Source organism: Calypte anna, chromosome 10 (genome assembly GCF_003957555.1).
Source record: "Calypte anna isolate BGI_N300 chromosome 10, bCalAnn1_v1.p, whole genome shotgun sequence".
NCBI lineage: Eukaryota > Metazoa > Chordata > Aves > Apodiformes > Trochilidae > Calypte > Calypte anna.
Genome location: NC_044256.1, coordinates 1486353 through 1627821, shown reverse-complemented (window position 1 = coordinate 1627821; position 141469 = coordinate 1486353). Strand labels below are relative to the sequence as shown.

General features: G+C 42.1%; 5 protein-coding genes across 13 annotated transcripts; 3 read left to right on the top strand and 2 right to left on the bottom strand.

Moving 5' to 3' along the window:
* Positions 1–23033: 23033 nt before the first annotated feature.
* On the top strand, positions 23034–32049 carry WDR61 (WD repeat domain 61). Of its 4 annotated transcripts, none has more exons than XM_030457016.1 (11): positions 23034–23249; positions 23570–23613; positions 23710–23737; positions 24063–24168; positions 25749–25921; positions 26928–27076; positions 27388–27481; positions 28246–28339; positions 28953–29045; positions 29807–29885; positions 31860–32049. In XM_030457016.1, the coding sequence occupies exons 2-11, from the start codon at positions 23602–23604 to the stop codon at positions 31947–31949; spliced, it is 918 nt and encodes a 305-aa protein (XP_030312876.1). In that variant the 5' UTR covers positions 23034–23249; positions 23570–23601; the 3' UTR covers positions 31950–32049. The 4 variants fall into 4 exon arrangements, with proteins under 4 accessions (XP_030312876.1, XP_030312875.1, XP_030312877.1 ...); XM_030457015.1 differs by lacking the exon at positions 23034–23249 and adding an exon at positions 23264–23338; XM_030457017.1 differs by lacking the exon at positions 23034–23249 and adding an exon at positions 23272–23292.
* Positions 32050–32681: 632 nt separating this feature from the next.
* Positions 32682–38792, bottom strand: DNAJA4 (DnaJ heat shock protein family (Hsp40) member A4). 3 transcript variants are annotated; one of them, XM_030456986.1, is made up of 7 exons: positions 38400–38792; positions 36629–36809; positions 35609–35713; positions 34594–34821; positions 34281–34511; positions 33733–33833; positions 32682–33646 (listed from the first exon to the last, which is right to left on the bottom strand). In XM_030456986.1, exons 1-7 carry the CDS (start codon positions 38529–38531, stop codon positions 33428–33430), a joined length of 1197 nt encoding a protein of 398 aa, XP_030312846.1. In that variant the 5' UTR covers positions 38532–38792; the 3' UTR covers positions 32682–33427. The 3 variants fall into 3 exon arrangements, with proteins under 3 accessions (XP_030312846.1, XP_030312847.1, XP_030312848.1); XM_030456987.1 differs by lacking the exon at positions 36629–36809 and having other exon boundaries at positions 38400–38711; XM_030456988.1 differs by lacking the exons at positions 35609–35713; positions 36629–36809 and having other exon boundaries at positions 38400–38480.
* ACSBG1 (acyl-CoA synthetase bubblegum family member 1) lies at positions 38530–82650 on the top strand. The gene is made up of 15 exons (XM_030457270.1): positions 38530–38778; positions 39032–39096; positions 56264–56346; positions 64701–64918; positions 65541–65629; positions 66435–66555; positions 68641–68721; positions 71397–71546; positions 74302–74478; positions 74983–75164; positions 76193–76426; positions 77005–77222; positions 79885–80024; positions 81017–81263; positions 81906–82650. Exons 1-15 carry the CDS (start codon positions 38530–38532, stop codon positions 81980–81982), a joined length of 2331 nt encoding a protein of 776 aa, XP_030313130.1. The 3' UTR covers positions 81983–82650.
* Positions 82651–82994: 344 nt separating this feature from the next.
* Positions 82995–95613, bottom strand: IDH3A (isocitrate dehydrogenase (NAD(+)) 3 catalytic subunit alpha). Its single transcript, XM_030456998.1, has 11 exons — positions 95477–95613; positions 93377–93439; positions 91567–91650; positions 90364–90478; positions 89608–89795; positions 89028–89161; positions 88259–88361; positions 88114–88178; positions 86083–86167; positions 85444–85596; positions 82995–84614 (listed from the first exon to the last, which is right to left on the bottom strand). The coding sequence occupies exons 1-11, from the start codon at positions 95501–95503 to the stop codon at positions 84531–84533; spliced, it is 1101 nt and encodes a 366-aa protein (XP_030312858.1). The 5' UTR covers positions 95504–95613; the 3' UTR covers positions 82995–84530.
* Positions 95614–96377: 764 nt separating this feature from the next.
* Positions 96378–139358, top strand: CIB2 (calcium and integrin binding family member 2). Of its 4 annotated transcripts, XM_030457023.1 has the most exons (8): positions 96378–96418; positions 97327–97381; positions 101074–101223; positions 112994–113028; positions 121075–121186; positions 132203–132350; positions 132443–132638; positions 139076–139358. In XM_030457023.1, the coding sequence occupies exons 5-8, from the start codon at positions 121097–121099 to the stop codon at positions 139095–139097; spliced, it is 456 nt and encodes a 151-aa protein (XP_030312883.1). In that variant the 5' UTR covers positions 96378–96418; positions 97327–97381; positions 101074–101223; positions 112994–113028; positions 121075–121096; the 3' UTR covers positions 139098–139358. The 4 variants fall into 4 exon arrangements, with proteins under 4 accessions (XP_030312883.1, XP_030312884.1, XP_030312885.1 ...); XM_030457024.1 differs by lacking the exon at positions 101074–101223; XM_030457025.1 differs by lacking the exon at positions 97327–97381 and having other exon boundaries at positions 96401–96418.
* The last annotated feature ends 2111 nt before the right edge of the window (positions 139359–141469 follow it).

Sequence of the window (141469 nt, the reverse complement as noted above, 5' to 3'; positions counted from 1 at the left end):
ATATGACTCAAATTTCTACTGTTGTAAAGTGAAGGGAGCTCCACTGAGATCTGAAAGAGATACTGATTTATATGAGCTGAGAATGCTGCCTGTGGATTTTAACTCGACTCCCAGATCCTTATCCTAGCCCAGCAGCAAGAGATGTTTATCAGGTCATGCTGAAATAACCCAGACTTAAGACTTTCCTTGCAGTCTCCTCCTGTATGTAATTTCCCCATTAATGTTAAGCAAACCAGTTTGATCTTCCAAACAACCCCCTCAGCACTTTTTCCCCTTGGCACTTATTTTCTTTACCTGAATCCCCTAGGGCTGATCTTTTCCTGCAGATGGCCCTGATTAATCTTCCCAACAGTGCCCTTAAGACAAAAGAAAGTAATATATGTACAGATGGGACTGGGGCACTCCATCATCCATCCAAATAAGTGACCACTAATGTGACTAAAACTATCCCCTTGAGGTTATTGACTGACCACTGTCAAGTCATGCCAGGCTCAGTGTAAACAATAAATTTTATTTCCTAAGGTGGCACCCTAGGAAAAAAAAAAAAAAAGATTGGTTTGAGGGAGAATATAATAAATTATTTCTGACATGAATAAATTATACAACTAGGAGGCAAATTGCCATCGTAAATTTACCTGCCACATTAATTTACCCTGGGACTCCAGCATGACAATAGGTGAAATGCAATATGAGTGTTGACAGAGTAAACAGCATTTCTGCAGGGTTGCCTTGGGTCTTCTACTGCATCCTCATGAAGCTGAAAGAACACCCAACTATTCCCAAGCTAAAATGCTAGAGGGATTTCCAGTCCTAAGTTGTCTTTTTGTTTTTTGAGAACTAAGTAACATGAATGTAAATTAATTCTTGCATTATTAGGGGTGGACAGTACAGTGCTGGCCAGTTTTATGCTCATTAAGAAAAATACATTATCATCTTGAGACTTTCCCTATAATATTCCTTTTCAAGGGGAACTAACTGCTCTGTGTTCACCTCTATAGTCAAGCTTTAAGCTGGCCACCTGCTTTCTATCTTCTTTCCTGAAGAAGGTTACAATAAAATTGTGATTTTTTTTCTTTTTTCTTAACCAAAGAAAACAAAGGGAGTTTGACTGTCTTTTCACTTGGGCATTAATTCTGCAGACCACTCAGCAATTTGATCCTGATCCAGCAATGTGTAGTAGCAATGCTAGTAACATAATAACTGTGAACTGTGTTTTAGAGGTGCTCGTGGGTATGTTTTCCTGGGCTGGTACCAGAATAAACCCACAAATATCAGTGGAGAGGAAAATCAAGATCACTCAGTCTCAGACTAATATTCTGTCTGTAAAATAAATTAGTTTAGATCACTGCTGTGGAAAACCACTTACCAACTGCTAAGGAGTTGTGCAGAAGGCTCATACTGAATAACCAACATCCAATAAAGATTTTTAGGAGCTGGACCTTTTAACCTCCATGCACAAAATTTGAGGTCTGACTGAGAGTGTTAGGAACATAACTGACATTACCTTCTGACCAAACTGTCCAGAAGTCATCAGCTGCCTTGAACATTTCCTGCCTCCCAAAAGTCAGATTTGGCATGTGGCTTGGCTGCTGAAAGGGAGTTACCAGTCCCTGAGCCCCTTTGGTTCAGATAAAGCAGCAGCTCTGAAGGAACATTAACAATCTGCCAAGTTTAAAATGCAGGCTTGTATGAACAGGAAAAAAAATCCAGTCACATGATGGAGCAGAGATTTATGTTTTGTTGGGTAAAAGAACCTATTTCAGAAAGAAAAAGAAAAGAAGAATTTATTGCATTTCAGAATCCATGACAGTTGAGAATGGCCTGGGGGGGAAAGTCACCCTCTGTGAAGAGCCTTACTCATCTTTCAGTGGATGTGCATCAAGGTTGGCTCTCTGAACATCCTGCAGAATCCCCAAAGGTTTCTGACAAACTAACAAAATCCAAGCGTCCTTTTCTCTTTCCCCAGCCTACCCTTTACTGAAAGAACTTAAATGAAATTAATGAAATTGAGCTAAATTGAATTAATGAATGACTGAAATAAATGAAATTAAACTTCAGACTGATTTAACTAATTTTGGGGAAGCTTCTCTTCAGCCCTTGCCTCAGACAAGACAATGAACAGCTCTTTAAGCAGTAAGGTCACCTGCTCTTCCTCACAGGCCCCCTAAAACAAGGGCCAGGATGAGAGAGCAGAGGTGGTCACAACAAATAGCTTAACAATGCTTAAAATTGAGAGTGGTGGCTCTGTGTGTGACACAGCCTGGCTTTGATGTTTCAGACTGTGACACTGCTGAAGTTTGGTTGTTAGAGTGGAAACCACCTATAATAACTAACGCAGAAAAGTGTTTTGGTTTTGTTTTCTGGGTTTTGTTTGGTTGTTTGGTTTGGTTTTTGTTTCATTTGGGTTTTTTGTTTGTTTGGGGGTTTGGGGATTTTTTTTTTTTGGTTGTTGTTTTTTAAATGGGGGGTGAATCATAACATTAGAAAGCAGATGTTTTCATAGTGGCTTTCAGGAACTCTGCAGCTCTCTTTGCTTGAACAAAAGGCATTAACAGAGCTGTAGCTGTCAATATAAAAGTAATCAAACTGTGTCAGCTCTCCTCTGAAGACACCACAGGTCTATTAAAGATTTACTCAGGCAGATGGACCAAGCTGGTGCTTGGATAACCTGAGGTATTGGAGACTTTTAAAGGATCTTTGTCTCCAGGGATAGAGGAGCAGGTTATTTTTTCCAAATGTCCAGAAGAAGAATGAGTGAATTCAAAGGAATATATTCTCATTTAGGTCTGGACTGAGCTCCCAGCAGGGCCATGTCCTGAAGCTATAGAGGCCACACCATTTGCACAATCCTAGGTTTTCCTCTGGTGCCCTGACCTTTGTGTGTAGGCTAAATTCAAAATCTTTGCACAACATCTTGCAGACAAAAAGAAGATGAAGAAAAGTCTTTTTCCCTTTCCTAACAAAGCAGGGGACTTAGCATTCCACGTAAATCAGAACCAGGAAATTGGGATCTCACCCCTTGGTCCAGTTTAAAATTCCAAATGTTTTTGGGAAGTTTTTCATCAGCCTATTTCAAAGTCTAAAGGTTTGGAGTCCTTATCAATACAAGCAACTGCAGCTCTGCCAGCTCCAGTGAAAGCATGACAACTTCTACTATTGACGATGAGGTCTAGAAATATGTAAGCTGGAGGTCTTTTAACTCCTAACAATCCTTCTCCCATCTTTGTTTTGTCCTGCTAAGCTTTGCTCAGAAAATGACCTTGAGTACAACTGCTCCTTCCATTGTTAACCCTCTGACCTTCTAAACTAACATCCTTTGCTCTTTCTAATTCTGAAGGTTTCTGGGGCTTATTAACTAAACAGGCCAAGTGACTGTTCCCAACTGAAACCAGAGTCCCTGACAAGGAGGCCATTGTTTTCCAGGCTTCCTCCCTGGTACTAGATCTGCAGATTTCAGACTGAAAGGAAAAATGCAGACATTCTTTGTCTAAACATTATCTGGAAAGCATCAAGATAACTCAAGGCACTTCCTCATCATTTAAGATTTGGGGAGTCATCTCCAGGGGCCTAAGAGATTATGTCCACAATTTTCAAACTTGGATGCTGAAATCTGAGGCAAACTCTGTGCTGAAATATCTAAATGAGAGAACCTCAGCCTTCAGAATTAATAATAATTTGAACTCCCACTGCTGTCAGTGAAAGGAGAGGGTACTCAGCACCTCTATGAACAGCAATATTTTCACTTCTGTGCCTCACTATAATCTTAGATTTCTTAGCTGAAAGCAAACAGATTTGGAAAGTATGAACAAAATTCTCAGCAGGTGATGCTGTTCTTAGGCTCCTAAATTCCCAGTTTAGTATTCACAGGATTTTCAAAAGTACTTCTGAGCAAGGCACCTACTTTTGAAAATCCTTTTCTTTTTCTTTAGGTAAGCCATAAAAAGTCTGCTGTTATGAACGACCACTATGAATGGCTGTACAGGCTGAGGGGTCTTCATGCTATAACACCCTCTGAAAAAGCAGAGATTCTGACCCAGATTCAGGGCCATACTGCTGGTGGCTTCACTCCCTTTGGAACAGCAGGCTAATTCACATCCATGCAACCCATTAGGACAAATAAGGCACTTTCTACAGAACTGTCTCATTTTCTCTGTCTCCCTTTCCCAATGGAGCTCATTCAAAAACCTAAGAAATACACTCGGCATGTCTCAAAAGGGATTTGAACTCCTCTTAAAAGATAATGGTAGTCAATTTACTGGAGTCCTGAGGAGGCCGAAGTTCCTCCCATCAGCACCACCTAGTGCAGAGCATGCTTCATGTCACTGCACCCAGACGCAGCTCCTTAGCTCTTCCATCTGTATCCCAGATGCATTCAGCCTCGGGCAGTTTCCTGTGAGCATCTCGCATCAATAATGTTAACAGGAAAAACATTGGAGAAGGTCAGGATATTATGTCAAGTCATTTCAAGCTATCAAATCTCAAAGTAAGGTTGGGCAAAACACTACCCCTGCACTTCAGGAGTGGTGCATTTCATTTATGTTTTCATAAAAGCTGGCACACAAACGATGGAAGGTTTATAATATTGGTGCACAATTAAAGGGGAATTGCTAAACTTTAAAGTTGGTGGTGAGGATGTGATCTCTGCTTTTCAGAACAGAGGGGACAGAAAGAGGGGTCACAGTGAAGTGAAGCTGCAGGGTTACTGAAATTTTTACTGTAATGGAATCTCAGTTTAATTTGCAAAGAGCATCAACATCCTTCCATCTCAGAAGTCTGAATTGGAATCCCAAATCACAGATTTCAGAGCAAAAGCTAAACTCTTCCTTTTCACCATTAATTGCTGTGAGGTCACTGACTAAAGAGCATTCTCCTCATCTGAACTCAATTTCTGCCACCAGAATTTCAGATGGTTATGGGTCTCCAACACATACAAGAGATTCTCCCTTTTTTAAGAGGCAAATTTAAAAAAAAAAAACCAGAAAACAGAAAAAAGAATGACACTGTTTGTTCTACTGTTTATTGTGTTTGTGTCTGGGCAGATAGTTTATAAAATGCAAAATGTTATTACGTGCACATTTGAAAAGCAACACTAAGTCTACACCCAAAAGAAAAATTCAATGGTTCCATATAAACAGCCAGACCTAAGCTGTAAAATGGCCTGTGAACACAGACAGCACTCATCTTTTTCAACTTGCATTAAAAAGGCCCTCCCAAGATTAAAGTCTCCAGTATGCCAGATGCTATAGATGTAATTCTGTCTACAGTTTTTTTCACCCAGAAATCCTTGTCAGAGATATTTTCTTGGCACAAACAAACTGATGGACATATCTGGGACGCAGGTTGGGGGATCTCTGTTAAACTGAGGACTACAAACCTAAGCAGAAATGGAGCCCATGTGTCAGAGACACAAATTCAGATTATCCCAGCTGGTAATGAAGGAATTGCAGAATATTGATTAAATTTGATTTTGCTAAATGAGCTATGACAGAAAACCACTGAGCCAAATGCATCTTCCTTTGCAGAACAAGAGGGGTTCTGCCCATAATAGACATTCAATAGACATTCTCTGATGTTTTTTGTTTTGTTTTCTTTCTGAAATTCTGTGATCTACTGCCAGAGTCTTAGCTACTAAAAGGCTTGGACTACCCAACTTAGAGACACAGAGAGCTTAGCCATGGAGGCTCCTTTCCTGAACAAAAAGATGTTCTACTATCAGATGACACCAAGGGCTCCCTATGACCTAAAATAAGAGAGAGAGTGGTAAATACTGGGCCAACTAAACTGCACTCAGGAATTTGTTGTGCCCCAGACATCTCAGCTCTTAAGGACTCCATACACTATGGATGCCAGCAGCCTCTGGCATGGTGCTTAGGCAGCCATCCTTTGGGACGGCCAAGTCCCCTGCTCCCAGGGGCTGTGAGGGGAGCTGCATGGCAGGAAACAGGGAGGCAGGAGCATGGATTAACAGAGGGAACTAAGGATTCTGCACATCACTTCAGCCACAAGGGAAGATGCTCTCCTGGCAAGGTACACAGGGACAGATTGTGACCCCAGCTACAACTGTCTTTGTCCACTGCTTCTCATGGGAGACGTTTGCTGGTCTCAAGTGACACCAGCAATCCTCTGTGCAAAAGAGCAACACCTTGCTGCTTAGAATTTTGACATAACTCAGGTTCAGCAACAAAGTTTGCCTTTCTAAAATGGGCTAAGTATCACAGACCTAATAATGAAGCATTTACGTTAACTCATTCAACAACTGTAGGCAACGAATACAAAGTTCATTATCCCTTTTAAGGTAAACAGCATATAAAAATCCTCCTGACTTTCTGGTGTTAAATCAGACCTTCATTCTGATGATTTATTTCTTGCTTCAGAAAGACGCTGCCTGCAGCTGTGATTAGACAGAACCACACTTTCACAATCCCTAATGCAATTCCCATGTTTTTTAGCTTAATGACTGTGGCAGAGCAGCTTACTGCTGGCTAAAGGTTTCAAATTCTGTTTTATCTGTCAGTTCTCAGGGCCTGGTTGTACCATACTAACATGCATCTGAAATGAGTCCCCCAGCCAGCTCAGCAGGCACACATTTCAGATGGAGTTTCCAACCTTGGCAAAGGGCAGACAAAAATCCAGGTGAAGCACATGGCCAGTCACAGTGTATGGGTCTGCTGAGGGAACCAGCAGCCAGCTCCCAAATGCCATTCCTTCCTCTGGATGCTGGGACACTAATTACATCTGATGAGAGGAGGAGGTGGGCCACAAGCTGAAGATGAAACAGCCTCATGATGGCAATGGAAAGTGAGACAGGAGCAGGAAGGACAAGTGACAGAGTGAAAATGCAAACAGACAGCTGACTACCTGTGTGAGACTCTCACCCAAGCAGCACTGGTGTTACACTCCTGAAGCAAGAATGAAAAGCTCTCAGCCCCTTGCAGGATGTGTAACTTGATTTTTATTTTTTTTTTTGGCCCAGACCTCAGCTCTCCCCAGTAAACACACTAACAATCTGGAAAAAAAAAGATCAGCACCGTGGTCTCCCAGTTCTAAATGTGTACCAAAGGTGGAGTGTGAATAGTTTGTAAAGCCATAGAGCTCATGTAGCACTAATTAAGCATCTGGCAATCCTGACTCTGCTATCTAGAGGACTGTGTACTGCTGCTTGTCACAGCCCAACAGCAGCACATCAACACCCCGTGTTCAGAGCAGGCTAAAAGCTTTCATTTCCTGGCCTGGGGCATTCACAGCAGTAGAAAAGAAGAGGACATTTATTCACGGTATCACTGCTGGTTTTGGAGTAGCTCTGCTCCATTGACTCTTTGTGATCTCCAGCCCCCATGTAAGGCAGCAGCAGCAGAACATGAGCATAGCCCTGGGTTCATGTGTGGAAAGATGAGGGGAGTGTTAGAAACATTTGCTTTTACAAAGCCACCAGGCATGCAAACCAACCCCTTGGAACGGGTTTCATGTTCTTGGCATCCCCCCCAGGCTACTTGTTTCACTTGTGGGACAAAAAGAAGTAACTGATATTTGGAAATTCATCAGGAGAATAAAAAGAAAGATCACTTCCCTTAGCCTGCAACCTAAAAGAATGGGGCTGCAGAAATCTAATGTTTAATTATATCTGAATATTGTATTTACAAATAACTGACATGATTTAGAGGTGCCATGAACTAAGAAAACAAACCCTCCCTGTGATTTTTACCAGGCTTTTACAAATTCCTGTAAATATAAAGAACTGGAGGAAAACTATTCTTATATTTTTTTCAACTTCTTCACTCAGCGAGAGGTAGGGTCCAGTAAATCCAGTAAATTCTGGTATTTGTTTGAAATTCTGTTTGAAGGCAGCTCTGCCCTGGAGAGTTACTTTCATTTTGGAGGCAGGAGGGAAATCCAGGTCCATGCATGGGCACTATGGTCATCCATGGGCACTCAGTTGTTCCACATCCCCTTTTATATCTTTACCAAATAAGTGGTACAGACAAAAGCATTTAAAAAAAAAAAACTAAGAGAAGTGTCAGCAAAGCCACAGACCTGCAAGAGGGTTCCTTGGAGCACCTACTGCAGTTTTAAGCTTACTGCTTTGAACTGATTGGGCTGGCTGCCAGCTGTGTCTCACAAGGGTGCAGATCGACAGCACCAGCATGAAAGCAAAGTTGCACTTCTAAGTGAGATGCCAGAATTAGAACATAAGAAGGAGGAAAAAAAATATTGGGAATTAAAATTTAACAAATCCTTGTGATAACCCCATCCTCCCAGGAAAGCACAGTGACAGAATAAGCCTCTGGGTCAGGCAAGAATAGAAAATAAAGATGGGATGAAGATGAAGTGTGGTATAAAAGCACTTTGGGGGCAATATGGGCTTCCACTGAAGATCAAGATGTGGTCTGATGCTTTAGGAACTCATTATTTCTCCACCATTTGGATCAGTTCTCAGATGATTAACTCCTACCAGAATGGATGTCACTGTCCTGGTATTTAGGAACTTCAACAACCAAAAACCCAAATTAATGTTTTTCACATGTATGCACTTCTGCACACAGCACCTCCTCACCATTTTTTTTTAATACAGAGAATGGGACAATCCTACAGCTGGAACAGTAACACTTCATCTCTGAGACCACTTTCACTGCTAAGCAAGCTTGTAGAGAGAGGCAGTGTTTTATCTGAGACATTAAGAAAACTGAGCAATTTGCCATTACTTTCATTAAATGCACACCACATGCATAGAGAAAGGATATTTCCCCACCAACTTAGAAAGCTGTGCTTAAGTGAATGAACTCTTAATGCAACTAGAAATGGGGGATTATACTCAAAAAGAACAGAAAAAGAAAAACAGCTCATTACTTATTTGTGCCACTTGTAGTGTTTCAGTGTTTTATATCACAGAGTCTACACAGACCATTGCTTTTCACTCTACACCATTTTAAAAATAAACTTTACTAATCATCAAGTTCTTAGTTATTATCTAGTCCAAAGAAGTTAGTGCTAACTTCCTTATAAGGCATAACACACACAGAAACAGATCTTTACCCACTGTACAAATAACAAGAAATGTACTCTTCACCATGGCAATGAATTTCAGCTGCTATGCCAGGAAAGTCCAAGTCTTGGAGTTGAAAGAAGGATTTTTGTTCAGTGAAACTGTTAAACCCAAACACCTTTCAATGATTCCATGATTCTCTGTGGCCACAGGAACTCCTTTTAGCTTATTTAGTGATATTTAATTAAGTCTCCCTTACTGCTCATTTTCAAACAGGTTCATAATTACCAAGAATAACTTCTATGAACTGCAAAGAGGGCAGCCCTGGGCACAAGCAGATCAACAATTAATAAATCAGCCTATTGGCTCAGGACTGCAATTTTAGATCTATCTATATCTGTCCCTGAAAGCTTTCTAAACCAGCTAATGGTGCAGTCATTATTACAGGTCTGAGTTTATTTAATTACATTAATTATTGACAGTTTTCTTATGAAGAAACACGGGGTGCTGGATGTCACAACAGCCACTCAGGCACAGGCATCTATTTATTTGATTTGTAATGCATGTTAACATGATGGTACAGCTGCTCTGGTTACTTTTTACTGCTCCAAAGGACACTGATTTTGAAATCAATCCAAGGGTTTCATCTGGAGATTATTTATTATATAATAATAATAATTCAGTGCAGGTTTTTCCTACCCTGACTCAGAGTGGGTTGTATGCAATCTTTCAAGTACACCCACCAAAACCCAAGAGGCTACCCCAGGAGTAATCTACTGTTGCAGGTGAAAAAGAGAAGCAGGTTCTGGCCTACAAGTGGTGTTTCTTTTCTACTGAGTGACAGATGACAAAAGGCTCAAAGCTATGAAAGGTCTGGAGAGGAAAAGAAGCAAAGACACAAGAACAAAAGAGTCTGTGCAGATGAGTCAGAATGGTTACAGAGAAATCACTCTGGGCAGAGCAATCCAAACCATTAGGACAGAGAAAATAATATTTTTAGCAGCAGAGAGTCAAGTCCCAGGATGAAAGTGTAGCCCTGTGGTTATCCCAGAGATACTTTGGAGAAAGGCTCAACAAGCTTTAGGCACAAGCATATAATGAGATGGAAAAGAGGGAAGTCAAATGTGAGGCCCAAGTCTGAGAAACAGACCTGAGGAATACACCAAGTGCTTATGTTTCCCTCAGTGAGTGGGCCAGACAAAGATAAGGACTTCAGGCAGTGAGAGGAGGGACAAGGTACAAGATAATCAGCTCTTTTTAGGTAAGTTGAACTTCAGATGGCTGTGAGGCCTTCATGAAAAAAAAGGAGATCTAGGAGATACAATAACAGTGATTCCCCTGGAAACTGGAAGAGGAAATGACATTCCCTAAAGACACTGTAAGGCGAGGGAGAAAGAGGAGATTTTCTTCAACAAATAAGCTTTTATAATTACCTGCTGTTATTAATTTTGCACTCATTTTACAAGGTCAGTTCTACCTGCAAGTACAACTGAACAACTGCAGCTACATGCAGGAAGTATTTAATTTGAAATAGTGGGGAGGCAGGAGTATCAAGGGCACAATTGCCTGTACACAGAGATGGGGATCTCCAGAGGAAACCTGCAACCACCTGTTAGAAAGGGGGCTTTGGATTTGCTCTGGATCCTCAAGTTTGTTCCTCCTTCTCTTTTTGAGCTATGTTTAGACACTGATTTTCTGCACTGTTCACTGGCCTGTGGTGCAAACTCTATCTACACTCCACAAGAATCCTTTATCACACACAGAACCCATGCAAAGTGATGCCAGCTCTACATTCCTGGACCCCTGATAGCAATACTTTTAATTATAACAATTTTCCCAGAAAATATGCACCTAAACCACAAGTATTATGCCTGCAGCACTAATTTACCTGGGCATATGTGTTTGCAGTGGAATGCACTGCAATGATAACTTTCTGAACACCTTAGCCCTGAGATCACCACGTGTCTGACCAGAATTCAGTGGCTGGTGTGTGTTTCAGCACCTGGGTCATAGATTTTGGTTTTACTGGATGTGGAAACAAGATACAGGCACTCTGATAAAGGAAATTTTATAGCTGTTATTGCAAAGAGTTAGCCTGATGTAAAAAAAAATAAATAAATCACTGTTGTCTTGACAGGATTGCATTAGGGCAGGGCAGTCTAGCACACCCAGATTTCTCACCTTTTTTTAGGCAGTTACCTAAGAGGAGGAAGGGATGAAGGCTCTGAGAAGAGGAGTAATCATGATCCTCAGCTGCTGTAGAAATCAGCTAATGCGTGGAGAGCAAGCTGCAGCAATACCACGGGGAGCAGAGAGCACACCCTCCCTCTTTCCCTCCAAAACTCCTTTCCTGCACAAAGTTCTGGTTCCCAGGAGCCCAGTACCTTCCCATACTGCCCAGCTTGTCTCCTCTTGCCTCAGCAAAGTGTTCTGGGTGCCTTGCAGTAGGCTAAACCAGAGAGAAAGAAAGCATCAGTAGCCTGGGGCTGTTTCCTTGCTTCTTGCACAGTGTAGCAGTCAGAGAAGGTTGAGGTTAGCCTGACAGGATAGGCAATTCCACACTGATCTACCTCAGGTTTCCCTTTGCTTAGGGACTGCCTCCCAGATCAGTTTCACCAATCAATGCAAAGCCCAATTAGGGCTTCAGCAGCTTGCTGAAAGCTGGGCAACAGAGCTCTTGGACTGGAACTGAGACTGTGCTTTCCAAAAGATTGACTCCTTCAAGGGCAGAGCCTTTCTTTGCTGCCCCAAACTTGAAAATACTTGAAAATACTTGAAAATACCTGAAAATACCTGAAAATACCTGAAAATACTTGAAAAGACTGCAACATTTGGGGAACTGTCACACTGCATTTTGTTACCATGCTCTAATGCAAGGAGACTGGAAAGTGACCCAATTTATAGATAAAAACTCCAGACCAGCAACAACAAAAAGGATTTGTGCAGCTCCCAGTGCAAAGATGGCAAAGCAATGGGGATTGTGTTTGCTCAGCAAGCTGATGCTTTCTTTAAGGAGCTGGACAATGTGAAATCCTCACAGACAAACTCACTCTGTTAGCAACTGAGATTTACCCACTTGCTCTAGGAGGAAATCCAGCTCTCAAATCCAAGATGCTGATCACTGAAGACACTAAAAAACATTTCTGTTTTTATTCAGTCTTCTGTCCTGGTTTGGGCCAGGATAAAGGTGATTTTCTGTCTTGTACTTTTGCTTTCAGCGAAGTCTCTTGTAAGTAGTTGCACTTGCTGAAATTAACAGCAAGTTTCTCAGACAGTGTCTGCTTCTAGGACTGACAACACTCAATGCTTATAGTTACTGCTAGAGACTGGTGTGCAGAGCCAAGGACACTGCTCAGCTCTGATGAGAACATTTTACCATCCAGGAGGATAAAGAGGTCCCACCTGCAGCCCTGCTTTGAGGAGGCACAGACAAGATAGATGCCAGAACTGACCAAACAGAGGATTCCATCCCATACACCTCATACTCAGTATAAATTTGAGGCATCAGGAGGGCCAAGCTGGATTTCCTGATTTCCTGCTTCCCTTCCCTCCCCTCCCCTCCCTCGGCATCCTGGAAGGATTCCATCCCTTCCTCTGCCTGTGCTCCTGCCATCCCAGCCCATATCTGTGTGTTCCTGCCTCCAGCTCCCAACTGCTGCTGACCCCAGGATTCCAGCCTGGACTTTCCCAGGGCTGCCCTGCAGCCTCGGTGCTGACGTGAGAGTTATTGGGGGAAAAGGGGGGAGGAATGTGGTTTCCATTTTCCTGCATATTTGTATAGATTTAGTCATTTTTCCTGTTTATCATTACTGTTCCATTAAAGTTGTGTAGTTTAGTTTCCAACCCATCAGTCTCTCTCCCTTATTCTCTCTCCTTTCTTTATCAAGGAGGGGAGAGAGATTAATAGAGAGCATCTGGTACTTGGTTTAATTGCCAGGCCAGTGTTAAACTGTGACATCTTCCTAAGGTAAAACTCTACTGAAACCCATGACCTACACCCTGCATCTCTTTAAATCAGCACCTTACCAGCAGTTGCTATAACATATTTCTATTACCACATGTAATGAACCCAGGAACTTCCCATTCTGGAAAAAAACCAGCTGTTCTTGCTGTGATTTGCACAGAAGGAGAGGTGAATACACATGCAGCATAACTGCCCGTAGCTGGCATTGCACTGAGGATGAACAGCCAGCCAGGTTTAGTACTCTTGCACTTGGAGAAATCAGGATTTGGATGACCAGATTCTAGCTGCCCAGGATTTGAGGCTCCAAAATCTGTCAGACTGCAGCTCACATTACTAAGGCTCCTTCAGCTTTTGTGCATTACCCTCCCAGCAGAGGCCTTCTCCTGGGCATTGCTCAGTTCCTCAGTTCCAAAACCTGGCACAAGAAGACGTGGATGGAAATAGGAGACAACTGGTCCTTGAGACTTACACTGGAAACCTGTGATTTGTTTTTTCTTCACATTGTAAATTATTCCAATTCTGAACACGTGCTGGAAAAGCTGCTTTTCAAAATCTAAAACTGCTGCAAAGGATCGTGTGCCAATATTTAGACCACCCAGCTCTGAAACTGAATTTCCCAGTCTCTCTTCTGATGTTTAATAGAGCACCTTCTATATTGAAAAGTGACTTTTCCCATAGAGGGCCCCCAAACCCACACACGTTTCATCAGAATGCATGGGGACTCTCCTTGGAGGATCCCCAATTTAGAAACAAAATAGGCAAAACATCAGCCTAAAATATCTCCTTACAATAGACTCTTCAGGATTTGGGCAATAATCTTCACTGAGGAGAGGGGAGAGGGCTTTTGTTACCTTCATTTCCTCTTATTAAGACCCAAAACCACCAAACTGCTGAAGAATCATGCTTCACAGGACTGTGTGAAGTACTAAAACACTTGGTGTCTGCTTACAGAGGCTGCTGGGTCAGGACCTGAGCACAGTTGTGTGTACTTAGAGCCAGACAAACTTCCTGAGCAGTCTGATGAAACCCCTGCTTACAACAGCAGAACCACTGCTGTCCCTTCTCCTGCTCATCACTGACCTAGTGGGCATAAACCATAGCTCTCTGCTCTCCAAGGCTGTGGTCATGTGGGCAAGAACTGGACATGTGTTTGTTTGAATCAGACAAGTGAACATGGCCAACATGAAGGTATTTTTACCAAAATTTCCATGATACAGTTTTAACTGCCAGTTACAGACCTGCAGCAAGCCCCTGTGTTCTGACTGTGACACTGTGTAACACAGTAATGCCCCCTGATGGCACTCAAACTTGGAACATCCCACCCATTTCTGTGGTGATGGTAGCACTTCAAGCAACAAACTGCTAAATCTCTGCCAGTAACCAACATATGAGCTGAGATTAATAAATGAATACTCCTGGCTGCACTGTACACCATTTGATGGTGCACTGCAAAGGCCCTTAAAGATCACCTAAAAGATCACCTTAAAAGATCACCCCCTTCAGAGGCTTGGGATCAGAGGGCAAGTTCCTCATGCAGGATCAGCTCTGGCCTAGGTGTTGCTACAGAAATGCTGTGCAGGATTCCCCTCCATCAGGCAGCACCAGGAGCTGCCCCTAACTGGGTCACAGCTGCCAGTGCAGCTCAGTACAGCTGCAGAAACCACTTGCTCTCTTTCAGATAAATGCAGGGGGCACTGGCTCCTGTGCCTTTTGCACTAACACTTGTCGAACACCATGCAACAAGCACATGCAGGGGCTCTCCTGGCCCTCACTACCACTAAGTCTACTCTTGAGGGCCAAGGCTCTACAGGGAAAAATGCACCCTTGGTATTTTCAGGGCATCCATCTCTGCAGGGAAAGTTTTCCTCAGGCATTCCCACCACTTGTGAGTTCAGTTTGGAAGGGACACTTGCATTTCAGATGGCATTTCCAAGCCCCCCCCACATTCAAGGATCTCTTATCAAGAGCACAGGGTCACTTCATAAATTAACTTAAATATTCCAGTTCTCAAAGGACTGGTTTTCTTACCAGGGAAAACACAAAGAAATGAGGATTTCCTTGGGATCACAGTGCCCAAATTTCAATACAGCGTTTTGTGCTGTTCATGACAATCCTCCAGCCACAAACAGCAATCTGAACTCTACTGAAATTGAGGGTTTTGGGGTTTTCATTTTTTTTTAAATTTTTATCATTCTATGTCTGACTCAGAATGCTTAATTCCTAGATGATGATTATCTATTATTACCTCATGCTGTGCTCCTGCACACGTCAGTAACACATCACTAAACACAAGAGGCCCCAAAACAGTCAAACAATCATAGAAGCCCAGAATTTTTTCCCTTATATGAAAGACCCCTCACTGGTACAATGTCAAATGTGAATCAAGTACTTATGCTGGGAGCTCACACTAGCAAGGGAAAGTGTGTAGCACGTGACAGGAGGTATTTATGGAACTGATTCAGGGGCCACTTGAGCACGTGCACCCAGCAAAACCCATGCAACAAGAGCACAGTGATGTGCAGAAAGTGTTGAATCACCACTCCAGATGGGCTCTCACAGCCAGCAGCTGACACAACGATTCAACATACTTGTATTTTTGGATCCAAGCACCTCACCCAGAGGTGGCTGAAGGCAGCACTTCCTGAGGTGCTCTGCCCACTGACTTCCCCAGGAGGCAGAGCATGCAGGGTGCTGGCATGCAGCCTCCAGCAGGACTGCTCTGCGTGAGGTTAACACTGAGAGAGAGCTCAGCTCACCAGGGTCTGGGAGCCAGGCAGCCAAGCTGGAGAAGAATTCAGCCTTTCTCATCAGGAGACAAGAACACCAAAGACGTTGCCCAGCAAAGTCATCAGAGCAAACAGCATGAATGAGACAGTGTTGATGAAGACAGAAGTGGCATTGAAGGCTGCAATAACAAAGAGGGGCAGTGACATGAAGATAAGTGGCAAAGTAATTGGCTGGTTGAGCCAAGTGTATCCATACAGTCTGCCTGCCAGCAACCCATGCGAATGGACAGAGGGCACTGGTGATCTAAGTGCCTGTTTATGCAAAAATATTCTAGGTGGAGACACAAAAATCCATATGGCCAAGCACTGGCTAAATACAACAAGAGGTTTCTGAGGGTATCTGAGCTAATAAACCTTCTTTGCATCTACTGCCAATGAATGAAGGGTTTTCTTCCTGAGTTTTTTTGCTAAGTATTCCCCAAAGCCAGAGTTGCAACCTCTAGGTTTGATCCTGTAACAGTTGGGTTTGGGTTTTTTTTTGTATCAGTACGACCCTTGAAGTTAAAAAGGTGCCACATTGCCAGGTCAGTTTCTGGCTCCCCACTCCAGAAGAAAAGAAAAAAAAAAAAAGTTTAAAAGCCAATTTTAGCAGCTAAGTGGACTGTCAATTTATAAAGAGAATCCCTAAGAAGCACAAAATTAATGACAGTCTGCAGTGGAACAAAGAACATATCCAGAGACTGACACCATGATGCCTTCATTCCATCATTAGTGAACTGTGAGCAGCTTGGTCAGGCAGAGAATATCCCACAGCAGGTGGAGGAGACTCCTTCCCTCCTCCCTGTCTCCTGGTCCCACATTTGTCTGCACGGATCAGATTTAAAAAGAAAGAATGTCTCCCTTGTCTTTTTTTGCCACCACCCATCATAATAACTTCACATGTCCCAGATGCAAGGGGGAGAACTGGTATTCTGGGCACAAAAAGGGCACGTGGCCCCTGATGCCTTCATGCTCTTGCTTTGGGGGCACAGTGTCTTGCTTTACAGAGAGTGACTGCAGACAGTCAGTCACTTCACTGGGGTTGGGCACAGAAAAGTCTATCAATACAGATGGGTTACAGCATTTTCTTCTCTAGCATCATGTAAGGATAACCAAGTAAAAAGCACACAGTCTGGCTTAAGACAGTGGCCTGGATTATGTGACCATTATTTACCTGCTCACAACTGCACAGCTGATTACTAACTGGCAGCCAAAATGTTTATCTAGAGCTCAAGTGGTTTAATTTTGGTACCTGAGACCACAGGTCAGGTCCTCACTAGCTATCAAGCATGCCTGAAGCCACAACAGCAAGTGATGGCTGTTAATTTGGGTAAAACACATGAGATTCCTTGCACTGGAGAGAAAAGTTTTACTGATAGGTTTGATGTATGGGTTGGAACTTTGTGCTTTCTAAAAGCAAGTCCCAACCACATGCATGATGGTTTTAAGGGCCTTATTTCAATCCTGACAAATGAGCACCAGATGTTTCTTTTATCACACTTGCATTTTATGTAGTCATTCAACATTTCAGACTCATGTTAAGGTTTTAGAAGCCCTCTCTGACCCACTTCTCAATGCATAAAGAGGAGAAGCTGCAAGAGGGAACAAAGTCAAGCATAAAATACAGTAATCCTTATTAAATACAGCAAGTAAATGAAGGAAGAACTTAAGTCTTTCTGCAAGGAGAAAGAGAAGACAGGAGGGCATGGCTAACGTCTGGGTTCAGTTATCATCAAACACAGACCAGTTGTTAGAAAATCTCTCATGTGGAACAATGCTTTTTTGCTTTAAATTGTTATTTCTTTTGAAACAATTGTGCTCTGAAAGGTTCTCTTTGACCTATAAATGTCATAAGCAGGAGACTAAAAGGCCTGTAATTACATCTAACCATCCTGGGTTCTCTGCAGGTGACAGTGGGGATGAGGTTGTATCCATGGTGGAGGGAGTCCAGGTTTTATGATTTATTTGTTTGATTAACTGGTTTATTTTCATCTTTTCTTCCTAGAAGCAGTGGCTCACTCAGTCTACTCTCACTGCATCCCTCATTAGTTCTGAAGGGAAGTGCTCTCCAGGCCAAGCTTTCCTTTGAGCAGAACCCCACAAGGACACCTTGGGCTGGAACTGCACAGTACCAGTCAGAGAAATATTTGTTCTGGCAAGCACCAAGTATTGTTTTCCTTCAGACTCAGGCAGTTTTAATTTTCTTCTCCATTTTTGTCTATCCCAAGAACTTGTTGTCAGGCTACACTGAAAAGCTTGCTTTCTTTCTAATTTAATGTTTAAATGTAAGCTTAAAGCACTGTCAGTGTGCAGGTACCCACTGAGTACACCACGAGCACATACCAAGAGGTTGAGGAAAGGGTTCCACTCCCCCATCCACCACTGACTAAATTCATCACCTTACCTCAGACTTCACCCATCTGTGAAACAGGATAATGGTCCTTCCTTAACTCACAGGACAAGAATGTCATTAATTCTTGGGGTTGGTTTCAGATTCAAGAAGAAGAGCTTTTCCATGACATCATTTTTCTGTTCTGGCCAGCACTTGGGCTAAGGATGTGAGGGTAGCTCCCTATCCCATGAAGTCTGGTGGCTGGGTGTGGTGTCATCACCAGGCAGTGCCTTTACAGTGCACGTTGTGAAACGTAAGCAGCAACATTTCTGCTGTGCTCCACATCCCAGTGTAGCTGCTTGGGACCATCAAAGACAAACCTATGAAACAAAAACAAAAAACAACAACACATGAAGCTGCAAGCAAAATAAGAAAGAGGACTGCAGCTGAAAAAGATTTAATGCAGAAGCAAGTGAGTAGATGGAAACCAACGAAGGCAGGAAGTTTCTCAGATCTGCATGCAAGCATCAGGACTAACTTCAAGAAATGGAACTGCAGACTGATTTTCTGTGGCTCTTGCTTTTGCCTCGACTGCCCTGATGCTAATGAACTCCAGTGCTGAGGGGTGCATTACATCCTCATACACTGTTTTTTCCAGAAAAAGCCAAACGTGCTGCGTGTCCTGGAACGTGATGGACAGGGCAGGGATCTGAAATGAAGGAGCAAACAGTGCATATGCCACTGCACTTCACCCTCACGATCACAGCCTCCCAGAGGCGGATCAGACAACAGCAGCAGAGGATTCTCTGCTCCTCCCCCAGCTTGCTCAGAGTCCCCAGACAGAGGGCACGGAATGATTGATGTTTCCCCGGGAATGCCACCCCGCTGCTACTGGGGAGAGGTGGAGATTATCTTGCTGCTGCTGCCCCACACAGGGCAGACGGTGGAAACCTGCAGGCGGACTCCACTCTCCGGAACTCACCCTGGGTTTCTGCAGCACCCCTGGGTTTCTTTAACCGATCCTACATTGAACCCTAAGATGGAAAATCAAACCCAAAAGTGATGGATCAGCCCCAAAAGTGACCGATGATTGGATCCAGCCCGCTGCAGGTCCAGCTATGTTACACAGGCCCCTTCCCAAACTGACAAGTTCATTCTATCTTGATGATGCAAACACTTTGAAAATACAAAATATGTCTCTCGAATCAGTATTTTTTCTGCTCTTTTTAAAATATACCAAACATTCTCAATTAATTCTTCCCCAAACTTCACTAGCTTCTGGTTTGTGTCATGCTTGGCAGGCACCTAAAGATAAGACTGCTTATCAGGTCGCCTCCTGGTACACGGCCCAGACAAAGATAATAAATTTAGCAAGGTAACAAGGACTGAATAATAATAATAAATAAAAAAGAAGTTATTGGGATGGCAAAATCTGTGTTATCTTCAGCAAGTCTGTGTGCCAGTGATTTATGGAAAGACAGAATCCCTTCTGCTGGATAAAAACTCCAAGAGAAAAAGGAGAAGGTGAGGCTCTTCTTCCCCCCCCTTCTCTCTCGCCACTTCGGCTACAGGACAGCAACAGCGGAGGAAAGGAAAAGGGGAGAACATCAAACCCCCCCCTACTTCAGCCAGAGACCAGGATCCTGGATGGTGATAAAATCTTAATTGCTCCCTCCTTTTCTTTTCTTAAGGACACTTCTCTCCAAAGTAACAAATCGGGTTTACCCTTTATTAACAGTGATATTTTGTTTCCCCTTTCCTAAAATAAATCCTTGTAACTTACTTAAGTTTCAAAACGCCTTAGTGTGCAATTTCCACGCCTTTTCTCTGAGTAGTGGCTGCATTTTCCTCATAATCAAAATATTAAAATAATAACTCGGATCACGACACTTGATAACCACCAGAACTGATGTAGGACCCACTGTGCCACACACCACAGGAGTTCAAACACCAGCATCATTTTCCTGAAACCCACCAGTACATTAATTATTAAAGTGTGGAGCAGGGCTGATGGCTCTGACAGCATTTGAGTGCTGTAGTGTTCATGTACCTGCAGAGCTGGAGCTCCCACTTCATTGCCTGCCCTTACTCTTCTATGGAGGTTCAAGTGTCTTCAAGATCTGCTAACCTGAGCTGTGACTCCAGTCAGTGGCCTGGTTTGGGTTTTTTTTGAGCCTATCCTTTTTGAAACTCATCATTCTGTTCTCAGTTTCTTCCTTGCAGCTGAGCTTTGGGCTGCAATGTGCCTTTTTGCAATGTTTACATGGCACCTCCAAGCCCTGACCTAACTCACCCCTGTCAGCACACTATTAAGGTTATCATGCTTAGAAATACCTCAGGTTTTTTTCTTTGTAATACTGGTTTAAAAACCAGCATTTATCTACATGTGCACTGATAAAATATTGTCCTGATCAGGGTTGAAATAGCATACAGATACAAAGCATTCACTCAGTTACCATTCCACTGGGGCAGTTTATCTGTAATTCCAACATGTGGCACACTTTGCTTCAGATTATCCTCTTGATGCACCAAAGCAGCATCTAATCAGCTTTCATGCAAACAAACACAGATTTGTGTCACAAGCCACGTAGGAAACAGCCCACAAACTCCCTCTGCTCAGGCAGGAGAGCAGAAACAACCTTTTCCCAGGAAAGCCCAGGGTGTTCCTTGTACCAAGTAAATACCAGTGTGTAGAAGAACCCTGCATGATGTGCAGACTCTGGGGGGATTAGAAACACTCTGTCTGTCAAAGATGCTGTTACAGCACTGCAGTACACTGTACAGAGAGCTAAACAGCCAAATCCTGACCATTTGAAGGAAGTATTACATTTTAAGTACCAATTTAAATGGCAGAGTACATAGGAGAATCCTGGTAAGAAACAGAAATAAAATAATTTCTCTTACTTCCATCATTCTAACAAGAAAATTGTAATTTGTGAAATTCAATATATTAAAGCTTTAAAATCCTCCCAAAGGTCAACCTAAATAATCAGAGGAATAAGGATCCTGTAATTACATGTAAGAGTTTTACCCGGATTTTCATTCTTGACTGCAAAACTGTGTTAAGACACATTCAGAATTCCTACTTTGGTTGTTATTTGCTTACTCAGACAAGTTCTAATGATCTCAAAGAGCTCTGTGTACACATAACAACCGATTAAACGCTGTGGAAGGCCCCTGATCCTTTTCCTATAATTTTAAGCCTGGGGGAATCCGATTTATTCTCCTCAACTTTCATTCTGACCTTTTTTTTTTTTTTTCCCCCACTTTTGACTGAACCAAAGGCAAGAACTTGAAAAAACTCAGCTTCCAAAAAAGTCGTACCTTTTTTTTTTCTTTTTTTTTTTTTCCTTTTTTTTCTTCTCCTGAAACAGGTAACCTGGGGGGGGGGGGGAAATTCCTCTGTCCCTCTCTCTCCAAGGAAGCCACCGACGCCTCCTGTGCTGCGGGCAGCCGGTACCGCTCAACTTCCACTCCATCTCGGGGTGCTTGGGAGGTGGCTGAGTGACCCCACAGCGCAGGGGAAGGAGCAGAATCACAGAAAAGCCATCCCGTGCTTTTTAAAAACCCAAGCGGGTTCCGCGCTCCGGTTCCGAGGCCGCGCTGCTCCCTCAGGCGCTTCCCGCGCTCCTGAGGCGGCGGCCGCCGCGCGCTCCCCTCAGCGCCTCCGCGCTCCCCTCAGGACCGCCGCTCCCCTTCTCCTCAGGACCGCCGCTCCCCTTCCCCTCAGGACCGCGGCTCCCCTTCCCCTCAGGACCGCGGCTCCCCTTCCCCTCAGGACCGCGGCTCCCCTTCTCCTCAGGACCGCGGCTCCCCTTCCCCTCAGGACCGCGGCTCCTCTTCCCCTCAGAGCCGCGGCTCCCCTTCCCCTCAGGACCGCCGCTCCCCGTCCTTTTCTCTCGGTCCCGCCACACTCCGGAGCTGCGGTTACAGTTCCCTGGCCCCGGGTTCTCGCTGGCCGTGCCAGGGAAGGCAGAACCCCCCTCAACCTGTTGGGTTTTTTTCTGTTTTTTCTGTTTTTTCTGTTCAATATCTTCATTGATGATTTAGATGAGGGGATTGAGTCCATCATCAGCAAACTCACAGGTGACACCAAGCTGGGGGGAGTGTGGATCAGCTGGAAGGCAGGAGGGCTCTGCAGAGGGACCTGGACAGACTGGAGAGTTGGGATGATCCCAATGGGATGAGGTTCAACAAGGCCAAGTGCCGGGTCCTGGACTTTGGCCACAACAACCCCATGGGGAGCTCCAGGCTGGGCACAGAGTGGCAGAAAGGGACCTGGGAGTCTGGATTGCCAGGAAGCTGAACAGGAGCCAGCAGTGTGCCCAGGTGGCCAAGAAGGCCAATGGCATCCTGGGCTGGCTCAGGAACAGCGTGGCCAGCAGGTCCAGGGAAGGGATTCTGCCCCTGTGCTCAGCTCTGGTGAGGCCACAGCTTGAGTCCTGTGTCCAGTTCTGGGCCTCTCAGTTCAGGAAGGAGATTGAGGTGCTGGAGCAGGTCCAGAGAAGAGCAAGGAGGCTGTGAAGGGATCCAGCAGAATTCCTGTGAGGAAGGGCTGAGGGAGCTGGGGGTGTTCAGTCTGGAGAAGAGGAGGCTCAGGGGAGACCTCACCACTCTCTACAACTCCCTGAAAGGAGGTTGGAGCCAGGGGGGGGGTTGGGCTCTTTTCCCAGGCAACTCTCAGCAAGACAAGAGGGCACAAAGGGTCTCAAGTTGTGCCAGGGGAGGTTTAGGTTGGAGATGAGAAAGAATTTCTTTCTGGAGAGGGTGATCAGGCATTGGAATGGGCTGCCCAGGGAAGGAGTGGATTCTCCGTGTCTGGAGATATTTCCAAAGAGCCTGGATGTGGCACTGAGTGCCATGGGCTGGGAACCACGGGGGGAGTGGATCAAGGGTTGGACTTGATGATCTCTGAGGTCCCTTCCAACCCAGCCCATTCCATGATTCCATGATTCTAACCTCCTCAGCCCTGCGGTGGGAGGAGGGCGCCCGCCCCGCCCAGGCCCTTTGCGCTGCCGGGCCGCGGGGAAGGAGCGTGGGGCAGCCCGGGCGGGACCCGAGGGGCTCTGAGGGGAACCGAACCCTCCGGATCGGGACCCGCTGCCGGGCTGCGGAATTGGATCATCTCTATCGTTCCGAGGGAAGAGAAGGGCTCGGGGAGGGAGGGACGCTCTGCCCGTCCCCTCGGTGGTAGAAGACGTCATCGCGGTGCGACGGCGGCTGTGGTGTGGCGGCGGGCGGGAGGCCGGGGGTGCGGTTCGGCTCGGTACCGCTCGGTACCGCGGGGGAGGGCCAAGGTGGTCGCTGGTTGACGCGAGGCGGGGGTGCTGGGCCCTGGCGGGGCGGGTGCTGCTGAGGGTGACCAAAAGGCGGGTTCCCCCCTCAGCCGGGTTCCCCCCTCAGGCCTCACCACCTGCCGGGTTCTCCCCTGTCAGGGCGGCGTTTCTGAGGCGGAGTCTGCTTAGAGTTTGAGAGAGGGGTTTTTTAAAGGATTTTTTTTTTCTCATTAACGGGTTTTCTCCTTCCAGAGCGCTCCTGTTGAGGTTGCTTCCGTGAAGACATGACCGCGCAGGTAATTAAAGCCACATCGTTAATGAAGCTGAGCACTCAGCTTGTCGGGTGTTTTTAGGCGTCTCGTACGTAATATGAATTATTTTTTTCTTTCTAGTACGGCATTCTCTTCAAGCAAGAGCAAGGTGAGGAAACACCTAGCATGAATAAAGTAATGTTGGGCTTTTTGGATGGTGTGAGATTAGTGGCAGCACATCTCGTTGTCATTACCTGGATTGCTTTAATGTTAAGTATAAACCTCAATAACTCAAAAATAGGAATGTTGTCTTTTCAGCAGTGAGCCTGGTGTATAAAAGGCATGATGTGTGGCAAGGCCCTGAGAGGCCTGAAGAGGAGGGGGTCTGTTGCCAGCATTGCAGTTGGCAGCTGTAGCATTACCAAAGCTGACAGCAGTCTGGCATCAAAGGAAACCACTTAATTCTTAATTCCTGTGCTTGAATTCTCTTTCAGCTCACGACGATGCCATCTGGTCAGTTGCCTGGGGAAAAAATAAAAAAGATGGTTCAGAAACAGTGATCTCTGGTTCTCTGGATGATCTGGTGAAGGTCTGGAAGTGGTGAGTGAAGCTGCTTCGTGTTGAAAACATGGAAACATTCAGTGTGGAGATGGAGCAGTGCTGCATTTCCAGAGGCTGCAGTGGTGTTAGAGGTGACATCAGGGGAGGGGGAGCCTGGCACGTGGAGCCTTTCTCTTCAGCAAGCTCTCTTCCCTTGGGCATGCTTCCTTTGGGAGGGGTTGCATTCTGATGTGCTTTCATTTTCCAAGGACAAGGACCCTTTTGGGAATGCAGGTGGAATTTTATGTGTTTCTTTTGCATGAATTTCCCATGGGAGTTCCTAGAGAGGCTGGTGCTGGTTCTCTTCTCCCAGTTAACCAGCCATAGGATGAGAGGAAATGGGTTTAAGGTGTGCCAGGGGAGGTTTGGGGTGGATATTATAGAATCATAGAATGGGCTGGGTTGGAAGGGAGCTCAGAGATCATCAAGTCCAACCCTTGATCCACTCTCCCCGTGGTTCCCAGCCCATGGCACTCAGTGCCACATCCAGGCTCTTTGGAAATATCTCCAGACACGGAGAATCCACTACTTCCCTGGGCAGCCCATTCCAATGCCTGATCACCCTCTCCAGAAAGAAATTCTTTCTCATCTCCAACCTAAACCTCCCCTGGCACAACTGAGACCCTGCCCTCTTGTCTTGCTGAGAGTTGCCTGGGGAAAAGAGCCCAACCCCCCCCTGGCTCCAACCTCCTTTCAGGGAGTTGGAGAGAGTGATGAGGTCTCCCCTGAGCCTCCTCTTCTCCAGCCTCAACACCCCCAGCTCCCTCAGCCCTTCCTCACAGGAATTCTGCTGGATCCCTTCACAGCCTCCTTGCTCTTCTCTGGACCTGCTCCAGCACCTCAATCTCCTTCCTGAGCTGAGGGGCCCAGAACTGGACACAGGACTCAAGCTGTGGCCTCCCCAGAGCTGAGCACAGGGGCAGAATCCCTTCCCTGGACCTGCTGGCCACGCTGTTCCTGAGCCAGGCCAGGATGCCATTGGCCTTCTTGGCCACCTGGGCACACTGCTGGCTCCTCTTCAGCTTCCTGGCAATCCAGACTCCCAGGTCCCTTTCTGCTCTTTATTGAAAGAGTGGTGAGGATTTGGGGGGGGCTGCCCAGGGAGCTGGTGGAGTCACCACCCCTGGAGGTGCTCAGACAATGGGGAGATGGGGTGCTGCAGGAGATGGCTCAGTGGCTGTGGGAGCTGGATGATCCTGAAGGTCTTTCTCTGATTCCAGGTGTTCTGCCAGAGAACATTCCCCATGGATTTGTAAACCAGGGAGTTGGGACTGGAACTGTGTTAGGAGGGTGCTGTGTGCTTTGAAGGGAATGATGTGGGTTGTGTGGGAGATGAAGCTCCTGCTTTGCAGAAAGAGGGTGGACAATTGCTTTGCCAATTCTTTCCTTGAAGTGCAGAGATCAAGCTAAATAACCAGGGAGTTTGTGCAGAGTGGGGGAAGCTTTGGTTCCCCTTTTCTTCACCAAAAAATGGAGAAACCTGGGTTGCCTTCTTGGTTGCTTTGTTGCGTCTGAGGCTGGGAAGGGCTCGAGCACCCCGAGCCGTTCCCAGCAAAGCTTCTCTCTCCTTTGAACGGAAGGAATGATGAAAAGCTGGACCTGCAGTGGACTTTGGAGGGCCACCAGCTGGGGGTGGTGTCCGTGGATATCAGCCACACAGGCTGCACTGCAGCCTCCAGCTCCCTGGATGCCCACATCCGCCTCTGGGATTTAGAGACTGGGAAGCAGATCAAGTCAATTGATGCTGGCCCTGGTAAGGTCTCAGGGAGAAGCTCTCTCTCCCTCTTTCTCTCTCTCTCTGCCTAAGAAGCCTCCTTTACTTTCCTGGGGATAATGAGGGGGTGTGAGGGTGACTCATTTGGGTTTTGGTGGGGATTTATGAACTCAACGTAGAGCAGTGGCAGTTTTGCAGCTGGGGTTTTTTTCAGACAGATGCATTTAGGTGTCCTTTTTGCTAGATGCATAAAGCAGAAGGGAAATCAAGCTTGGTCTTGCAGGTGTATTGGTAAAAGGGTGTTGTAAAGGAAGCATTCAAATGCCTGTTCCTATTGGTGTGCAAAGCAAGGCTGAGTTTTCCCTGAATTTGAGCCATGGATGTGATGGTTCTTTATGCAGTGCCTCCCATCCTGAGTGAGGCAGCCAGAGCACAGCAGAGCTGGTGTCTGGGTGAGTTGGGATTCAGCACCTGAGATCTTACTGTAAATATTTCACTGGTCCCCTGGCAATCCCTAATTTAAGAAGAATCTTGCAATGTTTTAGGGAAAGGAAAAAAACCCTGGGAATTACATTGTGCCAGAGAAATCCTGCATGCTGCTAGGAGGTGGGGCTTTCAGCTCCACTGCAAGGAGTGCTGCTCTGTGTTCCCTGTCGTGTGTCTGCATTTCTCCTGCATCTTCTGTGCTTTCCTAGATATTAGTGCTGTTTTCTTTTACTGGAGTAGTATCTTTTGGTACCAGGAGAAAAGTGAGGATTTAGACTAATTTGTGCAGGCTGAAGTTCTGACTTCTGTTCTCTAGCAAGCTCGGGGTCTTACAGGAGACTGTAATCTTTCACTGAGCAGAAATAAATGGCTCCAAATGCCTTGCTCCATTGCTTATACAGAAGGAAGTTAACTCCCATCAGCTTGCACACCTTATTCTTAAGACTGTGTTTGGAGTATGCCAGATAGTGAGAGGCTTAAATGTCTAAAGGGATGCACAGAGACTTGGTTAAGAGCCACACACAGGATTCAGCTAACTGATTTTTGATTTTTAATGCAGTTGATGCTTGGTCCCTGGCTTTTTCACCTGATTCCCAGTACCTTGCAACAGGAAGTCATGTGGGAAAAGTAAATATTTTTGGTGTTGAAACTGGAAAGAAAGAATATTCTCTGGACACCAGAGGGAAGTTCATCCTTAGCATTGCATATGTAAGAAGCACAATTGATAATTTCTTCTGTGAAACTGCTATAGCTGTGATGTGTTGTAAGCCAGATATGTTGTTGCCATCTCTCAGTTTATCTTATCCTAAATGACAGTCATGTACTCATAGTCCCAGATACAATATATGGAAAATATCAGCTGGATCTTGCTGGAAGTCAGCTGGAATCCTGGGGAGTTGTGGAGCCCAGCTCTCTGGCACAGACCATATTTGTGACAAGTTGCTAAGAGAATGTCAGGGAGGTAAATACCATGTGTTCAGCCAGTTATTAACTGCAGACTTTTGGTGTTTTTATTACAGAGTCCAGATGGGAAATACTTAGCCAGTGGAGCAATAGATGGCATTATCAATATTTTTGATATTGCAACTGGAAAACTTCTGCATACGCTAGAAGGTAATGGGTTCTGTGTTCCAAACACCCAAGCTCTGGCTTCATTCCTCAACAAAAATGAAGTATATAATGCAAGTCAGGGTAAGATGCAACAGCTGTGGCATAACTGAGTTGATGTCTCTGTCCTTCAGGCAGCATTTTAGTTGCTCAGTGTGCTGTGACTGAAGCCACTTAAAATCCTGGCATCCAACTGTAATTTCAAGCTGGCATCACAGATGCCTCTCTCTGAAGATACAGTCATCAGTGTTTCACTAAATTCCTTAATTGCAAACCCCTGAAGTACAGTGCAGCACAAGGGAATGAAGCTAAGCTCTCTGGGTGTGCTGCCATGCAGATGATTTTTCTTTTTCCTATGATATCAGTTTTATTCTTGCTGTAGAAAATAACCCAACATTTTATGCTGTAGATGATCCACATTGTCCTGACAGATCAATGGACTTTTTAATGCTCATGCAGGTTCTTCAGACTTGCATAGTTAATTAAAAAAACCCCAACCACTTTGTAAAATATGAAATCCTATTAGAAAATATGACATAATTTCTCCTGAAGATCCACAGCTGAACAAATGAGATGCTTTGTGTTGCAGTGGACATGCCTCATTATTTAAAGGTCAGAATTTCTGTCACTTTCCATTTTGTTGTGTGAGGAAGCAGAGAGAGAGAGAGAGAGACACCTCAGAGGTGGCATTCTTTTACCAGAGAAATGCAGAGCTGGTGGGATTTCTGCCTTGGTGAGAGGAATAACTCCCTCCTCACTTTGACTTTCAGGTCATGCCATGCCTATTCGTTCACTGACATTCTCTCCAGACTCTCAGTTACTTGTGACTGCTTCAGATGATGGCTACATCAAAATCTATGATGTGTAAGTTGTTTCCCAGACATCCTACCAGGAAAAACAACTACTTAGAGGGGCTGATATTGAGCCTTCTACTCTCTAGAATTCCCTTCAGCTTTGGGTGACTTTTTAATGTAAGAAATAATTTTTAAGCTGTATCATTTTTCTAAAAAGTGCCTCGGTGGATGACAGCCCTGACTTGAAAACAAATTGCTTTCCTCATACTTCTTCCTGTAGGCAACAGGCTCATTGGTTTTTATATCTGTCCTGTGTGCTTGTGTTTATACACATGTTCTGTAGCCAAGAAGTTCTTATTTCTGACCCATTTTTATTGCACTGTGCCAAAGCCTGAAGAGGAAGAGGCACTGCAGGGGTGATCTTCACTCCTCTTCACCTGCATTACTTTGCCTGTTCATTGTGAGACTGTTTTGTCCACCAGTGCACATCTTCTTAAGGACTTCTTTCTAGGCTAACCACGTGAAAGGGATAAACAGAACCTGCTGCAACACCAGTTCAGCATGAATCCACAAGTCATCTTCTGTCACCTTGCACTGAACCATTCTGACTGCACTAGCTTGAGCCTTGTTGCTTTTTCCCTGGAATTCACAAACCAAATGTTAAAATTCTGTTCTTTCCACAGGCAACATGCAAACTTGGCTGGCACATTAAGTGGGCATGGATCCTGGGTACTGAATGTAGCATTTTGTCCTGATGACACACATTTTGTTTCCAGGTATTGAGGATTTTTAACTTATGCTTACCAGAAAAAAAAAAACCCAAACAGTTCTCAAGGGAGGTGGTTCATAAGAAGTCAGTGTGTACAAATTGCAGTGGGATCTGTCATGGAATAAAATGCATTACAACCAGAGATTTGCAAGAACCAACCTGTGGTGTGATGCCAGCTGCAGTGAGTGCTGTTTTATAGTGTAAATCATCCCCCTGCAGGGCAGCTCCCTACAGCTGAACACCTGAACCTGAGCAGGGCACTTTCATAGAATCATACAGAAATAGTTTGGGTTGCAAAGGACCTGAAAGATCATTTAATGCCACCCCCTCTGCTTGGGCAGGCACACCTGCTAGGCCAGGCTGCTTCATCCCCATCCAACCTGGCCTTGAACACTTGAAAATGAATTAAAGTAGAACTTGATGTAGGAGTATATTGATCTTTAGTGTTACCTCTACAGTGTTAGCTCTTAGAACAGCTCAGGCAGTTGGTGACCTGGTGTAACAGGAGTCTTCTTCTCCAAATAACTTTATTTTAAAGGATTTTCTGGCTGAAAGAGGAGTCCTCATTTTCACAGTGCAAATGCTGGGATAGTAAATGTATTTTAAAGGTAACTGGAGGCTGGGGGAAGATGCACTCCTTGCTTTATTGCTGTATTTGATGAGTGAAAACAGGTTTCTTATGTCTGCCCTCTGAGATCTTTCAAGGTTTGTGCTAAGCTGCAATTAATTTATTGATTTAGACACTGACCAATACTATTTTTCTTCCAGTTCATCTGATAAAAGTGTAAAAGTTTGGGATGCTGGAACCAGAACCTGTGTTCACACCTTCTTGGACCACCAAGACCAGGTTTGCCTGTTGCTGCTTTAGCAGGGTGACAGAGTTCACAGTGTTCACCTGGGTGCTCTTTATGCTCATTTCTGCTTCAGCCTGGTGCTGCAGCTTTGGGGCTGGGCTTGTATCTGGCACTGAATATTGACCTAGCATGTGCTCCAAGCACAGAGGTTGAACTCTTCCAGGTAATCACATTTTTCAGGTCCAACCAAAGCCAAAAGGATTTTTATCAAACTGTATTTTTTACCTTTGTCTCTGCTCTTCATTATTTCTGTGCTTTAGATGCCATGTACATGTGTAAAAGGGGAAAAATACTTGCTTGAAAGCACCCTTGAAGCATGACACTTCTTCCTCAAATGCAGTATTATGGCTTTTTAATATTTTTTTTCTGAGTTGATAGCTACCCCTGAGGGAAGAGGAATTACCTACCAAGTTACTTTATTCCCAAATGCTAGGTGTTAAATAGAATAATTTCATGCCATTTTTAATGGATCAAAGAGGAAGAATTAACAAAGGAAATTCAGATTTTATCAGGCTGTTTCTTGCATAGCAGTTTTTGCTGCTGGCTCTCTTTTCAGTTATTTTTAGCTATGGAGGGTTTAGTATAGAAATACTGAGCAGAACTGGATTTCTGGTTTGTTTTAGCTGTTGTCTGTGATCTGGTTTGTTGAAGGCAGAGGGGTATCAGCTCTTGGGAAAGCTGTTTGTTAGATGCAAAATGGTGTAGAAGATTCCCCAGACCATGCTGGTGTCTGCAGTCATTTTGCAATCCCACAGTCAGTTACTGGGCAGCCTTCATTTTTCTGATGTCATCCTGATAATGCAGAGGGGGAGCTCCTTTCCTTTCCTTTTTCCTTTCCTTTCCTTTTTCCTTTCCTTTCCTTTCCTTTTTCCTTTCCTTTCCTTTCCTTTCCTTTTTCCTTTCCTTTCCTTTCCTTTCCCTTTCCTTTCCTTTCCTTTCCTTTCCTTTCCTTTCCTTTCCTTTCCTTTCCTTTCCTTTCCTTTCCTTTCCTTTCCTTTCCTTCCTTCCCTTTCCTTTCCTTTCCTTTCCTTTCCTTTCCCTTTCCTTTCCTTTCCTTTCCTTTCCTTTCCTTTCCTTTCCTTTCCTTTCCTTTCCTTTCCTTTCCTTTCCTTCCTTTCCTTTCCTTTCCTTTCCTTTCCTTTCCTTTCCTTTCCTTTCCTTTCCTTTCCTTTCCTTTCCTTTCCTTTCCTTTCCTTTCCCTTTTCCTTTCCTTTCTCCTTTTCCTTTCCTTTCTCCTTCCCTTTCCCTTTTCTCCTCCCTTTCCCTTTCCCTTTCTCCTTCCCTTTCTCCTTCCCTTTCCCTTTCTCCTTCCCTTTCCCTTTCTTCCCTTCCCTTTCCCTTTCTCCTCCCTTTCCCTTCCCTTCCCTTTCTCCTTCCATTTTTTTTTCCCTTTCGTTTCCCTTTCTTTTCCCTTTTTTTCCCTTCCCCTTTCCCTTTCCCTTTCCCTTCCCTTTCCCTTTCCCTTTCCCTTCCCTCTGTCTCAAGGTTAAGGCAGAGGACTGAACCAGATCTCTAATTCTGCACTGCTCATTAAATGGCTTTCTTAATTAAAACCAGGATAAACTGAGTCATTTTTCAGTCTGTCATGATGTGTCACAGCATGCATGAAAAATCCTTCTCTCCTGCTTTCCTTGAAAGCACTGTAAAGCACTTTTCAGGAAGGAAGGTAGGATGGAGGGGAAGTGTGAGGTTATGCAAACCAGGACAAGTGTTTTCCAGCCTTTCCCAAGTCCCTCCAGGTTGAGTGTCCCGTTGTGGGGAGGAGTGGAATGCAGGAACTCATCACGCTGCTAGATGGCAGTGTCCTCGGGTTCATCAGCCTCATCTGCTGGTCAAGCAGGAGCCACAATCGGGCCTGGCTCCCATCAGGGGATCTGAAATAACCCTCTGCTGCTTGGTGCAGGCAGGAACCTCACAGCTCTCAAGGCATTTTTCTAATGCTAACCTTGTGTGTGTTCTGATTGCAGGTTTGGGGAGTGAAATACAATGGAAGTGGGTCCAAAATTGTATCAGTTGGAGATGACCAAGAAATTCATATTTATGACTGTCCAGTTTAAACGTTGTGACTCAGGTCTTTTGGTTTAACTCTTGCAGCAGTTGGTAGGACCACTAATGTCCTATGTAATTTTTTAATACAATAAAAGCATTTTAATAATGCTGATCTGCAAAGTCAGGTGTGTTATTATGCAACATTGGTTTTGTTGAGCATGAGAGAAAGCTTTACATTTTTTTAAAATAAAAGCTGTAGGCATCTAAGATACCTTGTGTCTCACTTTTGGGGAAAATGTATTTTTGGATGGATGTAGTCATGGGTGAAGTAACTGCTCACCTAATCTTCCCCTGCCTTTAGACATAAATAGACTGGAGCTGTGAAGTGTTGACCAAGCCCCAGAGCAGCTTATTTTAGCTAAAGGAAAAGTGAGTGAGGCTCTTGTGTGCCTGGCCTGGGGAATGAGAGCCTGTGCTCAGCTGGGTTGTGTCCCACTGAGTGCCAGAGGGTCACTTAAGTTGAACACCTGTTCTGGCAATTGTGTGGCTGACACACAGCTCATGCATCATGGTTTAATTTTACTAAAGGCTGCTAGTTGTTTCCAGCCCTGACTTTTTAATACAAACTCTCCTAGAAAACAGATAAAAGGAAAAAAAAAATGCTTTAGTGTGACCATTCCACTATGGTTATCTCATCGTGAACCATCAGCAGTACAACCACTGCCTGGGGCTGTGTTTTCATCTCAGTTCAGGCTCTAGGGAAGTGAAACCCTTTTTTAGGGAAGGCTGAAATACAGAGCTTGAGCTTCTGAAAAATCAAAGTTTTATTTGCAAGGGTTTACCTGTATGTAAAGTAGAAGTATATGGGGTACACTGTAGCCACCAGAAAGATAAAACCCTGTTACACTTACATGGAACCAAACAGCTGAAGGAATGCCACTGGAACACAACAAAGGAACACAGGGAAGTGACAGAATGGCAGGTTTGGGACACCCAGAAATGGCTTTGAAATACAAAGTGAGACAAGTGCTGATGGTGCAGCTAACACAAAATAGAGCATGGAGAACAATCTAGACTAGGTGACAGGAGTCTGACCTGAGAGAAACTTATTGCAGGGTGCTCTAGAGTGGCTTGGAAAGTACAAGAGAATAATGATAAAATGCCAAGAGTTCTATTTATTAGAAGTTATTTCTGCTATGTTTTATTCTACGAAATTAATTTTCCAGTATGAAAGTATTTACATAAGACACTCCACTTAGCCTCTATCCATATTGCCAAAGTCTTATATAAATAGCATAGGTGAAATAAAATGAGAACCTTGATAGCAAATGAAAACGTATACCAACTCGGGTGGCTCTCAGCTGTGTGACATTTGCTTTATATAGAAAGACTACAAGAACACAATATAAATTAGTTACAAAAAGGTGATACTGACAGCGCAGCAACTCAATTTGCTGAACACAAAACCCACAAGCAGTGGCTATTACAGCCATGCAGTTTTCATTGTGAAAATTTACATTTTAGATGACATCCATTCCACCTTGCTTTAAGATGTCTGACATTGTACTCCTGTTCTTGGACCCTCCTCATCTTCTTCGTAGGCTTCTCCCCCACTGTTACGGTAGGTTTGCTCATTTGGATCAAACTCTTCAAGGTCTACCTGATCCATGTCATCTGTAATCATGACATCTTCTCGTGGGGGAAGCAGAGCCTCCAGGAGACTCAGTTTCTCCCTTGGCAGCCAGTAGTGCTCTGGGAACTGGACCTACAATTTCACATTTCATTTTTAATTTAAGTTACTCCCAACACCAACACAGACATCTTGGCTACAGAAAAGCACTCAAAACTTACCAAAAACTGTATAATTAAGCTGCCTTTGTCCATTGGAGATTTGTAGATAGGCATCCCTTCGTTGTAGATGCATTTCAGGTCACCGTGTTTGATCACTTCACCTACAGAGAGGTGAGAGCTGTAAGGAAGCTGAGGTGACAGCTGAGGGTTCCACACAAGCAGTGCTCCCACAACACCCAGGGGATGCCTCAGCAACTCCCAGAAAGGCTGCAAGCTCACAAGTACTCAACTCCAGCTATACACAAGGTTATTTAAGCTGTTGAAGAGTGTCAGCTTGTTGTAGCACAGCCTTCAGGTTGAGCTAACACACTCAAGGTGAGTTTAACTTCTGAGAAGAATTGACAGTGTTAGCTAAGATTCTGTATGTAGTGTCTCAGGAGTAGAAGAATGCCAAAGACCCAACTAAATGAAATGACTGCAGGTGTTTTTTGAATTGTATGCACCAGCTGTGTAAACAAAAGCAGGCCTCCCCCCTAAAGACCCTCCCTCAGTCCAGGCACAATAAAAAAGGCAAGCACTGTACAGCATCACAACTCTTGAAAACCTACCTGGCCTGGATGTTATGACAAGAACTCTGTTATCCAGAGTTTCAAGGGTTTTTCTGAAACCACACAAAGCCTCTGAGAGTTGAATCCTCATTTTTGTGATTAAGTCATGCCCTCGCCTCTGAAAGACACTGTGGTCCTTCTGATCAAGCACAATTATGACATCACCAGGCTCCAGATCAGGCTCCTGGTCACCTTCTCCATGAAATACAATCTTCTGCCCATCTTTCATACCTGAAGAAAAGAAAGCCATTTATTTTGCTCTGCAGAACTCCAGACTATGATTAGGGACACAGAACAGATCTCCAGTTCTTACCTTTATCAACATGAACTTCTATGATCTTTTTCTCTCTGACAACCTTACAGCCATTGCAGTTGTCACATCTGTCCTTTGGATTTATTCTTTCACCTTGGCCTTTGCATTCTGGACACACAGTTTGGATTTGCTGTACCATACCAGGTCCAATCTGCTGAACTATAACTTGCATTCCTCTTCCTTTACACACAGGGCACTTTTCTACTGCCCCTTTCTTTCCACCATAACCTTTAAACAGAAAAATTACATCTGAGCTCAGTTGCAGAAAAAAGAAAAGAAAGTTACAGTAGTCAGGCTGGAACTTGCTGACTTCAAAAGCACCTTTAGGGCAATTTCAGAGCAGTGCTGATGATGTATTACCAGTGTAACTGGAATTCAGTTTCCATCACAAAACATGCCCCACAAGCTAGAGGTTTATACAAGCAAAAGAATATGAAGCTTTCTTGTTTTCTCCTTATTTTATTAGCCTCTGCCCTAGCTCCCAAAACATCTTGGTTTTCAAGGAACTATCAGCATACTGACTTCAACATCAACATTCCATTAATACTTTGGGAAGAATCTGCTTGCTAAATATTTAGTAGAGTACTGAGATACAAGACCTCATCAAGATCTACCTCAAAGAATACCATTACATGGACTTAATAGCTGTAAAATGAGTTGTGTAATACAGGCTAGACTGCTAGCCACAGCAATTAACAATTTTAATGAAACAGCTTTTTATTGAAGTTCCAGATTAAAATACTTTTAATTCAGGTGCCCTTACCTATAATTCAGTGACTTGAAGTCTGCCATTACAACAGTCACTTTGTACCACTATGTTTGAGAGCCTTCTTTTTGGGTAAGTGTAAGAGCAAGCTAAATACCCTGGCTAACTTTTCTGGGGGGAGGACAGAGGAAAATACAAAAAAAAATACAAATACAGGCTTCATAGCCTGTCCCAACCAAAAAAAAAGGAAAAAAATACAAAAAAGACTGCTTGGATAAAGAAGGGGTTGAAACCACTGCTGGTTTTTACCTTCACACTTTCCACAAATAACATTCTTTTGCAGTGCCAGTTTCCTTGTAATACCATTATACAAGTCTTCAAGAGATACACCTAACTGGTGCACAACATTTTTGCCTTTAAAAAAAACAAAACACAGAAGAGCAAGATTAATCCTGGTTCATCTCTCATTAAGGGCAAATGTTTATTTAAAGCCTTCTACACTTGTTCATACATGCACAGTCTCACTGAAGAGATGCAAGGTTCATTCCAAACTTTGAACACAGCATGTGCAGTTCCAGCAGCTTCCACTAGCTGCACCCACTTAGGTCAAAACAAACTTTAGCCGCAAATAAGCAAAGCATCATTAAAAGCCACTCTACCCCTGCCCCTACCCCGGATTTTATTAGTTTAACTGGAACAGCAAGATGCAAGGACACTACCAGCTTCAGTTCTAGGCAATTTAAAAGTCACTTTTGTGCTGCCCATAAATTTCCATGGCATTTCATTGTGTAATTTAGAAGACTTTGCAGCAAGTTACTCCTTGCTCTTTCAACAGGCAATGGGCATGGAAGAAAACAAAACCTGCTTATAGCAGCACTCTGTACTCAGTTGTACATAATTACTCCCGAATATTTTTATGAGATTTAACATCATTCAGGTTTAAGTTGATGGTGTCCTTTGAAGCAAGTTCCCCAAAGCATACGAGCAAGTGCGGCACAGATCTGAAAAAGGCAACTTAAAACAGGGCTACTTCAGCTGCTCTCATCTACCCTGCTTCCCCCTCCCCTACAGATTACCCACACCCACTTTAACAAAAAATAAACGAACAGAACTTATCAGAAAGATTGCTATGGCTACGCCATGTTATCTACTTTATTAGAATCTTAATGCTATAGTAACTAAAAAAAAAATCATCAGTTTACTTTATCTATTGTTGCAATGAGTAACATCCACACTCTGTGCACTTAGCAGAACAGCAGTACCATAGCACAGGGGTTTTACACTGAAGTGCATGGTTAGAGTTTCTAGAACTTGTTTAGAACTGTGTACCTCTTCTCTCTCTATTCATTCGGCCTCCACCACCAAAGAACATGTCAAAGATGTCCATGGGTGAAGAGAAGCTGCCGCCACTCAGGCCTCCTTCTTTAATAGCCTGCTCCCCACCCTGGTCATAGAGGTCCCTTTTCTTTGGGTCCGACAGAACTTCATATGCCTGGGATATGAGTTTAAACTAAAAAGAGAAAAGAAGCTCTGAACAACTATGACCAAGAGGAAAAGTAACCCTCTCATGTGTAAACTCCATCTTCGGATTGATCCACTACAGCACCCTCTTGTAGCACTTGTTTTTCCAAAAGGAAACTCCCTAGATGACAGTGTGAGGGACTGTAACAGTACACTTCGATCCATTAACATCATCCCTCTTCTCCCTCTCCCCCCGTCCGTCCTCCCGTGTTACAAAGAGGCTTTTCACACCCAACTTGTAAACGTATGCAAACTATATCTTGATGACTGTGGTAGTCGCGGCCACCATACACCTCTAGCGAGTCCATTTAAAAAGGGATATGATACTATTCCCACAGTCTTGGAAGTTCCCAGGCACACAACAGCCACAGCCAGATGCAGGCTGTTGTTCTAGGGCTGCTGATGGATCCTATATGCCTGCTGAGCTGCTCCAGACAGCCAGGACTCAACAGAGACTGGAATGACCAGGCACTGGTGTTGCTTACTCACGCCAGATACAAGGACCTGGATACAAGTGAAAACATAGACTTAATCGAAAAAAATTAAGGGATTTTTAATATAGTTGTCAAGTACCTCTCCTAAGATGGCTATATCGTTTTTTAATCACAATTTACTACTACGGGAACGACTACTTCCATTTTAAATGTAAGTTACTTATGTGCAGGTGAAGTGGTGGAAGTCAAAAAGCAGTCCAAAAAATAAAAAGCAGAAGTACCCTTTGACTATGTAACTATTTAGCTAACTCAAGTCCTTTAGGTAAGTGTACCGGGTGTACAAACACGGAGCATTTATTCCCACGTTGAGGTTTTCCCACACGGGTTGTCAGATGAATAATCCTATCGTTCACGTTTCCCATGGTTCTCCAATTGTGCTCATTTCTACCAACAGCACGTGAGAGAGGTTTGTTTGTCCACCCATATGCAACCCTGCTATTTCCTCTGGATAATTACCTTGTAGATCTGCATTAGCATTTTTTCCTCCTGCTGAGGAGCACCGATCGATCCGGCACCACCCCAGCAGGCACAGCGGTGCTGGCAGCTGGAGCCAGCGCTGGCCTCACCAACATCTGACACAGCACAATAGCCACCAGCACACCCCTAACCCTTTCGCCTTTGTTTCTTTCAACCCCCAGCTCTTTAAGAAGAAACCTCCTTTTAAGAAGGCACCTGGTAGAAACTACTCCCACACCAATAAAAAAATAAAATAAAAGGAACCAAGGCGTCCTCTCAGCCCGCAGCTGGCCCGCCAGGCCTGCCGCCGCCTCAGCGTGCCTTCTGCAGACTCTGAACAGCGGGAGCCTCCATTTACTCGCCCTGACCTGCGGGACGAGCGCGGCATCAGCCCCTCAGGCACCAGAGCACTTAGATATAAAACCAAGGGCGCGCTTCCCGCCCCTGCGCTACTGGGGAGCGTGAGGACCCAGGTGCCCCGCAACGCGGCCTTCCCCCCATTCCCCCGGCCCTGCGCGGCCTGCGGGCCTTGCCTCCCGCCTCCCCTCCGGAGGAGCCCGCCCGGCGCAGGGCAGAAGCCGCCTCACTGCCCCCTCCCTCCCTCCCTCACCCCCCCCGGCCCCGCGTACCCGCTCGCCCTCGCTGGGGTTCTTGTCGGGGTGATACTTCAGCGCCAGCTTGCGGTAGGCGCGCTTGATCTCCTCGGAGGAGGCATTGGGCTTCACCTGCAGGATGTCATAGTACTCCGTCTCCTTCACCATGGTGCCTGCGGGAGGACGCTCCGCGTTACTCCGCGCTGCTCCGCCGGAAAGGCACACGTCTCAACGGCCTTCTCCCCGTTCCCCGAGGCCCCTTCCTTGGCCCCCCCTGTGCCGCGCTCACCGCCGCACACCCTCACCGCCTCGCTTCAGGACCCAAGAGCGGCGGCTCCGCCTCTTCCGCGGGTTTTATCTGGGCCCCGGCCGAATCTTCTGGAATGACGCCGCCCGACGTCACCGCACTAGAACGGTCTAGAAATGGCCGCGCGTGACGTCACTGCCGGTACACGCGGGGGGCAAGGGGGAGGAGCCTCGCGCCGTCCCTCAGCGCCTCAGGGGCGGGAAGGGAAGGGAAGCGAGCGGCGCCTCAGGACCGGGGAAGTCCCGGAGCGTCCGGCCCGGCCCAGTCTGGGATCGGGGATCGGTTCGTCTGTGTCCGTTGCGACGCTTTAGTCACGGAGCTGTAGTTTTGCGGCAGTTTTTTTGTTGTTTTGTTTCGTAAGCCTCTCCGCCGTGTCAGCCTCCAAACGTTCCCGCGCCTGGGGAGCGCGGAGTGGCCGCGGTCTCGGTAACGAGACGGGGTCTCTGAGGGCTTTTGCCTCAGCACATTGAAAAGCACTCGGTGAGGCTCGGTTCTGGTCCTTGCTGCTCGGACTACTCATCCCCGGGCTAGCCCGCCCGGAGTGGGCTGGAAATCTGGGATCTTCACCTTCCTCCTGGCAGCTGAGGTCTCCGATTAATTATTTCCGAAACAGCGTGGCCAGCAGGTCCAGGGAAGGGATTCTGCCCCTGTGCTCAGCCCTGGGGAGGCCACAGCTTGAGTCGTGTGTCCAGTTCTGGGCCCCTCAGCTCAGGAAGGAGATTGAGGTGCTGGAGCAGGTCCAAAGGAGGCAACCAGGCTGGTGAAGGGACTCGAGCACAGACCCTATGAGGAGAGGCTGAGAGAGCTGGGGCTGTTCAGCCTGGAGAAGAGGAGGCTCAGGGGAGACCTCATTGCTCTCTACAACTCCCTGAAAGGAGGTTGGAGCCAGGGGGGGGTTGGGCTCTTTTGCCAAACGACTTTCAACAAGACGAGGGCAGGGTCTCAAGTTGTGCCAGGGGAGGTTTAGGTTGGAGATGAGAAAGAATTTCTTTCTGGAGAGGGTGATCAGCCATTGGAATGGGCTGCCCAGGGAAGTAGTGGATTCTCCGTGTCTGGAGATATTTCCAAAGAGCCTGGATGTGGCAGTCAGTGCCATGGTCTAGCAACCGCAGTGTTGGTTTAAGGGTTGGACTGGATGGTCTCTGAGGTCCCTTCCAACCCAACCAATTCTATGATTCTATGATTGATGGTTCAGGTGAAAGGAGATAAGGGGCAGTGGGGGAGGGCTGACTAAAAGCACTGCTTGCATAAAAGACAACGTTGAGAATCACAAGTGAGAAAGGCGGAATAGCTGCATGAAGTTCAGATTTTTGTTCGAAAACTCCCAAGGTGGTTTCGTTGCGGGAAATGGGTCTTTGTTCCTGGATGTAGTTGTCCGAAAGGAGAACATCAGCTGTAGGTGGGATAACCCAAAGGCTGCAGCTCTCAGTCAACCACAGTGCAGGTAAATATTTTAGCTGATAGAGAAGAATTTTTCACTGCTGCCCACAGTGAAAAATTAGGATAAGTAAATTCAAAAACTGAACAGGCACTGTGGCTTTTGATTAAAGCGTGATATCATTTAAATTTTTATTGACATTACAATGAACCTTTTGTTGTATTTCAGGTAAATACTATTAGAAGAGTGAGTCAACACAGTCTGTTCTTTGTGTACTCCTGCTTATTTTTGGACTCCTATACATACGTACACATGTTCTCCTTAATAAAGGATAGGGGGTGTAATCTACAGGAAAACAACAAAACACCAGTGAAAGGAACAGTTTAGAACCACAGGAAAGAAAGCTGTTTGGTTTTGTTAGTTTCTCTAAGCAAAATGGCAGCTGACCAGGAAAATCCATGTTTTGCAATCATGAAATTAGATTGACAATACAGAAATTATTTTCTAAAATAACTAAAGTTATTCTATAAACTTGAAGGTTGAGAACTGTCCTTTTTGCAAGGGGACAGACCTCAGTTTATTCTTGTAATGGTCTTCACCTTAGGCTTAAAATCCTATAGTCCTGAAGATAACATTCACATTTCAGAAAAAATAAATCTGTTAATAGCTTTGCAGTAGCTGAATGCTTCAGTAGGCAGTGAAACTGTTTATGTGCTTTGAAAGCCTCTGAAAACTTCACTTCAAAAATCATTTTATAGTATGTTGTGACAGAGAAAGGGTATGTGACTTCTGTGCATGGAAACCCTCATGCAATTAGGTGTAGATACTGATCAGACTGGTGTGTGGTTTCTCATTAGTAACAATAGTAATTAGTAATTACAATTAGTAAGAATATTCAGAAACTGCTTGCATGCACCTTTTCTTAAGAGGACTGAGCATCTTTCATTTTATTTCAGGGAGCTACGGGGTTATATTTGCTTTCTATTTAATAGTATGTATTTGTTTTCTCCATCTTTGGTCTCAGTTGATACTGAATACTTGAATGAACTCCTTGTTTATTCAAAGAATTAGTGGGAAAACTAAGAACTGGTATGATGGATTAGAAAAATCAGAGGGAGGTGAGTCCACTGGTGTTCTTCACCTCATCATTTGCACCTCTTGCATCACTCCAGTCTGAGAACTGTGGTCATCCTGGTACCTGAGGGGAGCACAGCACCTCTCTGGTTGTCTGAGGCAAAGCATTTCCTCTTTTTCAGTACCATATTTATGGAACAGAGTTGGAATCCTCAGCAGCTGATTTTACTCATCTGATTTGTCATAATTAGTAATAAAAGTCATACAGCCTTTAGACTTGCAGACAGACTTTTCCCCAGTTCCAGTGGTGGTTCCTTTACTCCACCAGCTTGGTGTTAAGTGTGTGCACGCTCAGTGTTTACTCTTGGGCTGCACACACCTTGCTTCCTTGGTTCCTAACCAGCAGTTGTTCTCCTTTTTCTCATGTAAGCAGCTGATCTCTTCTCCTCTTCTCTCCCTGGTGCTGTATGTAATGCTCTGAACCACTGTGTCACTTTTTGTTTGCACAGCATCAAATTTGCATCTAAGTGGAATCTGGAAAACAAACAGAGAATCTCTGTTCTCTGCAAGTAGGCAGGGCTGGACTGGAAGTGGGGAATAATGATATCCTACTGCTTCATTTAGCCACCAGAGGACTCTTGCTTTCAGTTTTGAAAGAGGTATTCCCACTCTTAAACCAAAACAGGAGTCAATACACTGCCTCCCACCTGACTTTGGGAGCATACAGTGTCTTTACATTACACATTTATAGAATCACGGAGTGGCTGGGACTTGCGCCAGGCTGCAGATCTCTGCCTCAGAGCAGAGGTGGAGGTGGCCAGAGCACCTGAAGGAAAATGAGGAGTCACCACCAACTTCAGCTGCCAGGCTGCTTCCTCTCTTGTTAATGGCACAATGGAACAAATCAAGGAAGGGCTTTTAATCTCTGTTGTATGAAATACTCATACAACCTCCTTGTTTGCATTTCCTTCTTTTTCCTGGCCATTACCATCTCTCAATCATGCCTTCTAAACTGGGAGGCTTTTGTTGGAAGCAGCTCCTCAAAGACATGTGTACAATGTGCTGAATTTCAGCTGCAGTTTCTTGCAGCACCCTTGATTTTTGTAAAGAAGTGCCAACAATAACTTTCATTACAAACACACAACAAAATCAGGAGTCTGGGGGCTTGAAACCTGTGTTTGTGTTCGATCCCACTAACTCTGCCTTAAGAGCTGCAGTGCTGCCTCTGGAATTACAACAGACTTTTCTTGATGTTGGGCTGGATTCTTTCAGCATCCAAACCTGAGCAGGTGTCAGGATTTCTACAAACCTGTTAGGAAAGCACTCTTTAAATAATATTTTTAACCATTGAGTTTTAGTCTTATTTAGAATATACCTTAAAAGATTATTTAACAATTTCAGTGTAATGGGTGTTTAATGGTACCAGAACTTTCCCCCATAATTAATATCTGTAAAGGGTGTTTCACAGAGAAACAAGCTCTAAGGAAAATCTTTTTACCTGTAGCAGAAGTAAAAGTTGGGTATCTGCCAGATACATGATGGCATTTTTTTTGAGCTATTTTAGGGCAGTGTGTAATGAGGGAATAGCATCTTTAGAAGATGTTTCTGAGGGAAGTTTTAGTTAAATTGGGCAACAATCTCTACTAATTAAATGCTAGTAGAACAGAAAGAGTAAGAAAGACCTGTTTTTGTAGTACAGTTTTGAGTGTTTAAAGGCTGGGCATCTCAGAAGAAAATCTGACTGCAGGAATGGTGGGATGAACAAACACCTATTGGTAAATGTGAAAATGCAAGCTCCTTTGGGTCTAAAACAATCTTTTCCTCAGAAAGAGGCAGCAAAATTGTTTCTAGAGGTGTCCTCAGTCCAACTGTTGTTTTGACCTGACAGGATGTTCTGCTTCTCTCCAGTTGCTCAGAAGCAGCTGCTTCTTTCCCCAGGTGTATACTCACAGCTACTTTTTTTTTTTTTTTTCCTTATGATTTTCTTCCTTAATTATTACAAATTAGTAGTTACAGGCAAATCCAAGATGCATTTTTTGGTTGGATTTTTTTGGTTTCAGTTTGGGTTTTTTTGCTCAAACTCCAGATTTTTTGCACAAAATAATGTGTTTTCCTGCTGTGGAACAGTTCCCTGGAAAGCAGAATGCTTCTGTTCCAAAAAGCAGAATTAAATTCTTGTTGCTGTGCCATGGTCAATGAGAGACAACATTTTTACAGTGAGATTGCTGCTGGAAATTCCATGCTCTAGCAATACATGCAGCTCATTGTGTTTGTGGATCACAAAGTGGGATAAACTGCTTTACCTGATCAGTGTGGGTGAAGTTGTTGTGTTGGGCTTGCCCAGAGGTTCTGCTTTGAGTACAGATAAATTCTGCTCAGTTCTGAAAGTCTGGGGTGACTCAGCTGGGGGTGAAAGTTGTCCTTTTTAAAATCTGAATTCCTTCCTTAGAAATTAATCCATATAAAACATGTATGTGAGTTTAAAAAGGTGCTTGCCTGGGGGCTTTTCCTTATGGAATCTGCCTCCAACATCAGCTCCTTCACCCCAACTGGCTTAAATTTGTTGTCCTTTAAGATGTACCTTGAGACTTAACTTGTTTGCTACGAGTTACTGGAGGCCAAGCCACAGATCTGCTTGAAGAGTTTAGATTTTTTGCTTAAATCCTGAAATCTAGTCTTGTGTAAAGGGAACTGTTTTATCCCCGTTTTACATGGAAATGTTTGTTACTGGTTATATGTTGGTTTTCTTTTAAGGAAAAAAACCACAGACACAAAAGAGCCAACCACACAATGTTATTTTGGAACATGAACCAACAACCTGCTTCAGACTTCATTGGCATCAGCAGTAAGGAGCATCTGGAATTAGTGTACTCCTCCACTTCTTTTAAGTAAATAGAGTTTTTATGGTGGAACAGAAACATTCTTGCCACAGGGGCATTGGGAATGAAACCTGAAACGTCCTGTCCTGAACAGGAAGGGGTGCCCTGGGTCTCTGCAGTGTGGCTCTCATGGCTACTGACCCTGGTAACAACATGCCTTTTGTTTGGGCTTCTCTAGGACTGCTCTTTGGCATCTTGTTACACTGCAGGTTTGTGGTGATCAGTGTCTTCAGCTCCAAGGATCAGGCACTGGTTCCTGAAAGGTACCAGTCATAACTGGGGAGCAAAGGATGTGAGCAGGACATGAGCTTTATTTGCCTCTTCGTTTCCTTCAGAGCTTTGCAAGGCTGTCAACACCCAGAAGTTGTAACCTCTACTTGGGAGTTGTAACCTCTACTTGGGAAAAGCAGCCCAGCCCACTGCAGAAATCCAGTCTGAGTCTGAGAGGTGCATCCAGGTAGAGTATAGGCATGAGAGGAAAGGACCACAGACAGCATCATGTGAGCTGCAGCATGTAAAAATCATTTGAATGTGCAGCTCCTTCCTAACTGAACTCTCTCTTGCCAGCCTCATTTGTAAGGCTTCATTACTCAGAACTTGCAGGGCACTCAGAAACGTTGTACCAGAACTACAAGGGCAAGTTCCCTGTAAAAGTCTTTCTTACAGCAGGACATTGATAAACCTGTTTTTAATGTGACAGGGCTGTTTGTAGCTGACAAGTGCAGGAAACATGCATTTTAGCACAATCATGTGAGTTTTCTGTTACAGTCCAAAAGCAGCTTTTTTCCACCAGTGCTCCCAGATAAATTCCTCTTGCTCCACAGCCTGGCTGCCCTGAAGCCACTTTTGTTACTAGAGGAATGATTGAGCATTGGAGAATCCTTGGTTGAGTCAAATTAATTTTCTAACCATCAGTTAGTATAAGGAAGATGTTACAAATAACCCAGACAATCCTCTCTAAACACATCTTCTAGAGATCTATATTTGAGGTTTGCTGTTTATTTGCTGAAAATACAGATTTCAGACATCTGAGAGCTATTTTCCTTCCATGAGACCAGGCCACTCAAGATCCAGCCCAAGCAAGGTAATTAGAGGCTGTTTAATTGTATTCCTTCATACAACATAGCATGTAGAACATTTTAGATGACTAGGAAAAAAAAATCTTAAACCAATATTCCTTGCAACACAGTTTATTCCTGTTTTTTTCTTTATGGTGTTTCAGCAAAGTTAGTTGCAAGCCCACAGGAGATACCTAGTGGCTTTCTGCAAAGAACCATTGGAGCAAAGGGGGAATTTGGACAATTAACCCAAACTGAAGGAACTAAATCAACCAAGAATTAATTCTCACTGCATAAGATGACACATTTTTACCACTGAAATATTCCCTGTCCTCTTGTTCAGGTATTTTCAAATCAAGTTTCTGGTGTGATAATAAATCCCTTAGAATCCCACTGGGAAATTTGCTTTCTTTCTCCTCTCGTTTCTCATCTTCAACTAAGCATTTGGATATGGTGCAGGGTACTCAGGAATAAAGTTCACATCTTTCTATAAAATTGAAGTTTATTCTTCTTACATTTTCCTACTCACTATGTGAGATTTATACCACTAAATGGAATGCTATGAGTCCTGTTCCCTGGCTCTGAAGGCAAATGGCATAGTGTGGCTTCCCTCACTCCCTCCCTCCTTTTTTCCCTCCCTCCTCCAGATGGGGAGTTGTGAATTTTATCTCCAGTAACATCCCCCAGCCCAGGTTATCCCCAAAATGCTGGTTTGCACAAACCACAATCATCCCAGGGATGGTGCTCCCAGTGGGTGGCTTGAACCATTCCCTCCATCTTTTTTTTTTGTTGTTGTTGCTTGGAAGTATTCCAAGTATCTGAAGAAGTCTTAACACCCTGGCAAGTAATTTGTTTAGGCATAAAGCTTGTGTAGAAGGCTCTGCAGTATCTGATAGGCCTGGCTTGGTGAAGTCAGTGCAGTGCTGGGGTGGTTGTGATGCTGGAGGAAGGGCTTGGCTGTTGCAGTGGTATAGGTGACTTGAAGGCATTTCCTAATACAACAAATCTGCATTTTCTGGAAGAAAGTAACTTAATGGAAAGTTTTTTGGTTTTTTTTTTTTTTTTTTTTTTTTCTTTTTCTTTTTTCTTTTTTCTTTTTTGAAGCTGGAGTTAACAAAATTAGAATTGCTTCAATTTCTGTGAACGATTTTGTTGGAAATCTTGGCAAAGGAAAAGATTTGCATCTTAAAGCACTGTAGACTCATTAAAATTCTTCTCAGGGATAATTAAAGAAAACTGAATTAAAAGGAAAGTTTAACAGTAAGCAGCTCACAGGCACTGCGACATTTCAAGCATGTTAAAATCAGAAAGAAACAGCTTTTGTAGCTGTAGTCTCCTCCTCTTGAATTACGTGTTGGGTTTTGTAACAAATAATCAGTCACTGTTGGTCTCCTCAGTGGTCCAAGAAGCTTTGTGCCTGAGCCCAAGCGTCCTCCAGTTTTTTGTGAGCAGCTGGAGGGGGTTTGTCAGCATGGCTAAGAGTGGAGAGACTCTTCTGAAAAAAGTGCAAGATGAAAATGCAATGAATATTTATGAAAGCTCTGAAAATGGGTAACGTAGCTTCAGTATTTACTTTAACAAACCAATTTGCCAACTTTTGACAAGTTTGTCTTCTACTGCTGCAACAAGCAGCAGGAGCCTGCTCTGCCTGGTGGGGTCTCTGCTATCTAATGCAAGAGAAGATCCATCTTTTGGGGCAAGAATGAGAGAAAAGTGTCAGGAGGACTCTAAATTAATTTCTTCTTTGATGCTAATTTCTAATTTGGCATTAAACCTATGAAAGCATCATTCAGTATGGACTATGTGGCTTGTGCCCTGTTTGCATATAGCAGGTTGTGTGGTGGTGATTTTGTGGCACAGAGGCTCTTGAGAAGGGGGCTCAGCAGAAATCCATGTACAGCAGCTCTGACAAGGGGTGTATTTGTTCAGCTCCTGTGGCTCAGCCACTCACAGCTTAGCAAAAATATGGAATTCAAGCTGAAAATACTGCTGAACTACCAGGCTCTTATGCTTCAGTCTGTTAAATGATTTAATGGCATTTTAACCGTGTGGTGAGATTACAGACGTTCTCAAAGAGTTGATGCTGCTGTGCCATTCCTTCAGGTGTTTTGGGTGGTAAAAGCACCACTGGAAACTCTGCAAGTTCAGTGTATTTCAATGCAGATAATCTGCTTGGAAAGGACTTTCAAAAATACCCTAGGTGCAGCTAAGGAAGTAGCTCTCTCATTGTGCATTTGGGGGAATAACCCCTAGATGATAATTAGCCTTTGTGGTTGAGCATCTTCTTCGGGTCAAAGGAAACAGAACCAGATAACCCATATCACAGAGAAAGGAGAAGGGAACTCAATTTTAGAAGAGTTTGGTTTAGGGTTTATATTTGCTTTTTCCATGTAAGATAACCCTACTGACTGCTCTCTTCTTTCTGTCTGACTGGAATAGAAGGGAAAAAAAACAATTTTTTTCCTGTTACTCCATCACTGGAACAGTGTCTTCTGTTAGAGAATGCTCACTATCTCTAGAGCTTTTGGAAATAACTATTTTAAAAATACACCAGTCTCAGAGGATATACTGTAACTTCTCACTATTGTAAGTTTGTCAGTATTTCTGGGTGCTTATCCTGGGTACTTACCCTTGTTTCTTGGTACTTATTTCTGGGTAATTATCCATTGTGAGAGCCTGAACTGTTGTATCAGGTAGATACTTAACCTTTCAGTGAAGTTAAATCTAACTTCCTATTTGTTTAGGGGACCACTTGCATGTGATGTCACTTGCAAGATTTGCTTGATCCTATCAGGTTGGTTGTCATCATTTTTATCACAATGGTTTATTCTGTTCTGGGCTTTGTAATCCTGGGTAAGCATCATTAGCAGCAAATTGTAGGCTTAATATTTTTGGAAAAGAAAAAGTTTCAGACAGTTGAAAGCTTTTGGATTTGTTGTTGATTCTAGAATAGTAATGCAGTGAATACCAGGATCATAATTTTTTTTTGTTTAATCTGTCTGTGGTACACATGTGGAATTGAGGATCATAACTTTCTTTGTTTAATCTGTCCAAAGATCACAAAGCAGTATTTAGCTTGGGACTGGTATATGTGTACATTGACTCATGAAAGTTAGGATTTTGCTAGATTAGTAATAAATTTAGCACACGCTTGCTTCTACTTCTACAATGTTTAAGCATAAAAAAATGTTCCCAGGCCTTATTCATGAAAAAAATAACTCTGAAAGAGGATTTAAAGCCATCATGATTTGCAACCACTGCAGTTAGGAAACTTGAGCTTCCTGTATTTTGTGTCAGTTTAACAGAAAGATGTTTAGCATATGGCTTCTTTCTGAATTTCTGTTGAAAATGTCACAGAGGCTGGAGCTACAAATGTTTTGATGTGTTCAAAGTCCCTTCCATAAATACTTGGCTAGTTTTTTGATGTCAGTGCATGTTTTCCTCTTAAATAGTGTTGTCCACTTGTGGTTTGAAGTTAGGGAGCAAACTTTATATACCTTTTATCTATGCTGGTAGATTCCAGGTAGAAAGAACTAGGTAAAGAAAATAAAATCCTAGCAAAATGGAAAGAGGAAAAAACCCCAACACCTTTTATCAGGCTGAAATTGAATCAGTGTGACCTAAAAAATGAGAAAGAGATGAAATAATGAGTTCTTTGTGACCTGACTTTGCAGTACTCCTTACAAATAGCCAGAGAGAGGCAGCTGCTGGAGGACTTCAGGTTTGTGTCTGGGTTTTTGTTGTGCAGGGAGGAGCAGAGCCAGAAAATCCATCCCAAGGTCAGTGAAGGGTTGTAGTACACTCCAACTGCTGAGTAGTGTCTTTTGGGGAGGAAATAAAAAAATCAGGCATTGTTCCTTCCCATTCACCCACATAGTTCTCAGGTCTCTGTAAGACTGGTCTGCTCACCAAAATAAATGACCTAAGTTTTGAGGCGAGTCATAACAGAAGCAAAAAGTCTTAGTTTTTTGCAAGTAAAGTGGCAGGTTTTACCAGACTCTGTGTGCCAAACGTGTTACGTAGCAAAAAACATGTCAGATGTTAACTTTATCTTTAATGCTTTGTTCTTTATTAAGCATTTGTGTTGCTTTTAAATATACCTTTCTGTGGGAAGAAGTTACATGAGTAATTTGAGCAAGACTGGTTTCTTGTTCCCTGTGACAAGCAAAGTGGTTTTTGAATCAGCTGACCTGTTTTGCAAGAGCAGGAACATATCTGGGCTGATTTGTGGCCCCCTTTTTAAGTCGCATGAGGGCACGAAAGCCAATTAAAACCTAAATCTAACCTGTGCTTTGAGGACAAAGGGAAATTTTAAATAGAACATTCCAATAAAGGAAGGTATTATAATATTGCCCTCATTTGAACAGAGGAGCAACCAGTAAATAAAAAGACCAGTGATGATAGACAGCAATGCCCCTGAAAAGGCCCATGACCCTCTGGTGGCTCTTTACTTTGCTCCTTAAAATAGGAAGCATTTTAAATGTAATAAATATCCAGGGTTTTTAGATCTAATGTTGTGTGTCATTTAACCCGTGTTGGGGTTTTGTCTTATGTCCTAGAAATATCTTCAGAATTTCTTAGGTAACAGTTCACAGCTCCTCAAAGTCAGGAAGTGTAGTGTTTGTTACTTGGTGTGCTGGTCAGAGATTCCTGTTGAGCTGCTGAGCAATCAGAGCTTTGGTGTTGCTTTGTTAAATCAGTGACTTCATTGTCTTTGGCTAGAACTCCAGGGCACATTCTAAATTTATTGCCCTGTGCTCTCTCCTTCAGAGAGAGCTCCCCAGAGCTCTGTTTTAAAATGCTGGGTTCAGCACTTGGAAGGTGCAGGGGAACTGGGAAAGGATTACTGATGTATGGGATCCAGATGAAGATATTTAGTTTCTGAAGTTTCTAGGCAAAGTGCCAGGATCACTAAAATTTTCAGAGCTACCCAGAGATAATTTAAGCCATACTTGTGCTGCCAAAAGAATTGTCAGGTGATTACTTAGTGATTCCATCTTGAATTCAAATGCCCCAGTGAGCTGTTGAGAATACCTAACACCCAATGGAAAGTACTTTGGAATGTGCAGATGTAGACTCAAGACCAAAAGCAGCTCTAATGTGAAGTAAGGCTGGTGGAATGCACTGAGCTGTGTTGTCCTCCAGAACATGGAAAAAAAAAGCTTGGGGAGGGTGGAATAATTTCCCATTGTTAAAATAGAGATAAAGAATTAGGGCACTTGGACACTTGATACAAAGAATACAGCTGAGTGGAAGAACAATTTTTGTTTTCATCTGAGTTATTATGGACTACTGAAATAACCAGCAAAGCTGTGGGAGTTTAGAGATTAAATTTACCACATCATCTGCAGGACAAACAAGCAGTGGGAGATGCAAACAAAATAGATGAAGAGTTTCTGCTTTGGAAAAAAATGCCTGTTTTCCAGTTCAGCCTCATTTGGTGTATTAAATAAGATTGGAATTTACTAGTTAGAAAAGCCAATTCATCAACAGTGCTTGAGAAAAAAAATGTGGATTTGCACACCTTGCTCTTCAAGGTAGACACCTGCATATTGCTAAATATTCTGTTACATCTGCAAGGCAAGCAGAGAAAGGAGTTTAATTATAAGGTGGAGACTGTGTTGTAAGAAATATGTAGTAACATGCTTACTGCTACTTGAAAGGTGCCTGGTGGGTGAGCTTGGGAATGAGATACTCAAAGGAACAGTGACGTAGAGGAAGGAGCTGCACTGCTTTGGGTCATGGCAAAAAAAACCCAACTGTGTCCAGTTCTGGGCCCCTCAGCTCAGGAAGGATATCGAGGTCCTGGAGCAGGTCCAAAGGAGGCAACTGGGCTGGTGAAGGGACTCGAACACAGACCCTGTGAGGAGAGGCTGAGGGAGCTGAGGGTGTTGAGGCTGGAGAAGAGGAGGCTCAGGGGAGACCTCATCACTCTCTCCAACTCCCTGAAAGGAGGTTGGAGCCAGGGGGGGGTTGGGCTCTTTTCCCAGGCAACTCTCAGCAAGACAAGAGGGCAGGGTCTCAAGTTGTGCCAGGGGAGGTTTAGGTTGGAGATGAGAAAGAATTTCTTTCTGGAGAGGGTGATCAGGCATTGGAATGGGCTGCCCAGGGAAGTAGTGGATTCTCCGTGTCTGGAGATCTTTCCAAAGAGCCTGGATGTGGCACTGAGTGCCATGGGCTGGGAACCACGGGGGGAGTGGATCAAGGGTTGGACTTGATGATCTCTGAGGTCCCTTCCAACCCAGCCAATTCTATGATTCTATGAAAACACAGCTGAGACTTCTTGAGAGCCATCAGGTCTGAAAAGAGCTGTGAGAGCAGTGCCAGGGGAAGCTGAGGGGGTTGCTTTTTGGAAAAAATGTGTGACAGACAAACTGTATGCATGCAGCAGACACTGCATCTGAGCATTCCCTCCTTATTAGCTGTGTTCTTTATTGTGGACAGTCTGCAGGATGTCTTATTTCAAAGGAAGAAAATATCCTGCATTAGCTTGTAGTAAAGGTTTGGAAGTTCAGCAGCCAGGAACTGCAGTAACATGGTTTACCACAGCCTTAGCTTTGCACCTGGAACACACTCTTCTGCTAAAATTAGGCACTGCATCCATCTCACCTTCCCTGACAATATCTGAATGTGGTATCTTCAGCTGTGAACTCTTCCCATGCATTAAACCAGAAGAAAATTAATAAAAGTATTTTATCTGGGTGATGAACCCACACACATAGTACACTGTTATCCAGGAACAAGGTGAGAGTTGAGAAGGTGTGTGCTGGGAGAAGCCTCCCCATTACACAGACTGAGAAGTGGAGGAGGAGGTGGTGGCTTCATTGAGAATAAGACTGGATGAATAAATTCCTGGCCTGGACTACCAACTGTTTTAATTGCAGAAAAATGTTTGTGTAAATCTTTTTTGGGAGCAGTTTTGAATGTGGTTTCACTTTTAAGTACTTTGACTTGCTATAGGAAAATGAGGGGTTGTGAGTAAGTAACCTGAAATCTAAAGTAATACCTTGTACTGAATTATGTATTAACAATATACATATACAGTTACTGTTAGCTAAACAGCTTTTGTTTACAGATTTATAGAAAGCAGTTTGTTTTTTTTTTTTAAATCCTAATAACTTCTATAGAGAGACAACTGGTAAATAGTTAACACTTACAATGCTGCAGGAGCTGAATGATACTGGTCAGGAGGAGGAGTACAAAAAAAATATGGTGTCCCTTCTTTTGCTATTATACATCATCAGTTTAAAGGATAACTTCTCCTTAAATCTCATGAGAATATGTCTGCTGTGTTACAGTGTCTGTATTCTGTTGGGGCAGTTCATGATCTTAGAAATTACTCTGCAGAATTAAGGCCAAAATATATTTCACCCCACAATGTAAAGTTAATAATTTTTGAATTGAAGAGAGAAGATTCTGACCTAGTTAAACAGTGTGTTTGGTGGGGCCTGTTAAAGTGAGAATTACTGTAAAACATTTTGGATCTCTGTAGCAATCCAAATGAATCTCTGGTTCATTTTTGTATTAAATCTGGACTTTATAGATGCTTTTAAGTTTTATTCTCATAATTTTCACAATATTTTTAGTATTAGGAGAGAATTTAGAAGACAGCAAATATCTGACTGCATTTGACCTTGGGTATGAGATGCTGTTCCTCCCCAGCTGCCAGGGGAGGAAATAAATGTGGAAGGAAAAGCCCAAAGTTCCTTGAAATGAAACCATTCTGGAAATGAGGAGCAGAGTGAGCAGTGCCGTTACTCAGTGCCATTATGGTAATGGAAGAAACTTCTTTTCTAATGTCTGACATTCAACAGGAGAGCACTGCTATTTCATAATGACAGAAGTAGAGAGAATTAGGTCTTAAATTTCGTTTCTCTAGTCATGATGAGGAACAATACCATCTTCATTGGGTTCCATCAAATGCATTTAGTTAAAAACTGTAATTGCTCTGCCAGCATGGTTTGCTTGGGGTGAATCAGTGGGGACTGCCAGTTACAGCAGTCATTATTCTACCACTGTAACATCAGTCACACCTCCATTACTTCCCCTAAGATGCAAAGATGGAGCTCCCTGGAGTTGTTAGAAGCCAAGGCTGAATGGAAACTTTCCCTTTGCTAATCAAATATAGAGAATGTTCAGATTCTTCCTTTTCAGGTTGGCCTGATGATAGAACTTCTGACTGGCACTGAGGAGTGGTGGGTGCTGCAAGTGAGCTGTGCCAGAGATTTGAGATTTGCCCCAGACCTCTGGATGAGGCAGTCAGACAGAGCATTCTGTTAGGTGGAGGAGAGTGTGAGTACATTGAATTCAGGCAGTAAACCAGGTCTTCTTCCATGGAATAGTGCCTTAAAATTGAAGTCCAAAGTACATCAAGAAATACTGCCATTCAAAAATCACTCCTGCTAACAGAGTTACATAGAAGTAGGTTTTTAATTCTAGCTGGTCAGTGTTGTGTCACATGAACTCAGTTTGTTCTAATTGCTTTGCTAAAGTGACCTCTACTGTCAAATCCTCTGTGTGTGCCTTGTAGAGGGCTTTACACAGTTTTATGTATTAACTTTGGACTTGTAAACTTTTTTATTATTATTATTTAGTGCAAAAAGCAGAGGTAGAACTGGCATTTGTATTTGGGAACATGCTGTCCCTGCACTTACAACAAGAAGTAAGTTACACAGAATCTCAGCCTCACTAACAACTTAAGTAGCTGAAGCTGAGATTTTCAGAGCATTTCAGTTTTGCCAAACCACCACCAAACTCTAATTCCACACTGAGTTTTCTCCTTGCTGCAGGATGCTCAGTAAGCTCTTGACCAAGCAGTCCCACCAAAGTCTACTCAACTTGGTGTTACTTGAACAATTCCAAACAACATTCCAACAATTGGAATGGAACAATTGGAACAATTCCAACATAACCTTTCTTGGATCTTTACTTAATATTAAAAGGAATAACTCCTAACGGAAGCTAAAAGCAACGACATTAAAAACATGTTCTTTCACTCAGGAGGGGATGGTTCTGAATAAACACCTAAATTGCTGATGGAATAGAAAATTTCCTAATTGTACTTTCAGGGCAAAAATACCTCCCCTCTCAAATTGGCTGCTTGGTCCATAGAGACAAGTCCCAGCCACTTTGTACACAGCATTAGGAATGTCAAAGCTCCTGAAAGTATCAGATGCAGAGAGCTCCTAACATGACATTTGTGTGTTGAAGGATTATCATGGGCAAGTCCAGAAGTTTAGACCTGTTGCTTGATTATTTTTATTATTTTATTATTTTTATTAAGAGATCAGAATATACACTGAACCAGTATCCTATAGCAGCTGATGAGAAGAAAGCAAACTAATGAGATTTTACTCTGGGAAAAGTAATTTGTGATTATGAAAAGTTTTGAGTCACCTCAGAGACTTCTGATTTGTTACTGATCAGATCTGTTTTCTTCTGAGGGCTTTCTTGCTCTTCATTTTTAGCAGGAGTAAAATGTGGTTTTCCTGTGACTAGGATTTCATTTGTTTTGTAAAATTAAGATTTAAAAAGCTTTAGTATTCAAAATATAGTTAAAGGAAAAGATTGCACTAGATTTCTAAACATCAAATGTAGTTTTTCTTTAAAATAGGAACAGATTCAGAAACTATTAAGTCATTTGATATGCAAGCAAGCATATTTTCATATTATTTCAGGTGTTTTGGTTTTAATCCCAGGCATGTCTTCCTCATCAGTCATTTTGTCCGTGCAGTCTGACTTCATCACTTCTCAAACACAGCCTTCCCTTCCAAAACACAGCACAATCCTCCTCTGTATTTAAATGACTCAGTTTCTCATCAGCATCTGCCTGCACCAAGCTGGTGACTATTTCCAGAGCCCAACTCTCTGCTTATCAGACAAGCCCTTGTTTGTTTTGTTCCATTGTGCCATTACCAGGAGAGGAAGCAGCCTGGCAGCTGAAGTTGCTGTGACTCATTTTCCTTCAGCCACCTCCACCTCTGCTCTGAGGCAGAGATCTGCAGCAGGGTGGAAGCAAGGGATTGGCACTTCTGATGGGTGCACAGGTACAGAACCTGCTGAATTCCTGCAAAAGGGATCCAGTGTCTTAATTTCATTGTGAATAACAATCATAAATGGTAGGACTGTCCCACAGACAGGTATTCCACACAGTGTGGTTGTTAATAGGGGATAGGAAATACTGCCTGACATTGTCTTTGGTCCTGACACTGCAGCATCAAAAATTTATTTATTTGAAAGCTGGGAGGGGTATTGTTTGCACTCCTTTTTTTTCCCCTCTGCATTTTGAGTTAATTTATTATACCATAGAGGGGAGTGACTTCCTGAGCTTCACTCAGGACTCTTCTCCTGTACCTGTTGAGAGAAAATGAAGGTAATCCCACCTTGCTCTTGGCATCTGAAGGATGCTGATTCCTACCCGTTTTCCTGTTAAATTAAGTCAGATAAATTAAGCATTCTGCATGCTGCTATTTATGTATAACCTGGAGTGCATTGCTTTATGCAGTCAGTAGTTTCTTGGTGCTTAGTTATAGTTTAGATTCTTGCTCACATAATCCTTTGCAGCTCACTACCTCACAGGCTTTCTGGTTTTGAGTTCGTATTATCTGTGCTTTTAATTTAATCTGATTAATTTAAGACAAGAAAGGTTAATTTTGTCCCTGTGATAAGGATAATATGTCTCGTTGTTCAAGTTTTGAGAAAATATTATTTTTATTCTTGTGGATGTTATTATTGTTACTGTAACTTCTCCTGTCCTTAGAAGACCAACCAGCAATAAAAAAACCCAACCCTAACCTCAACAGGTCCCAAAAGGACAATTTGTTAGGAACTGTGACATCAGTACCTTAACAGTATGTTCAAGTTTAAGATGGATAATTCATTCTTTATATTTGTACAGCTCATGGCCTCTCTGTCAAGATTCAAAATTAGCACCTCCATCATCTCCATCACCAAAAGTCTACTGTATGAAGCAAGAATTTCATCCTTAGGCTGAAGGCATTTCCCTGTTTAACCTGATTGTAGTGGAGTTTGCAGCAAAGGGGTTCTTAATGTTTCTTTGAACTTTCTGATTTCTCCTGTTTGTATTTCTAAGTGCTTGAAGTGTTGTTTTGTTTTTTTTTTTCCCTTGGATATATTGAATATTAATGGCAGTAGATCTATTAGTACTCCTGGGTATCTTTTTAACAGGTATATTTTCTTTTTAGGACCCTTGAAGGTGCAGAGCCTGTCTGCAGAGATTCCCCACTGCATTTGGAGGAGACCCAAGGTGAAAGCATAAAGCCAGCAGGTAAGCATGTGAAAGATAATCCCTGGAAATTTTAGCTCTTTTTAGAACTTTTAAAATGTAGCTTTTGTGTCTGATTCAGCAAGGTGTGACTGCAAAGTTTGACTAGCCTAAGGAGAGGCAGCCAAAACCAAAATTAAACTGAAGGGCATCAAGGCAAGTGAAAAAAATTCAGGAACTCTCAGTAAGCCTGCATTAATTCAATAGTTTCTCCCAGTATTTCTCTCCTGTATTTGAGAGAATTTGTGTTTGTATTTGTGTTTCTCTCCTGTAGTTGAGACTATCACTTGATAAAAGTGAAAAAAATAGCCTTGGAAAACCCTACCAATTCTTGTGTTACCTTTGGCATCCCAGCCTACTCTACCAGCTGCCAGTTACTGAGGATTTGGCATCCTGTGGAATAACTGGAGGCTGTAAAGAAATAGCTGTGCTTTGGTCAGTTCTGTGTTGTGTTGTAGCATATGCTTAGTCCTGTAATTTTAAACCAATTGCAGTGGTAAATTAACCTAGATGTGCTACCATGTGGCTTAAAGGGGATTTCCTAGCACAAATTTCTGAGGTTCTTTGAACAGTTTGCAGCCCTGAGGGAGCTCCCTGTTGCCTTGGTGAGGCCACTACTAGTATCTAAATTTCCTCATTTAAATAGGGAATATTTGTTCTTCGAGGCAAGGGGAGCAATGGCTGCAACTGGATCTTGAAGAAGTAAAAGCTCTGTGCAGGAATCTCACAAGCAGACTGGATGTATTTATGAATGTATGCCTTTTAAAAAGGCAATTCTTTGTTACAAAGCAGGTTTCTTTCCTAGAACTGAACTGCTAGCCACTTGCTTTTTGTTTTTCAGTTAGCAGGAAATAGATCTGGATGGATAAATGTGGGAACTAATGTCTGCTTTCCAATTTTTAGGGTATTTTATAGAAAAATTGGAGGGTATTTTATTGAACTGTTTGAGACACAGTGGATCTGCAGATGATTACTGAGGCTGTGATTCTCCAGAGCACTTGCTTCTGTGCTTGTGAAGGCTCTGACCTATTCCTGTAAGGATTTCTCTGGGATGCTGGTTGCTGCTGTCAGCTCTCTGCCCTGCTCCTCTCTCTCCCAGAGGTTGCTGCTGGCTGCAGTTTAGAGAAATACACGGGGCAGTGTGTGGCAGTGCTCAGGGAGGAATGCATATGCATTCAGCCACTCCTGCAGAGGTGCCCACAGCCTCTGGAAGAAAGGTGAGGTGAACAACAGAGGATAAAAGCCATTCCAGCTGTTCCACCATAATTTTCCTGCAAATAAAGTCACACCCCATCCATTTTAATGACCCAGTTCCTTTATTTGTGTTTAGAATTGTTTCTAAGTTGATGAATCAGGAGCTAACAATTTAAGTTAGCCTTCATCTTTTGTTTGAGTTTGGGAATCTGTGGCACTACTTGTTATCCATTTAAATGAGAAGTGGGGTTTGACTTGGGAACATCACCCAGCTATGCAGAAGCTGAGTAGTAAAGTGAGGACTGAATGTGAAAAACTTCTCCCAGGAAAAAAACTGTGGGAGAAGGAAGCTCAGTGTATGGTTTGCTGGGGCTGCTTTGTGTATGAAGAGAAAAGGAGCTCCTGATGTTTTCTAGTTGTGAAGAACTGTCTCCATCATTTTGTAATTGGTATGTCCTGCACTCAGGAGTGAATTTGTCTAATGAGGACTGCGGGTTGTTCTGGATTTTTTTCCCCATTCTTTTCCACTACTGTATAGAAGCTCATTACTGTAGAACAGGGCAGATTTTGGTTTTTCTAATGCATATGTAAATCCAGAGTAACCTTACTACTGGCAGCAAGCACTGCATTGGCTTGTGTATCTCCAAGGATGGTGATTCCACAGCCCAGTCCTTATTAGACTGAGTCACCTGCATTGTGAATTTGTTTTTCTCTATGTAGCAAGAATTTTCCTTGTTGCAGCTCATGTTCATTGCTTCTTGTTCTGCTGCTGTGTGCCTCTGAGAAGAATCTGTCTTCTGTTTTATAGCACTCCCTTTTCAGTCTGTGGCAGGCTTCACTTTGATTCATTCTTTTTCTTCTCTTCTGGAATTGGAAGAAACTCAGAAGATGGAAGAAACTTCTGGTTTAGGGGCTTCTCACTCCTAGAAGGCTTCAAGCCCTTGACCTTGACCAGGGAGTCCCTCTCCTAGGCAATTTTTCAGGACCTGCCTCTTGCACTGGGGCTTCCAAAGGTGCACATTGCTTCAGGTGCCCCTTCATGAGGACTGAGTAGGGAGAAATAATCTTGCTTGCAGCCCAGGATGTAGTCAGCCTTTATCTCCCCCACATCATACCACTGACTTGCATTCAGCTTGCCCACCATGAACCACAGGGGTCTTTCTGCTGAGCCAGCTGGCATCCAGGTTAGCCTACCATGCATGAAAGACTTATGTTCCCCCTTGTTGAGCTCTGAGGTTTATGCTGGCCCATTCTTGTAGTTTGCTGAGGTCCCTCTGAATGGCAGCCCTGCCTTTTGCCCTCTTGGCTGCTTCCCCACATTTGGTGTCATCTTTGCAACTGATGAGGGTGCATTCAGTTGTCTGAAACAATCATTAAACAGTATCATTCTCAGGACTAGCTCTTGAAGAATGTTGTTTCTAGCTGACTGCTAACCAGACTTAGAAATGCTGACCAGTATTCTTGAAGACAAATGATGCTGCCAAATTTTTATCCACCTCCTAATCCATCTGGTCCAAACCTTCCAAGGATGGTGGGGGAGACCATGTTTAAGACTTTGTTAAGGGTACAAAGGTACAGCAAACAACCTGCCACTGCTCTCCCCATCTCAGGGCCAGGCAGCTCATCAGGGAAGGCAGTTGGGTTGGATTCAGCAAGGCCAAAGCCACGTCTGTCTGTTCTGGCTGGTCCCAGTCACCATGTTATAGCCCAGAACAATTTCCAGGAGAGTTTGTTCTGTAGCCTTTCCATGGACTGAGGTGAGTCTGATTGGCCCTGAGTTACCTGAGTACTCTTTCTTGGCCTTTTGGAAGGCAGGTGTGACATTTACTTTTTTCCTGTCATAAGGACCTTACCAGCTTGCCATGTTTTTTTCTAAGTTGAGTGGGGGCAGCCTTCTGACAACTTAGGTCTGGTCTCTCAGTGTTTCCTGTAGAGCATCTCATCTAAGCCCACTGGCACTCGTGTGTGTGTCCAGTTTGCATAAGTGGTCCCTGCTTTGATCTCCTGCTGGTCTTGTTGGTGAGGCTTCTCCCCTGCACAGAAACCTAGGAAGTCTGATCTTGCCAGTAAAGCCCAAGATGAAAAAGACACAGAGTACATCATCCCTTTTCATCTCCTGTGGCAGTAAATTGCCCAGAATCACTTGCTTCTCCTTTTGGCTGCCAGGGTATCTGTAGAAGCCCTTCTTGTGGCTGTTGACATCTCTCACCAGATCCAGTTCCAGTTCCAGCTGAGTTTTGGCTTTCCATTCCTGCATGCCTGGGTAATGTTTCTGGAGTGACGTTTCCTCCTGATCACACCCTCCACCTCCTTCCATTTTGGTGCACCATAATCACTTTTGGAAGCGTCAGGATTGTTAGGAAGCTTGTTTTGTACTTGTCCTGCTACACCACTCCCTCCACCTCAGTTGGTAGAGGCATTCCTTGGAGGATGTCTTAGGTCTCTGATCCACATTGGGAGTACTTATACTGAGGTGAAAAGCAGTATATTTTATTGCAATTCATCAATGTTCCTTTTCCTCCAGTGGAATTGGTACAAGTTTCCATGGCCTGAAATATTTGTGTGTGTTTTGGCTAATTTAAAAACATTTCCACTATGTCTTCAGCCTTTTCTGCTGGGGAGTTTGAAGTTACATGTTGATTGTGGAAAACTGATAATACAGCAGAAAACTTTCTTCCTCCCCCAGCTGTGATGAGGCCAGCTACAGGAAGCTGATTTCTGTAATTTTTTTTAAAGAATCACTCTGTATGTGTTCTGTCTGATAGATTTAGGTTCTCTTGTAATTCAGATGTTCTGTGCTTTGGTTTAATCTGTTCCTTGGCAGAGGGGGAAGTCTGAAACAGCTGCCAGGCTCTCCAACTGCAACCTGGATCTACTCAGCACCAGCTTTTACTGAAAAGAAGATAAGCTTTCAAGGCCCCAGACATCTTGAAAAGTAAAAAAATAATGGGTGAGAGGAGGAATGATGTATTTGTGCTGTCAGCAGAATGTGATGGCATCATAGCTGTGGAATCTGGGATGATTCCTGTCCCTCAGAAATGCCTCCAGCAAAGAGCTGAATCCTGTCTCTCCTCATTAGAACAAGATGATGTTTTGCAGGAACTGGCACGCACTCAAGATTCTGGTTTGTGAGTTAAATCTTGAATTGCTTTCAAGCAGAATTTAAATTACTGTTTTAGTTCCTGCTTCTCAGGGCCCAGCTATGGATTAGCACCAGAGTCACTCCCCAGCTCAGGTCATGCAGCCCATTCAGCTGTTTGTTTACCTCTCTGAAAGGTGACCTTGGTACTTTTGCATGTTATGTGGCTCTCACAGTTGTTCTCCCATAAACATTAGAATTCATTTACATTCAGAAATGCTTTCTGGCAGTCAGCAGGATACTTGTGGGGTCAGGGAGTGAATAGAGAGAAGGCTTCATTCATAGGTTAGCTTTCAGCTGTAGGATTACCCTGTGTGGGGTTTTTTTTGTTGGGTTGTTTGTTTTTTAGCTAGTTCACAGCCTCATTCATACATCCCAGAGGTCCAGCAGCCTCAGCCAGAGTGATTATTCATTAAAAAAAAAAAAGTTCTGGACTTGCTGTTTGTTTAAAATATTTTCTGGTATTTGAGATAGGAGACACAGCTCGTACCATGTCACAACTGTTCAGTCATACATGGTGGAAGGTAATAGCAATTGGCTGATAAAAGTGTAAAAATTGTCATGTGTTTTTATGGTGCATTATTTCAGACTTGGTAGAAAATATTTTCCTAAAGTACAATTTAAAATCAGTATTAAACATGTCAATGGCTCACAAGTTTAGGATTGTACAAGATCAGTTAAAATCCTTAGAAGTGTTTTTCAAGTGGTAAACAAAGTTTTTAACTCTTTTTTTCCCCTCCTGTAAAGTTTCTTGTTGAAAACTTTTATGGGAAAACTGCACACCTAAAATCTAAAATACTTGGCTCAGATGTGTTTAGAGCAATCCCTAGGGCAAGCTGCAGTACCCTCATCCTGTTAGACACTCACAGTGCTTGTGAGACTACTCTGAGACATCTCTTGCTGGAGCAGCAAAGTAAGGAATCATGGAAACATGTCCTCTGGTCAGGGAATGGCATGTGGGGAGAAAGGCACTCAAAAGGCTCCAAGAGTGGGAGTGAAGATTCAGCAGACAAAACAGCTCTCTTTAGGGTAAATCTTTTCTCACAATCTCTGACCTTTGTCCTTCATCTGAAGGGCAGGAGCCAAGCTCACTTACTAGTGAATGAAAATGCATTTTGGGTACTTAGTGTAGGGGTTACTGGAAGGATGAAGAAAGGGATATTCCTTGCATGTATACCCTGCAGAGAGGGAACTTCCAGTGGCATCAAGTACTTGGAGCTGGAATGCCCCTTATTTTTTCTTCATAATGAACACCACAGTGTGTTTAAAGGCTCTTTATTCTGATTTCCACCTTGGTTTCAGGTGGTACTGAGTTCATTCCCAGCCTGGACATTGCAGTTTAACTTCCAGATGCTCCTGAGGCAGGACACTGATTAAGTTCTTCCCAAAGTTTTTCATCAGTTTGTTCAGCATTTACTCAGGCACTCCTTGCCAGGCTCTTCCTGAGAACAGGCCCTCTGCTCAGAATCCCTCTGCAAACTGAGAGCAGACTATGTTGTTCATATACTGATGTTTTTACTAATTCTGTGGGACAGGATAGCTGGATCTTTAGAATTTTTTGGCTTCTGAGCTTGGTTTAGGAATATTGCTTTTCTGCCTGCAAATACATGCAAGAACACACACTGACTGGGTGCTCAAGTTTATATTCCTTTGTAATACATACTTTGTATTATGGAGGGCATTTGCTGAGTCTCTGTGAAGCAGATTCTGTTCTTAACCTTTGTGGTGGATCAGAAGAAACCCCATAAGAAAAAGCAAAAAGAGACCCAGACCCTAAAAGTACAGTTTTGGTTTCTGTGCAATGATTTGATTGATTTCCACTCTTCTCTCTGGAAACTATTCCAGTACCTACTGTATGTTTGCACTGAAAAAGTAGTAATTATGCAACTCCTGTCATGTTGCTAATATTTTCAGTTCCCTTGAAGGTGCTCTTTGTTCAAGGGCATTTTTTATAATACATGGACTAGAATATTGTAGTTTAGCTCTGTATGATACAATTTTTACAATTTTCTTTTCACCAACCTATTACCCAACCACACCTGTAATCCATGCACTTTGGTTTAGAAGCCAGAAGATCATACAGAGTTTTTTGTCTGAGCTTTGGGGTGTTACTGCAGAAAATAAGCATTTGGATGAACAGGCAGATCTTATCTCTTGTGCTTTTCACACCAGGGTTAAGTGCAGAAGCAACTGCTTTGCCTTCAGCACTTGTAAAATTCTTGTGGGGTGCCCCTGTTTACACTTGGATGAAGTCTGATGATTTCTCCTTGTTTCCTGAACTGTCAGGATTTGTGATGCCCTTCCTCCACTGACATAAGCAAAGCTCCACACCTATGTTTTGGAAATCATTATATACAATTTGCACGTGAGAAAATGAAGGCATAGGAAGATTAAGCAGCTTTATTTCTATTTATCACTGTCATTATTACTTTCTGTTTGTCAGGATGATCAAGGGAACAAACACAAGACTGTGAGTCAGGAATGTGAATGGAACATAATGAGAGTCAAGAACATTAATCCTGGATTGACATGCATCACAGCTCTGACTGTTCAATGCACTTTCTGCACCAGGGCTTTTGTCCCCCTGCCTGGGAAGGGGTAGAAAAGTGACATGTTTGGGGTTTTTTCTCCCCAAATGCTCCGCACATGCTAGGATGTAGCATGGGGCAGTGAAATCTTTAGAAAGAGTTTCACAAGACAATGGCAGCAAACTAGATTGGTTTTAGTATTCCCACTTTATCAGCTGACTATGAATGAGCTTTTCTGCACAGTTAAGTAATGAAAGTTTTTTTCTGCAAGAGAAAACTGTTTTGGGGAGGTGTTTTGGTGTTTGTTTGTTTCTCAGGTGTATTTGTGAGCTTGCTGTGCCCCTGGGGATGTCTGCAGGTTGAGGGAGGCTGCAAGGTGGGTTTATAGATTGTCAGAGGTAGTTGCTAAACCCACTGTGAAGCAACCACAGGAATAGGACTTGGGAGGAATGTGGAATATCTTGTACTTCTCATTCCAGCACTGCTTTTTCCAGCCACTAAAGTACCAGGAAATAGTATTGATACTAACTGAGCTTTCTGTACAGTTTTTCTTTCCATAAGTGATAGTAGAAGACAAGCATGTTGATTAAATTGTATCAGAAACTTCTAAAAGTCATAGTTTGTGTTACTTTTGTTCTGACAAACCTAAGCTCTTTGGTCTGAGCTTTTCCATCAACTCTCTGTAGAATACCTGTTTTATTATGTTTAAGCTATGTTTAAGCTAAAAATATTTCCTCATTTATGAAAGTAAATCTAAGGAAAAAACTTAGGAAATCTAAGTAAAATATCATTGTGCTATTTTGTTCAGAAGTAGAGGAACTCTTTTGGTATGGGAGTTGTGTGTGGTCTTCTGTGTTCCTTGGGAGAACTTGCCACAATTTTGCCAACTTCCTAACCCCTGGATTCCCCAAGGAGTTAAGAGAATAATTTATACTCAGCCTGCTTCTTGCTGGGTTTGAAAGAGCCTACTAGAATCTCTGAGACAGTCATTCCCTCTGAATGCTGGGGACTGCCCCAGACCTTGGCACCAGGGGTGAGAGCCAAGTGGATGCCAAGTGGGTGCTCTGTGTCTGTGTCAAGGAAGGGGAGGAAGAGAGAGAGGAAAAAAGTGGATGGTAGAAAGATGGAGTGAGGAAGAAAAGAGCTGCAAAAGGAGGGAGATTTCGTGGAAGTAAGGGAAGACAGGACGGAGAGGGGTGGATATATGTACTAGAACACAGGGCAAGGAAAAAAAACTGTGTGAAAAGGGCAGGATGAAAGAGGATAGGTTGGGGGGAAAGGGGGAAGAAAGAACACTTGTATTCAAGACACAGAACAAAGTGGAAGAAATAGATATTTCTTTCTAAGTGGAATTTTTGATAAAGTTGAAAAGCCCCTCTCTCAGAGGTGGGAAGTGCCAGAGTTGTGCTTAGTCCTGCAATCTTTATTCAGACTTCTTGCTTTTTGGAACACAGTTTTTCTGAATGACACCTGGATAATGATGCTTTCCTCTCCAGAGTCCCTGTGGACTTCCTTTGCTGATGGCAGAGTCAGACTGAGAATAGATGAATCATGTCCACAGCCTCCCATAACAGTTCATCAGATGTTCCAGGAGAGCCTAGAAAAATATGGATCCCTTAATGCACTGGCCAGCAAAAAGAATGGAAACTGGGAGAAGATAACTTTTTCAGAGTATTATTGCCTGTCTAGGAAAGCAGCCAAGAGCTTCTTGAAGGTAAGTGCAGGAAACAAAACCAATCCCTCTTTTTCCCTTTTTGTCTCCTTAAAAAGAAAAAAAAGACAACCAAAAACCCCCCCTCAAAACCAGAAAAACCAAGAGGCTTTTCCCATTAACTGAGGATCAGCAGTCATATTCTTTATTGAAATAATAGTGATGAAAATTGGTTTTGGTTAAACAGCATTTCTCTCAAAGGAACTTGACATGAGTACAAAGCTCAGCACATAGCTTTGAGATCAGAAAGAAGGAAATAAAGAAAGGTGAAAGCAGCACTGTCCAGCATTTGGCAGGATAAAGACAAATCTTAAAATATTCTAAGCTTGGAATAACATTAGTATTCATTATGCTCTTGTTCATATTGAGAAGTTCTGTGGTGTTTGTGCCTTTCTGGACTGCAGAGCTCAACCAGACAGGAGAAGGTAGTGGGTAGTTTAGAGCATGTTAGTGGCTAATAAATACTCATTTTGCTGTGGATACCAATATAGAGATATTTGCTGACAGGTTGGTTGATACCAAAATAATAAATAAATAGATGTTTTCCATGGCCTGTGTTTGTATGTCTCTTTCATGCTTGTGTTTCTCTCCAGTGTTCTAAAATCTTACACTTGTTATTTTTAAGCTTGGTCTTGAACGATTCCACAGCGTAGCAATCCTTGGATTTAATTCTGCAGAATGGTTCATCTCAGCTGTTGGAGCTGTTTTTGCTGGGTTAGTTGATTTTTTTTTTTTTTTAATAAACTTTGATTTTATGAGGAATTTCTGGTTTGCTCTGGAAATGTAGCAAATCAGTACTCAGTGTCATACATTTGAAGTTGTGCTGCAGCTGATCAGCATGTTCAGCAACCTACTGGAGTCTCAAAGTTTTCAATATATCCAAAATAGTCTCATAAAGAGGATCCTTTTTGCTATGGTCTCAACTGTGGCAGCTACACAGAAGCTCTTGTGCAGTATCTTGTCACTGAAATGTGTGGGAAACAGGTGAGATCCCCAGTTTTATATTAATGATATTTGTCTACAGCAAGATATGTTCAAGTGGATGAAGTCACAGATAAATACTAATTAGCCTGACTTCTCTGTCCTCATACCTGTTTAGGCAATTTGGATTTTCTGTTGGAATTTCAGTTTGGATTTCAGTTTGGATTTCAGCTGTTACTGTTCCAGTGAAATTCACCTTGGTTATCTGTTTGCTGTGTTAACAGAAAGAGGACAGAAGTGGGTTTTTTAACCACTTCATTCATTAAATCTCATACAGCCCCAACTGGGTTAAAAAGCTGAATCCCAGCCTATGCCATCTTCTGCTGATTTGAGTTCAGAGATGAATTTTTGCAGTGTGCACATCTCAGAGATACTCATGAGTAGCTGAATATGTGACACATGACAGCTGTGCTGCTGTGACTGACATCTTCATATGCTTTCAGTTCCCATCTGATCTTTATTCTCTTTTTTGATGCTAAATGCATGTATGTGTGTATGTGTATGCATAGATATGTTCTAATATATACATTTGATGCAGAGGAATTGTCACAGGAATATACACAACCAGTTCCCCAGAGGCCTGCCACTATGTTGCTCATGACAGCAAAACCAACATCATGGTTGTGGAAAATCAGAAACAATTGGACAAGATAATGCAGGTACTGGATGGCTTAATGGTCACTGTAAAAGCCATAATTTTCCCATTTCTCAGTTCTGCATTGGTCCCAATTACCATAATCACTCACCTGATTGTGAAACCTTTCATGGGAGTGGTGTTACTTGGAAATCTTCACTGGTGTTTTGAGCTCTGGGTAGGTTGCAGCTCTCTTGCCGGGTCTTGCACTTTGGCCACAACAACCCCATGGGGAGCTCCAGGCTGGGCACAGAGTGGCAGAAAGGGACCTGGGAGTCTGGATTGCCAGGAAGCTGAACAGGAGCCAGCAGTGTGCCCAGGTGGCCAAGAAGGCCAATGGCATCCTGGGCTGGCTCAGGAACAGCGTGGCCAGCAGGTCCAGGGAAGGGATTCTGCCCCTGTGCTCAGCTCTGGGGAGGCCACAGCTTGAGTCCTGTGTCCAGTTCTGGGCCCCTCAGCTCAGGAAGGAGATTGAGGTGCTGGAGCAGGTCCAGAGAAGAGCAAGGAGGCTGTGAAGGGATCCAGCAGAATTGCTGTGAGGAAGGGCTGAGGGAGCTGGGGGTGTTGAGGCTGGAGAAGAGGAGGCTCAGGGGAGACCTCATCACTCTCTCCAACTCCCTGAAAGGAGGTTGGAGCCAGGGGGGGGTTGGGCTCTTTTCCCAGGCAACTCTCAGCAAGACAAGAGGGCAGGGTCTCAAGTTGTGCCAGGGGAGGTTTAGGTTGGAGATGAGAAAGAATTTCTTTCTGGAGAGGGTGATCAGGCATTGGAATGGGCTGCCCAGGGAAGTAGTGGATTCTCCGTGTCTGGAGATATTTCCAAAGAGCCTGGATGTGGCACTGAGTGCCATGGGCTGGGAACTGCAGCAGGAGTGGATCAAGGGTTGGACTTGATGAGCTCTGAGGTCCCTTCCAACCCAGTCGATTCCATGATTCTATGATTCGTCTCTGTAGTGACTCACAGCTAAGCAGTTCTGGCTCTCTCCAGCAGAGAGCCCACTGGCTAGTTTACTGCATGCTCACCTAGAAAAAAACCCCAAATTTTCATCCTACATTGATAATGTCACCAGTTGATTCTGCTAGGAAAAGCACAGACCACTCAAAGGGAATCAGGCAAATTTTTAAAGGCCTGCAGTTTCTGTAATGAGGATGTTAAGTGTTCAGAATTTCCTCTTCCCAAAATGTCATCTTTTCCTGGGTATAAAATTAACCATTGCTATGCTGTCATGAATGTGGAGAGAAAAATATGAGTTGAAGAACTTGAGAGATTTGATTCACATGCATTCCTAGCTAGAAAAAGAAATGACAGCTCTGGCCAGCACTGCTTTATCCACCTGAGGGGCTTTAGAAGTTTTTTTTTTTTTTTGAACTGGAAGAACCCAAGACTGAAAAAATAACATTTAATCTGTTCTAATAATGCATACATATTGGCTACCCTCAAGCCACTGCTTTTGTTTTAAAACAGACTGACCAAATCTGTTCAAAATGTGATCAGTTCAGAGGCATCAAAGAGGCTCTGGGTCCTCTTAGTTCAGGGGGGTGAGTGCTCTCTGCAGGCCATACAAAGCAGAGAAAGAGCTCCTGAGAGCAGCAATCATTGCTCTCTGCCTGTAGGCCTGCAGCTTAATAACTGTAATTATCCTTAAAACGTGCACATGAGTTCCTTCCTTTCTCTAGGAAGGTACAATGTTTTTTAGTGTTACAACAGCAGTTTTTGCTGAGGGATTTTCTCTGTCTTTATTGGTAAGCTTCTAGGCTGACCTAGATGTGCTCCATGGGGCATTGTGAGAAGGGATGCTGGGGAGCCAGACATTTTGCTGTGTTAGTTTGTATGTTGTTTTGGATTTGTTTTTTTTTTTTAATTGTTTTAAATCTTTCTACTGAAAACAGATTTTCTGGGGCAGGCTGTGTAACATCTCCTTTTTTCTCTCCTTTCTTCCCCTTCCTCCTCTTGCTGAGCTTGCTGGTTGTGAGTTCAGGGGATGATATGTGAGGGTGGAGGGAAACTGGAGGTTTCTTGTGACTGGGAAGTTTTGGCAAGTATTGTAGTGGAAAAAAATCCCACACAAGATGTGAATAATAAATAATAAAATCGTTTTTAAAAATCCAACAGATCTGGAATTGCTTGCCACACTTGAAAGCTGTTGTGTTGTACAAGGACTCCATTCCAGAGAGACATCCAAACTTGTATACGGTATGTGAAGGCTGGGACAGAGTTACAGCTCTTATTTATTGGATTAATTTCTACTGTGTTTAATCTGTGCAATGTCTACCATTTAGTTCCTGCAAATACAGTCAAAAAGCATTAGCAGCTTTTCCTCTTTACCTGGAACCTCATGGTTTGTACTTGCCATTTAAAACGAGAGCTGCTTTGCTTAACTGTCTGACTTGTGTCACCCAGCTTTTTATCTGGCCAGGCAATCAAGTCACTCAGAGGCTTCAGAGGAGAGTGTGTACTCTCAAACCATTGAAAATAAAAGTTGTCCACTGGTGCTGGTGAAAACTGCCTTGTGGTCAAGATCCAAGAGCATGAAAATACTTGTGCTTTTACAGATGATAGCTGTGTTTTGTTTGCACCAAATATTCCTGGTGGTGAGCAACAAGTGAAGAGAAATAACTACAGGCTGCACAAAGAGGAGCACATTTTCTTAGTGTGTGTAGAATCTTCAGTATCACATGGTAAAAGCAAAGCAGAAAAAGCTGGGTTCAGAAGTTTCTTAGTGGTAGAAGTTCAGCCTTTAATTTAAGAAATGGAAGGACTTGAAGCAGAACAGATTTTTGTAAACATGTTATTCCAGTGTATTTTGAAAGTATAATTGAAAATAGTTAAGTAGGAAGAATACAAATATCAGCATTTTAAGTGGACTGCAGATTGTGAGATTCTGGGCTGAAGGACTTCAAGTGACGAAAAAGGGATATTAATGAAGAATGAACATTGTAGAAATAGTTTTAAATATTTGCAGTTTTTCTAATCTGGGGGTTGCTAGGTACACAAGAAACAAATCTGCACTTGTTTCAAACATACCTTCAAACATACCTTTAGCATATAACTGTTAATAAGCATTTACTGTTCCTATACCTTTATGTACTGCTGTAGAGTATGCCTTACATCTCAGTGCAGTCCAAACATTAATGCAAAGGTGATCTTTATATTTCTTAGTAAATAGGATGAATAAATAGGTAGCAAATAATTCTGGAACAGCATTCAGTTGCTGAAACCTAAATGCCTGAGCCTGTTATGTTGTACACATTTTCTCAATGAAGGATAGTGGATAGTTTGTATTGTCTTAAGGAAAAATTGGTCAGCAAATCTCCAAGGGCAGAAATGTTCCTTTATTATGTTTGATGGAAAGCAAACCACACCAAGCACGTGGCATTTGATAAAAGGCATTTGTGCTGCAAGTTGACAGCTCACATGTACCCAGCAATTGCTGCAGTCAGGGCAGAGCCCTCACTCACTGCTCAGTGATTGTTTCCAGAAGGCAAACACAAAGTCAGTAATGTGTGTGTGTCCCTCTGTCCCTTCACACTCTGTGCCATGGGAACATTGTCTGTTGCAGGTACTGCTCAGCAAACAAAGCTTCACTGTGCTGAACCTGTTCCAGTATGAGAAGACAGTAAGGTCAGGAACACAGGGCCAGCTGCTAACTCACATAGAAACAACTCCATCCTTGACACTTTGACATTTCCAGGAGCTAAAGAAATTGATGCAGCCACGTTTTCTGGGCAGGGATAGAATGGGACAAATCTTCTGCTTGCTACAGAGCTGCACATTGTGCTGCCTCTCTTCTCAGGGAGGGGTTTGTGGGGAGAAAGTATGAACCTGATAATTGCTAATATAAAAGAATCCTTGTGCCAGCCTTGCCACCCAAGGAAAGGAAGTCTGGGTTCACAGGGAGAATTATTGCAACTCTAGTAGCATAGTGGAAGTGGCAGTGCTCTGCAGGATCCAATGAACCCTCTCAAGCACAGACTTTCCTTTTTTACCTCTTCATATCACCCCATTTACTGCTGTGTGGTTCTAGGGTTATCCCCAAGAAGTCACTGAAGAATGGGTGTGCTGCATCTTGCATTTGAATAACACAGCTCTGTAGCACAGTACTTTGCTACATCTGCTTCTAATGGGAAATAAACACTTCAGTTATTGACTTTCTTAAAAAAAAAAAAAAAAGTTATAATAAAGTTTGCAATTAGCACTAAAATCAAGGGTACATTTAGCAGTACATCAGGTGCATGCAAGAGAAGTATCTGGGAGCAGCTGGTACAGTGTAGAGGATCAGGTTCAGCATTCTTCTGGCCTGTTTTGCACAGAAGTCCAGCATCATAAAAGGTTTAGCTTGTTCTAGATTGAGCCAAATTTGAATGGAAATTGTGAACAGCAACATATGATCTGTTTGCTATAAAATAACAGATAATTTAGGCAAATGTTCACACATCTCAATAATTATACTTTTACAAAGAAGCTTTCATCCAATTATTTTCCACAGAAGAGAAGGAATTAAAGATGAAACATCACGTGTATTCTTGCTTAAAAACAGCACACCCAGATTCCTCTAAGTATGACTCAAAATCAGTTTAACATTGTGAGAGTAACAGAGTGACTTTTCCATAGCACCCATCTTGGAGGAAGAGTTGTAGTATTACCATTCCTTTCTTAGACACTGAGCTGCTTTAGCTAGTTCTGCTTTGCACACCTAAAGTTCTAGACTACTCTCACCATATTTCTTACATAGGCAAGAGCTGGGCAAACTTCCCTTGAAAACATCTTCAGAACAAAGCACCCAAAGTTTCCTGCTCTTTGGCAGCTACATCTTTCCCAGCTGTAAGAAGCCATGTGATAATCCTCTATTTTCTGTCATGTGTTTCTAGATGGAAGAGTTTCTGGAGCTGGGAGATGACATATCTGACACTACTTTGGATGATATTATTAACTGCCAGAAGCCAAATGAATGCTGTGTACTAATATACACATCAGGAACAACTGGGAAGCCAAAAGGAGCCATGCTGAGTCATGACAATGTATGAACTTCAGGCTCTTCATGTAGCATAAAAATAGACAAAGTGCGAGAAAATTTATTCCTGGGTTTGGAATTGACTGGTGGGTACTAGAGCCTTGAAATCCTTTTGCTTTTGCAAGATGGAGTGTGTACAACTCAATATTCAAAATGTGGTCAGCTGTTTCTGGTGAATTATAAGCATGGTAAAGGGTGAAGCTACATGCAGACTGGTACTCTAGGACCTGACAGGGCTGAATAGTTTGTCACTAATATCAGGGGTTTTTTTAATCACTGGTTTTCTTGTGATTAATAGTGCATATATTCATAAATATAAATCACTGATTGCTGTGGGTAATGGCACAGGTCATCTTAAAACAAACCAATTGTGTACCTCAGCCATCCACTCTCAGAACAAGCCTGAGCTAGAGTGCTTTTGCAGGTTTTATCAAAAGTGGGGGTGGATGTGTTAATTTTTTTGCTTTGGCATTGGTACATCCCTCGACCTGGACTTCTACATTTATCACTGGAGAATAATAGAACTTTAGTGCTCAGTCCTGGTACTTAGAATTGCCCTGCATGCACTGTTCCAAATAGAAAATGTTCCAGTGGTAGAGAAAAGTGAAGCTGTTTGCAAAGGACTCGCCTCAGAGCTCTGCTAGCAGAGATCTGAGCTGTACTTGTTTTGGGGTTTTTATGTATCTGATTTTTTTTTTCATGGCTGAGTGGGAGTGGGAAGTGGCAGGGATCCTCTCTGAACACAGACAGCCTGGAGCTGTGGCCTCTGAAAACACTGCAGAAACAACTGCAGACATGCAGACTGTGAGGAGCAGTTCACCAAGACACAGGGGATCAGAAGTCCTCGACCTGGACTTCTACATTTATCACTGGAGGATAATAGAACTTTAGTGCTCAGTCCTGGTACTTAGAATTGCCCTGCATGCACTGCTGCAAATAGAAAATGTTCCAGTGGTAGAGAAAAGTGAAGCTGTTTGCAAAGGACTTGCCTCAGAGCTCTGCTAGCAGAGGTCTGGGATGTACTTGTTTTGGGGTTTTTATGTATCTGATTTTTTTTTTCATGGCTGAGTGGGGGTGGGAAGTGGCAGGGAGCCTCTCTGAACACAGACAGCCTGGAGCTGTGGCCTCTGAAAACACTGCAGAAACAACTGCAGACATGCAGACTGTGAGGAGCAGTTCACCCTGACACAGGGGGTCAGTACAGGAGGAACTGGAAGTCAGACACAGGGGACTTGACAGACAAACCCACTGATCTGTTGTTGCAAATCTTATGCTCTTCCATCTCAAAGGAGCCTGGTGTCATTTCCATGTTAGCTGCCAAACTATTCCTGGCTGCTGATCACAAACAAGGCTATTTTTATGTTGATGAACAGTGGAAAACATGCCTTGCCTCTAACTGTGCTGCTGCCTTCTTTAGTCAAAAGATGTTTGCCACTGTCCATGTGCAAACCCAGGACTGAGTCAGTCATACAGGCACCCACACAGAGCTGCTCTCAGTGTGGAGGGAGCCTTAGGAGGAGAAGAAATCAGTAAAGCCATCTCTTAAAGACATCCCATTCTGCCTACTCTGCAAGTGTCCCGCAGCCACCTGTCCAGGGCTGCCATCTGAACTCAGAATGACCTGGCCTGACAGCATGCTGCTCCTTAAAAGCCTCTCCTGAGAATCTTCCTTTCCTTGAACCAAACATACACTCCTACCTTCTAATTTATTACAAAGAAAAGGAGCTGGCAGGAACATAGAGTGATAGCAGGCATTGCATGGGATTTGTGTCTCTTCCTTGCCATCTTCAGTGATCACATTTCAGTGTCCTGCCCTAAAACCATTTCAGATCACAGAGTCCTCTGAGGAAGAGCTGTTTCTTTTTTGTATGTGTTTTGGTTTGTTGGGTCCTTTTGTGTTTTGTTTTGGTTTTTACTGGGCACATGTGTCTTTCCAGCACCCTTACCATCACATGCATATGTGGGTCTTCCATATGCTATAGTCTGATAATGAAGACAGGCATATATAGTAACCTTGACCTGGATCTTCTGAAATTAAGTGGGAATTAGGAAGAAGGTGTGGGGGAAACAGCATGAAGTTTCACTAAGAAGTCAAGCATCAGATCTTAAAAAAATATTCACATCCCCAGCACTGCTCACATGGTGAACCACCGTGGTGAATATCCCAGAGGGTTCCAGAGGAGCTGAGTAGAGCTGGTATCTTCCCCATTAGTGCTTATTTAGGTGATGATAAGTACAAAACAAAGAACCTGTTGCTGATCCTGAACTGTCCTTTGAGCTCACTGATCATGGAGTATTTATTCTTCTTTTTCAGGTAAACGTATAGGAACAGCACTGGTGAGAAGTTCCAGCTTGGTATCAAGTGTGCACTGTAGGAGTTTCAAAAGAAGGGGCAGATGAGTTTATTCCTTGTCCACCCAGCTCATGGCTTCCCTGCTCAGTGTGTTTTTAGGGCATGGGAAGCTGGTGGTGGTGTTCATAGCCCAGTCAGGCTGCAGCAAGACTGCATTTACTTTTGGTATCTCCAAGTCTGTATTGCTGCTAAATTCATCTTGCAAGAAATGAAGACACTCTTCACTGAGTGTCTTCCAGGGAAATGACAGTCTGGTATGTGTCAAAGAGAGTAATGTTTTCCAAGTTCAGTGAGCACATGTTCTTCCTGTTTACATTAGCATAGCAAAAGGATCCTTAGTTTCTGTTAAAAGGAAAAAAAACAACCCAAACCCACCGTACCTAATCTGTTTTATTATTTATTTAAACAGATAACGTGGACATCAGCACATTGCAGCAGAGCAGGAGATATGCAACCTGCAGAGGTCCAGCAGGAGTCTATAGTCAGTTATCTCCCACTCAGCCACATAGCTGCACAGATATATGACCTGTGGACTGGAATCAAATGGGGAGAGCAAGTTTACTTTGCTGAGCCAGATGCTCTGAAGGTATCTGTCTTGTGTGGCACCTAATTGAGCTTGCACTTCTTCCTTTTAGGAAACATTCTAAGTAGATAATATGACTTTTGAAGAGGTGCAGAAGATGAAGAATGAGTGTGTTATTGTAAGAATTATGGAAAAATGGAAGCCATTAGACTTGCAAGCCAGTGCTCAAGACTCCAAATAAAATGTTTAATCCAAATCCATAAGCTTCTATTAAGGCAGAAGAATATTCATCTAAAGTGAAAGAAATGTAAGCAATTTGGGCAGGAAAGGGAGGCAGCAGGAGCTAAGCCAGCTCTGTGTTTTCCTTCTGGCACATGTGTCTCCCCCAGGGAGTCAGAGCTGTCACATATTAGTGCCTATTATGTCTGACTGGAGTAGGTTCAGCAGTCCTTTACATCCTATGTGTTTAGTGATGTTCTCTATGCAGCATTGCAAGGTACAGCCTGCCCCACCAAACCTCCTCATCACCTTTTGCAATGTTCTGAAATGACTTAATGATTTGAACAGGGCAGCTTGATCAACACACTAAAAGAAGTGCAGCCAACATCTCATATGGGAGTTCCTCGAGTGTGGGAGAAAATCATGGAGAAATTGAAGGATGCTTCTGCTCAGTCAGGATTCATGAAGAAGAAAATGCTGTCGTGGGCTATGTCACTTAGCTTACAGAGAAACCTGAACTGCTCAAGCAGGTATGGATTATAATGAATGAGATTTCTGTCAGGCTGAATAAGCTGTGTGGTGTTGGTGAGTCTCTTAACTGTAAATGGTTAAAATTTGGCCTTGCAGCACAGCAAATATAGTGCAGGAGGAAGGGTGCAGTTATCACTTACAGTAAACTGATCTTAACCACAGGTGGCTCTTGAAATTGCCCCTCCATCTTCCTTGAGGACATACTCTAACACATCCCCTGCTCTGTTTTTCTGTTAATTGGACTGATTAGTTTTCCAGATGGGAGAGTTCCCTGATGCAGTGCTCCATGAGACTCTGCAAGGGCATGAACTTGGAGGAGGTGCATGGGAGGGGGAAGATTTTGAGGGACAGTCCAGACAGACTGGCTCATGACAGTTTGGGCCGTGCAGCATGTGGCAAAGAGCATTTCATCTCTAGACAGAAATTCCAAGGGCACCCTCAGTGAATTCTCTGAGCTCCAAGTACATTATCTCTGTTCTGAACTGCTTTACTTGTTTATTTATTTATATCATAAGATTGCCTAGGTAAAGAATGTTGTATAAATTCAAAAGTTAACTGAACTGACAGTTCTTTCCTGTTCCAATGTTCTTTAAAGCGTGGCACAATTAAGTATGAAATTGCTTATAGGAAATGGGATGGCAAAAAGCTGTGCAATGACAGTGCTTTGCTTGTCTGGTCATTCAGCTTCCCAGATGGGCCCTGAAAATTGCAGATTTTAGTGGTGTAGGTACTGACAGAAATATTTAACTGATAAACAATCAGGAATAGAATAGCTTTTATACAAGAAGTTTTTGCAGTTTCTGGATGTATTTGCAGCACTCAGACACCTGGGGTTGATGTTCACTCCCAATGAAAGATAATGAATGAAAAAAGGAGAAATACATAACCTGTTCTTGGTGATGTCACTTCTGTCAGCACCCAACATCAAGTGGCCAACGAATCTCGAAACAAAACTTGTGTCTGGTTTTGGAAACTTCATAGATGGCTGTGACTGACTGGCTCCTTCTCTTGTGTGTTTTGTACTCAGCAGTGATCTGAAGCAGCTCTGCACAAGGTTAGCAGACTACTTGGTGCTTGCAAAAATCCGCCAGGCCCTGGGTTTTTCTTGCTGCCAGAAGCACTTCTCTGGTGCTGCTCCTCTCAACACAGAAACACTGAATTTCTTCTTGGGTCTGAACATAACCCTCTATGAGGCCTATGGGATGAGTGAGACCACAGGTCCACACTGCCTATCTGGGCCTTATATTTACAGGCAGCACAGGTAATTTTCCTCTTCTTTCTTTCTTTTTAAATACAGTGTTTCATGATATGTGTGAGAAGAGTATTTACTAACTTCAGCAAAGGTCTTGCTGCTTGTTTTATTTTCTCTCAATGCATTGTCACTCTGTTGTGACTACAGGAGGCAAAACAACTTCCAGGTCAGGAGATGAACACGTTGCCTCCATAACATGCCACACCAAGAGAACTGGAAGTGGTCTGCAGCATTCTATGCAGGATGGGGTTACTGAATCTGACATACATCCTAGCCCTGGCCCAGGGTAGGGTAACTTTGAAATGCAAGACCTCAAATACAGAATTGTGTTGATGCCTGAAGATACAGAGAGGGGACTGAAAAAAACCCCAGGAAGCACAGGGCAATACAGGCAGCCCAAACCTGCCTAGTCTATCATACATGCACAAGTGCATGAATATTACATAGCTTCCAAACAGAGCAGGGTGCTAATTCCAGTCAGTTACTTGTTTTATGGGTTCAGGGATTTGGTGTGTTAGATATCTGATCAGTATTATGTTTAATATTTCTGTGCTCCTTGTGGTTTTTTTCCTGCTCTTCTCCAATAGCTGTGGTAAACCAGCACCTGGCTGCAAGGTGAAACTAGTGGATACGGATGCAGAAGGCAATGGAGAAATCTGTTTCTGGGGAAGGACAGTTTTCATGGGTTATTTAAATATGGAAGACAAAACAAAAGAAGCCTTTGATGAGGATGGGTGGCTGCATTCTGGAGATGTGGGAAAACTAGACAAGGATGGTTTTCTCTTTGTCACTGGAAGAATTAAAGGTAATAAGGAAAATCTTGCTCCATGTGTATGGTAACTGTTCAGTCATACAAAAGATGTGGCCCATCCATTTGAGGGTCTTTGCTCCAATGCCAGCAGCATTGACACAAGAGGAAGGTAAAATGAACTTGGCTATGAGGAAACCATGGCATGCCCTGATCAGGAAAGGTTTCCCCTAGGCTGCAGTAGGTGGAGATGATTCATTTCCTACAGCAATAGCTCTCAGACCTTTATTCAATATTAATTACAATTAGTTGTATAAAATAATAATGCATATGAATCCTTCCATTCTTAGGTTTCATTAAGCTGTCCAGTCTCCATTTGAATCTTGCTAAACTGCCTTAATTGCTCATTAGAATGTTTAGCCAGTAATGAGAGACAACTCTGTTACAGAGAAGTTGTTGCTGCAGGTCAGAGCAGGGTTCTTTGGGTGCCTCAGGTGATGTGTTTGCAGAGAGCCAGGGCTGGAGCTGGAGAGCAGCAGGGAAAGCTGAAGCAGTAAACCTGGCACAGCTTGAGGTCTCTGGGAGCAGACTGGTCATTTGCTAACTTGGGTGCTTTTTATCACAAGAAATGTTCAGAAATTGGGATTGGTCAGTCGAGATGTAATGGCATAAAAATTGAGTAACTCTCATCTTAGAATCCACGATGAATCAGTAGGAAGATGACATGGGTGAGTGAATTTGTCACATTCCCTGTCAGGAATAGGGAATGAAGTAGATCCTATTAATAGGCTGCACCAAGTGCAGCTATCATGATTTTACCTGCTTTCTTGTCTGCTTCATTTTCCTTTAATGTAGTGTTTAGCAGCTCCTCGTCTGATTCTGTCATAACATTTGTGTTTCACTTGTATCTTCCTGGACTGTAGAACTAATAACTAATTCAGGGTAAATTACAGGATACATAGAGTATAATATATACACATAAAACCTGTCTGACAGGTTTTATTAAGTTTTAAATCCAAGTCCAAATCAGGTAAAGCCTAATAGAAGGTAGTAAAGAAGCTTTTCTTCTAGTGAGTAAAACAGGAATTCTTCCTTTGGTTCTCTGGCCTTAGGAGCTTTAGAACCCATTAACTGTGAAGCACAGAGATGTAGCTGGAGAAGTCCACACAGGGGGGAGTTTTTGAAGAATTGTGGACAGAGTTGTTACAGTTGATTGGATTGTCTGGGGAAAAGCTGACGTCTCACTCAGTGAAAAACTAGGTGCCAGGGATACTTGGAAAGGATCTAAGAGAACAATAGGAATAAGGCAAAAAGAGGGGGGAATGGAAAGGGAAAAAAAAAATATACAAACCCCCAAACTATTACAAGTTTGGATACATGGCTGATGTAGGTTTGTAGCTGTGGTCTGACAAAAGTCTCTTGTGCTTCCTCAGATGTGTGCAGTGTGTTGACTGGAGGGAGAAATTATAGAACAATGCCTGTTCCCTAACAGAAGGTTAACTGCAGGCTGGAAGTTATTTCTCATTATGCTGCTTATGGGGCAGTAGGGAAGTAGAGGCCCAAATCTGTAAATGCTGAAAGGGTTCTGTATTCCTTTGATTGTATCTGAATTCAAGGTTATTGCTGACAGGGAAAAAGGTTCCAACCTGATCTTTCACAGTTACACAAAGGACTGGCATGCCATTTGCCTGCATTCTTTGCTGAAGCATGTGCTGAAGTGCTGCAGGGACTATTAGGTGAGAACAGTTAGAAACCACCAGTGTAATGAAAGCAAACAGATGGAATTTACTTATGTAATACTCAAATTTGTAATCATTCCAATTAGTAGATGCTTTACACTTCAGAATTAATATGTTCAAATAAAAATGCACAATTCTTTATCAGTAAATCAGGTATCACTACCATTTTTTTACAAACCTTAAAGCTGCTTTACACCAGAATTAATGTGTTCAAATAAAAATGCACAATTCTTTATCAATACAGTCAGGTATCACTACCATTTTTTACAAACCTTAAAGCTGCTTTACACCAGAATTAACATGTTCAAATAAAAATGCACAATTCTTTATCAGTACAGTCAGGTATCACTACCATTTTTTTACAAACCTTAAAACTGCCAAAAATCCAGTCTGCTACTCCAGTCCTCTCTTGTCAAAAGTAGAGCAGGAATCACTACTTCCACTGCAAACTTCCTCTCAGCTCCTCAAGTGTCCCTCCTCACTCTCCTCTCTCCTGACTTTCCATGTTGTTTTTATGGAAGCTTCCTGCAGTAGTAGCTTGTTTTTGTCTGACCCCTCTCGGTGGCTTTTAGAATTAGTTTTAGTCATACTGTTAACAATGAACTTGCTTTTTGATGAAACAGTGACAGGAAAATAGGGTGAATCCTTTGCTGATTTCAAAGAGAGAATTGCTCACAGGAAAGATAATGCAACAGTAACCCGAAAATTACATCTGTTAGTGGAGTATGTAAAAATGATCTGGAGCAAATGTGTTATACTGAGGGAGAACTAATAGCATGAACACATATTTGAAAAATACTTTTTTTCTTTTAAAGTTAATTAATAGGCTTTGTTCCCTTTGAAAACATTACCTTTGGGGAAAAAAAACCACAACAACTGTTATTTTTTTATGTCAAAACAAGATAGTAGGTCGATCCATACATTAATCTGATGTTCAGAAATTATTTGAATTCAACTAATAGCCTTTTTTTTTCACCTAGATTTGATTATCACAGCTGGAGGTGAAAATGTGCCTCCAATTCCCATTGAAGATGCTGTTAAAAAAGAACTCCCAATTGTCAGTAATGCTATGGTGATTGGAGATAAAAAGAAGTTTTTGTCAATGTTACTGACCCTAAAGGTACACTGGTTTTAATATTGATTTCAGTGAAATTCTCTATCTGCACCTAACAAAATAAGAGAGGATGTTAGTGGGGGAAAAAAAAAGGTATAGTAACTACAGACCAAATCCTGATGGCCTAAACTTCCAATGGGTGTATGATCTGCTAAGTAGCTGTGTTTCCTGCTCTTTCTCCCATACATATAAGACCTATTTTCTTATTCAAATGCAAATTTTGAGTTAAGAAACAATGAAAGAGAAGTTTGTAACCAGAGCATAAGGAACAGCTTTTATTCTCACAGAGGAGCAAAGCCAACAAATGTTCCTGTTTTAGGCAAAACCAGTTTCTAACAGAAACATTTTTTTAAAGTTTGTTCTTTTCATGTAACACAAAGGCAACTGTAGCACAAAGTAATTATTAGCTTTGCTGTGGTATATGCTTCAACCCAGAAATCACTTTTTTCTGGAAGAGTTGCACTTTATGTTCTGGATACATAAGTAGTTTTTCTCATATATCTATATCTATACATTCATATATATGGATGGATACATACATAGTTTATTTTTTCTCAGCTTATTCACCTGTAGGACTGATACTCCCTGTCTACAGGTACAATACAACAGGGATAATCATTTAAGAAGCCTCACTTCAAAGAGTGCTTCTATCTCAAGCTGTTATCATCACACCACAGTTTAATGATGAGCTACCTGTTCCCCTGGGGAGTAATTTGGAAAATATGGTACAAAATCAAAGTCTGTAGATGGACTTGATTGACTGGTTCATTGATACATTGTAAGTCTGTTCATGTCAACTGCAGATAAGCCAAAAATATTTGCATTTGGTAGCCAAGTGGAAAGAAAAGCATCATCATCTGTAGGTGCTTCTGCTTTTTAAGGCTTACAGAGTGTTTGGGTGTGGATGCTGACCCCTCTTAATTGTCAGGAAGGAGCTGATCAGATTTAATGCCTTGTAAGAGTGAGCATTTGATGATTGACTTCATTTGATATTTTAGAGTGTGCTGGACCCAGATACATCTGATCCCACTGACATTCTCACTGAGCAAGCCAGAGACTTCTGCCAGAAGACTGGTAGTAAAGCCACAACAGTGTCAGAGATTGTAGCTACCAGAGACCAAGCCATCTACCAGGCCATTCAGGAGGGGATCAACAAAGTCAACATGAATGCTGCCAATAGGGTTCATTGTATTAAAAAATGGAGAGTCCTGCCAAGAGATTTTTCCATTTCGGGGGGAGAATTAGGTAAGATTCATCGATTTATCTTGAATATACACACAGCAAAGAGGCTGATGAGCAGGGTATTCCAGTCTGGTTTTGTGTGGTAAATTCCGGGTGCAACCACTAGAGGGAAAAGAAACAAAGTCAGGCAGTAGGTGTTAACCAAAATGTGGAGTTTCTGCTGTGTCCTTATGTATCACTTTGTGCTCATTTGCAAGTACTGCTCTTTATTTAAATTTTAGACTGCTCTGGGCAGTTAAACAATCAGTTCTGGTTAATTCCTTGTGTGTTAGAGTACTGATAACTTCCAGTAATAATACTGAAAAGTTCTCATTTAAATAAAGAAGCAAGACAATGAAAACCTGACTCTGAATAACCCAGGAATTGCTTAAAAGCTTTCAAAACATCATTTCAGTTATTTTTGTTGTTAAAAAGAGCAGTTGTAGCCACTCATACCCCTGCAGCTCCTTTGGAAGTCCTCATGCTCACGTGGATACAACCTTACACGCTACACTTGATCCTCACTTTTAGCAGCTATCTAGACTTAAAAGTGGGAGGTGTTCTTCTGAACATGCTCCACATTAGAAGTTCTTAGGAACCAGAGGTGGAACTGAGTAGGGATTTTTGTTCTTATTTCTGCTGTTTTGACCAACTCCCTGTTTTAAGGTCCAACGATGAAGCTGAAGCGACTGACTGTGCTTGAGAAGTACAGAAATGAAGTTGACTCCTTCTATGAAGAATAAGAAGCCCTCCACTGAAGCCTTAAGAAAGAGCTGTGAGCTAAAGCAAGTATTTGGTAATCCAAAGCCATTAACAAAGATTTAGGCTTGTTTTGGTTTTGTTGTCTATTGAACTGCACCACTAGAACACTGCCATGTCCATTCAGTTGTTTCTGATACTTGCCTGATAATCTGACCTCTTTTTACAGAAGCATCTACACAGTGTGTCCATTTTCTAGTGTTGTTTTTACCTTATGACCTAAATAATCATGATTTATAACACCCTCATGTTCTGTAAATGATTCTTCTAGACTGAAACACGAGATTTTTTTTTTATACAGTGATCTTCCCTTTATTTTTCTTTTTTCTACAGGATGCTGCCTGTAGCTCATGATATGTTTTGGTAGATCAGTAGTAAGCAGTACAACTTAGTGAAAATGTTATTCCACTCCAGTGATAAAGGTAATTATTAAAAGAAATCAAAAGGGCTGTTGAAGAAGAGTTTCTTCTTGTTCATTAACACAACATTTCATAATGTAAAGATATTCCTTTTCCATTTTTGCAGTGGCTAGAGTTCAAGACTTTTGTGTGAACAGTGTTCATCATTTCTTAAGTCCCTGTTGAAGTAAGCATTACTATTTCTCCTATAAATAAATAACTACAGAAGTTGGGGCTCCCCTAAGACTGAAAGATATAAACGTTGGTCAAAGTGTATGTTTCCATATTTACATTGTGCCAGTTCTGACAAACAGCAGCTGCAGTTCTTGCCCATATAAAATGGATGCCATCTGATGCAAAGGTCACACTTGACAGAAAGTTGTCTAAAGGGTTTGCTGTTAATAAGTGCTCTTTGGCAGAGGGTTACAATAGCTAGCACAAGCAGGCAGGCTGCAGCCACTGTTCTGGATGAAAAAAATCATACAGAACAGGATCTTGTTTCCATGAAGGTTCCATTACTGAGTCTCACAAATCACAGACCCATAATCAGCTCAACACAAGACAGCAGCCTAGGATTATAAAAACAAAAGAAGCAACAGGACTTTGAAAAGTTTTATTTTTCCTCATTTTGTGCGCAATGGTAATTCAGAAGTTCTCTGACAATATTAATCTAAAGGAAACAAAGCAGCAGCAGCTTATGAACCACAAAGAAATGCTGCCCAATTCACCAAAAGCAGAGTGCAGGAGGAATAAAGCTCATTGTCCCTCTTCCAACATGTTGTTAGACTGTATTAAAATAGCTGGTATGCCTACTTCATAGGGTGACACTGGGAGGTGTTAGCATTAATTTAGCTTCTGAACAACCAGCCTAAAGTCTTAATAGAAAGTAACTAAGTGGAGTAGTATCTGTTAAAAGAATTAAGCTTTACAAAGCCTGGTTCTGGCAGTATGGATAATCTTGTGCTGTAAGTCTTGAGTTGTAAAATACACATTTTCTTGTCAGGTGTACTAATGGAAGCATACTTTAGACATACAGATCAGAAGGACTCGTATGACTACTGTATGTGATGAAGAAGAGAGGGAAAGAGTTACTTTTGCACCCATTAAGCTCAGTAAGAAGTGAAAAAATAGTCTGAGATCCCCTTGAATAGGGATGAAATGTATTTCTGGAACATAGGCACCAGAGCCAAACCTTTGATCTGTCTTAATCCATGTAGGAGTAGTTGCTTACATTCAGTTTCTAGAATGAAATTAATAGTCAATACAGCGAGGCACACTGAACAGGCTATGCATAGAAATACAACACAAAAAGCATTCTAGCAGAAGTCATGACATATTTTGTGGAAGTTCATACTTTCCCCTCACAAAGTATGTCAGTAGTTGTTAAGTGTCACTTACTCTCATTAGTACTCTGCTGTAAGGTGTGTTTCAGAGAGGAAAACTTGTTAAGAATTATTTTGGTAAATAGATTTGAAAAATAATTTTACTTAAACATTATTCTCATCCCTTGCTGGTTAATGGTTGTGGGCAGATCTCTAGAATTCTGTATTTCTTCATTCATGAAGGCTTATTCCATGGATCACTAGAGCAGGCTTATTCCATGGATCACTAGAGCCTGTAAAGTGTTTTTTCCATTGCTTTCAACATGGAATTGCTACTTTAAGTTACTTTATACCCGTTTCTGTTTATGAAGGTCCTCTTGTGCTATTGTTAGGCTGAAAACCTATCTTCTAAATTCCAATAAGATCAATAAAGTAGGTTTTAACCATTAAGGTGCTTTTACATCTCACTAATTCTGTTACTGGTTTATTTGCATAACGTTTCTTTGTGGAAGGTAAAAAACCCTAGTTGAAATGGAAGATGGGAGACAAGTTACAGTGGCAACAGAATTCACTCACATAAAAATGTTTCACCAGACAGAAGAAAAATAAATAAGACAAAAGCACTTCAAGTCCACCGAAAGCAGGCACAAGCATCATCTGTAGCCATTTGGACTAAATTTATTGATGGAGAGGCCCTAGCTAAAAAGTTTGCTCTCTTAAGAGACAAGCAAACTCTATGCATCTGGGAATCAGGTTACATATCATGTAGGTTGTGTGGGGGTCCTTCTGGATTAGTACAAGGCAGAGGAAGTTTAGGCTGCGTCTCGTACTCTGCGGCAGATCTCCTCTGTGAATTCTGAACACTTGGCGTTTCCTCCCAAGTCTTTTGTCAGGACCTGAAAGAAAAGCAAAATCCTGTTACTAAAATGTTTTATGGGGATAAGTGGCACCTCTGAAGAGCTCTGTAGGTTCTTCTTTTGTGGTGTGTGGATACTAAATAGGGGTGAGATGGAAGAAATCCTGTTGGGAGTTTTCCACATCCCGCATCACCCTCATCAATAAGGACAACGCAGACTGAAGCAGGCAGAGAAAACCTGAGTATGAACATCAAGAGTATTACCAGATTTCAACATGGTTTTATCTTAACTAGAGGAAGAAAGTGCATTTGGCCAAGGCTCTCCAAAGGCTGTTGGTGTAGTTAATAGTTAGGTATTTGAATTTTCAAAAAAGTGTGGCCTTTGGCAGTAAAATTCATATGAAGGTACAGCATAAAGGCAACTAACTGAGAGGCACTGGGTAAAGTTCTGGAGTTTTGTGTTGTGTTTTGGTTTTGTTTTAAAGGAAACCCACATGGAATATGCCCATTGCTCATAATACCCAGATTTAAATATAAATATGCTTTTGTATGCATTATCAACTTCAAAAGAGAAACACCACAAGTTACTTAAACCTCTAGCTCCCTTCATGAAAAGCAGACACCTGAATCTAGCTTTTAAAGTTAACAAAGCTGTGGGAATGAGGACTGAGCATTGCTGAGACACAGGAATGCTACAGGCTGTCCTTGCTACTGAGCTGGGCACATTTAATGCCACCAAAGATCTCCCAATTATCAGAGAAGGACAGGGCACTGCTCATCTGCCAAGCTAGTGCAGTTCAGCCACTGTTTGGTGCTCATGTCTGCTGTGACAGAGCACGATTTTAATTCACTGCACACCCTTCTATTACCTTTCCATCTTTAATTGTATCAAAGCAAGCTGTCTCAATTTTTGTGGCATATTTGTGTAGTCCCATGTGACGCAGCATCATCACAGCACTCAGAAGAAGAGCAGTTGGGTTTGCCATGTCTTTTCCTGCAATGTCTGGTGCAGTTCCATGAACCTAGAAATAAAAGAACCTCTCAGTTACCACGTCAGTATGCTGAATAAAATGTCCTAGGCAATTCAAGCATATGCCAGCAACCAGAAGCAGTCCTCAAGCATGTTGAAATAGGACTTTTATTTAACTGTGATACATATAGTGGGAAGGAGCTAGGAAAGGCCAGAACAGTTCTGTTCAAAGGCATCAAGAAAAGGGTAACTAGGTCACCTACTATCTCCAAATTGTGTCCCTCAATTTCTATGTCACAAAGGGTATTTATCTTACAAAAAAGAGGGAAAAGAAATTGTCAGTAGAAGGACATGCAAAACCCTTTGTGTGTCACGTGCTGCAACACCTCTCTCTGCTTAAAGCTTCATTGTCTTCACCATCAAAATAGTTCTAAGGAGATCTTGGTTAAATGACAACCACAGTGTACATCATGGAAAACTCTCAGACTCTTGAGCTGAAAGTAATGATTGCTGCTATACCTTGCATAAAAAGACTTACTGATTCAAAAATTGCAACTCCATTAGCACCAATATTTCCACTTGGTGTTACTCCAAGACCCCCAATCAGCCCAGCACACAAGTCACTGAAAAAAACCACAAATCACACCCAAATATTAAAACTCCACAAGTTTTTCCATCTATGTTTGCTTCTCTGCAAGCTTTTAAATCATTGGAGCATCTGAAAATTTGTAGAACTACTAGCAGGAGAATATTTAATGAAGGAAAACTGAAAGGAAATTCCAAATACTACAGGAAAGCTGATGAAGGCACAGGCATAACAATAGGTACTAAAAGCACAGAACACCTGTACAAGTCTCAAAAACTAGCAGAAATTGTGATATACAGTTCCCTGTAAGTACCCACAAGTCTGATTTCCTCTAAAGAGGCCAGAGAACTACTTCTCATGCCACATCCTTCTAAAAAACATGCAGAATTTTGCTTGGGAACATGAATTACTGGTAGTTTTAAAGTTAACTGCATGTAGCTTAAGAAACATGTTTCAGGTAACACCAGACCAGCATTCCACCTCATCATCCTCTGCCTTCCAGGCTGAACATACTGCTAAGAAGGCTCTTAAAACTTGGATACTTGAGCATACTGTTTTATTACCTACAACTTAGCTAAAAAGCAGGAAAGTGGCATGACCTTGCAAAACAGTATTTTAAACAGTATTTTAAGTTCAAGCTAAAATAAACCAATCAGCTTCAGTTGCATAGTGTCTGGGGAAAAAAAACCCAGAGTTTCCCATTTCTCACTGTAGGTATTTATTCCTTCAAGATAAAGAGATTTCCTTCTGTACTTATTCAGGCCAAGAAAGCTCTTTGGCATTATGTCCACACTTTAAAAAAGCTCTTTGAATGAAAACTTCCCCAGTGACAAAAGTGTCCTTCTTCAAGAAGAGACTCAAGTTTGAGGATATTTTTAATACTCTGGCATTCTTCACAGAATTTCTACAAGAAATTGAAAACCAGTGATAGTGAACTAGGTCAAGTGAACGGAGATGATACTGATGATGGGACTCATCTGGATTTGGTTCCTTTTATCTAACAGCACAGCAGCTGCAGTGAGGGCCCTATGGACTCTTCTAGAAGTTTTTAAAGCAAAAAAGCATGATTTGGAGTCTGTTTTCTCTTAAAAGTGACATACAGCCTTATCAGAGAGGGAGTGTAGTTTTAAGAGTAGCCCAACAGGTGTTTCTTTTTTATACATAAGTTATCTTTACATTTATTATCTTTATAAAAACCAGGAGTTGGGATTCTAAGATGTAAATTCTCATTGAACTTGTAAATAAATCCTGATTCAAGCTGTTTTTCTCCCTAGAGGTGCAGGAAGCAGCAATGTTACATTATACACTTGAAAGTTCTGATTCAGGCACTTAATTCTATATGCAATATTTAATTGAATTTATACTCTATCTAAACATTTTACAGAATAGAAAATGTGTGCTAATGGCTTTTGCCTTAAAGTCAGATTACCTCTCAGTATTAATGTTATTCAGATATGAAGTCTCATAGGACAATAAGGATTAGGGTTCATTGTGTTGAACAATATATTTACCTGGTGGGGTATTAAGAGGTCAGACATTGTTTCTTCAGTTACATGACAGCTTGATTTAACTCTCTTGCTGCAAACATCACAGCCTCACAGCCATCTTTCTAATCTTAAGCACTAAAACAGATTGTCTAAGTCTTTCCCCAGTATCTGGCTAAATGTTCTTTATTACAATTTAAGCTATTGAATTCTTGACAAATTGAGAGAAATTTCACTTCTGCCCCATCTGAACAGTACCCAGAGCCTCCTGAAGCAGAAACTCTTTTTAAAAAGAAGCACATTCTCTTCATACAACCCCTGCCAACAATGTATTAATAATTGAAGTCTAATAATACCATCCTTTCTTCCTATTTGAAACCTAATTTATAAAGCTTTAAACTCTTGTATGCATAAAATTCTCAGCCATCTAGTTAGCATATAATCTGAACAACTTTCTGGAAAGTAACAGTGTTTACAATTCAAATTAAAATCTCCATACCTGAGGATGTCACCATACAAGTTGGGCATAACAAGGACATCAAACTGTGTTGGGTCTTGAACCATCTAGGAAGAAGTATATTTCCATTAAGGTTAAGAACTTAAAACTAAAAAATAGCCAGAATTAAAAACATAGAGGTACTCACATTCAGACACACGGTATCCAGATACATTTCATTAAATTTAATATCTTTACAGTTTTCTGCTGCCTCCCTGCATTTTCTCAAGAAAAGCCCATCAGACATTCTCCTGAAAATAAAGTGGCAAGAGAATATTGCAGTTGTTCCAAGTTAAAAATGAAGATAAAAGTGCATGCAATAGAGCACCAAATAAAAGTATGAGAGAGCAACAACTTAATTTGTGACTAGCTATCCCTTATCTTAAATACAAATATTTTTAAAATACTACAGTAAGAGAAGTTACACCTTGAAAATTCCCCCCAAAATATTTTTATTTCTGTAGTTTAGCAGGGACACATTTATTCTCAGAATGACTCACATTTATTCAGTAAAGTCTTACACATGTTCTGACTCAGGTCAGCAGCAAGTGGCTTGGAAACTGTAAAAGCCACTCTCCATTTTCATTCTTACTTTTGAAATTAATTTTCCTGTTTAACTCTGTTTTCAAAATAAAAGCTTTGCAAGGGAAGTCACAGGATTAGTACAAACTTGCTAATAAGGACATTGGTATGTAATTATTCCAGCCTTATCAAAGGGATACTGATACTCACCAATAATGGGTCAATATTGCCCATTTTACTTAGGAGACATTTACTTTATTACTTTAATTATTTCCTACTTACTCCCAAGTAGCCCCAACAGAAGTTACACACTTGAAGTAGATGTAAAGAAGTTATTTATAATTAAATGCATATTCCTGTTTGTCATTCATTCAAAAGGAAGTGTGTGAACATACATGATGTTTGCCTTGTGCACAGCAGTAACGTGGCTCCTCTGATTGTTTTTAGCATACTCAAAAGCAAACTCTGCAATACGCTTGCTGGCTTCCTCTGTGATCAGTTTGATGCTCTGCACAACACCATCAACGATCTGAAAGGCAGAGGAGAGTAAAAGTTCCAGGTCAGTGAGAGGAATGTTTGGAGGCAAGCAGTGGAATTCTGAGTGAGGCAGTCTCAGCAACACATTCCAGAATTAGGCAATGTTTTTATGGGTAGCAAATTTCAAAGCCACCACCCGACTTCTTAGTACCAGGCCACTGTGACAGGCCAGGTGTCACTCAGGACACCCAGAAAAGCCACCAGGAACACAGCACTCCCAGCAACATAGAATCATGGAATTGGCTGGGTTGGAAGGGACCTCAGAGCTCATCAAGTCCAACCCTTGATCCACTCCCCCCGTGGTTCCCAGCCCATGGCACTGAGTGCCACATCCAGGCTCTTTGGAAATATCTCCAGACACGGAGAATCCACTACTTCCCTGGGCAGCCCATTCCAATGCCTGATCACCCTCTCTGTAAAGAAATTCTTTATACATACCACGTGCTCAATGCCACTGTATTCTCCTTCTGTGTTCTCTCGAATTGTGACAATGTTCACGTCTGTGTAGGGGGTTTTGTACCCTTCAATTGAGACACAGGGACGGACGTTGGCATAAAGGTCAAAGGTTTTCCTCAGGAGCAGATTCATTGATGGGTGCCCTGCAGCAATTGGGGTCTTCAAAGGTCCTGAAGAAAAAAAAAACAACCACAAAAATAAATAGAAGAATGCATGAGAAGATGAACCCCTCCATGAATGCGAGAGGTGAAACTCTTGGTAAAGGAAGGGGTGCTCTTAGAGAGGATCTCCTCATTTTTTTCTTAACCCTTATGCTAAAATGCCATGAGAATTCTCTCTGCTGTCAAGAGTACTACACAGTGACACAGGTCAGCTCTTTGAAGGCCAAATCATTACCCATCGATGGAACAGGAGTTTTACAAAGAGTTTTCTCAAGTAACAACATTACAAGATAACATTAGCAATGCAGTTATCACATCCTGTTGAGTATCCACAGGATTAGAAATGCATTCTCCACAGAGTTGAAAGGTTGGGCTATAATATATTAACATGTTGCCTAGAATATCTGTGAAAGTTATGGCTCTGAAATGAAGGACTGATAGAAGATTACAGAAGAGTACCTGATAGGCTGTCCCTTTAATCAGCCATTTTATTGTGTTACAGATGAAGGACTTTGGCTCTAAACCAGGCTCACACTAAAACAAACACTATTTAATATCTTATTAACCCCCAATGTACCTTTTAATCCCATTTTGTTTTTATCCATGGATTCTTTGGCCTCTGGAGGTATCATCCACTTCCCTCCTGGTCCTTGGATAGCTGTAACATTCCTCTCTTCCCACTGAATAGGAGCCTAAAGACATTTACTCTATGTTAATTTCAATACCATGACTTTTGCTTTCAAGCTGTAACTTCCCTTTCACAAAAAGGTGCATAAGGAATTTTGTCCAGGCATTCCTAAACAATGTTTCTCTGTTGAGTGAGAGCAAACATGAGAATTCAAAAGTAAACATTTTTTTAAAACTGTAATTAAGTGAAAATAGGCATCACATGCACAGAAATCTTTAGAATTGCAATATACAGGCTATGTCTTTCAATCTCTTAGAGCTGTTGAAAGAAGGACCATAAAGGAAAGAATACAAGGGCTTTCATAAACAGGACCAATCTAAGCTTAACATCCTAAAGAATCCCCTTTAGAACAACCACTCTGATTAAGTATTGCAAAAGTGCACTCACACACAAACTTAGGTTTTACTCTTCCATACCTGCAGCTTCACTCCCCAGAAACAACAAAAAAATAAGGTTTTCCTATGTAATTAAAGAGAACTTCATGTTTTCCAAATCTAAGTAGGGAATAACAAAGGGAATATGCCTTGGTGCTGTAGCTGATGTGGAACAATTTTACCAGGTGTCTTTCCTCCAGAAGTGTATTACCCTTGAAGGAAACCAGACAAATCCTGGTGAAGTTCCTCAGGCAGGTAGTAAAACACTTCTTGGCTATACTTAACTTCCATATCACTTAAGTGAGTGTGTGTGGCAGTGGAGCAGTTCAAGCTCTATGAATAAACACCAGCCCATCTGCACACACTTTTCATCTGCACTGGAAGCCACAATGAATGAAAAAAACATCCTCTGTCAGGATTGTGACATCAACAAGGTGATTTCACATGTTATATTGAGTTCAAATTTCCAAATATTAAACACAGCATTTGCTCCCAACACTCTGCTCCCCTCTCTGCTAACAGTTTCAAATTCTGCCTGGATATTGCAATGCTATTTTTTATTAGCTGAAGCTTCAAGACTATTTTCAATAAGTTTTAATAGCTTAAACATGACTTGATCCTTTGGAAGTTGGACAGAACATTTTTAATATGCCTAGTTATACTTGTTGTATAGTTAAACTTACAAAGCTTACTTTGTAAGTAAGCTTTTCTGACTTACTTTAGCAGCATCAAAGATCTTCACAACAGCAGCAGAAATTTCAGGTCCTATGCCATCTCCTGGGATTAAAGTTACTGTTTGTGCCTAGGTAAAAAAACACCAGTAATATAACAAATGAGTGCTTGTTTTCCAGGTAGAAAACATTCTTAGGTGATGCAGGAAACAAGTAACTACTAGAAAAGAATCTTCAGATACTAAATAGTCACTATGAAGAACAGCAGTACTGGACAGGAGTGAGAATGACCAACTTGCTTTCAAAGGGAGGGTGCAAATATTTTGAGAGAATTGTTTAAAAATCTGCCTACTACCTATTCCTATTTCTAAAGATTAACCTGAAAGGCAAGTTCCTGCTACATGCTCTTTGAAATTAATGATCTCAGTATGTTTTCTTCTTGAGATCTGGAGATAACATTACCTAGTTACAGCTCTGTTCCCCAGACATCTCCCCTATCATCAGCATGCTGCATAACCCTGACATGCTAGAAAAGAGAAAATCTGTGAGAAGCTACATTCACCTGAGCTTACATCTAAACTGCTCAAGTGAACTCCTAAAGCTCTGACCCATTATTAACAATACCAAGTTGTTTTCCTCCCATAGTGTTCTCAGTCTTGTTTCTTTGCTCATTATCAAGCAGATGAAATCAACAGAATATCCAAGGCTCAACGAATAATGGGGCAAGTGAGTAATCTGCTTTGATCAAAAACCCCTCTTCTGCTGGCTGTGCTTATCACACATGCCCCAGCTCTTTCCTTGTTCTATGTAAAACGTTCCAGTGGTTTTCTAAGGGCTCATTATTACCTGCAGAAAAGGCAGCTCAAATGCAGCATTATTTGCAAAACCCCAATTGGAATCAACTGACAAAATATGCTTCCCTCCTTTGACACAAAATATTTAGAATTTCAGTGTATATTGACTGATTTTTTTAATTAATTAATTTGAGCCCCAGAATTTCACTGTGCATACCAGAGGAAGCTGAGCTTCAGATAAAAGAACAATTCTGTTGAGCAAGCACATAACTGCTTGATGCCTCAAGATCAGTTTTGTGCTGTCTTGCACTGTTACTTCACCTGAGCCATCTCAAACAGTAGTGTGGTATAAACACAGCCACAGGTGCCTCACCTAACTCTTTTTATCCTGTGTAAGATATAAGCCACCCTTTGGTTTCCTTTCCAGTTGTCCCACCTGCTGTTCTACAAAACTTGTAATTAAAAGCCACAGTTCCTCTTCTAAATCTGTCCTGCTTAAGGGTGCATGGAGTGGTGCTGAGTCCTGCTTCTGCCTGACCACTTCTCAAGGCAGCCTTCACTGAAAAAAAAGGCCCACGGGCACTTCAAAACCATGCACATAAAGAAGGTAAAACATCTACAAGAAAATAAATAATCATTGCCTAAAATGCTTTAAAGAGGGCTTTGAAAAGGCAGAACTTTAGATGTCAGGTATTCTAAAAGCAGCAATGAAGCAAATCTAGTGCTTAGCAGAGAGTCTGGAAAAAATTTAGAAGCTTCTCAACAGTTTTTCTACTTTGCTCAATACTTGCCCATTTCCAGATGAGTTCCAGGGGGCTGGTTTATATCCATATTTTATGAGAAGTCTGCATGCATTGTCTGCATGTGAATCACACTTCAATATGTGATTGCCAAAGGCAGTGTTTAACCCACAGAAACCCAGCAAGGCACTAAGAGCATACATTCACTTATTTAAGCCTTATTTTTTGAGAAAGTAAAGATAACAACAGCCATCTGAAAAATTTCTGAATCCCCTTCTTGAGAAACTTCTTAAAAAGAAAAAAGTGGTACTATTTATACTCACAGCACTACTAAAACTTCTGGTCACCTGTTTCTGGTTTTTGAAAGCACCTAGCAATCGAGAAACCTGGAAGAATAAAAAGATGCTATTTTATGCCATCAGTAGTTAGAAGTTAATGCAAATCTGCATCTTCAGATCGTCATTACTTTAAATTTCCTATCTTGAACTGCTGTAAAAACCCAACTGGAACAAGAATAACACTTTGACAAGATGTTCCCTGGCATTCTGTGTGCTGACAGTTTGTGTGGGTATTCTTAGCACAAGGTAAACCCAGGACAGCAGTGCTTTGCAAGGCTCTCTCCTGTCTTGCCTGGGGGTGAGGGAAAGTTACTACAAAATAGCCTGAGTTCTTCCATTTGAAAAAAAGCTGAGTAGATTATATGCTATGGATAAAGTTCCATGGAATGCCAAGCAAGAAATCAAATGCTTTCACAAGCAGTTGAGTGGAAAGTATCTTGACACATTTAGGTAATGTTTCCAAGACTGGAAACTGGGCATTGCTGTCACTCTTCCACTCAAACTGTGGTGAATTTTTGTTCTTTTACCTTCTACATCTGTAGGTTTTCTGGTGCTGCCTTCTGAGTGCCTAACAGCTTTTAAAAAAGCATCAATGAAATGCAAGCTACAGACAAAATTCACCATAGCAATAAGGCTACACAGCACAATCAAGTTACTTTCTAACATCAGAATATTCTGGACTGGCATTAAGCTTCAGTTCTGCCAGAGTCCTGGATGCAGTCTGCCTGCAGCCATCAGAGTGGACAGGAATACATCAGGCAATTGGAATTCCTCTCCTCTCCAATTTGGATTTGGTATCCCCTATCTTTACTGACCCGTTTGCTTAAACAGAGCTGTATGGCAAAAGGGCCACAGTATGTTGGTACTTACAATTAAGAACAGAATTCTCATGTATATTGTAATGAATGCTGTGGGAGAAGTCATTTAAGCTGGAATTTATTTTTACTTGCAGCCCAACATGAGGTGTACAAGACAGCAAGCAGTGGTTACCAGAGCAAGCCTGGTATTTGAGGCAGAAGCTGGAGCAAAATACAGGAGAAGGTGAAGTTGGGTACACAGTGTGTGTGCCCTCAGGGCACAGATCCCACACACAAGGGTCAGGAATCACATTTCAGAGCAGCCCTGACAAGGGCACAGGCTGTGGTGGCAGAAACCACAGGCTTGGCATATTATATTTAAATTGAACATATGTAACAGCGGCAGAGAACCAGGCTGTACAAAACCGACCCACTCTGCCCCTCAAACTCATGTCTCCCTGTGGAGTCTTGGCAGTTCTCCCATGTTTGAGCAGATACACCCAGGGAGGCTCCCCGAGGGCTTAGCCCCCAGCAGGCCGGTGGTCAAAGGGCACGAAGGGAATTTCATTTCCTGAGGTCAAAAGGCAGCAGCACCTCCGAGACAGCCCCGGGAATCCAGGCTCCCATTAACTATTCCAGGAGCCAGGAAATCCCAGGGAAGAGCCAGCGGCCAGAGAGCAACGGGACAGAACCCCCTACCCACATTTTTCCCCGGTCCGGAAGGCTCCGGAACGCCGGGCCGGGCAGGCTCTCAGCCGGTGTCAGCCTTCACCGCCCTCCCGCAGGGCGCCGGCAGTGCCCGGGGGTGCTCCGGGCAGGGCGGGCATCCCCCAAGCCGATCCCCCCAAGGCCTGCCCGCAGCGAGCCGCCAGGCCCGCGCCGTGACCTCCACGACGTGACCTCCCCGACGACCCGAACCTAGAAGGACGGGGCGGTGCTCCCTGTGCCGTGCCCGGCCCGGTTCGGTCCGGTCCGGCCTCCCCACGGGCAGCAGCGTCCGTCTGAGCAACGGCCCGACGCGGCCCCTTCCCGCCGCCTCCCCAGAGTCCACCCCGGGCAGAGAACGCTGCGCTGGGCCACCCCTCGGTCCCCAGCACTGCGGGCCTCCGCTCCTCGGCACCGCGACCTTGTCGGAGGGCGGGCGGACGGGCGGGCGGGCGGCGGCCTCCCAGGGCGGCACCGCCGGAGGCGCCACCGAGCCTCCGCCACCGCCAAGGTCACAGGGGCGGCCCGGGCGGCCGCTCGCCCCAGGGCGTCGCGGGGCAGCGGCTCCTCCGCCTTCGCTTACCGCAGGGATCCACGCGGCCGCTGCCATGATGCCCCGGCACGGCGGCTCCTCAGCCCCGGAACCACCCGCGCCCGCCTCGACACCGGAACCGGCGCGCGGAGACCCCGCAAGCCCCGCCCGCAACGTCGCCAGGCCCCGCCCTCAGGAGGAGGCGGAGGAGGCTGAGGCGGCGGAGGAGGCTGAGCCGGCTGAGCCGGCGTCGTCGTCTCCTCCGCTTCCTTCAGCCGAGCCGAGCCGAGCCGAGCCGAGCCGAGCCGAGCCGAGCCGAGCCGAGCCGAGCCGAGCCGAGCCGAGCCGAGCCGAGCCGAGCCGAGCCGGGCCGAGCCGAGCCGGGCCGGGCCGAGCCGGGCCGGGCCGGGCCGGGCCGGGCCGCCCTGCCCGAGCCAAGCCGAGCCGAGCCCAGCCCAGCCGAGCCCAGCCGGGCCGAGCCGGGCCGGCCTGCCCTGCCCTACCCGAGCCAAGCCGAGCCCAGCCCAGCCCAGCCCAGCCCAGGCTACCCGAGCCGAGCCCAGCCCAGCCCAGCCCAGGCGAGCCGAGCCGGGCCGGGCCGGGCCGGGCCGACCTGCCCGAGCCAAGCCGAGCCCAGCCCAGCCCAGCCCAGCCCAGGCTACCAGAGCCGAGCCGAGCCGAGCCCAGCCCAGCCCAGCCCAGCCCAGCCCAGCCCAGCCCAGCCCAGCCGAGCCGAGCCGAGCCGAGCCGAGCCGAGCCTCCTTCCTCGTGCTACCTCCCTGCGTGGCGGGAGATGTTCGCTTCTCCTCCCTTCCCCTCTCCAGCCCGGTGCTGAGGGCGCTGCGGTAGCTGCCGCCCTGAGGTACCGCACGAAGCTCCCGCCCCGGGCCGCCGGTCCTGGTGGTGCCTGAGGTCCTGTGGCGGGCCCAGGGCGGTGGTGCCGGAGGAGGGAGAGCCCGAGGAGGCCGCGGTGCGGAGCCTGAGGAGGAACCGGTACGGAGTCTGTGTAGCGGCAAACAACAGGAGTTTTCCTCAGCGGCCTCCGGTTTCGGAGCATTTCATTTATTAAACCCAGCTTGTGGAATTGGGTCGCTTACGGGCAAAAACCAAAACAGGGCTCATTAAAAACTGAGGGTGTCGGCTGTTTGTTGCAATAGAGAAATGAAAAAAAAAAATACGAAGCACCGCTTGAAAAAAGCCACAAATTATCGAAATAGGGGTAGTCTAAGACTTGTGTTTGCCTTCACTTCTGAGGTATTTGTCTCGTTCTTGGGGAAAACTTGGCGATCCCGCGGGCCGCTTCCTGGAGCCGCCCTGGGCTGGGGAAGGGGAGGCAGCGCTGCGTCCCAGGAGTCACTAAAAACACGGAGACAGCTGCCCAAAATCTCACCAAAACAGCTGAAAAATGCTTGTTCTCCGTGCTGAAGGGTGCCATCTCTGTGCTGATGGTCCTGAGAGTAAAAGCGCCAAGCTCAGCCTGAGCTCGGACCTCGGTATAACTGCTTCATCCAACTTCTAAAGGATTTTCCTGCCTGTGAAGTGGTGATGGTAATTCCATGACCTGCTTAGACAAATAGTGGTGTGGAGACTCTGATGATAGGGTAAGCTCTGCCTCCTAGCAAGCAGCATTGTCAGTGCTTCCAGTTACATTCAGTCGATTAATGGAAACTATTTTGTTGTTAATTATTTTAAATAGTTTCTAAATTGTTAAATTTTTTTCTAAAATCAGTGGTTGCAAGCTGTGATATAAATTGCCAGTCTAATATATCCTGAAATAAGTTTAAACTCGAAGACAGTGTAAAAGAAAGATTGGGGTTCTTTCTCAGTATCAGTCGCTGCTGGGTTTTGTTGATGGAGTTGCCAGAATAGTTGTGACCTTACCCTTTACTTCTGTCCTCCAGGTATTGAAAAGTCAGAGTTGAGGCCAGGTGTTCACTTTGCTCTTGTCTTGAAAGTGTAAGTAGCTATTCTTGGAATTGTACAGCTTTAGTAGCTCGTATTTTCTAGTGGTCATAGAATCTAGAATAGTGTTGGAAAGGACCTTAAAGGTCATCAGGATGCAACCTCCCTGCATGAGGGGGGACACCTCCACTAGAGCAGGCTCATCCAGCCTGGCCTTCAACACTTCCAGGGATGGGGCAGCAACAGTCTTCCTAGGCAACCTAGTCCAGTGTCTTGCTACCCTCATGGTGAAGATTTTTTCCCTAATATCTAACCCAAATCTACCCTCTTTCAGTTTAAAACCATTACCCCTTTTCCTATCACTATCCTTTAAGTTGAAAAGCCCCTCCCCAGCTTTCCTGTAGCCCCTTGCATGCTCTGGAAGGCCACTCTTAAGGTCTCTCCTGAGCCTGCTCTTCTCCAGCCTGAATGGCCCCAACTCTCTCAGCCTGTCTTCATAGCAGAGGAGCTCCAGCTCTTTGTGGCCCTTCTCTAGACCCTCTCCAACAGGTCTGTATCCTTCCTCCAAGGCTGGACACTGTATTCCAGGTGTGGTCTCAGCAGAGCAGAGAGCCCACCTCTCCAGCCTGTCCAGGTCCCTCCAGCTGCCCTGCCCTCCCACCCTGCATAGCTTGGGATTGTCAGCAAACTTCCTCAGGATACACTCTTACCCCACTCTCCATGTCTCAAACAAAGGTGTTAAACAGCAGTGGTCCCATAACTGATTCCTGCCTGTACCTGCAGTAAATGTTTCTGTAAAATTAATTTTTGTGGCTCAGGGATTGGTCATACTTTACACATACTGACTCCTTTATTGTGCTCTCCTTACTTTCCACAGCTTACATATCCTGCTCTCTGCTTTTTTCTCCCCAGTTTTGTAAATTGGGGCTTGCTCACATCTCAGGTTCACACACAATGTTTCTAGGACATACTACCTGAATTTTTAATGTTTTTACCACTTCCTGTAAAAACTATATGTCTGTTCTACTCCTTTCTTTATGTTTGTTGTATTTTTGCCATGATGCTTGCCAAAGGACTCCATAAGTGATGATTATGTGCTATACTATGCTGATGAGTATATTTATATTATTTTCTTGTGTTTTCTGACTGGATTTGTTTCTACTTTCTGTGTTTACACTTTAATTGAGGGGAGAAATTAAATTTTACATATATTTTCAGCAGCTATTGCAACAGGTTTCTGATCTACAGAAATAATACTACAATAAGAACCTATTAAGAATGTCTGTTTTGGATCTGTTTTGAGAAGGGCTAAACAGCACAGTAATAAAACCATCAGTAGTTATTTTATCTGTAAAAAAGATGCCTATATAGGGATAGCAATAATTTCTTTCTCCTGATGATCACTGTGCTGAGACTCCTTATGAAGGAATTCATAATATTGCATTTAGTCTACTTAGGAAACCATTAATTTTTAAATTATCATTATTTTGTCCCTGAGGCAAAAGCATTGTCTTGTGTAAAGCATGTTTTGTTTTGTTTTTTTTTAAATCCCTTGATTTACTAAGGATAAATTAGGCTTAATGAAATGCAGTCAGAAGCCTCCATCTTCTGAGGGGATTTCATTAAGCTGAATAGATCATAAACCAAACAAATTTGGCACAAGGTTTTCCTTTTTGTTTTCTTTAACATTAAAAGCTGTGTACAGAAAATTCCTCTCATGGTAATAAGTGCTCTGTGCTCAGTCAGCATCTTTCACTGGGCCCAGGGCCTTGAGTTTTCCATCTTTCTCAAGTTCTGTTTGTTCCTTCAGGAGGCAGAGCTCAGTCCATGAAGCATTCTCTTACACTTGAGCATTTACAGACAAATGTGGTGGGGTCTCAGCATCCTCCTGTTGGTCATGTGATGGAAAAGCAACTTTTCTACCCCCTGTAGCAGCATCAGTCTGTCATGATTACTTGTTTTATGAACTCTAGTTTGTAACTGTGTATTTACAGTTCATAGAATCATAGAATCATAGAATCACAGAATTGGCTGGGTTGGAAGGTAGCTCAGAGCTCATCAAGTCCAACCCTTGATCCACTCCCCCCGTGGTTCCCAGCCCATGGCACTCAGTGCCACATCCAGGCTCTTTGGAAAGATCTCCAGACACGGAGAATCCACTACTTCCCTGGGCAGCCCATTCCAATGCCTGATCACCCTCTCCAGAAAGAAATTCTTTCTCATCTCCAACCTAAACCTCCCCTGGCACAACTTGAGACCCTGCCCTCTTGTCTTGCTGAGAGTTGCCTGGGAAAAGAGCCCAACCCCCCCCTGGCTCCAACCTCCTTTCAGGGAGTTGGAGAGAGTGATGAGGTCTCCCCTGAGCCTCCTCCAGCCTCAACACCCCCAGCTCCCTCAGCCTCTCCTCACAGGGTCTGTGCTCGAGTCCCTTCACCAGCCCAGTTGCCTCCTTTGGACCTGCTCCAGCACCTCAATCTCCTTCCTGAGCTGAGGGGCCCAGGACTGGGCACAGGACTCGAGGTGTGGCCTCACCAGTTCATTTTTTATTTTTAGCTGCCAGGAAACAACCATCAGGCAACCTGTGGTAGTGTAGCACATTATAATGGCAGTGTTTTGTAGGTCTGTATCATCTTTAAGGAGCTCACGAGCATCTTAGTTATTTGAACTCCACAGCACCTATTGAAGGTGAACATTTTTCCTCATTTATCTGTGAGCAAACAGAATGAGGAATAAAAGAAACCTCAAAGACTCAGGACAGTTCACAGCATCATGCAGGATAAACACCTCCTTTGTTATTGCAGAAGAAGGGGGTCCTAACAACTCATGGAAAGTAGCAACAGAATAAATATACAGGCAGCCCTTCTAGATCAAAACTCTTCATTCTGCCAACAGAGTGAACCTTCACTGAGAGCTGATCTGCAAGGAAGCATCTGTGGGGGAGAGAAATTGTTGGAATACTTGGTGTCATGGGCATGAAATCTTGCAGGTTCTGTTTTCCCAGTTTAAAAGTTGTAGCACAGTTGAGCAGTGAAGGCAGTAGGCAGGGAATCTGATTGTGAAAACTCTGTGTGGGTCTTCTTGTTCCCAGGTAAAGTGATCTCTGTTCATACCAGCTTGATCTTCCTTTGATGAAGAATAAGAGCTTTCATACTTAAACCACAGTCATATTCTCCCCTGTGTAATTTACAGAGGCAGTGATAACACTAAAGTCAGATCTTGCTGTGTAAATAGCAAACTATTGATTTGTTGCAGTAACTTACACTGCTGAGTAAGTATTGCATAATGCTCAACTGATAAATTTAATTTATCTTTGATAAATGCAAACAGATAGAGGTGAAAAAGCAAACTGGAAAACAATCTGATATTTGGTACATGCAAACAGATAAAAGGAGTGAAAAGGAGTGTGTCATTATCCTGCTTTGAAACACAACCCAGTTATTATAGCAAGGTAATTATGCAATAAAATACAGATAACACCATAGCATGCTTGAGAGGAGGTAGCTGGTACAGTGAAAGCCTCAACAATCAGTGTTCAAATCCTCTTTTTAAAAACATGTACATTTTAATTTTAAGAATCAAAAATACTCTTCAGAGTATGGAAAGAGGAATTGAATAAACAGTTTATTTTCTGTCCAGGTGCTCAGTGGGTGCCTTTCCCTTGGTAAGCTGAGGCATTCTTTTAGAGCAAGAAGTTCTAAATCTTTTCAAACAATTAACTCCTTTTATCTGTGCCTGTTTTCCTGTAGAAATCCTCTATATTAGGATGAAACCAAAGCATTCCAAGTGTGCAAAAGAAAGCAGAGAGGTGCAGGTTGGAAAGCCAGTCCCAAAGGCAGAAAGAGAAATATATTTGTGAACTTCAGGATCTCTACCTCTGGCCTGCATTGTAGCCACAAGTAAGTCTTGCCTAGTTCTTACTTTCCATTTAGCACTTTATCTCATTATTATGTTGATTCTAAAGATAACAACAAGGTGATGTGTCGGCTGAGGCACAGTGGGACCAGGTAGCCAGGGATATAAAAGCAGGTGAAAAATGAAGACATGGGATGTCAATCTTCTCACTGTAAGAATATGTGTAAAGATTCACAAGATTAAAAGACCTGGAACCCATTCCACCCCTGGTGTCAATTCACTTCTCCATAATGACAATTAAAGATAATTTGGCTATTTAATCTAATTTGCATAGACAGGCAGCTTGAATTAGGTGGCTGTGAGTGGAGTTGATGCAAATCACTTGGCTGTAAGTATTGGGCTGAGTGAAAGCAGCTGCTGCATTTCAGTAGCAGCAGATCATAGACATGAAATGTGTTTAATTACATGCATAACCACTTGGGCCTGATTTGAGGGTGTGTAAGAACTTCCATAACTGGGTCAGTTCTCTGCTCTCAAGAGGTCGTAATGAACTGTTGTTTGTGAACTGAAAAAAAGCAAAACAAAACAGAAAAACTGTATTTTTCAGATCTGGGGATTTGTGGTTCTTTCTGTTCTGACTAACTTGGGGTGGATCTTTTGGAACACAACAACAATCCAGTACCACTGTACCTTAGGGAAAGGAGCTGCACTCCTGATGGGGTGGTAGGTCACTCCGTTTGTAACATCCTTACTGCAGTAGCTTCTTCTTTCTTCTTCTGCAGCTGTGCTGCAATATATTCTATTGGTAGAAGTAGTTTATTTTTCAGATGAGTCTCTGAAGTTTACTTATTGTTAATAAGCCAAGTTGATTGCATTCTCATCCTGAGCTGTTTGTTTTGTGGTACTGTAATACTTTGTGGGTTAGCAGCTCAGAGCAGTGCTGGTTTGCAGCTAATTAAATCTTCATTTTTACATGGGACAATCTAAGTAAGTATTAAATATTAGTATTATTGTATCAGTAATACAATGCTCTCAATATTGTTGGTGAACGTTTGCTGTTGTATGCCAAGGTAAATCAAACGCCTATTGTCCAGTGCTGTTACCAACCCAGGATCATTAGAAGCTGCAGGAAAAAGCACAAGATAATTCTCCAGGTGTTTTTATTAAACCTTGCTGAGGTTTATACTGTTAACTTGCTGAGGGGATAGTGGCTCTTGGCAGAGTGCACCCAAAGAAGGTGCACAAATGGGAAGTGAGCAGCCTGAGGAAACTGCTCGCAGGGCTTTTCCTCCCTGTTCCCATCCTTCCTCACTCAGCCTTCTCCCTACTGTTGTAATAGGAGCTTGTCCCTATGCAGACGTTAGATGATATACTTTTGTTTGAGTTAATTAATTTTGTCTGTCTGAATCTCTCCTGGATGCTGTTTCATTAGTATTTTTTTGGTTGGTTGGTTGGTTTTTTCCAGAAATGTGGAATTAGGGTTGGATTACTTTATCAAATACAGGGTGAGCCCTCTTGTGGTGCTTTCTACCTCTGCTTCAGGCTTTAGGGAGCATCTTTTTTCTTTCCAGCAGTACTCGCTTTGAGTCGCCGGAGTCAGATGTCTGTCTGTGTAGATTTCCTTCACTTTCCTGTGAAAAGTTTATTTACTTAGCGTCATGGGAAATGTTTGCATTCCCTGGGATGCCTCGGCACCTCTGGTGGGGACCTCGCATCCTTGGCAGGCAGGGGCGGTCACGGCCTCGGTGCAGACAGGAGCCCCGGGTGCTGGTTTGGGGATGCTCGGGACACGCCGAGCTTCCATCCGAGGAGGCTGCGCTTAGCACTGCCAGCTCCGAGCCCCCTCTGGAATGTCCTTTTATCCGTGGGGAGCCCAGCTGCGGGATCCTGCTCATCCCAGCGCCTGTCTCTGCACCACGGCTGCGCTGGGGAGCGCCAAAGGCTGAGGCAGAGCCGCTCCCAGCTCTGGAGGTGCCGAGCAGGAGAGCCCTGGGTGAGGACATCGAGGCAGTAGAGAGCTGATTCCTTCTAGGACTGGCTGCTCTGGTTTTGTGCTCGAACAGCTCTGTACGCCTCTTGGAAAAGCTACTGGAAAAGGGGCAGAATGGCATCAGGGTTTCTGGGCGACAGCTGCCGGTGGTTTTAACGCTTTCCCTCCCGGCACACTGCGAGGATTTGCCAGTGCTGCGTCCTTCCTCCTTGGACGAGTAGGGGCAAAACCAGTTCGATGCAGGCTTTGGGATTTTTTCAGCACATTCACGGAGTGTACGTGCTCTAAATGCCTACAATACAGAGGAAGCCGGCTACTCCTAATGGGATGCATTTGCATAGAGGAAGAATTCCTCATTTAAGATGGGTAATAAGCAAACGATATTTACTGATGAACAGCTAGATGCCTATCAGGTAAGATACCTTAGTTTGCGTTGGGGGAAGAATAGGGGTAATCTTGATATCTTTGTGAGCTTTTTGTTTTGGGATGTTTTTTCCAGCGATGGGTGAAAACTTTTATTTGTAGCCCACAGGCAGACACTGTTCCTTCACACCAATTCTAGTAGTATTCTAAGGCTGGGCTGGGAAGTACACGGTGTTTAATTCCCTTCTCTGTCTACATGGAAAGGAGAAAAATTCTTAATGTATGCACTAGGAAGCAGGATAAACACTCTGACTCCCTTGTCAGTGGGAGTTCTCAGTACAATCTCTGTTGAGTGTTTTGGAAAAAAGAAAGTGTTGCCCTAAGTTCTTTTTCTCTCCCTTTGTTGTCAGTAGAATGGAGAGGGGGGAAAAAAAGGAGTCTTGTCTAATTTTGCTTTTCCTAAAGGACAGGTCATAGAAATGTCCTTAACATAATTCCAGAAAGAGGTATCTGTGTGCTTGCTTCCAGCCTGGATGGCAGAACCTTTTTGTAACAGAAGTAATGTGAGTTTTATGTCTAGGGATAGTGTATGGGTGGTACTTTATTTACTTCATATCACACCAACTGAATTTTTAATAGGACAAAAAAATAACCCCATTTTTCAGTCACATTTCAGCACACTGCAGGTCTTGCTGGAATTGGTTACTTGAAGCTGTCTGCACCTTGAACAAGTTTCTGGAAATAGAGTGAGGCTGTACATTGAATAGGAGTGTGCTGAAGAAGGAGGCAGCTGGCTACTTCTGAGGTGCAGCCAAGGCTGCATTGCTCTCTTCTCGTTCATGGAGTGACAAACATGGACAGAATTAACAGCAGAGGAAAGCAGCAGTTAGTTTATCTTGTGGCAACTAAGGGACAGTGCACACAAAAGTAAAGAACTTTCTTTTTACCTTCAAGATCTTTGACTTAAATCCTTGAAGTAGAAAATGTGATTTCAGATACTGATTTTTCACTGGCATTAGCACTGACATGGTGTAACTATTTGGCCAGAAAGGGTCAAGCTGTATGCTAAAGTACTTGAAAATTTTATCTCATGTGGAAAATAAGACATGAATTTAATGCTTTTAGTGATCCACAACCTTTTTTCTTGTCATTATAGGAAACAGGAAAATGGGGTTTCTTGAATTTCTACTTTGCCACACATCTCACCCTGACCTGTCTGTCAGTGGAATTAATCTCAGCTAGTGGTTGTAGTCTGATATCCAAAAAGGCTTCTTTACATCCCTGCTGTATAGGCAAGATGGAAATCAGAGACCTGTGAAACACCAATGTCTGCCTTCCTGCTACCAATGACAGTGAACACAGAACAGAGCCCAACTGCAGTGAAACAAAACAAAATCCAAATATAATTAATGTTATCTTCTTGACATAAACTGGCAAATGCAAGAGCTGAAATGTCATCCCTAATTCACTGCTCTTCATGAAGAAATTGCCTTTCTCTAATGGCTTTTGCAGCCCCTGCCTTTCATAATGCTGGGTAATTGATCTCAAAGCCTGGCAGTAGTTAGGCCCAGTGGATTAAGTCTGCTGATGAGATTTCTCTGTTGCAGGCAGACTTGTAGGTTGTTAGTGTACTGCTAGATAATTTTTGACTAGTAATGGGACCTGTCATCTGTGGTAAGTACAATAAAATGCTGTGTTTCAGGGCAAGAAGTAGTCAGGAAGGAGCATTAGCCTCCTGCTGTGAGCAGTCAGGTAAAGTCATGAACATCTTCTGAGCCTTTAGTTATTACACAAAAGGGGAGAGTGGATTAATGATTCCATAATTTTTAAAATACAGGCTTTTCATCTCTTGCTCCAGCAGTCTGGTTGCCAGGGCCTCTGAACACTGGTCCAAGGTAAAACCCTGTGTACCAGGGTCTGCTTTGCAGCAGTCTGTTGTGCACATGTGTATGTACCCCAGTGTGCAGTCAGGCTTCTACATATAAATTGCTTTTTAAATGGATCACTCTGTAATATTTATTTTTCCAATTGAGAACTAGGCAACATCCTGGATTTGTGTACCTGAGCTGGTATTGTCTTCCTTACCATAATACCCAGGGTTAGAGCATCCATAGTATTAGTTTGGGAGAAGCAAAGGAGTCAACTTAATACTTTTCTATTAAGTAGATTATTTTTTAATAATTAAATATTTAATAATAATTAAATCTATTTAATAATAATTAAACAGACTATTTTTTATACTAACTCGTCCTTCCTATTAGGAGCCTGTTCAAAACCTCACTCATGGTCAGACTCCTGATTTCTTTGAATATATTTCTGACTGTTGTATTTTCTTGTTGTAACTTCTACCATTTTTTTAGCACAAATTGCTCTGAGCTTATGCCACCTGAATGCTACTTTAGTGTAATTTTTTTTTTTTTAAATGTGTTATACCTCAAATGCTTGTCCCATAGGAGACACTATGAGATGGAAAAGTGGGAGGTTAATGTGTTTGAAGTGTGGTAAAACCACATGTAAGTGGCTTTAGCTTTCAGGAGCAAACAGTAAGCTGCACAAAAATCACCTGCTGGAAAAGCAGCATTTAAAAAAAAAAAAAAAAAAAAAAAAGCAGCTGGAAAAGCATAAATCCCAGATCATCAGTATGATGTTTATGAGATAAAATAACCTTTGATATATCAGAAAGTTTCTGAAATGTCCACGTGTAATATTTCCTTCTCATATAAACTGTCATATTGATGACTCAATTTTAAGAAAACCTTTACATTTAAATGAAATAATTGTAAATCTGTCACCCACAAGAGAACCCAAGTGCTTTTAATAGATGAGTATTTTAAAGACTTGTTTACTGAGGCTGGTGATGGTTGTTGGCCAGTTGAAAATGTTGGTAAAAGAGAGAGGACTTGATAGTGTTAAACCTTCTACAGCTCTTTTGATACGAAATAAATAGAGGGAAATTAAAGATTGGAAAGCTGCAAATCTCCTAACACCATGTCATAGCACCTGTTATTGAGATCAAATCACCTGTTACTAACATGTAGTGTTCTAGCAGGCAGCTCTTTAAATTTTCATAAGCTTAGAGAAATGTTGAGGAAATCAGGATTTTGCAAACATGGGTTTCCTTATTGAGATTCACCTCATTAAAACCTTAGCTTTGTAAGAAAATGACTTCTGTTGGGCATCTCTGGTTCTTATGCTGTTAGAGTACTTGGCTGTTTCGAGGGGGGTTTTCTTTGGGTCATTTTTTGTGTTTTCTTTCCATGAAATGTAAAATCAAACAAAGGTCTGGCAATAGTAAAGGCAAGTATTAAGAAAGATGTATCTCATTGCAATCAAAGAACATTTTAAAATGAAGCTTTTACAAGTTGTCTACAGATTTTGGAGGTCAAATCTCATAATGGGAAAGAAAATGAATTGGAATTTTAGGGTTTGGTTTTTTTTTTCAAGTGATGCTGCATAAGGATTCTTGAAGCAAAAAAACCCCACATACATATGAAAACATGTACAGTAAAGTGACACCAGAGCTGTAGATTGGCCTCAGTGCTTTCTACACTCACTGAGAAACAACTGAGCAGCAGATAGGTAGGAGCTGGGCTTGGGGTATGGGCAATCTACTCCACTTTTCAATTAATCTCACTACCTTTTTTTTTTTTTTTCTGGGGTTACCTGAGAAGTGGTCTGAATTTGGTTTTAATATTTTCTTAGTACACAGAACTTAGTATAGAGCAGAAATATTTTTAATCAGCTATTGCTCTTGTTCTTAAAAGCCCATTTCTTTTTGCATTTCTTCATTAATAAGATTATATGCTCTATATATTTACTCTCTCATGTAGCCTCAAAACAAAGTGGTGTTTAGCCCAGCTGTCTTCTAGGCAATATCACAGCAAAATATTCTACTATAAAATAATTAGTTGCTTCTTTTACACAAGCATTTGTCTATTACAGATTAAACTTCTTGATTTTTAGTAAAATTCTAGTTAGAGTGTGATTCAACTGTGTGTCATGAGTTATACAAAACCAGGTGAAGCAAGTTACATTATAATCTGTCAAGAAATGCTCTTTCTAAAAGTGAAACTGGGTCATCAAGCTATCTTTTGATGTAAAAAGCTGTGCTTCACTTAATTAGGATCACTGGTGAAAAAGAAGGCTTTGCAGAAATACAGAAAGTATATCCTGGCACTCAGGTGTATTTCAGTTTGGTGCAGCACTGCTATTAGTGTACAAATTTAAGTACCATAATAATGGACCAGGATTTTGTAGAAATGATGCTTTAGGCAGCTGCTGGCTTCACATTACAGTTTGGTGCATATACAGACTGAGCAAAATTAGATTTGCTGTTAGCTTTTTCCTCAGTCCTGGCTAATTGCTGGTTTTACTCCCATGTTGCAATATAAATATATAAACTGATTCATGGAGCTGCAGGTTATTTCTCCTCAAACTCGGTGTTTTTGTTGTTCTGGCTGTAGTTCTAAAACAAAGAAATATATGTGTGTATATATATATATATATATAGTTACAAATAAAGATAGGCTGCATGTTAAAATTGCTGGTGACATTTTGATGCAACCAGCATTTTTTAAAGATAAATTCCATATGCCAGTGCTATTATTAATATAGATATTAACTCTGACAGGGTTTTTTTTTGTGCTGTTTAAATCTGGATTCATTAAAGTGCTTGCACAGCTCTGCAACTTAAAGGCTGGTGTTAGCCTTACTGACTTCCAGTAACTGTTTATATCTTTGCAGTGAAGCAAATACATAAATAATTTGCTGGTTTAGTCTCACACAAATTCTGTACCATTCCTAGTTGTATGGCAACTAGAATAAAAGTATTGCATTTGTAAAATGTTACCAGAATAGACTTAATTCTTGGATGCAAATTCATTTGCTTCTACCTAGCACCTTTTAATTTAGATTTTTGATTACTTCATAGGAGGATTGTTTTATGGTGTTTTGATTAAATGTTCTTACACACGTTGTGTGTTCTTGGCACAGTACAAAGACATAATCTGTGATTTTAAAAATGAAACATCTGGAAAGATGTCTTTGAGTGGTTAGTATTTAAAACGTTGCAGTGTTCAGTAATTCTGATTTATTAAAAGCTGCTCAGTAAGACAGTGCCACGAATCTGGCCTGTCTTGAGGATAGTGTCAAAATTCCTGTTAATCACTGGTTTCCTTTATTTGTGGGGTTTTTTTGAGGCTGTTTTTTCTAGTTTGAAGTTATTCTGTATTGCTAAGTCTGCTTTATATTATTTCCTTATTTGTGAAACTTGCCAGTGCAGCTGTTGCAGGATCAGAGTGAACCAACCACTCTGAAACTGCACCTGTAACAGTCAGATTTATGTGTGTGTTGTTTCAGAGAAGAAATAATGCATTTAGTGGGTTTAAGACATATTATTTCATGGCAATTTTGTGTACCTGAGCACTGCTGTTCTTTCCTTCTGTTGTCCCTTTCTCCAGTTTTTCTTCTATAAAGAAGTGTTTTGTTTATCTGTGTGAATTTAATTTTATTTGAAAGCTGGGCTTTATGCACAATGATTCTTGCTCCTGAAAGAGATCAGTGATAATCTTCCATTCAGTGGGCTCTGCTGCCATTCAGAAACTGCATTGATAGACTCTGCTATTGAACAAATACAGAACAAATTACATGTGGTTTGTTCTGGAGCCATGCCTCATGTTATGCTGTGCACCTACACTTAAAATTAAGTATCAGCATTCTCTGGGTAGTTATCTCTATTCCTATTTCTTGGTCAAATCCTTGTAAACTGAACAGAAAGCAGAGCTGCTCTACGAGTTGGCAGCAGAGTCTCTCAGAGCAGTGGAACAGGTCACAGACCCCATGTTTCAGTCTGTTCCTGTTTTATCCTAAACCTGACACAGGGCATCAAAGAATGAAACTCTGACAGCCTGGACATTCTGCTCTTCTATCAGGTAAATGTTAAGAGCAGAAGCCATTAACCTTACTTTATAAGCAGTCTTGACTGACTTGCAGAAAGTCACTCTACCAACCCAGAGGACCCAGGTACCCCAGCTGTCTGGCTCTTTTCTCTGAAAAATGTTTTAAGAACCAGTTAAGCCACCTAAATGGCCGATTTGAGAACAAAGTCCCATTATACAAGCTTCTGATCTCATTGAAATAAATGGGAAGTTTTCTGTTTGCTTTATTTTAGTCCCTTTGCTACTCATAAGGAAGTTAAATGGATAACTGCAGATTTAAGTGATGTCTTAGCTCCAGAAAACCAACAGTGATTCTTCATGTTAAACTGCTGATTAACTTGGTTATTAAGGCACAAGGACAGACTGGAAAAGGAGTGTCTATTTTTTCAGGGGCTGGGGTTATTCAAACTAACCAAAAACCCACATGGGGTCTTCTGTCAGGACTTGCTTTCAGGCCATGGCATAAAAGCAATAATTCTCAGGATAAGTTGCTGCCAGAAATCCTGAATTGGTAAGAATTATGAAAACTCTGGTGACATTTGTTCAATGCTTAGTTTGTGCTGTTCTTGTAGGGCTCCCAGTAGTTTTAATATTCAGAGAGAATAAACATTTGGGTTTTAAGCTCATAATAAACTCAAATGGAGTTTCTCTCACGGAAGATGTGTTTCATGAGATCTCTGTCTTGGAGGAAGATGAATGACATCATGGGCATAAATGACAAATGTTTCCCAGGATCCACTTCACCTTTCCTGGTGAAGGAGTTAATTTAACATATTAGTTTACTATTTGTTGTCCATCCTTGTATCTTTTCTGTATGAATGAAGGAGCCAGAAGGAAATTGGATGATTCACCTCTGTGTTTCTTAGGCCAAAAGTCTTTAATTAAATTTGAATTGAATTGCTGGAGTCATAGTCACTATCAAATGTAATTATGTTATTCACACCCCTTTTCCATCATGACTTTAACCCAACTCAGGGCTGTGCTTTAAGAAAAAAAACATATATATAGACAGTCCTGCACCTTTTTCCTGCCATCAGCAGTTTAAGCTTCATCTCTTCTACCCAGACTACTGATGCTACGTTCTGTGCCACTGAAAGGAAATTATCCAAGCTGGAAACAATTAAATTTTTTGCTAGGTTAGTTTTCAAACAGATTTGTTCCTTCTTTCTGGGTTCTCTGGTGCAGTTACAGTACTTATCAGTGTAGGAAGAGGCAGAAATAAACAGCTGAGAAGCAAAAGAGGTGACTGGACTTCTCTTTCAGAGGGAGCTGGGAGCCATGGCTTTTACCTTGGCCACCTGAGACTGAAGAGGCTTCTTCCTGGGAAAGCATTTGATTGCTGCCTCTGATCTTGCTGTAGATCAAAAGCATGGGCCAGGCCATGATTAATTTGTGGTGCTCTGCCCCTGATCCCTGCAAGTGGTCTGTGAAACCACTGGACAGTTTTTTCACACCCCTTCTCCCTGACCCAGTTCCATTCAGCTGGCAGGCATGCTGGAACACTGGAGGCAGTAAGAGTGCTCAGGCTGATAACTTGCCACTGCTTTTGTTAAAAAGGTTTTTGATACCAGTGGCTTTTAGGTTATATTAGCAAAAATTTTGTTAAGATTCTAAAAAAAGACAGACAGTAGTGTTTATCAAAGACATGAGTCTGAATTAAAAAAATAAAATTACATGAACCCTCAGCAAAGAAGATTTGATCTGCTTTCTTAATGTGTCTTTCTGGGGCATTTTTGCCTGATTGCTGGAAGGTAAAGGGTAACTCTTCTTGTTCATCTTTCTCTCCATCTGTGTATCAGTTACCTGCTGGGTTTCCAGTTAAGCAGCAGTGCCTGCTGTTTCCTCAAACCTCTCTCATTAGGGATGATTGCTGCTGAGGGCATTACAATTATTTGTGAGGTTGCAGCAGCCTTTCATTAGTAAATGAAGCATCCTTAAGTGACAATTTCACCACAAGTGTTGAATGTGCTGGAATTAATGAAGGCTTAACCAGCTGGCTCCTATTTCACTTTGTGCAGTTCCAGACAATGTGACATAAGTGTCAGCAGCTCACAAGGTGCTTCCTTTTGTGCCTTGTAACACTATTCTGCTGCAGAGGACTCCTCCATGGGAAGAGCTGCTCCTCCAGCCACTTTATCTGGAGGAGATCAAGCAAACTCAATAATTGATACTGTGCAGGACTGATAGCAGACCTGGATATCTGAGAAACTGTCTGCCTGCTTCAGCCAGCTGTGAGCATTTGCTTTTCCCTCTCCTTGGAAGGAGAAGCAGGCAATCTGGCCAGAGTAATTCTCAATTTAGGAAAGAAGTGCTTTTTCATGGGTTAACTGAAGAGCAGGCCTGGGGGACTCAGAGTATTTGTATCTACTCTTAAATGTGCTTTACCAATTCTCCTGGTGTTATCTTGTCACTAGCTGATTTTAAAATATGATCTATTTTAAATATGTTTTCATTGAAGGAGGAAAACTACTAAGAGCTGAATTCCTAAGTAAATACCTTGCCACATCCCCTGGGTCTGTGAGAGAGGCAGATAATCAGGTGAATTTTATGGCTTGGTTGTCATTCCCTGTATAGGGAACTTCATCAGCCACCAGCTCCAAGACAAGATGTATGTTCTCTGAGTTTGTGACCTGAAACTATGTTCTAAACTGATTTTCCAGTATTTGGTTGGCACCAGTGTTCCTGGTTTTGGATGCAGGGCAAAATTTGCCCAAAATACATATTTAAAAGGTAGTGGAGGTTTGGGCATTTTCTGTTAACAGGGTGGATCTGGTTATTATGGTTCCTTGGAGCACCTGAAATCATAAATTTTTTTGTGACTAAGGTAGAGCTGTGTGAAATGCAAACTGTTTCACTGAATGGTTTGTTTGTGAAGTGTGAATTCTAGCAAATTCAGCCAGCTCTGCTTTGCATTCTAGAAAGTTGTTTCACATTCTCTGATACCCAAGGTAAAACCCAGTAGTTTGCCTGCTTGTTGGAGCAGGGGCTGCTCTTTTAGCCTCTTTTAGCCATATTGGCAAAAACTCTTTTTTGTTGTCAAAAATAGTTAATAACTAATAAATAAGTACCTGAATTTTATTGGTAAATAACTTGTCTCTAATAGGGGAATATGCCAAGTTAATTTTCTTCATCTCTTTATTATTTATATCTTTCTAGATCTGTTTATTGAATGTTTTGGGCCTACATCTTTGTTGCTTTAATTTTGTTTCTGGTAATTGCACTAGAGAATGGTGAAATGGAGAAATATTTTGGCTAGCTGGTTTTTTTTCCCATTAACAATTTATTTTTTTTACTGATAGCCCTCACCTTAGGCTACTTCAGGTATTTTGTAGAAGGAATTGCTTTCTGAATCAAAAGCAGCTGCTACACTGATGGCTTCTCTCCTGTTTTTACAAATGGCATCTTTAATGTTTTTTCTGCCAGATCTGAATTTCCTTCCACAAGCTTGAAAAATATTTTTTTACAGTTGTTTTCAGTATTTCTGTAGTACAATAACACATTTTATGTTTGTTTTTTTTTTAACAGGATTGCACCTTCTTCACCCGGAAAGAAATTCTTCGGTAGGTAAATTGTGTTAAATTTTTCCTTTCTGATTCATCTAGAAGGGACTAAATCATTCTGACTTGTGATGAAACCACAGCAGGTTCTGTGCAAGAATGAATGACTCTGGGACTGGATTTAAGATACACTTAAAAATGTGTATAAGGGAGCACACAGTGATTAGGTTAGTATCAGTGTCATTGGCTTTTCTAGGGATAAGCCATTGAACAGCTGAGTGCCACTGCTTTTTATGAAAGGAATTTGGTGCTTTTCTTCTCAATTGTACAAGTGAGGACACATCCTTCAGTCAGCACAGGTTTTTGGTAAGGAGTTATGTGGGGAAAGCTGGTGGAACGTAAGCTGTAGAGTGCTGAGAATATTTCTGTACAGATTTTCCCTCCAGAAAGTCAGAAAGATATTGGGATTGCTGTTTGCTACGGAAAGGACTTGAGTGTTTTAGGCAGTGCTGGACTGAGCCAAACTGAAGTATTTTCTGCCTGTTTATATGCTTATTTCTTGCCCTGGAACCAGCCCTTTGATCCTCAAACCATTCAGCTGAATGATCTGTAGCAGTGTGATGTAGATCCTGCCCTGCTAATACACTTGTTGTTTATCTGGAGGATTTTTGCCCCATTAGAGAGTGAGAATAAATTTGTGGTCTAATGCTCTCAGATGTGATATGAAGGCAGTGCAGACTCAGCTCTGCTTAGGTTGAACTGGGTTTCTCCTGTAGCTACAAAGTGTGGTGAGAAAATCTAGTAGGGAATAACCCTAAAAAAAAAAAAAAAAAAGGATTTTTTGGGGGGTTTTGGCTGGAGTTAGTCACCCTGGCTGGCTCACCATCCATTTGCATGACTGTTAGCAAGGACAAGAGGGAAGGGGCAGGGGCTGTGTTGGTGGGGATGAAGGGATGAGTATGGCAGCTCTGACTTAGATCGATTTCTCCTGATGTAAACCAGCATGAGTCTGCAATTAGGTGAAATGGGCTAAGTGGTTTTATCTGTCCCTACAGGAAAAGCAGCCCATCAAAAACCTGAACAACAATAAGTGCATTTTCCAATGGCTTAATGAGCTGACTCAGCTCTCAGAGGGATCGGATGAGTGCTAAAGCTGGCACAAGAGCTGAGGAAAGGATAGGATAGCAAGACACAGCATTTCAGTACCAGTAAAGTGTTAGAGGGGCTTAGTCTGACCTTAGTGTGTAAGACTTTGGTAGCAGCATCAACTTAAATCAACACAAATATAGGCTGCAACCAAAAGAGTTGAAGACACCATTCTCCTCATAATCTGGGTGTGGATAACTTGCAAATTACCAGGAAATAGAATCACTGAATCATTAAGCTTGGAAAAGACCTCTAAGATCAAGTCCAGCTGTCTTCCTGCATATTTAGTGTCCTAATTACACTTTCAAGTCTTTATTAAAGATGGTTAATTTTGGTAAGTGATTAACACAACTAAGAGAATTCACTCATGGGTGAATTCAAGAAAATCTTAAAGAATGTTAGGTGGTGTAGACACGTTTATATTATTAGTGACTCAAAACATTATCTAAAATATAGTCCTGGAGTCTGGAAAGATGCTGTAAGAGACTGGTGGACAGTTCCTAAGTGCCTAAACATAATATGTGCTCAAAGGCAGCCACTGAGTATTTGTTAAAATCACATTTCCCCCTTTGAGGAGCTGCTCTTGTGGATAAGTGGTAAGAAACAAATGCAATATAACTTTGTTTTGATAACATTTTATATAGTTTCCTATTTGTGTTATTTCTAAGAATGGTAAGAAACATTGAGGTGAAGAGAGCTGGAGACATTGTGAAGATCAAGATGAACTTTTCCAGCAGTGTTCAATATATTAGAAATTATTGGGCCTAAAATGAGCAACAGGAAAACCATGCAGTCCAGTACCAAGAACTGATAAAATATTGCAATTGCAGAATGCAGCCTAACAACAACAACAAAGAAATAATGGGGAAGGGGTTAGTTGATTTAAGAAGTGAGTGTAATTTTAACAGACAAAAATAACCCTCACAAAACCTCCCAATGCTCTTGCAAAAAAAAAAAAAAAAGGGAAATACAGTTCCAGGGTGCATTGACCTCAGTGTTGTATATAAAATGGGTGAATTCCATTCCAGTCAGTATTGCTGGGGGCTCAGTGGGAATAGACTGTCCAGTTTTGGGCATCACCATTCAGAAAAGATTTGTTGGACTGGAAAATGTCCAGTGGAGAGAAACAAGAATAAGAGAGAATAATGACATATGAAGAAAGGTTGGAAAAACACTTTATTCATAGCAAAGGCACATGGGAAAAAATGGTTGAGTGGTCTCTTATAAGGCAGTATTTCTCTTCCTTGGTTTTGTAAATCTGATTTTCTAGCAGACAAGCTTTTACTCCAGGAATAGTGTTTATCTGCCAGCCAGCCCATCTGTTTCTGTTTCTCCCTGTAGAGGAGTTCAGTTTGGCAAATACCCAAGCATTCAAACACAGGTGTTCCTGCATGTCTGTCCTTGCCAGAAAGCACAAAATCTGTAAATTAAAAGTTGTATAGCTTCAGCCTGACTCAACCTAGGGGAATATGGCACTAAATTACCAAGCTGGGCACCAGCTGAACATCCAGCAAACCTTAGAACCTTTTAAAGTTAGTAATTCTGTTGCATTCTCTTCTGTGTCTGTTTCTTGGCATGATTCTGATGGGTGGAAGGTGCAGAGGAGCCCTTCTACCCAATCCATCTGTATGCTGGATTTTAAATGTGAAACCTGCCTGGGAGTTAAGCTGGGGGGAAATGCAGTGGTTTCCTCCAAGTGTCTGGAAAACCTTCCTTAAAAGGGAGCAAACACAGCAAACTGCTGGAGATACATCCCAAGTTGCTGTGCAGATGGAGAGAGGGGTTACACCAGGGCTCCTCTTTGAGCAGCACATCCTGATGTTCAAAAAGCTTGGGGTTTGTCTGCAGAAAGGGTGAATTCCCCTATGTCAGCTTTGGGGCAAAAACATGCCAAGAGAATCAAGTTTGGGAGAACACAACCTTTGGGAATCTTTCTAAATTTTGTGCAAGAAACTCCATACAGCAAGAACTTATATCCTGAGGATGCTGTTGATCATGTTAGTAATTAATTATGTTTCTGTTTTTGTTAACAATGCTTCTGTAGCCTCTATGGATGGAGGAAAAAAAAAGAAGCTTCTAGGCAATTCCTGCATTTCCCATACCATAAAGCTTTCCTTTATTTTAGTCAGGTTGCAGCTGTTTTGGTCTGAATGGAACCCCACTGGACCACTGTGGTACTGGGTCCAGTTCTGGGCTGCCCAGAGATCAGAGAATCATAGAATGTTTTGGATTGGAAGGGACCTCAAAGAGCATTGAGTTCCAACCCCCCCTGCCTGGGCAGGGCACAGATATGGAGCTGCTGAGCAAAAAGCTGCTGAGCTGGAGCTGGGGAATCTCAGGTGAGGGATGGCTGAGAGAGCTGGGACCTGGGCAGTGCCAGGAGGACAAAACCACTGGGGACAAGTGGCAGACAGGGAGCAGTGGGGACAAACTTGAGAAATGGGGTTAGGCTCTAACTCCCCTTTTTTACCACATAAAATACTCAGAAGTAGAATGAAAGTTAGCATAAGCAGAATAATGCCAAAAATGTACCAAAATCTGTGGGGACACGGGCATCATTGGGAAATGAAATTTATCATTGCATTTGTCACCACGTTTTCTCCCACTCACCTCTGGGAGGAAAGAAAATAGTAAACAGTGCCAGCATTTTCCTCCATGCAAAGGAAGGCATCCTGGCAACATCCAGGGATGGGAAAATGCTTCCAGATGCATCTAGAATGTTCTGAAGCCACTATCACTGTAGGATCTGTAGTCACTTGTGCAAAGACATTTAGGGCTTGTGGCAGGTCTTGGACTTCTGGATGTACATAATGATCTGCATAGGGTAATGGCAACCTTTCCAAATCTGTATGTTCAGACAGCACTGCAAAACCTTACGTTGCTCCCCTGGCAAGGCAGCAATGTTTCTGTGGCTGGGGAAGATAGCTCAAGCAGCTTTAGGTTATTTTAGGATGTGTTTCTTCCTGAGGGGCACGCCGAGTCCAAGGGCAAAATCCTTTCCTCTCTAGGTCACAGCTGGCCCCAATGTGCTCAGCTCACCCTAAGTGCCACCCTCTTCTGTAAGAACAGGAGAAATATTAGAGCCTTTACTGCAGAGGTTTGTTTCTTTTCTGTTTATTGAGAGTTGGGTCAGAACAGTCAGCAATCTGTGCTTTGCCAATTGGTGAGCAGCATGTGGGAGCTGCTTACTGAGCCTGATGCACAGCATTGCTCAGAGGATTTGGCCCAAGTATGGAAGTGGCATCACAAAGCCAGGTAGTGATGTATTGCTTCAAGGCAGGAGGAATATAGGTGTGAATATCCCTTGCATATACTCATCTTTACATTGTGCTCTCGAGTAATGATCCAGCAATGCATTCAGTTTCCTTGCCAAAATAAAAGAACTTGCCCAGTGTAATGTGGATTGCTTGAGTAAATGGAAGTGTTGCTGGGACTGCATTTCATTGTGCTGTGGATTTCTCAGAATCCTCTAAGAGGCTGAGGCACCTCTGTTATTTTTTTCAACCTGTTTTCTATGAAATCTGGTTGTTTGAGAGACTGGCAATCCAGTTAGTTGTAAAACAGAGCATAATGTCCCCGAAGAACTTTGCAACATGAAGAACTGTTAGAGGGAAAATGTGTTACTCTAGTCTCTTGTTGTTTGTTTGATTGTGGTTTTTTTTCTCTTTGTTTTATTATAAAGGACCATGGAGCTTGTGTAACCTTCTGAATGTTGGCTTTGGAACCCAAGTTAGAGAAATTTTGCAGCCTTTTTCACTGTGAGATTAGGTAACCATGCCATGTCATCCAGCTATCACAAATAGAGGGGCAGGATCCTTGCAGATAAAAGCTTGGGAAAGGCTGTTTTATTGCTGCAATTTCGTTTGCAGGAACTGGGTCACAGCCACTTCCTACAGGCTCATTTGGATGCTTTAGTGTGAAATCCACTCAGGTGGAAAGCTCTTATGCCTACAGATCTTTGAGCAGTTTGGTGAATTAATGGGAGACTTGGTGGGAGGAGAAAAGGACATCAGAGCTGCCCTCAGATCTGCTGTTAATGACTTGCAGATTTCTGTGGCCATCATCTGCCTTCCAGCCAGGTTTAGGAGAATTCTGCTGAGCTTGAGGTAGTTTGCTGGAAGGCTGGCTGGTTCCTAGTGCCTGGCAATCCCTTTCTGCTCATCTGCAGTGATGAAGAACACTTAACTGCAAATGGATCCACTGAGCACATACTATTATTTTAGCAGATTTCTGAAAAACTAAGTATTTCCCTCTTTGACTCTAAAAACTGAGTTCTCACAGCAGGTGTAGTGTTCAATTCAATGCTTCTGGCTTTAACTCCTTGCTGAAAGGAGAGAGGAATCTGTTCCATCGTTACCTGGGGCAGCAAACTACAGGAATGTGATTTTATTGTTTCCTTTGACATTGCTTTTAGCTAAACCTCCCATGCCTGAAGTAAAAGAGGGAGTGCATCAGTCCTGGATAGCTGTACTTACCATGGTGCCATCAGGTAGACAAACTGTAGCTGCTTTGTCCACAGAAAAGTAAGATTGCTTTTATTTCTTTCTATACCAGAAGACACAGATTAGGTGGTATCTGTGTGATGAGAGAGGCAGTTGTAACATCTAATACAAAACCTAACTTCTTGCAGTGCCTTTAACCTGACAGGTAAGAAAAATTATATCCTTCTGTCAGCTACTGGACAGCTGGGATTAATTTCAGGTGGTGTTCACTTCTGTGGACAAAGTGGTAAATTCTGTCATCAAGAAACGATGGGTTTACTTTTTACTGACACTGTGGATTGTGCAGAGACCAAACCTCTGTCCTGAACAAGGGATGTCAGTTTGCAAGTGGTAGGAGTTGGGGCTCTGCCCTCTGGGATCTCTGCCCCTCTAAGGTCCCTCATTGAAATAAGATTGTTGCTTCCCAACAAATAATGGCATCTAGGATGCCACATTGCAACCTGCCAGGTGCCCTGCAGGAGTATATCTTATGTTAAAATAATATTGCTTGCTCTGGAGATATTGTTTCAGAAATTCTCACTTCATTTGGTGAGCATCATTAAGAAGTTTTGGTATTCCTACCAAAATAGCACTGAGTACCAGATCACTGTGAGTCACCATGGGGACAGTGAAATGCTTCTTTATGTACCCCTAGTAAGTATTTTTGTTTTCTTCACATTCAGTCTCTATTGGAGGAATACTAAAGTAACTTCAAAACCATCCTGTTGTGGTTATTTCTTTTGTTACCATTAGCAGGCATTTATTTCCTCTTGCAATATGGTTGCATTTCAGTACTAGATACTTTTCTGTCATTTTTAGATTTCTGTTTGTTCCCAGTAGAAACTGATTCAGCTATTTATTTTTGTTCTTACAAACAAGAGATTTGTTCAGAGCTGTTTATTAAAAATTCTGAGCAATTCCATGCCTTGGTTTTTAGATTAAGATGGCAAGCTTAGTAAGCTATGAAACACATCTCACTTGTTCTGTTCCCTTCTGTGTCTTCTGAAAGCTGTTACAGAGAATTCCTTTAAGATGCCCAGCTCAGTGTCTGTATTCATAGTGCTGCTGGAGGAGACAGAGCAAAGACAGGAAAGTTTCATACTAGAGAAAGTAGGGAAAAAAAATCTTGGCAGTTCCAGAAAGCTGGCATTGCCAGCAGTGCATTGCCAGTGTTTTGACATGTTGCCCACAATGCTCAGTCCATTCCTATAATGAATATTTTGTTTTATTAAAGACTAGAACACCATTTCAGTATTCTAGCTTTAAAAAAAAAAAACAACAAAAACCAAACAACTAAATCTGGAGATGGATATTTCTTTTGAAAGGTTTGAAGTGCCTTAAGTGCTTTTAAGCTGTTTTTCCCGTTGTATTTAAGGGGATCTTTGGAGCTGCTGTTTACAGCAGAGAATTCAGTTCCTGGAGAGGGAATGGCTGTTGCATCTTGAATTACAGAGTATTTATGAAATGTCAGGGTGAGCTGTGCAAGCTGCTGGAATATGCTTGGAGCAGGGGGTATTTCATTTCCTGTATGGCACAATGTATTGATGCACAGAGTCAAGACCTTCCTTTCATAAGACCCAGACAAAACATGTTTCCACATTGCATTTCTGTGTTCTTGGTGACACATAATAGCCACGACCAAAGAGGTACTGAGAAAAGAAATGCCTGACAGAGAAAGTTTTTATAATTTATTGATATTTGGCTTCTAAATCTTTAGGAACATCAGTGTGTTTCATGTTTTCACTCGTCCTTTCTCAGCTCCCTTACCAAAGCTCTAATACAATACTGTTAGCACCATAAGTAAGCTGTAGAGAGTGAATCTTAACTTTTTGAGTGTTTGGCTTGCATCTCTCAGGAGAAACACTTGTGTATTGCCTATAAAATATCCTGGTTTGATGAATAAGCTGAGCCAAGAATGAAACAAAAGCATGTGGAATGGAATGAGGTGAAAATGGTCTCTGTGCTGGTGTCAGCCACTGCTGGAAGTGTAAGACTAAAGCTGCTGTGTTAGGGAGGCACAGATAGGAAGAACCCTTTTTTTGTAATGAGAAGCAAGGTCTGGCTGCTGTCTATAGCATCCCAGTTGCATATTGCTTGGCTTTTAAATTCTTTGAGCTGTTAGACAACAACTTTTTGTTGTGTCGTGCACATCAACCAATGATCTGCACTGGGACAGGGTCCCTGGATCATGCTCACAGTGTTTGTTCATTGATCCAGGGCTATTTCTTTGGTGCATGGTGCTTCAGTGTTATATGCAGGTAGTGTAAAACACTACTTAGTTACACAGGGGTGTTAATAGCGGTTCTGCTGGACACTGCATCAAAGCCCTCTTTTTTCCAAAAAGGTGGCAATTTGGTGGGCTCAGACTTGTGCACTGGAGATATTAATTAGAGCTGCAAGACAAATTGGTGTCTGATTAGTGTATGAATGGGATTGGTTATTTTAAATTGGTTATTGGCTGTTTTTTTCTGCTTGTTTACAGGTTACATGGCCGATACTATGAAATGGCACCAAACGTTGTGCCCATGGACTATACAAAGGACCCAGATGTTAAACTACCTATGCAGCTTATAATAAACATGCCTGAGCTAAAGGTATCACTTCTGACTGCTTACAGACTTTATCTTCTTAAGTTATCTTCTTAGCTCATCTGCCAGAGGTTTTGCCAAGTGAGTTTGACATCCTGAAGCAATGTGGCATGCTGAGTTTTTCCCCTTCCTGTTACATTTCCAGGGCTAAACCAGCACCAGAACCAGGAAAGTATTTAGGTGGATGTCTTTCTTGTAGAGAGAGTTGGGAAAGCTGCTAAAGGAAATCACTAGGAAATAAAATAAAATTTAGCAGTCTTTATATATATATTGATCTCATAGAAGTCAGTGAGATCTCTGTGTGAAGAGCTGGTGAGAAATCAGTTGTTCTTACCTCAGTGTGTTGACAGGAAATTTGCCAGAGGTGTGCAGAACATTGCTGATGAAAGGTAAAGATTCCAAAATTGCACATAAAAATTAAAGAAACTGTACATTTTGAAATTTTATACATAAAAAAAATGCAAGGAAAACTTTAGACATCATTAATTTTATTTTAAAAGCAATAAATGCCACTGTCATCAAACAAATACATCTGCACTGAGTTACTAAGCATACTCAGGGATTTTGCTAGGGCTGGTTTGCTGATGACCTTCTTACTAGTATTGCTTAGAATAGGAACTGAATTAATATATACCTCACTGCTGGTTAAATAATTACAGAAAGCTGTCATATGCAATGAGTTGTTGCTAGAACTTTCAAGCAGCTGATGAAAGAGTTATTTTGTAAGTTATTCAGCCTTTTAACTCCTAAAACTACACAACCCCACCCTAATTAGAATCCAGGTCCAGGTTAGTTCATATCAGCTGTATGTCTTTGGCTGCCATGGGTGTAATTCCCTCCTCTGCAGATGGCAAAGTCCACCTCAAATAAAACAATTGATGTGCAATAAATCATGCAGTACCATGGTTTAAGAAAAACTCCTCATCTGTACTAACTGTGTTACATATTGTGAAGAAGCAACAGGACATGAAAGCAGTGTAATCCAAGGTTTGTTTTGTGAAACAAACTGTATGAAGTTTTTATGAATTTCAGGATCAGCAGCATTCAAGAAAAACATTGGTTTTCAACACTGTAAAATACTTAAATGTGCTGCTATGTCTGTGAAAGCTTAACTTACGTGCCTCTATGTACTTAGTGGTGAAAAAACTGCATCTAGGGAAGTATTAATGGAGCTTTAAAATAGGGGGTATAAGGATCATGCTGAAGAGTTCTTTTTGGTTCATTCAGTTGCATAAAATACTACATGTTAACTCTCCAGATATCTTAAAACCATTTCACATAATTTTTGTGAAACATAATAATTTGTGTCATTTTTTCTTAATATACAAATAAGGCAACAGGCAAAATGAACAGGATTTTGCAAAAATACCCTGTATTTTAACTACATCAGGTTGAGTCTAGTTTGGAGATAGAAACAAAAATTTCAAACTTGATTATCTAAAATTAGCCTGAAGACATAATTAGGCACCAAAATCAGTAACCTGCAAGAGATCACCAGCACAAGCAGACCTAGTTAGGCCCTTGGGCTGTCTTGTGAAGTATAGGCTTAAATTACTGAAGGGATCTAAAAGCTGGAAAATGGAATATTTGCTCTAAGTCTTCTTTGTTCTATGTACCCATTTGATGATGGGATGAATTGAATCATAGCAACAGGTGGATAGAGAACAATTATGCACCACTTCTCACAATTATGTGAAATTACAGGCAGACAGCTGACATAAGGTGAATATATTGAGGGACTCATCCCCACGAGACATTTTGGCAAAGGTAGCATTCATCTTCCAAAATTATTTAAGTGCTTTTAAAGAGCAGAATTCCACAGATTGCTCCTGAGTTTTATGATCTGTATGTAATATTTAACTCAGAAAGGGTTTGAAATATGCATTGGAATCTGCTGTATCTTTTTCTCACCCCCTAAATCTTGTCTTACCTGCTGCTGGTTCCAGTTTGATTTAGGCTGGGGGGTTGGATGGACTGGTAATTTTGACAGTTCCCATATTACAGTTTTTTGCCCCTGAGAAAGAATCCCTAGATGTGCTGGATTTATTTCAAATGTCCCACTGAGATTTGTCTGCATGATTTAATTCAAGGACCTGCTGCTCTTAGCAGTCACCTGGAATCAGTTGTTTGAAGCTTAGCAGCTAGTACAAAAGGAAGAATGTTCTTCATCTTGAAATAGAAGCATTTTCTTGGTTTATTGAAGTGCTTTCATCTTGGATGGAAAGCTGTATGCAGAGGTGCAGATTAGTGCTGCATGGAGTACAGTACAACAAAAATTAGGAATGTGAATATAAAATAATCAGGTTTTTTAGTAGCTGCCAGGATGGAATAGCATGGACTTCACATCATCTAAATACATGGGAGCAGGTTGAGGTGTTCTGATAACATATATCTGATAAAATATATCATCCTCAGGGGTTTTTGGTTCTTCCAGCCATCACTGCAAATAATTTTCCCTCTCTCTAAAGTATCTGCAGCTCATTCACCACTGCAGGTTCTTGTACTACCTCTTCTGGTATGGAAAAACAGTATTCCTTAAATTTTTATTTACTATCTGTAGGATCTTGGTAGTGCCACCTAAAAGAGTCAATTATGACTCTTCAGAGTTTAACTGCCAGGTGGCTTTTGAAAAATCAAGGCTGGGTTCAGAAAAGAAAGCAAGAAATCATAATTGGACTGGTTCTGTTTTGCTTCAGTAGTACAGGATTGAACACTTAAGGAACAGCTCCTCCAGTGGAAACCTTGGGGCTGGCAGACCACTCCAGTTACAGGACAGCCTGGTACTTAAGCTGAGATAGAAACCAGAAGTTTTACACTGGCCCATGATTAGATTTTGAGACACAGGAGCAGTCTCACTACCTCAGCAAACTTGGGCAGTACTGGTAACAGACTTCCAAACAGACTTCTGTAAGTAGAGTGAGTTGTCATCCATCTTCTTGCACCACATCAAATCTCTAAAGCTTTCTGACCCTGCTTTAGAAGATGTTTCCAGGCTAAGGGAACTTTTATTTATTAAAATAGCAGGACAAAGCTCACTGTCAAATTTTGTCATCTCTCCCAACTCTCATAAGGCTGTGGAAGAACCTTAGAAATATTGCTGTCAAAGCACTGATATTATTTCAGGAATGCAAGCAGTTCATAGAGAAAATACTTTCAATAACTAATGAGCTTGTTTCCAGGGAAATATCAGTTAAAGGAGACTGGATCTTCTTCCATAACTCTTCCATAACAAAAAGATTTTAAAACAGCACCCTAGGATCTCAGTTGTAAATTGGGATCATTATAAACCTTGGTTATGGAGTGTTCTGTAATTACTTGATCAGTAGGGGAGAACCACCTGAACTTTGTTTTCCAAGTAGTCTTGCTAGTAACTCCAGCTCACACACTACAAAATAAAAATAAATTTGTCAAAACCCAACCTTTAACCTTTGCAACTTGAGCAGCCTGCTAAATAAATTCTTATGATGTTTTCTTTCTTCAGTAAATTTTTATCAAGGTGAAGACAAAGCCAAGATTTAAATTTCTTAAAATAGAAATAAATGAACTAAATGTCTATTGAATTCTAATAAAATTAGGGATCATTTCAGTGCACCTGGCTTTTTTCATCTACACATTACATTTCTAGTTACTGGCAATGTTGAGCTCAATACCACTGCAGATTCTGACAAATGGATAGAATCAATAATGCACTTTTCTAAATTAAATTCTGCTCCTATAAAGAAAGATTTTTTACTGCACACATGAATGTTTTGAGCCCAGGATTTTTCAGTTAAAAAAAAAAAAATGCTAAAGGTCACTCAGTTTAATTGGTAATGAATTATTCACTAATTATTCACTAACTCATGATGCTTAAAAGTTGAAAGTCAGGACAAGAAATAAATAAATAAAGAAGGGGCAGGTGCTTTAAATTGATTAAGTCTGCCATTACACTGAGGTTAGCAGAGGTAGGTTACTCCATCTGCTTCAGTGTAGTCTCTGATCTCCAGTTTTGGCAATCTTGGTTACATGGGCAGCAGTTTAATAAATGAACTTTAGGGCACATGGGCACCTGTGAGATTGCAGCAATTAATACTGCACAACTGGAGCAGTGAGCTGGGCTGCTATGTGTAAGGTAATGGAGAAAGCAAAAGTGATTTCATTAAAAGAAAAAAAAACAAAACTGTTTTCACTGACATAATCTCTGCCAGTGCCAGATGTGGGGATGTAACCTGAGGACAGAGATTATGGACATCTGTAGAAGTGGGTGGGTGGGTGGATGGATGGATGGATATGTGGATGGATAGGTGGATGGATAGATGGATGAGTGGATGGATGGATGGATGGATGGATGGATGGATGGATGGATGGATGGATGGATATGTGGGTGGGTGGATGGATGTATGGACAGATGGATGGATAGGTGGATGGATGGATAGGTGGGTGGATAGATGGATGGACAGATGGATGGATAGATGGGTGGATGGATAGATAGATAGATGGATAGATGGGTGGGTGGATGGATGGATAGATGGATATGTGGATAGATAGGTGGATGGGTGGGTGGATGGATGGATGGGCAGATGGATGGATGGGTGGGTGGATAGGTGGGTGGATGGATGGATGGATGGGTGGGTGGATAGGTGGGTGGATGGATGGATGGATGGATGGGTGGGTGGATAGGTGGGTGGATGGATGGATGGATGGATGGATGGATAGATGGGTGGGTGAATGGATGGATGGATGGATAGATGGATATGTGGATGGATAGGTGGATGGGTGGGTGGATGGATGGATAGATGGGTGGGTGGGTAGATGGGCAGATGGATGGATGGATGGGTGGGTGGATAGGTGGGTGGATGGATGGATAGATGGATATGTGGATGGATGGGTAGATGGATGGATGGATAGATAGATAGATAGATAGATAGCCAGCCATCTTCTTTGTGACACATACATTCCTCCTTGTCAGAGTCTTTCATTGGTGTGTGCCTGTTATTGTGGTGTGGAGCAGTCTTTATGTCAGGAGTTGGTCCTAAAAGGAGTTTCTGGAGGGGAACCATTTTTGTTCATTCACTTTACAGTCTGTTGCTTGCTTTTTTTGGCTCAGGCAGTAACTTCATTGATCCTCAGAGGCCCTGGCATTAGCTGCAGTGGTGAGTAAGGCAGTTCATAAATCCACACAGCTGCAACAGAGCCATCAGCCAGGGCAAAGAAAGGACACACAGGGAACAGGGAATTGCTCCCACATTGCAGAACCAGTGTTAACACATTATTTTTGCTAAGCCTAAACACAAATGCATGTGAGTGGCTCCCAAACAAAATGAAAAAGCTTCTGAAAATGGTAACAGTTTTAGAAGTTATTTCAATGAGTCCTCAATTTCAAAGCTTTTCATGTAGTGGGCTGTGACACCAGACAGAGCTCCCACTCTTGCTCTGGCCAGTCTTCTGCAGCTCAGCCTAACTTTCCTTGCCTCTGCATCCTGTTAGCAAGTTCTAGTTATGATAGGATGCTTTATCCCTTTGAGGCCAATCTTCTTGCTTGCCCAAAGTCCCCTTTTCACCGTGTGTCTCAGCAGTACACCCTCCCCATGTGATGAGTGAGGGCCATTTGCACTCCATTGAACACCAGATCTGTACCTGCCTGATGGTTGTTACCAGCATTATCTGCATTCTCCTGCTGGAGGCAGAGAATCAGGTTTAGTTAAAATGCTTTGTGTTCCTCTGAAACACTGTTGTAGTCTAGAATATTTCAGCAATTCTGTTTGCAACCAGAGTCTTTGGTTGGCAAGACATTGTGACCAGAGTGCAGCCTTCAGAAAAAAAGGTCAGCTCCTAGCAGAACACTTCTGCTTTGTGACAGGATCATTTTTTGAAGATATAAACACATCAATTTAGCTGTTCCTTAGCCTTGTTTTGGAGCAGGGTTTTCTTAATTAGTGCCCTGTAGGCACTGCAGAGAAGTTTGGCGTGAATATAATAATCTACACGTTAACAAACTAATGGTTTTGAGGAAAAAAAAAAAAAGGGAGATGCCCTCCTTCCAGAAAAAAAGGAAAGACAAAAACCCAAAGTAAACAACAACAAAACCCAAAGAAAAACAAGGCAAAAACCCCCACAAACAAGCAAACAAAAAGCAACAAAGAAAAGTGCTTTTATCTTTTCCAGGAACAGTGTGCTCTTGCACTTATAATAATTACGTTTCCCTTGCAAAGCACCAACCTTTCCTGTGGAGGTCTGGTATTGAACAATTTAGTAATTTTTATATTAATGTTTGTCTGAGAAGAGTTAATTTCTGCTTTTTAGGAATAAGTCCTGAAATTTGGGAAAGATTTGCTTCTGATCAGTTTTGAACAAGTCCTCATTAAACCATCCAAAATATTTCTAGCTTTCAGTAGCCTGCAGAGCAGGTTGCTTTGTGCATGGAAGTGTTTTCCCTAAGGTCAGTGGGGACTTCTGTCCAAATACAAAAGAGAAAATGATGAACATGTTTCTGTGGATATAAAACAGAAGCATGTCCAGCTTCTTGTTGTCCTGGCCTATCTTACAACTTTCCTTGCAACATCTTTGTTTCCAAAATGCAGTCAGCTTGTGAAAATAGGATACAGTGCTTTAAATTAATTTGTCAAGCTGCAAAACAGATGGGACAAAAGCAGTGCTTTTCTAGAGCCTACAGTGGAAATTGGAGGGCAGGGGAAACTAATAAGTGACTTGGTAAGATTTAGCTGCAATCTCAGGAATAAACCCTATAAAATCTTCTTAAAACACTAATGGGTGTGTTTTGATGTATGGTGCTCTTGTATGGTGCTGGAATAAAGACCAAGAAAAAACTACAGTGACATCAAAAAATTACAGAAACAATTATCTGAGTGGCAAAAGCAATCCTTAAGATGGATGGCACATTTAGGAGGATTATCTCAAGGCACTATGGCAGCATCAATCTGCAAAACAGTAGTTTTAGCTGTATCACTTCTTTATTGCTTCTGTCTCCCCTCATTTTTATTGTGAGTAGACAGAGAAAGCTTTTAAACAAGACAAGTGTAAGCCTCTAGTTCTAAAAGTTTTCTTTTTAAAAGCAATTAGTGCCTAAGGGAAGACAATCTAGGAGGGAACAGTATTGTTTTCCCCTTTACTCCCTTCCCCCATAGCTTTCCCTTTAAATATGATGGAACCTTAATCTGTGTTTTTTAGAGTAGAGGTAATGAAATTACAGAAAGGATGTGAAAAGTATCTGTGAAGGTAAACTAATACTTTCCATTGTGTAAGCCATAGATATACTGCCTGAGGACACATAATATGAGAAAGTTAAAGGGAAGAAATCAATATGAGGAAAGATTTTATTTTTCATTTAGGTTTTAGAGATCCATTTGGTAAAGAGTTACTTAAGTACGCTTGGGTCCTTTTAATTCATCACTAATTCATCTGGATTTTCAAGATCTCTGAGAAGCCAAATAGATGATTCATCTCATGCAGCTGCAATATGCTTATTTAGTCAGGCATCATGCCTACCATTTCTAATGCAGAAAGCCCTGGGTTTGATATTCACTGCTGATAGGGATATTTGCATCTCTGGACTCCCTGTTTGTTACCCAATGCTGCCTCTAAGATGTCAGTGTACAGCTGTTCCCATGACACTTACTTCTGATGAGGTTTGGTCCAAAGAAAGCAATGTAGCATTGCAGAACTAAAAAAAGAGAATTTTTCTAACATGTTTTATCATCCACTCTGGTACTGAGCATTCTCTAAGATTGAACATTTCACAGATGCACCTTTTTTTTTTTTTTTCTTTTTTCTTCTGTGTGCCTTTAGGAAGGAAGTGGACTTTTTCATGTATTTCAGCCCAAGTGAGTTTTCCTTTGACTTATTAGTAAACTGGCAAACTCGAAATAGAATTGCTTGTTTTCCACTGTGTGTCTCTGCATACCACTAAGAGGCATCTTTCCAAGTCAGATACTTCAGTTTCAGCAGTCCCTGCAGATGCACAGCTGCTATACCTCCCCACACCATGCACATGATGTGACTGATCCTTAGGGATCCTTTTACAGTGACTTTCTCTCAGCCACCTGGCTGATCCTGGGGTGTTGTTTTTCATCTGGAGACTGTTGAGAGATGTGGCCCTGCTGTTTATTATTTGAAGCTGTTGTCTTTATATTTTCAGGAACCCCTCTTCTCTGCTTTACTTATTTTCTGATTTTTTCCTTGGCTTGGGGTTCTCTTCACCTGAGCAGTGAGCTCAGCCAGATGTATTGAGCTCAGAGCTTATTCATCTCCTACACTTTGCAGTTTGCAGGCATTGCTCCCTCTTGTGAAACTGCTTCAGTCATGGAGCACTGCAGGAGATTTGAATTTAATATTCACTCCTTTAATGGGTTCTCTTTTGAGCCTGTGGCTCTGTGGTTCCTACTTCACCTAACCATTGAAACATCCTTCTTCCTGGCCGTTAGCTCAGCCAGCAAGACTGGAGAGATCTTGGCATTTAGCAGTGAATTCTGAATCTTCATTGTCTTGGGAAATCTGCCTTCCAGTGTCTGTTTCCCAGATCTTGCCCATCCTCACAAGACTGATGGGAACACTTAGGTGGGTTGCCCTCGGATGGATGTTTGCTATTTGGCAGACTCCAACTCATTCCTCTCATGGAAGTGGTCAGAGAGCACCAACTGCAAGACCCAAAGACATCTTCTTAGTTAGTTAATGTATCCTGAGTGATTTGTTGTCATTAAAGAGAAACCTGACAGAATCCAGTGTGTTCTCTGAGGATGTGACTGCTCAGGATAGCTTCTGGGAAGAAGTATCTCAGAGTTCCAGCTGGGATAGCCACTGGAATTTGGTTTTAAATTTCCCAGGTGACATGACCTGACCTACCTCTATGAGATTTGGTCCAAAGAAAGCAATGTAGCATTGCAGAACTAAAAAAAAGAGAATTTTTCTAACATTTCTAACATACCACCTACCTGTCTGTAGGTGTGGTATAGCCTGGATGAATCTGTTTTCCCAGATGTTTGACCACTTCTCTGCACTTGTCCCAGAACACTGCAGAGGATCATCCCATGGGATCATCCAGTCTACACGTTGGAAAAAGGAAAACTTCCTTTTAGAAACTGAATGTTCTTGAAATGTCCCTGTGCACAGTGACACCTCACCGTGTATGTTATGCTTGTCTTTTAGCAAGAATCCTTAGAGCTTTTTCATCCTTTGAGGCCATAACAAAACGTATCTCAAATGCTTTATCTCTGTGGCAGTGACAAATTTAATTCTGCTTCCAGGTTCCCTCTGTGATTCCAGTTGAACATTTCCATCTTCAGCTCTTGCTGTAAGCTGCTGCACACCTTTGAGCAGTTGTTGAGTTTCACTTCAGAGGCAGCTGCATATTAGTGGGAAGTAGCCCAATTCTTGTAAGGCACTTCAGGTTCCTTCAATATGAAGGATATGAATATGAATCAATATGAACAAACCCCATCAAGCTGTTCCTGTAACTCCACTTTGTACATGCTGCTTGTATTTTGTTTGTCTAAAGGTACCCAGAAAATGCTTTATGGTTGCATCTGCTCTATGTATGAATTATCAAGGAAGAATTAAAATACACTGGAAAATAACATTTTCTGGTCATTTACCTCTTAAATGTATCTGTTCTATGAACTTTCATTTAAAATAGTTGGATGGGTAGGAATACCTGTTACTTAATTAAACTTACAGAAAAAAAGAAATTAAATAGATAGACAGCTGGGCTCTGAGCTTTCATAAGATCACCTCTTTTAAAGCCAAATAAAATAATTGCATGCATATTAAACATTTGCATTATATGCTGCCACCAAAGCTGTTTACATTTATAGGAGATCAGTGTGTTAACTGAAGTCTGGGCTACAGAGATCTCTATGATACTCCTTACAGCCTAAATGATGTTTTTGTCTTTTATTCTTATTTAACTGAACTGATTTTGTTTTCCCAGTTTTGTAGATGCAGCTACAAACTCACTTCATGTTTTATAGAGCTGGAGAATATTGTTTTATTACTGTAAAAATGTTGGGTTTGGACTTGGGAGTCTTAAAGCAGCTTTTTCTTGGTTTTGCCTGTGTATTTATGGTTCTTATTAAGAATATATATATATAAATATATATATCCTATAGATAATATATTCTTATTACATATAGTATAATTATCTTATTATGTATTATTATATATTAATTATCCATTGTATAATTATTATATTATTATACAGCTATTACATTACATATTATGTAATTATGTATATATTCTTATTCAGAATAGTCTTTACACCAGATGGGTTGGTAGGGTGCTGCAAAAGGACTTTAAGATCAAACCATGTGGAGGTGAAATTCCATTAGAAACTCTGGAGTTTGTAGTCAGTTCAACCAGAGGTTGGACATTGCCAGCAGAGTGAAAAGGAAAGACTTTTCCACAAGATCCTTGTGGGATGTGGCTCTGCATCACTGATGAGTGGATATGGTCTGGTTAAGGGTTAATTGATGAAGGGTTAACTGATGGTTCCACAGCAATAAGGTGTGGCATGCAGATAAAAGTGCTATTTTTTTGGTGGTATTGTTTTGCTGGCTTCCCACCTGGATCTCTGTTTCCATCCCCTCCTGTCATCCCCTGTTTCTGTGTGCTGGCTTCTTAATGCAGGAGCTGTGACCCTGAGTCTGACACCCTGTCAGGAGCTGACCTGCAAATCATCTCCAAACTCTGAGCTCTTTTACCCTAAGGTTTATAAAGCAGGTGTCCCACACAGGGGAGACAAGACAAGCAGCAGCTTAGAGAGAATGAGGAGCAGTGGAGCTGAGAAAATCAGAGTGAGAAGTGGTAAGCAGCATCTTCTGCTGACACTTGCTCCTAAAGCATGCAAATATAAATTTTTAGATGCATCTTGGAAAAAAAAATCACACTGCCTTCAAAGAGCCAGCCATGGAAATAAATATTAACACATTAACAGGGAGACTGCATTTTGGTATGGTGGTTTTTTGTTTGTTTTTTTTATTTATTTTCCAAATACTATACTAGAATATGTGTATTTATATCTGTCTTTCACAGGAGAATCCCTTCAAGGAAAGGATTGTGGAGTCTTTCTCAGAAGGTGGAGAAGGGAGTCTCAGCTTCAATGATTTTGTGGATATGTTCTCTGTGCTCAGTGAAATGGCTCCCAGAGAGCTCAAAGCAATCTATGCCTTCAAGATCTATGGTACTGTTCTGGGATGCTTTGCCTGTTTTTGTTGGGAGCAACCGTGTGTGAGAGTTGTTGGTGATCTTTTCTCTGGTTCTTTTATTCTTTAGATTTTAACACTGATAACTTCATTTGTAAATCAGACTTGGAACAAACCCTCAATAAGCTGACCCGAGAGGAGCTAACAGCAGAAGAAATCACTTTAGTGTGTGAGAAAGTCATAGAAGAAGCTGACATGGATGGTGATGGAAAACTGGGATTTGCAGATTTTGAAAACATGATTTCCAAGGCACCAGACTTTCTCAGGTATTGTTTTCAGAAAAAGATGCTCTCTTGCTTATCTTCAGGGATTTTTTTTAGGATATCACTGTGTAGTGTAAAATACAGGGTAGGTCAGAGACAGTGCTTCACCAGAGAGCTGACTAGAGGATGACAACTTACCCTAAATCACTTTACTTTTCTAGAGCATATTCCAGTTCTCTCCTAATTTGAAGACTAAGAGCTCAGTGACTTGTAATTATCTCTCTTTTTTTTTCTTTTTCTATTTGTTTCTGTGGTTTCTTCAAGAAAATATTTTGTTCTCTTATAAGCTCAAATTGGTTTTGCTTTAAAGCCTATAGCAAGGCTCCTGAGTAGGAATGTGTGTAAATATTGTATACGTGTTACAACTACATATGAAAGTGCATTGAACGTGTGTGTGAAAAGGGATTTAGAGGGTATTACAGTGGAACAGTTCAGTATGGTAGCAGAAAATCAGCTAAAATGATTAATTACAGCAATCTGTCCTCAATCCACTCTTCATAAGGTTTTTTTATTACTGGTATTTTAAATTTTTGTTGCTGAGTTTCTTCCTAATAATCTGTAGATACAATCCAGCCCAGGTATTTCTTGCATTTTCAATTTTTCTTTTATGTTTGGTATTCAAACAGTGACTATTTTTACACAATAATAACATATTCTGCATAACTTATAGTTAAAGCTGTTACTTTCAGGACAGTTCTTTAAGAATTTACAGTCAACTAGCCAGCAAGATAAAATGTTCCCAGACTGGGAGGAATTAATATTTGAATCTTAAATCTACTGGCAGGAAGGGCTGAAGGTAAAGCTTGGGTCTAATTTCTCCCCCAAGTTTAGTGATCAGAGCTGTCTGTATCTAATTGTAAATAAAAGCTTGAAGCTTGGTAACTTGAACATTTCTTTTCATGGTCTGTGTTCATACACATTGCTGTTAAGTTGGTAGTGTTGCTGTTTGGTGATATCTGGTAATAACAACACGTAAATTCTAACATGTGGGAAGTTAACTAATCCAACAATTGTCTGGACTGCAAGCAAGAATGACTGTAATTTGTTAGGGAAATGTCTGATTTAGTAAATTCTTGTTTTTGCAGAATTGTGTCTCCTGATTAATTGGCTGATAGCTGAACAGGAGTTAATGTCCAATTTTTGTTGCAGTTCAGGGATAAAGATTGGTTCATCTGTGTAGAATTATTTTGCATCTTATGAGTTGTAACCCTTAGACTCTTTTTTTTTTTTTTTTTTTTTTTTTTTAACAGTTCCCTGTTTGCAGGAAATTGGCAGAAACTTAATCATCTTCCAGTCATGTGTTGTTGAATTCTGCCAAGGGACTCAAAAGGGGTGTTTTAACAAAGCTCACAGTCAGAATGGTTCAATAACTGGCTTTTCATAGGAAATTAGGCTAAACATTAGGATAGAACTAAGATAGATCAAGACTGCAAATGGGTTTGAAGAACTTTTAACTGTTCTGCAGAACACAGAACAGTTTATTTCTTTCATAGGTAAAATTGTTGAGAGAAGACATTACAACAAAATGATTCTACAATAAAGCATGGGGCTGTGATTCCTGTGAACCCTGAGAAACATCAGCATCTGGAGAGGATATGCTATGAAGTTAATGTCAATGTCTTTCACACATTAGAAACATACCAGATATTCCTTGAGCAGTCATGTGTATCAGTGGAAACTCTTTTAGAACAAGATGTCATCATTATGTTGAGGCTCAGCTGAATAGATGTTCTCATGTTCTGCTGATGTGCCTTTCCAACTATGAATTTTTTTTCTTTAAATTGTCCCTATAGAAGCTGATTTTGTCAGGCAGAGTTTCCTTCCTGCAATGAGAAAGCTGCACTGTATCTATAAATCTGTCAGAGAGCAGAGATCAAATGTGAGGAATTGGAGGCAGATCTGAAGGCTCAGCAGAAGCTGTAGGTTCACAAGTTTCCTGTGCTGTCAGTGACTTTACTGCTCTGGTGTAAAGGTTTGCAAACTGCTGACAGACAATTCCAAGCTGAGGGTGCTGTGCAGTGCAGTCATTTCCTGAGAAAGCATCAGAGAGTAGCATTTGCCACGGTAGCCACTGGAATATCTGTCAGGATTATTTCTCTTTTTCAAGTTTGTGATGTCTTGGGAAGCTGAGGAAATAAGGACCTGAGTGCTGGGTTCTCAACAGTGCAAGAAGAGGGAAGTGAGAAAGAAAAAGAGGGGTGAAGTGATAAGTACAGAGCTTGTTACAGATTAGGTAAAAAGAAAATAGGGAGGGAAGGATCAGTGACTGATAATCTCAAAGGACATGGCTCCCAAGTACGGGACTACTGATCACCCAGCTGCTCAGTTCAAACTGTGGGCTGTGCTTGTGACAGGGTGTAACTCCTGTTATCACTTGTGTCCTTAGTGTCCAAGAGGGTGATGTGTATATTTAAGGTAGATTTTTTTCTCCATCCTTGTCTTCAAGGGAAAGGGTAATTTCCCTCTCCTTCCAGGTCCAGGAGAAGAGCTGGGTTGCAGGATTCAGCACTGGAGTCCTCAGGTTTAAGTAATCTGACCTAAAGAAGGATTTCCTTCCACTTCTATCTGAAACACTGGGTTAGAACCTCTGACTGTTAACTCAGCAACACGGTTTTTAACCTTTGAAGCTATATTGCAAAATGTGAGTTTAAATGGAAAAAGTCTTAGAGCTGGCAAGAGAAGGTGTAGTTTCTCTGATTTGGGTTCTGTTTCAGCCAGGAATAACTGTTGCAGGAAAAGGTGATGTGTCATGAGACCACTTTTATCCCAACCAATCCCTATGGAAGAGTTGCTAGGTCTTCCTGATTGTGGTTTACTGCTCTTTTTGCCTCTAAAGATACTTTACTTTCTGGGGACTTTCTCAGTCATATTTTTACTGTATGCACTGCATCACAGACTGACGTATTTGTTAATATTGAACATCCTGATCTGAGCCACTTACTCCCATTTTTTAAACACTGTGTAAACGTTGCATTCTAAAGGGAGACAGTGATTTAACTTTTGGAATCAGGTTCGTTGAATTTTAATGGCACAATGGGAACACCACAGGCTGACTGAGGACTAAAACCAAACCAGTGCTCTCTGATGCGTGCTGTGCATCCGTGGAAGGAGGTGACAGAATGTGTGACATGGGACAAAAGTGCAATTCCTGTAGCTGATTTCTCACCACTTAGACCCCCAGTTCCTGTTCATTAAGTTCAATTATACCACAGGAGCCTTGGGCACATTACCTGTTCATTTGAGGAAATGATGCTTTCTTTTACCTTTCTGAATTTATCTCCAGCTTGTTTTATAGCCTCTCGGTTTTATTTCCATGTCTTCAACTCTAATGGTTCTCTTAAGTGATAACCACAGGCTGTGTGCAGCCAGACTGAAGCCAGGGTGGTGCAGTTTCACCTTGTAATGTGATACAGAACATGCAAAGCACAGGAAGTGTCTTGGAGTGGATCAATAACCTTATTTGCCAGTGGCAAACCTAGGTCTGAACTGTGTTCTTAATACTGGAAAACATGTTTTCATTTAAATAAACCTGACCCTTTTGGAAACTTTAGCAGATGCATGGAAGACATATGAACCCCTCAATGTCATAATTTCACTTGGTTTTGCATATCTGCACTTTTTGTGCCCAGCTGAATGCATTCCAGACTTTTAAGTGCAAGGAAGCCTTAGTTCCTATTGATTTATATTTTCAACTGCTCATCAGATGTGAAAATGAGACACCCAGGTACCAAAGCAAGAGCCACTTTTGAAAATGATAGCCAGTGAGCAACTGGAGATGCTGGAGAACTGCCATTTACAGAGGGATTGCTGTGAAGCTATCAACATTTCTGAATATCTATCTGATCCTAGGATGCCATGCTGGCACCTGCTGTGTGATCCTTTTGAAAATGGTGGCTAACTTACCAGACCCCAGATGATTTTCATTTGTAGTAAAGGTTTCTTATGCTCTTCTTTGCCTTCTTCCCCCATCAAAAGCCATTTGTTCACATCATAAGAGCAAGAAATTGAGGATGCAAGGCAATCAGGTTCTGTTTCTGGCTGTGCCACTGCTGGGGCAGGTGATCTCTGCTAAGCCACAGATCATTTCATTCTTGCTGCTGTTACATGGGACCTGACTTCTGACAAACATTGAGAAGTCTTGTAATGTGAATTATAGCCAACTGTAAAACCTCATCATCATTTAAATGAGATGTGAAATTACTGAGGAATTACTGAAATTACCTTCTTTGCCCTGTTTGTGGAAAACCTTTGAAGCCAGATTCCTTTAACAACATACACTCTTTCTGAACCACTTTCTTCTCACAGCACAGTATGCCTGGGAACTTTGAAGCTGTCACATTACCATAGATATTTAATATATGCTCCAGGCATTCATTTTGGCACCATGATCCATACTTTGACCTCGTATGGGCTGAAGTTCCTTCACTGTACATTGACTGCTTTTCCTGATCTCATCACTCATTTCTCAAACCTTTACCTGATGACCCTGTGTAGGTTTTGCCTCCTGCAGACAACCCTTGCAAGCTTTGTGCTGCTGTCAACCCAAACGAAGATGCAGGGAAGTCTGCTGTGTGATTTGCACTGCTGGGGTTCAGGAAATTTTTTTAAGATGAGAAGAAAACTCTGCTCATCACTGACCAAGAAAGAAGATAGATGCATTTTTAGCTGTTATACCAGAAGCTTGAGTAAGCTCAAAATGATAATGACAGTTCCTAGTTCAGAAAATTTGATCCCAGGAGGTTTATTTCACTCAAAATTGCTCTCATTAAGAACCTGCTTGTAGTTTAATGGAAGTATTAGCACTCTGAACTGTCACTAGCCTAAGTGTTCTGTTCTACAAGGCTGGTTACGATTTCCACAGGAAATTGTTTAATAAATCACCTTGGAAGTTTTTTATTTGAATGCCTGAGGGTGAAACATGCTATAACTCTGTGAAGTTTGAGAAGAATATGGCATTACCAACACCTGGGAGCTGCCAGAGCTAGATGGAGAAACAACACATTAAACAAAAAGATGTCACTGGAAATGCATTTTTTCTGAAACCTTTGTGGTTTCAGCAGCAGCTGATGTCCTGGCTCCAGTCCTACCTAGAGATGAAGTTACATCTCCTACATGTGCATCTCCTAAGACCTGACCCAATATGGAGATTCTCTGGTTCTTAGGGATTAATATTAGAGCAAGAGGCAAATTGACAAGAGATGCTTAATAAGGAAATAGTGGAAGGGGATAATTTTTGTCAGTATTTTCCACAAAATATTTCAGCTTCTTCTTAGTAAAAAGTTTTCTCTCCAAAGACAAAAATGACATTTTGATAGAAGTACAAAAAATTTCCTGGAAGTAGATTGCCAGTGGAGTGGATTTGGATGGATTTTTTTAAGGAATCATGCCTAAAATGGTGTCACATACAATGCTGTGGACTTTTTAGTTTCTAGATATTTTCTTTGTGGGACTTAAGCTTTCAAGAGTTGGGATTAATATGGGGCTCTGGGTATGTCTTGCATTGTGAACCAGGTGTTTATAATTCTTTTTTACTAAAACTGTGGTGTTGGTTAACTCTTTGCATCACTGAATAATTCCCTTCCCAGCTCTCTGGGCTGGTATGCCCTGTGCCATACATCATCTCCTCCAGTGTCACCCAGGTGGAATCAGTTCCTAGATGTGAAGTTCCTAGGCACCATTCTGATCCAAAAATTTCATCTCCTCCAGATATATTACCACAGAGCTTCCTTCAGTGAAATCCTGATTCAAATCAGATAACTGTGTTTAAGCTAGGAGCATTCATTTTGTAAATGAAATTCAAAACCTGTACATCCAGACCTCTCCAGCCTCTCAATTGCCTCAGACCTTTCAAGCATGCTTTGGATGCAGGCACCAGAATGATAATATTTATTGATTTCAATCAAAAAAAAGAATGAAACAGATGATTTCTAGTGATGTGACATTGAACAGAGGTTACTGCCTGGAGAAAGTGAGTCCTCAGCATTCAGTCTTTAAGTTGTCTCTTGCTGTTCTGCTAAGGTGCTTGAGCATCATTCTGGGAACCAGTGGCAGTAGAAAGCCCTGCTGCTTATAAAAAAAGAAGATAAGAAGCAGATTCTCTTGGTCTTAGCAACAGAAACAACAAATTAATTTGCCTCATTTGACTTGTTTAGGAACCCAAATCCTGTGTCATTGTAAAAGTGCAGTTGGGGAAAATTTTGCTGCTCTTTATATCCCATAACTGGGTAAATTTAAACTTGATTTCATCCAGTGCTGAGCTTGGTCCCCTGAGATAGCATTTTCAGGAGGTGGAATTTTCTCCCCGAATACTTAAACCTTTCTGAGAGCATAAGAAGAGATTGGGATTCCTTACACAGCACTTTTCTTTTTGCACTCTAAGGAAAATGCTGTGCATCATGACAGATGTGTTTATATTTCTTAATCTTTCTCCTTCTTTGCAGTACTTTCCACATAAGAATCTGAAGATGTTTCTTCATCACCGTGTTATCAGCAATGACTTGCAAGTCCAGCCTTTCTGAATCTCAGGCACTTTGGGGGCTTTTGTCCTCTAATTAGAGCTCAGCAGAAAGTACTGAAATAATTCTTGCCCACAAAGGGACAGAAGTGTCATGTGAGCTACAGGATACTTGGAATGGCTGCATTTCTATCTTCAGTGCTGGCCAAGCACTCTGGCAAAGATGGTTGGGCTTTGGTTTGTAGTTTTGCTCTTTTTTCCCCTCTTTTTTTCCCTTCCTTTTTTTAAACGGGCAGAATCAGAATATTATTAATTATATTTCCACATCATTTTTATATTTATGAATATTTAATACTGTTACTAAAAGCGCAAAAAAAACCCCTATATGACAAAGATTAGCTTCTGAAGAGTATTTGGAAGAAAGCATGGGCCTTAAAATCTGAGATGCCTCTATCACTGTGTTGTACAGCTGGGGATCTTGCATGGAAATGATCTTTGGTGAAAGAACTGCAGTCAAGATCAAGCTCCCAGTGTTGAAGACAACCACATCCCAGGTTTGCCTTTCAGCTACTGAAATGGCAGTTTGCTGGGTTTGGTGCTTACCTTCAACCAATATTTTATGGATTGTCCTGTCCTTAGGAAACTTGAAATATTTGCCTTTTCTATATGACAACTGCATAGACGATGAATTTCTTCCCAAGACAAATGTCAAAACTGTGTCCTCCTTCTCAAAGGGCCTCTTGCATTTTACTCATCCTATGGGCTGATAATGTTGAACAGGAAGAATCTGATAATCTGTAACTCATGAAGAAGTTAAAGAAGCACAGAACTACTACTAAGGACATGAAAAGACATTTTCTTTCTAAACCAGCTATGCAATCTCTCCTGTAAAATGCATGAATGCAGCTCTGTAATTCTCTCTTCCCTCTCCAGCTGGAAATCAGCCAGATCTTTTTTTGGTTTGTTTGGTTTTTAATTCCAGTATTGTTTAGGTACTGGGGACTGAAGACAATCATATGTGTATTACTGTTCTAACAGTCAATAGAAGGGCTCTGTCACTTAACATGGCTTCTGTATCAAAGTCACCACAATTAAAACTTTTGAAGCATTCTGCTGGGCTTGGAGAATTTTTGAGCTAAGCACATACTCATGTCCTTTTGGGTCATTATTCTACTTAATGTAAAGTTAAAGCATTCAGAGGTTGAAATGTGTTATTGAAAAAATGAGAAATCAGAGAAAATTAGCTAAAGCAGAGAAATTAATCTTTTTACCACTTCTGAAGGGGTCCCTCTGCTTATCTACCTTGGAACCTTTTCCTTCTGGTGAGCTTGCAGTGCAGCTTGCTGTTCAGATTTGCACAGTACACATCAAGAAGAAATACTCATCTAGCAGTGTCAGTGGAAATTCTGGATATTCAAGGTATGCAGGACAGACTTGCCTGAGATAGCACGGGGAAAATAAAACTATGTTAGTAGTTACATTTATTTTTAAAATAATTTAAAAAGGGAAGTTCACAGCATTTTTAGTACTTCCTTCTACTGGTTTCTGGCTAAAAGAATTTGAGCCTGAGTTCCTTTTGATTTATTTACCCAAGTTAAAAATTTGCATAAGTCAATCCTGATATTCAGTTCCTATTAAGGAGAGATTCAACCTTCAATCTTTTTCATTTTGAGCAGTTTAAGCTGTATGTGTTGGTTGATACAAACAATGTACAAGGCATTGGCATTAAGGAATAATGTTAAAATTTCTATTCACTGAACTGTCAGCCTGGTGGTTTTTTATTTCTTTCAAGGCACACAGTTAATCTTGGAAATCCTCCTGAGATGTGCTTTTTGATTCCTATGTAAAATACCAGACTGTAAGATTCTGGATCTGATTATTCAGACAAAAAAGGTGTGGTGCTGATGAACTGGATCCCTTGGACATCAGTGTTATTTTTCTATGTTTTAAATTTCTTGCTAGCCAAAATTCTTCCCTTCTTGACACTGTGTGTGGTTCCACAACTAGATCACCCCCACACACACTTAAGGGAAGACCTTGGTTGCCTTGTAATGTGCTCAGTGTGCAGCTTCCCTATGCCCTCCCTGGCCTGGATGTCACAAAGCAGTTGAGAAGAGGTTGGGCTTCCAGACAGATGTTTGACCCTGGAGTCATCCATTTGAGTGGAGAAATGAAGAGAAAAAGCAAGCAGGAGCACCCTGTGCAGGAATATTCCTGCCCACAGTTAAAGGAGAATTCTTGTAGAGTACTGCAGATACAAATGTGGGCAGTTTTTCCTGACTCAGTTTATTTCTTTGACTGATGTTCATCTCCTGTACCAAAACCTGAGCAACGCAGCACGTTCCTGGAGTCTGAGAGATGCTTAAATGATTCTGGATTA

Excerpts from the sequence above, each read along its gene's own strand:
- ACSBG1 (XM_030457270.1), top strand. The coding sequence starts at position 38,530 with ATGGTGCCTGCGGGAGGACGCTCCGCGTTACTCCGCGCTGCTCCGCCG. Across the intron at positions 38,779-39,031 it reads GACGTCACCGCACTAGAACG|CCTCTCCGCCGTGTCAGCCT; the intron begins GTCTAGAAATGG and ends TTGTTTCGTAAG. Across the intron at positions 75,165-76,192 it reads AACCTGAACTGCTCAAGCAG|CAGTGATCTGAAGCAGCTCT; the intron begins GTATGGATTATA and ends TTTTGTACTCAG.
- CIB2 (XM_008503492.2), top strand. The coding sequence starts at position 103,532 with ATGGGTAATAAGCAAACGATATTTACTGATGAACAGCTAGATGCCTAT. Across the intron at positions 103,583-112,993 it reads AACAGCTAGATGCCTATCAG|GATTGCACCTTCTTCACCCG; the intron begins GTAAGATACCTT and ends TTTTTTTAACAG. Across the intron at positions 132,351-132,442 it reads CTATGCCTTCAAGATCTATG|ATTTTAACACTGATAACTTC; the intron begins GTACTGTTCTGG and ends TTTATTCTTTAG.
- DNAJA4 (XM_030456986.1), bottom strand. The coding sequence starts at position 38,531 with ATGGTGAAGGAGACGGAGTACTATGACATCCTGCAGGTGAAGCCCAAT. Across the intron at positions 36,810-38,399 it reads ACCCCAGCGAGGGCGAGCGG|TTTAAACTCATATCCCAGGC; the intron begins GTACGCGGGGCC and ends TTCTCTTTTTAG. Across the intron at positions 35,714-36,628 it reads AATGAATAGAGAGAGAAGAG|GCAAAAATGTTGTGCACCAG; the intron begins GTACACAGTTCT and ends TTTTTTTTAAAG.
- IDH3A (XM_030456998.1), bottom strand. The coding sequence starts at position 95,503 with ATGGCAGCGGCCGCGTGGATCCCTGCG. Across the intron at positions 90,479-91,566 it reads AGATCTTTGATGCTGCTAAA|GCTCCTATTCAGTGGGAAGA; the intron begins GTAAGTCAGAAA and ends AAATGTCTTTAG. Across the intron at positions 89,162-89,607 it reads ACAGTGGCATTGAGCACGTG|ATCGTTGATGGTGTTGTGCA; the intron begins GTATGTATAAAG and ends TCTGCCTTTCAG.
- WDR61 (XM_030457016.1), top strand. Across the intron at positions 24,169-25,748 it reads CTGGTGAAGGTCTGGAAGTG|GAATGATGAAAAGCTGGACC; the intron begins GTGAGTGAAGCT and ends TTTGAACGGAAG. Across the intron at positions 28,340-28,952 it reads TACATCAAAATCTATGATGT|GCAACATGCAAACTTGGCTG; the intron begins GTAAGTTGTTTC and ends TTCTTTCCACAG.